Raw genomic sequence first — 123,387 nt, 5'->3', positions numbered from 1 at the left:
TAAAGTATTTTTAAAATAATTAGTTTCAACCATTGTTAATCTTTTAAATCACCTTTTTTGTTCAGATATCACATTTAACTACCCTATTGTCTAGTGAAATTAGCTTAAATACTGCCAAACCTCTTATTAAGGGCATACGATACAGTTACAGGGGAGGTAATGACGTTGCTAACTTAATTTGATATTTTCGCGACGTCAAACTATGACTTATATCAGGAAAAGATTCAGTGCTCGGCTGATTTTTATCATTCAAACTTATTTAGCTTGAAAATGAGTTCATGGACCCCTCTATTTTAAAATGCTATTTGGTTTGATTACGCGAGAAGATTATGTGTGCCAATTTTTATGAAAACGTAAATAGTGCAATTTTTTTAAACTTGATAAATATACAACAAAAAATGATGTTTTTTTCTACATTCATGAACATTTAATAAATATGAGTTATTTCTGAATAAAAAATGTATAATTTTTTAGAATACTTATAAAAAACAGAATTTACAAATTATTTAACAAAAAACAATTTGTGTTTATCTTTTAAAACAAAAAAGTTGTGTCTTTCTTTCAATAGGGAAAATACGGCCACAAATCCAAATTTTGAGCAAATATACAAAATTTCGACCTCATTTTACTCAAAAAGTAGCACAAAAGTCATGTACATGAACGTATATTTTTTATTATACATATTTGATTTAATCAGGAAAAAAATAGTCGATATGGAATTTTTTATCAAAATGTAAATACGGGATCAAAACTGTATCGTATGCCCTTAATTACAACAGAAATAAATGTATTATGTATCATTGCAGAAAACGTATCTGCACATGATATCAAACTTGAAAACTGTACTATAATTGTGCTGATTTAGTTGACAGATAGATGAACATAGAATACAGTGGTAACACATCAGCTCCCCTAGTAGATATAATGATCAGAAGGTTAAGTCAAAAATATATTATCAGTGTGCAAGAAAATTGGTACCTTTAAATTTATTACTACCACTGGGTCGATGCCTCTGCTGGTGGACTATTAGTCCCCGAGGGTATCACCACCCCAGTAGCCGGTACTGGCATGAAAATATGGATTTTTTGTGTTATTAAAATTTACTGTTACAAAATGATAGAAATTATTATAAATTAAGGAATTTATCTCCCTCATGCAAAGCTTTGATTCCTTTCAAGGATTTGGCTATACTTTTTGGACCTTTTGGATTATAGCTCTTCATCTTTTATATAAGCTTTGGATTTCAAATATTTTGGCCACGAGCATCACTGAAGAGACATGTATTGTCGAAATGCGCATCTGGTGCAAGAAAATTGGTACCGTTAATTTTATTCTATATTCAAATGTCCAAAATATAAACTTTTTTACAGAAATCACCAAGTTCACAAATATAGAACTGATAATATTTTTGATTTCAAGTTCAAAAGTAAGTTCAAAAGTAAGAATTTTCGTAAGATGCAGATCTAATGATAAATATTCAAATCAGATGTATTTCTTATGCCACCTAATTATTTTCAAAAGAGATTAAAGCAGTTAACATACTTCTTTGTATAACAGTTAAAATGAAATGTTTATGGTGGCCAGAAATTACCACCTTTGCTGATAGTTGATGTAAGTGTGTTACAAATTTTCACTGAAGATAAAAAATGAAATGAATTTAAATGACCCGGCCAAGCCATGATTAAACAAATCGCTCGATCTAAAACTCAGTAATTACAATGAATAAAAGGATGAGAATAAATACATGCATGATAAATTCCTGATTATTCAATGAAATGCAGAAGACCTAATCAGAGACCTTCAGAACTCATTTCGTGCTGCGAGTGATTTCATAATTTATAGTGACCGACCTTTGTAAATATTTGTGTCTTCTAGACTATTGATGTTATTTGTGTATGATTTGTATCTACAGTACTTGTGTCTTTAATTATTACAAAGGAACAAAAATGGAAATTGAATACACAATCATAAATTGTCATATCTAAAAATAAAATGCTTGCCAAGCACAGCCTGATACAACCGCAGAGTTCAAACCCTGAACAGTTGGGGCAAATTTGAACACAAAATTCAAGCTTGATAATGTCTGAATTTGGATTGAGATAAAAATTTTGAGATAGTATAGGTTTTTGACACAAAATAAAAGTGGTCAAAGATTGGAAACTAAAAATTTTGCAATTTTGCCATTTATAAAGGGCAATAACTCTAGAACTGTTAAAATGACACCACCAAAATTCAAACTTGATCTGTGTTTTGTAGTAATAAGCATTTCATAACATTTGGATGAGGCACCTTAAGTTAGAAAACGGAAACTAAAAGTTTTGTTATTTTTCCATTTATAAAGGGGCATAACTCTAGAAAGATTAGAGTGAAGCTACAAAAATTTAAAATGATCTGTACTTTGTGGTAATAAGTTTCATAACATTTGGTTGAGGCAAACTTAAGTTAGAGAAAAGGACACTAAAAGTTTTGCAATTTTTCCTTTTATAAAGGGGCATAGTTCTAGAACAGTTAAAGTGACGCCACCAAGATTCAAACTTGATCTGTGTTTTGTGATAATAAAGTATAATCATGATAATAAAAACTTATATAAATGTACGGGAACATCTAAGCCTGATTGTTTTTTCTTTTTATGATTTGATGTTTATTGCAGATATTTCAAAGTATCTGATAAATGTTTACTAATCAAATATCCGAACAGTTTAAAGTTTGAAAACTGTATAGTTACTTGAGTATTGTTATAAGCAGTATGTTGACCTTTTGGTATGAAAAAAGAAGATATGGTATGATTGCCAATGATACAAATCTCCACAAGAGACAAAATGACACAGATTTAACAACTATGAGTCACTGTTGAGCCTTAACAATGTGCAAAGCCCATTCAGCATAACAGGCTTTGATATGCAAACGTAGTGAAAACAAGTGGTCTTATTTATGTACAACATAATGAATGAAAAACAAATATGTTATACAGCAACAAACGACAACTAATGAATTACAGGCTCCAGACTTGGGACAGGCACATATATAATGTGGCAGGGTTGAACTAGTTTGATAGGGCTAAATTTCCGTTTAAATTTACTTATAGTGTAAAAAACATATTTACAAGATATAATAACTAACCTGCTTTACATTGTCCACCAGGATTACCAAAGTTATCATCATAGAATCCAGTATTACAGGTACACTTTAGACTTGAGTTGACAGTTTTACAAACAGCATTAGATACACATTCTGTAGCATCATTATCTATGGTACATGTTACACCTGACTCTAATTCTGTTATAGGAAAAGACAAACAATTATATTCTTTGTTTAATTATTACTATACATTGTACATATTAGTTTGGGTTTTCAAACAGTAAAGTAAGTCTGTAAATATTTAATAAAATTTTTATTCAGTTGAAATTTTGATCTTGTTCAGCTTCTTTCCAACAAAGTAATGCTTTAAGTACTACAAAAGTGGATGTATTGTGACCTATTGTTGCTCAAATTCACTTCATTAAGACTCTTTTGGACAATTTTCTCATTGGAAATACTTAAATTAGAAAGAAAATCTCCTTATTTCACATTGATGACTTGATAGTATTAGTACTTAAGATTCTTGAAAATTTCCATCAGCATCACATTCTACATATACAAAGTATGATATGTAACGTTCCATTTCCAGAAAGATTAAGGGCATATGTTATCATTCTGAAAAGGCAAAGGATGCCATTCAGCATGGGCTTTATTATTATAAGTTAGAAGATAAAGAGCCAAGTTGGATTGCATTATAGTAAATTTCACTTCTATTTCAATATTTTCATGTATTATGGAACATTAATATTCATAAAAAATTACCAACAAGTAATACATGTAATACGGAAAGTAAATATATAAACTTGCCTCATTATTTCCAATGAACCCCCTATGAAGCACTGTAGAAATAAACTGTTAACACAGAAATATGTCGCCTTTTTATATTTTGATAATGCAAATGTTGACATTAAAATAGCAAAACTTTAACATGTAAGTTATGCAAATATTCAAAGTCAATGAACCATGACTGGAGGTTCATGGCTAAACAATCTCCATGAAGATGAGATGTGCCAATGCTAGTATAAGTTCATAATGAGGGGAGGGGCTATATAACATCCATGGAAACTAAATACCAAATATTATTGACTTTACATTATAGTGGTTTATCTTAAACTGATATAACCACTAACTAATATAGATATGTAAACTAATAAGCTGAATATTAAAGTCAATAGAACATGACTGAGGGGGTGGGCCAAATATTTTCCATTGAAATGAGATGTTGCTTATCCTTATTCCACTGCGTACCAATACATATTGGCCTACCAATATTATGGTTCCCCTTGAACTGAACTAATCATAAAGTAATACATGTAAACTAAGCAAAATTTTCAAAGTCAATAGACCTTGACTGAGGGGGCAGCGTCAAATAATCTCCAAGGAAATGAGATATGCCAATGCTTATACAACTGCATACCAATAAACTTTGGCCTACCCCTAATGGTTCCCAATAAACTATATAGTTACAAACTAACACAATTGTTGACGCTGCAGACACCAGAAACAGCAGACCTGTGTCTTGCTTTTTGACTATGTCAAGGCAAGACAAGAAATGATATAGTTTATGCACCCAGATTAATAAAGGACATAAATATTCAACCAAAAACACAAGCACAGGAAAGTATCTACACCATAAAGTCATAAAGATACATACTGTTACTACAAGTTCCAGCATTGTTGTAGTATCCACTGTTACATGTACATTTGTAGTTACCAGTAACTTGAATACATGTTGACATGGCATCTCTACACTGATCTGATGGTCCAGTACTGCTACATGGTGCATCAACAATTATCTCTGAAATTTATATTATAAAATAAAAGGAGAATGTTTCCCCATGGACACAGATGATGCCCCCACTTGCAAACAACATTATAAAGGGACATACATGTAACCTAAGAACAATAAAAGTGACTCTATCCATATTGCACTTGATCTGGTGATAATTAACATGCATAGGTTTCATAATGTTTGGCTGAGGCAAACTTAAGTTTATGTGGTTATAAGCATTGTGTACATCTTTCATAACATTTTTTTAGGCAATTTGTTAGAAAACGGAAACTAAACATTTTGCATTTTTTTCTATTTATAAAGGATCATAACTCAATAATGGTAACAGTGACCCTACTAAAATTCAAACTTAATCTGTATTTTAGTAATAAGCATTGTATATATGTTTAATAATTTCTGGTTCAGAAAAACTTAAGTTGGAGAATGGAAACTAAAAATTTGCAATGTTTCAATTTACAAAGGGGCATAACTCAAAAACAATTTTACTGACGCTACCAAAATGCATGCTTCATCTGTGTTTAATGGTTATAAGCATTGTGTATAAGATTTATAAAATTTGGTTAAGGCCGTGAGTTTTAAGTTCGAGAACAAAAAAAAACAATTTTTTGGACTCACATATAGACAAGGGTAAAACTAAATGCCATCTGCTACATTGGGGTCATAAAAACAATACAAATAAAATCTGAATTATTTCATAAGGAGTCATCTGACAATTTATAAAAGAAAATGATAGACAAAATTAAAACATACATATTACATTTTTCTTTTCTTAGCCATGTTGGCAATGTTGACTGGTAGGCAGGATTACATTTTTTATTAAAAGTAAATACTAGTACCGGTAGTACCCCAATGATGATTGTGGCCAAGTTAGATGAAAATAGCCAAATAGTTTCAAAGAAGATCTGTATAAAGATAAAATTCAACAGACACAAAGTGATATGGATATCAAAGTGCTTGTAAGCATTGAAGGGTAAAGATTTTGGGGCATTTACCCCCAAACTGACCCAATCCTAGCCTTCTTTTTGTAATATGGAACCTTGTGTTACAATTTCAGAGAGATCTTGCATACACTTACACACAAGTTATTGTCTGGAAACTACAATAAACAGCTGCGCCATGAGGGTCAATTTTCAAAGAATGAAGTTCAATTACTTCTCAATGTCATATTTGCAATTTAGGAACATCAAAAGGGACCTTGTATCAATAGAGATAAACAATTCAAAGTTTCATGAGGATTGCTGAGAGCATTTTTTAGTTATTATCTGAAAACTTGAAAACTGGAAAATCACCAGTTTATTTATGAACAAAACCCTATAAAATCTTGAATTTATAAAAATCTGAAGGGAGCTCATGTCAATAAAAGAGGGACGAAAGATACCAAAGGGACAGTCAAACTCATAAATCTAAAACAAACTGACAACGCCATGGCTAAAAATGAAAAAGACAAACAGAAAAACAATAGTACACACGACACAACATAGAAAACTAAAGAATAAACAACACGAACCCCACCAAAAACTAGGGGTGATCTCAAGAACAAACTGGATAATAAATATACACAATTCACCAAAGTTTCTTGCAAGTTGGTGAAAGTGTTCTTGTTATTGTCCATTTTTGAGTTAATCTCACACATGTTGATGAGGACTGACAGACTGAAGGAGAGACGGGCAAAGGTATACCATAATACATCCCATAAACGTGCCTATGAAGATGCTTGTTGTGACCCCTTTTTGGCCCCTAATACCTAAACTGTTGGTCCCATAACCAGGGTTCTCACTAGGAATTTTTCATGGTGAGTCCTGGGACTCATTACTTTTAGAAATGGTGAGTCCCAATAGATTTTGATGAGTCTAGGATTTATCAATAAAAAGTATGATCTCTTAATAGTTATTGTTCATTTCAAAAAATATACATGTAACAGACTTCTTTCTGGATCTATCAATTCTTGGTGTGGGCCATATTGAAAAAATGTTGGTTTGCCAAAGCTAGAGTTCCATAAAAAAGATTGGGGTGATTTTATTGATTTTTTTGAAAAATAAAAATCGACAGTAAAAGAATTTTTCTGGTGATTTTTAGTAACTAAAATTAAAATGACAAAAAAAAATTCATTCCAAATTAACCCCTTCCCCTTTTCAACCTTCACCCAATTAAATTGGTGTTGATTAAATTATATATACCAAGTTCAACCATTTTCCTGGCTCTACTGTATCAGCTGTTTATTTTTAAATGTCTATAAATATCCAGCGAGGGTTGTCTGTCATTTAGTAGTTTCCCAAAGTATTTTTCCCGCCAAAAGTGATCATGTGTATGATTATGTGACATGTTTGTCAACAAAAGAAAACATGTGGTCAAGAAATTCATCTAATTTCTGGATTATACTGCTTTAAATAATTTAGTGTGGATTTATATGCATTCCATTTAAGGTACAGTCAAGCATTTGTATTTAATAAAAAAAGTTTGCAAACAATTTTGACTTTTCAATTTGACGAATGGGTCAACAGCCGGTCATGATCGTTCATTGGCTTGTTCAACCATGCAGACTATGTAAATTATAAATCTATCAGCTGTCAAAAATATAGATATGCATCACATAGATTTTTTAAACTTTAACTTCCGGTTAAGTCTTGTCAAAACAACGGCTCATAACAAGATCTTGTAGGCAAAACTATATTTTTGGGACTCAGGGGATACAATCAGGATGCGTCCCAAGGACTCACAGGTTTCAAAAATGACGCGTCCAGCTTGATTTCATGTGCCCAGGACACGTATACACATCTTTACTCTTAACTGGAGTGTTAGAAAACATCAGTGTAAACACTCAACAGTTATAAAATTTTCAGAGTGTTGGAGGGCATCAAGTTATTCAAAAGAAAAAATATTCAGAATGTTAGATGACACCATCGTTTTCAATAGAAACAGTCTATTCGGTGTTTATAATAATCAACTTATTCAACAGTATCAGAATATGCAGATGGTTTAAAGAATCAACTTAATCAACTGTGACAGAATATTCAGAGTGTTATAAGACAATGACATATTCAATAGTAACAGAATATTCAGCATGTTCAGAGTGTTAGAAAACATCTGTGTAAACACTCAATAGTTATAAAATATTCAAAGTGTTAGATGAAACCAATCGTTTTCAATAGTAACAGTATATTAAGTGTTTAAAGACATCAACTTATTCAACTGTAACAGAATATTTAGAGTTTAAAAAGACATCAATGTATTCATTATAAACAGAATATTCAGTGTTCAAAGACACCAAATTATTAAATAGAAAAAAAATATTCAGATTCCTTAACTAAATCAACTAATACAATAGTAACAGAATATTCAGATGGTTTTAAGACATCAACTTATTTATTAGTAACAGAATATTCAGAGTGTCAAAATGTCAATTTATTCATTCGTAACAGAATATTCAGTGTTAAAAGACATCAAGTAATTTATTTGTAACAGAATATTCAGTGTTAAAAGACATCAACTTATTTATTAGTAACAGAATATTCAGAGTTAAAAGTTTTCCACTTTAAAAAAAAAAACAGAATATTCAGAGTGTTAAGACATCAATTAATTCATTAGTAACAGAATATTCAGAGTGTTGAGCCGTCAACTTATTCATTAGTAACAGAATATTCAGTGTTAAAAGACATCAACTTGTTCAATAGTAACAAAATATTCAGTGTTAAAGGACATCAACTTATTCAATAGTAACAGACTATTCAGTGTTAAAAGACATCAACTTATTCAATAGTAATAGAATATTCACTGTTAAAAGACATAAACTTATTCAATAGTAACAGAATATTCAGTGTTAAAAGACATCAACTTATTCAATAATAACAAAATATTCAGTGTTAAAAGACATCCACTTATTCAATAGTAATAGAATATTCAGTGTTAAAAGACAACAAATTATTCAATAGTAATAGAATATTCAGTGTTAAAAGACATCAACTTATTCAATAGTTACAGAATATTCAGTGTTAAAAGACATCCACTTATTCAATAGTAATAGAATATTAAGTGTTAAAAGACATCAACTTATTCAATAGTAACAGAATATTCAGTGTTAAAAGACATCAACTTATTCAATAATAACAGAGTATTCAGTGTTAAAAGACATCCACTTATTCAATAGTAATAGAATATTCAGTGTTAAAAGACAACAACTTATTTAATAGTAATAGAATATTCAGTGTTAAAACACATCAACTTATTCAATAAGACAATGACATATTAAGATTTATTCCTATGAAGAATAAATCCGGTTATCGGAGGAAAGTGGACTTACGTTTTGGGAGTTGTCCCGCTTTGAACACGTGGTGGAACTTGTTATGTATTATGAGTCACGTTAATTATTTTAACCTTGATAACTGTGAGGTCATCATTCTTTCTTTCTCACGTACGATACAGCAGAGGGAAGACGCAAAAAATTGGGTTCCGTATGAATTAACTAATGTTTGTTTCAAAAGTTAATAATATTTCTTTGATTTGGTATATGAAATGGATGTCTTTCAAAAAATCTTATTTTACTGAAAAGGTTCGGAAAGTTTGAAAGATAGGAAAAGCACATGGTTTTGATCCAGTATAAAATAGTGTTAAAGATTTTATATCTTTTGTTGTTTCTTCTGTAAAGAGTTTCTAAATATTTCATTGTAAATTTTTAATTGTTGGTTTAATTCAGTGGAAATCATGAATTATATTTCCAAAAATAGAAATTTTAACAGACCCGTAATTTCAGATAAAAACTGCGCACATGGTTTTTTAAAAAAAGACACGTGTCGCATGGACGTCTGCGATTTTAAAACTATCGTTATATGAAATGTTTCATCTGCTACACAGCAAGCAATTTAAAGAGAAACCAATAATGAATAAATGTATGAAGTTTATAAAATATACAGATCTAACATTGTTGGGTTGATGTTTAGACGAGTTGTATAGATATTATAACTTTTCAACGGTCGTTTCACTAATATTATTGTAGTAATTTTTCAGTTTTAAAAACCAAACATCTTATGGAAATCGGGAAAGCATATCGTATGTCACAAAGGCCCTTTAAAAGTCCTTATAAATGCAGCCAAAGGCAAAGGGTACAGCAGAGGGGCGTTCCGACACCGTTGGAAAACAGATCTAGCAATGCCGTTGGACAGCATACTTCCACGCAAGTTTTAGCTACATGTATGATGACTCCAGAACTTAGGAATGAAGTTGTTCAGATTGTCAATGGCAATGCCCTTATTCACTCTCCAGCTACTGTTAGTGTTACATCTCCTGACTCAGTCAATGAAAGGCAACAATCGAATACAGGTATAACACAAAGTTCTAATATTTGCCAATAACTAGTGCAAATGATAATCTATGTTTAAATGTTTCACAAAACTCGGAACAAAATAATTAATGGTGAATATGTAGATTTAGGTATATATTGCTTTAATACAAATTCAGGCACAGAACAGTAGATACAAATGGACAGCTGATTATCCAAACTAAACTAAGTAAAAAGATTACTGATATTAACACATGGATAGATGCTTTCCTTATTTACATAAGTATTTATGTTGGTGTACATTTAGAAGATGCACCTTACTTAACCGAATACATACATGTTAAAATATTTTGTGTATCCGTGTTTCCAGTGCAAAATTTACAAAATCTCTCATTAGAGGGTATTGTTGGTCTTGCATACCTACCAGTTTCTATTGATAATGAGTGTGCACTTATTCTTAATTTAGTGATAAATAAAAAGTTAACCACAGTTTCCATCTTTTATCTTAGATAGTTCAAATTTAATTTAATTTTGTAGAAATCTTCTAGTTTCTGTTTGAAATTACTATTACAATGCTTGTTAAAGGGTATTCCAATATTTATTTCATTAATTCAGATAATTTATTAGACCACAAATTTTCTCTGTACTAAGTTGATATTTTGATAGGATTGATTGATTGTTGGTTGCTTAATGTTCAGTGGCAAATATTTCAGGCATATCTATCAGGACGAATATTTACACAGTGTCTGTAAATTGTGTCATTTTAGGATAATTTAGTTTGTATCAAGCGGATACATTGTTATGACACAGTGTCTGTAAATTATGTCTTTTTAGAATAACTTAGTTTGTATCAAGGAGATATTCTGGTAGGACACAGTGTCTGTAAATTGTGTCTTTTTAGGATAATCTAGTTTGTATCAATTAGATCCATTGATAGGACAAAGTGTCTGTAAATTGTGTCCTTTAAGGATAATATAGTTGTATCAAGTAGATACATTGATAAGACACAGTGTCTATTAATTGTGTCTTTTAAGGATAATATAGTTTGTATCAAGTAGATATGTTGATAGCACAGTGTCTGTTAATTGTGTCTTTTAAGGATAATATAGTTTGTTTCAAGTAGATATGTTGATAGGACAGTGTCTGTAAATTGTGTCTTTTAAGGATAATATAGTTTGTATCAAGTAGATATGTTGATGGGACACTAGTGTCTGTAAATTGTGTCTTTTAAGGATAATATAGTTTGTATCAAGTAGATAGATATGTTGATAGGACACAGTGTCTGAAAATTGTGTCTTTTAAGGATAATACAGTTTGTATCAAGTAGATATGTTGATAGGACAGTGTCTGTAAATTGTGTCTTTTAAGGATAATATAGTTTGTATCAAGTAGATATGTTGATAGGACACAGTGTCTGTAAATTGTGTCTTTTTAGGATAATTTAGTTTGTATCAAGTAGATACATTGATAGGACAATGTCTGTAAATGGTGTCTTTTAAGGATAATATAGTTTGTATCAAGTAGATATGTTGATAGGACAGTGTCTGTAAATTGTGTTTTTTAAGGATAATTTAGTTTGTATCAAGTAGATATGTTGATAGGATACAGTGTCTGTAAATTGTGTCTTTTAAGGATAATATAGTTTGTATCAAGTAGATATGTTGATAGGACACAGTGTCTGTAAATTGTGTCTTTTAAGGATAATATAGTTTGTATCAAGTAGATATGTTGATAGGACACAGTGTCTGTAAATTGTGTCTTTTAAGGATATTTTAGTTTGTATCAAGTAGATACATTGATATGACACAGTGTCTGTAAATTGTGTCTTTTAAGGATAACTTAGTTTGTATCAAGTAGATATGTTGATAGGATACAGTGTGTGTAAATTGTGTCTTTTAAGGATAATTTAGTTTGTATCAAGTAGATACATTGATATGACAAAGTGTCTGTAAATTGTGTCTTTTAAGGATATTTTAGTTTGTATCAAGTAGATACATTGATATGAAACAGTGTCTGTAAATTGTGTCTTTTAAGGATAATATAGTTTGTTTCAAGTAGATATGTTGATAGGACAGTGTCTGTAAATTGTGTCTTTTAAGGATAATATAGTTTGTATCAAGTAGATATGTTGATAGGACACTAGTGTCTGTAAATTGTGTCTTTTAAGGATAATATAGTTTGTATCAAGTAGATATGTTGATAGGACACAGTGTCTGAAAATTGTGTCTTTTAAGGATAATACAGTTTGTATCAAGCAGATATGTTGATAGGACAGTGTCTGTAAATTGTGTCTTTTAAGGATAATATAGTTTGTTTCAAGTAGATATGTTGATAGGACAGTGTCTGTAAATTGTGTCTTTTAAGGATAATATAGTTTGTATCAAGTAGATATGTTGATAGGACACTAGTGTCTGTAAATTGTGTCTTTTAAGGATAATATAGTTTGTATCAAGTAGATATGTTGATAGGACACAGTGTCTGAAAATTGTGTCTTTTAAGGATAATACAGTTTGTATCAAGTAGATATGTTGATAGGACAGTGTCTGTAAATTGTGTCTTTTAAGGATAATATAGTTTGTATCAAGTAGATATGTTGATAGGACACAGTGTCTGTAAATTGTGTCTTTTTAGGATAATTTAGTTTGTATCAAGTAGATACATTGATAGGACAATGTCTGTAAATGGTGTCTTTTAAGGATAATATAGTTTGTATCAAGTAGATATGTGATAGGACAGTGTCTGTAAATTGTGTTTTTTAAGGATAATTTAGTTTGTATCAAGTAGATATGTTGATAGGATACAGTGTCTGTAAATTGTGTCTTTTAAGGATAATATAGTTTGTATCAAGTAGATATGTTGATAGGACACAGTGTCTGTAAATTGTGTCTTTTAAGGATAATATAGTTTGTATCAAGTAGATATGTTGATAGGACACAGTGTCTGTAAATTGTGTCTTTTAAGGATATTTTAGTTTGTATCAAGTAGATACATTGATATGACACAGTGTCTGTAAATTGTGTCTTTTAAGGATAACTTAGTTTGTATCAAGTAGATATGTTGATAGGATACAGTGTGTGTAAATTGTGTCTTTTAAGGATAATTTAGTTTGTATCAAGTAGATACATTGATATGACAAAGTGTCTGTAAATTGTGTCTTTTAAGGATATTTTAGTTTGTATCAAGTAGATACATTGATATGAAACAGTGTCTGTAAATTGTGTCTTTTAAGGATAATTTAGTTTGTATCAAGTAGATACATTGATAGGACACAGTGTCTGTAAATTGTGTCGTTTAAGGATAATTGAGTTTGTATCAAGTAGATATATTGATATGACACAGTGTCTGTAAATTGTGTCTGATAAGGATAATATAGTTTGTATCAAGTAGATACATTGATAGGACAAAGTGTCTGTAAATTGTGTCTTTTAAGGATAATTTAGTTTGTATCTAGTAGATACATTGATATGACACAGTGTCTGTAATTTGTGTCGTTTAAGGATAATTAAGTTTGTATTAAGTACAAATGTAGATACATTGATATGACACAGTGTCTGTAAATTATGTCTTTTAAGGATAATTTAGTTTGTATCAAGTAGATACATTGTTAGGAAACAGTGTCTGTAAATTGTGTCTTATGAGGATAATTAAGTTTGTATCAAGTAGATACATTGATAGGACAAAGTGTCTGTAAATTGTGTCTTTTAAGAATAATTTAGTTTTTATCAAGTAGATATATTGATAAGACACAGTGTTTGTAAATTGTATCGTTTAAGGATAATTTAGTTTGTATCAAGTAGATACATTGATATGACACAGTGTCTGTAAATTATGTCTTTTAAGGATAATTTAGTTTGTATCAAGTAGATACATTGAAAAGATACAATGTCTGTAAATTGTGTATTTTAAGGATAATTTAGTTTGTATCAAGTAGATACATTGATAGGACACAGTGTCTGTAAATTGTGTATTTTAAGGATAATTTAGTTTGTATCAAGTAGATACATTGATAGGACAGTGTCTGTAAATTGTGTATTTTAAGGATAATTTAGTTTGTATCAAGTAGATACATTGATAGGACACGGTGTCTGTATAAAATTGTGTATTCTAAGGATAATTTAGTTTGTATCAAGTAGATACATTGATAGGACACAGTGTCTGTAAATTGTTCCTTTTTAGTATTTTTGATTTGTATCAAGTATATACATCAGAAACATAGTGTACATGTCTAGTGGCTTTCGAAGCGTTCCGTAAATTGTATAATTATGATATCATTTGGCCACCACTTTTAGAATCACTTAAGGCATTTTTATTGCATGCAACTATATTTATTGCTTATATGTCACTTGAAACAAATTAAATGGGTTTATAGGACAGCTAACTGCTATCCGCAAAGAAAGATCACGTTGAAAAATTTTGCTATTATTGTTATCCCATTCTCAAAAACGGATCAATGTTGTCATGGTACATGTATAGATATAACAGAAACTAAACTAAAATATTGTCTAATTTATTTGTTAAAAATATGAAATGCAAAGACCAAAGGTTAAAGTCTCCATATTCTCTGACTTTGGTGACAAGTACCAGTGTTCATGTGTTCTAAGTTTTAATGCATATTAAACGAGAACTTTATTTTATATAGATCAGACCATTTCATGAAATTATGTTATGCCAAATATGCAAGAAAATTCGTATACAATTTAACGTTATTATATTGCGAACGTCAAATTACGGTTACGGGGACATTTCATTGGACATCTTAGATCTTTTCGGATTTTCTACCTGCAACTCAAACAAAAGTCCATATCATATCATTTTAAAGGAAATTAAATGTATTTTCCATTCATATCAGTTAACAAGTGTTAAAAAATTGAGATATAGTAGAATTTCGTTTGATAAAAAGCCTCTGAATTATTCTTTGTGTTATTTTGTCCATAGGGACATTTTATTGGACACGGGGAAAATGACGATGTTTTTAAAATAAGACTGCAGTTACATAATGATGACTTCATATAGCTTCTTCGGGACATGTACAATTTTTCTGATATTATTAAAATCCATTTTCGTCCGTTATATCTTATGAAAGTGAAGACAGAAAAAAAATTTAGGGGTTGAGCAGCTAATTGGGACATTTTTTCTCTTATTTTATTTAAACTCTTTTGACGATCTTCCTTCTCTTAAAGTTTAAAACATCTGTTACTGCATTTAAAGTTAAATGTATACAAAACAATTGTAAAGTTTTTAACCATTCTACCCACTAATGAATCCGCACTGGGATTTTAAAGACTCACATAAAACAAAATTGTAACTACGGGACACCCTTGAAATGACGTTATAGGCATCGAAATGAGCAAAGTTTTTCATTAAAAAATAGACAAAGCACAAAATCATCTATGTAATTGATTTCTGTGGTTTATTTCCTTTCGAATGATATGCATAACATGGATATTTATTGTATAGGATAAGAGCTTGAATTTGAATAACCCGCCTTCTAACCCATATTTCCAAAGTGACACCAATATCGTGCGCCACGTCTTAGTTGTCTCTGTCCATTATTGTAATTGAAGTTATCAATGAACACTTTAACCTAGAATGACCAAGCGAGGATTTTGACGATTCAAAACTTTTTCAATTAATTCCTTCTTTTTTTGTTTTTTTGTTATTATTGATCAAACCAAGGAGGTTATATGATCTCCTCAATCAAAAAGAAATCCACGAATTACGTATCTAATTTTTTGCTGTTGTAATCAGCAATCCACGAATTTACGTATACCACGAAACGTCTTTTTTTCTCTATCCACGAAAATTGATACGCACGAAAATAAATGAATCCACAGTAGTAACATTTGTCTGACAAGTCAGATTGATTGATAGTTGTTCAATTGTGTAAAATTTACTGGCAAACCTTTCTTAGTGTGGCCGTTTACAAATTTTTAAATTATAGTATACATTAACGTCATTGACAAAGACAGTCGGTATAATAGTATATGATTTAATCTGCACGGCTTGGGTGACCATAGTTTAACACAACCGATATAGGAGGTCAGATTAAAGGGTCACCCCGAGCCGTGCAGATTAAATCCTATGTACCGATTTGTTTGCCCAGTAACTGTTTTAACACATGGCGTCATCAATTCACGTGAACATTTTTGAAATATGCAAACGATAATGCACGACTGCTAGGAAAGTGTCTTGTAAGGGAAAAAGGAGAAAATACACTTTTGTGTAAATAAAGGTTGGTAAGTATTTAATTATAAACTTTTTTTTCATATTTAGACTTATTCGTAAATTGTTTCATTATAAGGAGAATTGCTATTTAATGATACCAGTAGATTATTTTTTATTATCATTTCTGTTCAATGTATTTAACAATAAACAATTTTATATAAATTAGAGACGATTTAGAAAGTGATACAACGTGTAGACGCCTATCTTTTGTTGAAAACTATACTATATTTTGCCCTTTAGTAGTCATTAGTTTGTTTTTGTCGTTTGCTTGTTGTCTTATTGAAGTATAATCTACTTCTCCTTCAGTTTTAGTTCCGTTTGGTGTACCTTTTAAATCTGTGTAAAAAAAACCCTGAAAGGGGGAATAATTTGCTTAGAGGAAGATAAACCGAGGAGAGATGTACCTTGATTTTAAACTTTAAGTAAACAAGAGGAAAATCATTTTTCGATCTTTGACCTCCTCCCCGTCCACCCCACCCCCTTTCCAATTTTGTTTTCCACTGTACTTATTTTTTGAAGACATGTCGTATCTAAACAATTAATCTGCAGTTTATCCGTCTGCACTCGCTGTTTTGGTACAAACTTTAATATGATCAGGGGCGGATCCAGGAATTTATTAGGTGGTGGTCACCTTTTGAAATCTTAAAATAAAATCAATTTTTTTATTGGTATCATGAAAATAGTTACAACTATAGAAGACAAAAGCTACACATTATTTATAAAATTGATTCCAATTTCATTTTTCTTGGATGCCTGCGTGCAAACATGTCAACTATAACATCAAGTTCTAACTCTAAATTGTAATGCACGTGCATCAGTGCAAGTCCATTTAGTCGGTCCTGCCCCATTGTTGCACATAAAAATGTTTTCAGTAACCCGAGCTCGCTATTCGAACTTGATCCTCATTATATTCGATTCCAAAAAGTAACTATATTAAAATGTATACATATCTAAAAAGTCGTAATACATTCCATTGAACACAAAACTAATCCATATTAGTTTTTTTTTTATTATTTTGATATTTAAGGAATGACTGTAATTTAAATTATGTCTATTGAGCCATAACATTAATTACGGCTGTGCACATTGCATAATTCGCCATAACATTAATTACGGCTGTGCACATTGCATAATTCGCGTAATTATACCCAATGTGCACCGCCGTAATTAATGTTATGGGTCAATAGACATAATTTAAATTACAGTCATTACTTATAAATAAATTAAACTTTTTAAACACAAAAAATTTATTCAAACGTAAACGTTTACTAAATTCAACACAATGACGTCACATAACGTCGCGGAGTAATTTATGTCAGGACAGTAATTGCCGCCATGATGGCTGCTTCAATTTTGTCCGGAGAATTGTAAATCACACAATTATTAAATGCCGCGTTGGAAATAAATCCTGATGACATGAAGTTGTTTGATGAGAGAGACATTGGAATGTACGATTGTTAACTTGTGCATTCTCTGATGATGTTTGTAAGGGAGAAGGAACGGAAGTAACATTTGAAGTGACACTGGCATTTTCAGCTGTTGACACGGTTAGTACTGGTGCTGGAGTAGATTTTTGTGCAGACACGTCATAGCCTGAAGAAATGGACGATAGAGTTTCACTCAAGCTTTCCTTTTGAAGTACAGAACATCCACGGTTGTAACTTCTGACAGAGCTCTCGTTTTTGTGCCCGCTCATGTACATTATATGCCTGGGCTCAAACCCGGCATCATTCATAGCTTGAATGGCAGTTGCGCGGAAACAATGGGCTGTGTATAGTCTAGAGCAGCCAGCATTCCTAGATATATCACCCATAAATCTTGAAAACTGGTACTGCTTAACCGACTTCATTAAAAACCAAATATTTTGTTCATCTGGTGAGATATTTGCATCTTTATCACAGTGATTAAAGAGTGATTCTGCTTTAGGATCTGTTTTTAAACCTGGTGCTTTTTGATATTCATTAATCCTGTGTTTCTTTGTCTAATACGTTCTCCTATTTATTTGTATTGTAGTCCTGTAATATTATGTTGTAATTTCAATGTTATATGTAACATTGCCATTAAAGTGCGAGGTTTGGCATACCACAAAACCAGGTTCAACCCACCATGTTTTCCTTTAAAAATGTCCTGTACCAAGTCAGGAATATGGCCATTGTTATATTTTAGTTCGTTTATATGTGTGTTACAATTTAACGTTGTGTCGTTTGTTTTCTCTTATTTTTTAGTGTAAATTGACATTGTGATAAGACGTTTCACGGTACTTGTCTATCCCAAATTCATGTATTTGGTTTTGATGTTATATTTGTTATTCTCGTGGGATTTTGTCTGATGCTTGGTCCGTTTCTGTGTGTGTTACATTGTAGTGTTGTGTCGTTGTTCTCCTCTTATATTAATGCGTTTCCCTCAGTTTTAGTTTGTTACCCCGATTTAGTTTTTTTGTCCATGGACTTATGAGTTTGAACAGCGGTATACTACTGTTGCCTTTATTTATCAATCAATAGCTGCAGATCATTCACAGGACATTTGTCAGATTTTGTTTCGTACATCCATTTGTCGGCAGAAGCTTCTGAATTGCGAAGTCCACCTTGCCAATTTTTTTGACGTGTTTCATGTGATAGTGTAACATACTTCCTGTCATTTTCATTTTTTTGGAATGTGAACGATGCAAGATTCAATTGCTGGTGGAATTCTATACCCCGTGAGACAAAATGCATAGCTAAGTTGTACCAAACCCTATAGCGAAGAAGGACTGGGTTTCCAGCGAGATTGGGGTTTGCTCATTGTAGCAGGCCGTACGATGACCCCTACTAGTTGTCTGTGTCATTCTGTCTTTTTATATTTTATATTAATCTAACGAAAGGCTATAATTTCTTCATCAGACACTCTTTTGAACCTTTTTTGTGGTTTTGGATCTGGCCTTTGTACTTCTGTTGACACTATTTCTGTACTAGCTAATACTTCTACGGAAGGCATTGGTGCAGGCACTTCTTCCAGCTCAATTTCAGTAACAAATAAGGCTTGCAAACATAAAAATGGATCGCCGAGATCAAAATCTGACATCTCTGTATCTCCCATGGTTATATTATGGCAGACGAAAAATGATTCACGTGAAAATCGCCGAATTATGATTCACGCGAAAATTGCCGAATTATGATTTACGCAAAAATTGCCGTAATTTGTTGTAATTTATTCTTAAACATGTCAGTAAAATTATGTACATACTAGGAAGAACTAACATATTTTTTTTTACATTCACAGCAGTAAAACTTGTTTGTTTACTTTTGTTTTAAATACCGATGTCCCTTTATAAAGTTAAACGTTTTAAAACCTGTTCATTGTTGTTGTAAAAAAAAGTAGTTCCGGTAATGTGGGTGTGTCTCCATAAAAGTTACATCTATGGGCTGATAAAAAAAAATCAACCAATCAAAATGCTCCAATTTTGTCAAATTTATTTATTCTAAAATACATTTCCTTTTTAGTAGAAATTACAAAAAAATAATCATTAACTGGTTTGAATGTGATACACTGATTTAAGATTTACATTGTACACACAATATTATAAAATATTTTGTCCCACCCTTTGATTCGAAAATATATCATTAGCATAAAAATCGTCGAACATTGTTTTCAGTCTCGCTACACTCGGTGATATTATTTTAATTTACACCTCTTTTAAAATCCAGGGTCTAAAAGTAAGATTACTTTTGGTCTGTGCAGTATATCTGAGGTAGTTAATGCACACCTTTGATGTGCATTATCTAGATTACAGCACTGTAAGAACAAAGAGGATTTACCCATATAAAGGGTTAAATAGAAACTAAGGTTTCAAATTCCTCACGCAAAGTTGTCCTTAGAAGGATTTGGTTATTATATTTTAGGTCATTTTTCATCATGAAACTCTTCAACTATTTCGGTTTTATACATCCTTGGCTTCCAAATATTCGACAATAGGTGTTCCATATTGGGTAAATCGAATAATGCACTTCAGCTCCCTCAGGCACAGTTGGCCTTAGAAGGATTTGTTATTATTAGTCATTTGTGATTATATAGCTCTCTTAATGTTTCGGTTTTATACATGCTTGCCTTTCAAATATTCGGCTTTGAGCGTTCCTGGTAAAGATACGTTCAGAAAAAAGCGTCTGACGCATTGAATTTATAACGTATTGTTTTCCTTAAATATTTTTTATGCGAGGCTTATACACAATAGTAATAAGACCTTTTAGTCAATTTGACACATTTTTTGGCGAACTTACAATTTTACTGAATTTTACTGTCATTTCAAAGATGGATAACCAATAACTTGCAATTACATTCAATGTTTGCGCCGATTGGGTCCCAAATTGTATCGCCTTTATATTATTTTACTTTACAAAATTTTGTTCAAGTGACACATACTTCGTTTGAAAATGTTGCGTTTCACAAAAGCTTTTCCTAAATCAATTTTTCAACTTTCACAGAAAATTATATGCATATTAGCCATGTGGGCATAACAATGCCATTTGCACATCAACTTTACATAATGTAAATCCCCGTCCTTCAGTTTTGAAGTTTGTGGGGTCATAACAAGTTGTATTCCCATAGTATTTCCAGAGTTACAGAATTTAGAAAATTGACCAAACAAAAGCAAACATTGTTTCTGTCGACTATTCTTTGTTACCTTAACATTTATTTCCTAGGATATCAATTTAGAATACTTTACCAAAATTCTATTTTTTCCAAAAAATTAGTTAAAAGCATGGATCACTGGTTTATTTTTTAAACTACAGTAACTGGTCGTGCAAAATTGCCCAAACTGTATAAATTATTCATGAAAATATAACATAAATCGGCAACCAATGCAATCTATATAAGCAAACAATTCATTTGATAAAAATAAAACTTTTTTCCATCTCGAATAAAACCTCATTTCATATCAAATAAAGAGCATTGCTATTGATCAGTTTATACAAAAAATAATAAAGTTTTTATCGGGGGGAAATCAAAATAATCAAGTTGTTTATAGTAGCTTATATAGCTAACATGTTTTTTTCCTCAATTAGTACTATAATAATAACGTCTGAATTCTTACTTTGACGACAGGTTAGTACTTCAACATGATCATAGTAATTATCCCTACAACGGCATGTATTCGTATCACCACAAACTGCATTACCGTACAAATCACAACTGCTACTATTACTTGCTGTACAAGGTAAATTTTCTACTGCTGCTTCACATGGAATGTACAGCAAACATGACAGTAAAAACTTTAAAAAAAAACAAAATAATACAGTAAAAAGGTGTTAAATATTAATTTATTATGTGCCAAAAAGCGAAAAAAAAAAGTCACTGACGTATAACATGTTATTTTCATTAATATGTTGTTTTTCCTCTGGTAATAGTACTTACCATACATAGAAACACATAGCAATACGTACAGTAAAACTCAGTTTAAAAGAAACCTGAGTCGGAAAAGGTAACAAAAGAAACTAAACAAAATGACAATGGTACACAAATGATCAAAGGACTACTACACAGCTACTTTTGCATAGGTACTAATTCTGTACTAAAAATATGCAGTACTGGAAATTTACTTTTAATATTTAGTACTATTTCTTTACTTTAAAATTATGGTAATATTGAGGTACTTGTATTTTACAGTACTTGATTTGCACTAAATATTTTTGTACAGAAATAATAAAATATTCCATGTTTGAAAAACTTTGAGAGATTTGAAATAGAAAAATCTTACAAAATGCTGAAAATGTAACGGTAGTAACCAAAAATCGTAGTACCTAAATTCCAAGTACAAATACAGTACTGTAAAATACAGGTACCTAAATATTACCATAATTTGGTAGTAACACAATAGTATACTGAATATTAAAAGTAAATTTCAAGGACTACAAATTTTTAGTACAGAAATAGAACCTATGCAAAAGTAGCTGTGTAGTACTTGCATGCCAACGCCAAACCTCAATTAAACCGGCGTCAAACATTGGCGTAAAGACCGGCGTGCACCAAACGTACAGAGAAAATTGACAAAGTCGGTGTACGTTTGTTGCACGCCAATGGAACACTAAGCAATCGTTAAACGCGCTTTGTATAAGTTTGAAGTACGCCGTCATAAAGTCGAACGATTTTGAAGCGAATACAACGTGCCCTTAACGTGTCTCAAACTCATCTGTTGCGTTTTCAACGCCCTTGTAGTGTGTATATTATGTGCGTTTAGCGTACAGGTATACGCTTGACACACGCTTGAGCTGAATGAAATTGCTATGCTCCATGAAAATTTCCTTGAGTAAAAGCGTTCACCAAGCGTATACCTTTGCATTTCGACTACTTCAAACTTATGCAACGCGTGTTTAACGCTTGCTTAAGCGGTCCTCTGGCGTGCAGCTAACGTATACAGACTTGTAGATAGTTGTCTCATTGACATTATTCCACATCTTCTTTTTTATATTTGATATCTTATCGCCGACCCTGTTAAGTTTGCTAAACTTTTGAATTGCATGCATGATCAATTTTAAGGTAATCAGCCGTAATAAAAGCGGCACAATTGATTCCTTGTTTCATTGCTTGAAGTATTATTTCTTACATCTGCATGGTGCAATTGTTTCTAACTAAAGTTTTGAAAACGTTTTGAGGCGTTTGTTGTTATTTTCTAACTGCTACAGAAGTAGAAACATCGTATAATAATTCTTTTCTTACCCTATTTGAACTTTCAATAATTCATGCTCATGTTGTTGAAAAACATACTTTTTATAAACGTAGAAAAAAAATTCGTTTAAACAGGTTGAAGTTAGAAACAAATTAATGTTTGCATGTATTGTATTAACAAACGAAAAACGACAAAACATTTGCATAGTCAAGTGGTTTTTTTTTAATATATTTATTTGATTTTTTCATATTCAATATCTATTTAATTACATTTTTTAATAACCAATTTTATTTTTTTTTTATCAAAGTTGCAATATTTAATCACAAAAAATAACTGTTATGTATAAAAAAAATAAATAGCTTGCTTTTTACATCATGTACATCTTCCCTAAACTTAAAATCTAAAATAAAATGCTACTAATACTTTTTTTAAAGATTTTATTTTTAATTATTCTCGTTCAGAATATAAATCGCATTGTTTACATGAAATCTTATCTCATATCTAAACACAGCTGGTTTCAACGTTTGACTCTAATTAAAATGCTACGCATGTAGGTTAACATAAGCAGCTTGTAATCGTGTGCAAGGAAATATTTTTCATAATAAATTTCACATGTTTCAGATCATACGTAAAATATCTCTATAGCAACTTAAGATGCTAATGCTTATTTAACAGATTAGTAAGCTATTGCGCATGTATTTGAAAGGTGGTCATAGAAGCTAGTGCGCATGTATTTGAAAGGTGGTAATAGAAAGAACAGAAGTGTTCCGAATAACATCCGGTGTTCCGAAAGACTACATATATCGTCCAATATATACTGCGTAAACCCTCAGGGGTTTACGCAATTAACAATAAGAAATGAAAAATCAACTCTTTTATCATAAATTTTGGTATTAAGCTTTTCCCGTTAAAGATATAGATATCATTATCATTATCTAGGAAAGATAGTGTTCATTGTTAGTATTTGCCTTTTTTAAAGTTAGTTCGGTATGATAAATCATTTGTTTGTTTCCGAGTTTAGTGTGGCGTTTATCTCGGTGAATTGCTATGTATAATACATCATTGATTAAGTACTAGCTGAAGCTGGTCCAGTTTTTCTCGTTTCCATTCTCTATTCTATATAGTTCGTGTCATTCATCTTTATAGTAAAAAAATAAATGAAATAAGAAAAAACAAGCTTGACAAAGAAAGATCATCGACAAAGGCGTCAAAACACAAGCTTTACTAAGACTTTAGGTTTTGTAGAAATAGATAATAAGTTAATAATTTGAGATACGTGAAATTTTATTTGTGTTAAAGAAGTAAATATTTGTGTCGGAATCAAACTGTCCATGTGTAGATACATCTCTTTCTAGTAAAGACAAAACAAACAAATGAGACAAAAAAAAAACAGATTCTTTCATAGAAATGCCATGCCAACCAGCGCAATAACGCGTTTTCTAATTTGCGTCTTCAAAAACGAAAAAATCTAATGTCACGATAAATGAGAAATCAGTTTAAACTGTGAAATATAAATAAATATCTTACAGTGTTACTTCCAATTCAGCATATTCAATTACGGCTAAAATTGATTTCTGGAAATGGGGAATATGTCAAAGAGACAATAACCCGACCAAAGCGCAGAACACAGCCCAAGGCCACCAATGGAAACTTCAACATAGCGCATAATCCTGCATCCGTGGGGGGGGGGTGCTTCAGCTGGTCCCTAACCAAAAATGTGTACCAGTTCAGTGACAATGGACATCATACAAGATTAATAAAGGCTACATGTTCCTAACTTGGGACACGCGCAAATATGCGGCGGGGTTAAACATGTTTTGTGAGACCTAAACCCGTACCCTGCACCTCTAGCCAATGGATATAAAAACAAGAGGCTCTCAAGAGCCTGAATCGCTCACCTTAATTCTTTTGGTTAAATCTCTCATCAATGATTATTTTGGCTTTTCAATTTATTTAAGTGTTTTTTGGATCGTCCTATTTTCTTCAAAAGCCAAAAAAAATAATCATTTTCTCCTATGTTCTATTTTCGCCATAGGAGCTATGTTTCTTGACATACAAGGAAATAAAATATAAAATTTATATTAGATACTCTGAAACTCATTTAGCCTAAGTTTGGCTGAAATTGATACAGCAGTTTCAAAGGAGAAGATTTTTTTAAGTAAGTCAACATGATGAACAAATTGTGAAAAAAGTCTTTAAAGGGCAATAACTCCTTAAGGGGTCAATTGACAATTTTGGTCAAATTGACTTAATTGAAGATCTTACTTTGCTGAACATTATTGCTGTTTACAGTTTATTTCTATCTATAATTATATTCAAGATAATAAACAAAAACAGCAAAATTTCCTTAAAATTATCAATTCAGGGGCAGCAACCCAACAACAGGTTGTCTGATTCATCTGAAAATTTCAGGGCAGATAGAAATTGACCTGATAAACAATATTACCCAACGTCAGATTTGCTCTAAATGCTTTGGTTTTTGAGTTATAAGCCAAAAACTGCATTTGACACCTATGTTCTATTTTTAGCAATGGCGACCATGTTTGTTGATAGATCATAACTTCGGATACAATTTACAAACTAAATACCCTAAGGAACATTCAGTTAAAGTTTGGAAGTATTTGGCCCAGTAGTTTCAGAGGAGAAGATTTTTGTAAAAGATTAATAAGATTTACGAAAAATGGTTAAAAATTGACTATAAAGGGCAATAACTCCTAAAGGGGTCAACTGACCATTTCTGTCATGTTGACTTATTTGTAAATCTTACTTTGCTGAACATTATTCCTGTTTACAGTTTATCTCTATCTTTAATAATATTCAAGATAATAACCAAAAACAGCAAAATTTCCTTAAAATTACCAATTCAGGGGCAGCAACCCAACAACGGGTTGTCTGATTCATCTGAAAATTTCAGGGCAGATAGATCTTGACCTGAAAACAATATTACCCCTTGTCAGATTTGCTCTAAATGCTTTGGTTTTTGAGTTATAAGCCAAAAACTGCATTTGACCCCTATGTTTTATTTTTAGCAATGGCGACCATGTTTGTTGATAGATCAAAACTTCGGATACAATTTATAAATTAGATACCCTAAGGAACATTCAGTTAAAGTTTGAAAGTATTTAGCCCAGTAGTTTCAGAGGAGAAGATTCTTGAAATAGTTTACGACGACGACAGACGACGACAGACGACGACGGACGCCAAGTGATGGCATAAGCTCACTTGTCCCTTCGGGACAGGTGAGCTAAAAACACACTCATAGTAAAACTCAGTTCAAAAGAAGTCCGAGTCCGAACAGGTAACAAAAGAAACTTAATTAACAAAATGACAATGAGTGGCTATTGATTTTTTATCTTTAAAGGTGGTATGGGAGTTTAAAGTTAAAATGATAGGAATTGTTCATACTTTGTCAAAACGTAGTATATATTGATATATGTAAAACAAAAAAGAATAAAAACGATATGTCACCGCGAAATTTTTCAAGCTACAGGTTTTGACTAAATGACACATTTTGCATTGACTATACAGGAAAACACCATTATGTGATTAGAAAAATAAACAAAATGATAGAATCGTAATATAAATTGGGAAAAGATAGATTTCAGACTATGCTTTAGAACATGTAGAATATTAAAATGAAAGAAATGGTCATTGTACGTTTTTTTTGTCCGTCTATAAAAAACAAAATAGGAAAAATCTTTGTAAATTCCTTCTGAAAATGCACTGTTTTAGAGTTACCTTCCCTTAATATACCAATTTATAAACATTACGAAATACATAATCTACACTTGTAAAAAAAAGTATTCATAAGTTAAATTCTTATTAATTAGTTCTATGAATGAAAATTCACATTAAATATCTGCATTCCTGAATTAAAACTTGATAGACAATCTAGTCCGCCGATTCAATTTTGTCTAAAAGTGAAAAATAAAAATTTTGATTTCGTGTTGTTTTTATTTCGCCGACCTTATCTTTCTTATCGAAGACCTCTTAAGACAGTTAAAAGATTCAAATATTGGTTTATATCAAGGCGCTAATTATGCAGGATGTCCAATGTACGGCCTTCAACACGGAGCCTTGGCTCACACTGAACAAGCTATAAAGGGCCCCAAAATTACTAGTGTAAAACCATTCAAACGGGAAAACCAACGGTTTAATCTTTATAAAAAAAACGAGAAACGAGAGACACGTATAAATTACATAAACAAACAACACTTACTGTACATCAGATTCCTGACTTATAAAAAAGAAGATGTGGTATGATATCCACAAAAGACCAAAATGACACAGACATTAACAACTATAGGTCACCGTACGGCCTTCAACAATTAGCAAAACCCATACCGCATAGTCAGCTATAAAAGGCCCCGATAAGACAATGTAAAACAATTCAAACAAGAAAACTAACGGCCTTATTTATGTAAAATTGAACGAAAAACAAATATGTAACACATAAACAAACGACAACCACTGAATATACAGGCTCCTGATTTGGTACAGGCACATACTTAAATAATGTGGCGGGGTTAAACAGCGGGATCCCAACCCTCCCCCTAATCTTGGACAGTGGTATAACAGTAAAACATAAGAACGAACTATAAAAATCAGTTGAAAAAGGCTTAACTCATAAGATGGACAAAAATATACAGGTGCAAACATCTGCAGCGGGATTACACGTTTTAATGGATCCAAACCTTCTCCCTTTTTCTGAAACAATAGCATAACATCACAATATACATGTAGAAAACACACACGATAAAATATCAATTGGCAGGCTTAACTCAATCAAAAAACCTAAATAAATAAATGTAAAGTTCTGTTTTTCCATGTTGAGGAAAAAGGTTGCTTTGTCCTGGAAGTTAAGTTTAACTTAAAGCAAGCGTTCTTTTAGTGTTGATAGATAGTTGTTGATGTTTCTTTATATTTCAAAGACGTTGGTCGCTGACTATTTTTGAAATATTGACTATTTATACTTAAAAAAGACAGTAAAATTGCAATTCTTACATTTGGTCCACCTTTATATATAGATATCTTTAAAAGATAACAAGAACCATGCACATTCAGAAAAAGGGAAATTGACAGATATTTGTATGGTCGTATCTTTAACTTGAGCAAATGAGGTACATGCGTAAAGAAAACAAAATCCGGTGATTATTCAAAGGTCAGCTATCAAATAAGGTCAGTTTTCTCTTCTCCAAAGGTTGGCAATTATATACAGTTTTGACTATACAAAATAAAATGAAGGATTGCACAAAAAAAAATCAACAAAAACAACAAACAGGTGAACACTAATACTTCTACAGGGTAGACATTCCTGCTCCATGTATGGAATCTTATGTTGGTTGGGAAGAAGAAAAAAAAAGTGTCATAAAATTTGTTTACATGATCATCATGATACACATTTGTTTTTTTTTTTTATCCTATAGATTCATTGGTTGGCAGTGAATTGAAGGACAGAATTGTTACACGATTTGTTTATGTATACACAAGATGTGGATGTTGAGGTGAGTATGTTCTACAAATAGTTGCTTACAGTTCTAAATAGATTGTTCTTTAATTTTGTCTGGTGTTATTTGCTACCTGTACAATTCTGCTATTTAAGAATTATTGATTTATATTTGGTCATCTCAACCAGATTGATTTTCACGAAAAGTGAGAAATGCAATTGAGTTGAGATAACCAATTATAATCTGTGTATTGGTTTTTTACAAATGACGATGTTGTTAATTAATTACATTAACAATGGACATGTGTACATTTAGTTTCTAGCGATAATGTTTCATATCAGTCTTCTATGCTGAGAAAGGGAATTATCAGTCAGTAAGATCAAAGTAAAATTTCGTAATATAGCGATGATTATGGTTATTTGTGAATTGTGGAGAATTGTTGAAGACAGCACATTTTGTATGAAATGCTCTTGAAATCAAGCTTTTACAACCCTATTAAATCGAAGTATTCAACTGTTATAGCTTCATTTTAAAGCTGAAAACATGAAATTTTTTAGTTGAATCAAAATTTTTGTTTGTTTTCTTTTGAATTATTGTGGAGTTGTCACAGGATTCAAATTCCTTCAAGAATGTTCCATGGTATTGGGAAATAAAAACTAATGTTATGTGGTTATTTCTCTTTACAGGATGCTCAAGGACAAACAGCTTTACATGTGGCCTGTCAGAACGATCACAAATCTGTAAGTAACTGTACACATTGTGTATCATGATAATTCTATATTTCATTAGAAGTGTTTTGAATGGTTCACATATTTTGTCTAGCAGCTTATAAATAAAGGCAACAGTAGTATACTGCTGTTCAAAACTCGTAAATCTATGGACAAAAAACAAAATCGGGGTAAGAAACCAAAATTGAGGGAAACTTATTAAATATAAGAGGAGAACACCGACACAACATTAAAATGTAACACACACAGAAACGGACTAAGCATTAGACAAAATCCGATGAGAATAACAAATTATATTTGTTAAACAATACCTCTGCAGTCTTGAGGTAGCCAGCTGCATATCAAATGCAATAGTTTGTGGGTTTGAACCATGTCCGGTTCAAACTGAAGATTTTAAAATTGGTATTTACTGCTCCTCTGCTAAGTGCTGGCTTTTAACATGTTCAAGGTGTAAGAGCTGGTCTGCTCAGAATTAGAATAATGTGTTCTGGAATGGTGACATGTCTTCCTACAGACTGCTTTATTATTATCTTGCAGGATAAAAATTTGGCTTAGCATGTCGGTCTAGTACAAAGCAGGTTTTATATTTATAATGACATGCTGTTCCCTAAAAATGAATTTAATTTACCACTGCTTGGACATAAAAAAATCCATCTATCCATCCATTTAGGACTATATTGCATTTACTGTGTCCGTCTGTCAGCGTTGGTTTATTATGAATTCATTTGTTGTATCTTCCCACAAATGTTACTGTTATACTTGTCAGCAGCTTTAGCATTATATATAGGTTATAATGTGTGTTCTCATTTACTACTGAAAGGAATGACTAGTGAAGAGTTGTTATCTCTTTCTGGATCTTCTTCCTATTTTCCATACACTAAATTCTTAAACATTTTGAAAGAACTAAAAACGTTTTTAGTCACATGTTTCGCCTGTGGTAATAATTAGAATGACTTCAAACTTGATCTGCATCTTGATCGTGACAGGTTGTAATGTGTAGAATCTTTTTAAATCTGTCGCATACTTACTTCCTGTTTGCAAATAGTTTAAACATTTCAGTATGTCATTGTGGAATGAAGTTTTTTACATGTAATCACATATTTCTCAGGAACTACTGACTTTGTATTTTGTCATCAGCTTTGCATAAATGGGTGTAACATGTGGGCGCTCTATGGATCTGTCAAAAACTTACTTCCTGTTTTTGGACATTTTAAATGACAGATAAGCTTATCACGACAATCCATGCACTCTTGTAGTTGTTTTCTTTGGGCCGTTGGATAAATTTTTTACCAAACATAAATTAGTTTTTTTATGGCCCCGCAACGAAGTTGTCGGTGCCATATAGTCATATAGTTTTACCCTTGTCTGTCATTCTGAAATTGCCATATAGTTTTACCCTTGTCTGTCATTCTGAAATTCCATCATTCCGTCATTCCGCAACAAATCATTATACAGAGTTTTTTTCTAAATGCCTTCAGATATTTGGCTGATTTAGGTATGTGAGTTAACCATGATGAGTTACAGATCAAGTTAAGTTTCATAACGCTTCACTAATTTTTGCCGAAATTACAGGCTTTGGACTTTGAGAAATTGTTGAAAATCACAGTTATACGGACTTTTTTTCTAAACGCCTTCAGATATTGGACTGATTTTTGGTATGTGGGTTAACCATGATGAGTTACAGTTCAAGTTTAAGTTTCGTTCTGCTCCACTAATTTTTGTCAAAATTATGGGCTTTGGACTTAGAGAAATTGCTGAAAATCACAGTTGGGACAATACCCCAAATGCGCCTTGAAATAAGGAACACAAAAGTCAAGTGTAAACAAAAAATCTCTGTGTAGTGATATTTGACACATTTCTATGATAAACAAATGACTGAGCTGAACCATTAGTGTTAATTTAGAAAATAAGGGAACACAGAATACATGTGTAAAAACCATGGAGCTATGAAATGTGTTCAAAGTATTAAAATTTCAAAGAACTTTTTGTGTTAAAATTGGGATTTTTTACCATGAGGAGCGACATCGCAAAAGGATACTCGGGGTTTGCTAAATTACGGAAAAATGAATCACACTTCGTACCCCGAAAATTTAACCACATATGTAAAAATGTCTCAGCTTCGAAACAAGCCATCATACATATACAAGTTTACGATATGGGCTGAGCAACAGAAGAAAACGTTACCATTACGGCCTATGGAGAAACAATTGCGCATATTGCCCCAGTTATACGGACTTTTTTTCTAAAAGCCTTCAGATATTGGACTGATTTTTGGTATGTGGGTTAACCATGATGAGTTACAGATCAAGTTTAAGTTTCTTTCTGCTCCACTAATTTTTGCCGAAATTACGGGCTTTGGACTAAGAGAAATTGTTGAAAATCACAGTTATACGGACTTTTTTTCTAAATGCTTTCAGATATTGGACTGATTTTTGGTATGAGAGACTACCAACAAGTTTATGTCCACATGTGTTTATATTGAAATTGCAGATTTTTCAACTTTTTTGGACGGGGCCATTCATGTCGCTTTGACACATCTAGTTTTAACTTCTTTGTCATAGATGATTAAGTTTCTTTCCACTCCACTAATTTTCGCAGAAATTACAGGCTTTGGACTTTGCTAAATTATAAAAGATCACAGTTACACAGATTTTTTCTCTATTCATACTATTCCCCTCCACGACAATCCATGCATTCTTGTTGTTGTTTTCTGTGGGCCGTTGGATAAATTTTTTACCAAACATAAATGTGTTTTTTTATTGCCCCGCAACGAAGTTGTCGGTGCCATATAGTCATATAGTTCTACCCTTGTCTGTCATACTGAAATTGCCATATAGTTTTACCCTTGTCTGTCATTCTGAAATTCCATCATTCTGTCATTCCGCAACAAATCATTATACAAAGTTTTTTTCTAAATGCCTTCAGATATTGGGCTGATTTTAGGTATATGAGTTAACCATGATGAGTTACAGATCAAGTTTAAGTTTCATAACGCTCCACTAATTTTTGCCGAAATTACAGGCTTTGGACTTTGAGAAATTGTTGAAAATCACAGTTATACAGACTTTTTTTCTAAACGCCTTCAGATATTGGACTGATTTTTGGTATGTGGGTTAACCATGATGAGTTACAGATCAAGTTTAAGATTCGTTCTGCTCCACTAATTTTTGCCAAAATTACGGGCTTTAGACTTAGAGAAATTGCTGAAAATCACAGTTATACGGACTTTTTTTCTAAAAGCCTTCAGATATTGGACTGATTTTTGGTATGGGGTTAACCATGATGAGTTACAGATCAAGTTTAAGTTTCTTTCTGCTCCACTAATTTTTGCCAAAATTATGGGCTTTGGACTTAGAGAAATTGTTGAAAATCACAGTTATACGGACTTTTTTTCTAAATGCTTTCAGATATTGGGCTGATTTTTGGTATGAGAGACTACCAACAAGTTTATGTCCACATGTGTTTATATTGAAATTGCAGATTTTTCAACTTTTTTGGACGGGGCCATTCATGTCGCTTTGACACATCTAGTTTTAACTTCTTTGTCATTGATGATTAAGTTTCTTTCCACTCCACTAATTTTCGCTGAAATTACGGGTGTTGTGAATATAGGCCAAGAGACTTTAGCACTTGATCTTATGTAATTGTTTCCCGTACTTTCGCGCACACTATTGTTAATGTAACGTAACGTTGTTGTTACGTATCTTATCTTACGATCATAAAGCATCTGAACTAGCAAGATGTTATTTTCTTCCACAACAAAAGTGAATAACCCTCAAGATATTGGTGCCGTGACGAAAAACCACAACTAGAGATGTGTTCGAAACTCAATATAGTACGAGCCGCACATAGACGAGCAGTAATAAAACTACTGGAAAAAGCAGACCCGACAGAAGAACTGCAACAAGATGTTTTCAACCTCAGATCCATGATGGAGCTTATCAAAACCAAGAAAAAGACATTGTCCGACCTCAATGAGAAGATTTTAGAATCTATTGAAGAAGAAGAAGACCTCCACGAAGAAATTGAAGAAGTTGATAGATACGAGTTAGAGATTCAAATTGTAATAACGAAAATTGAAAAGTTCATAAAAGAAGTAAGTGTTAGTCAGTCTAAAAATCAATCAGCTCTTAACCCTAATGCATCAGATTTTATATGCAATAACCCCAGCGTGCAAGAACATTATAACCAGATAATTTTCAACTCAGAGCAAACAAGCCTAAGCCAGTCAAGCATGCCCACCTCCACAGTGTCAAGTCATTATAACAAATTGCCTAAACTCAACTTGCCAACTTTCGGCGGAAATCTATTGGAATGGTCAGCCTTTTGGGATTCCTATAATAATTCCGTACATGAAAATCCTTCATTGAGTGACGTGCAACGATTTAATTATTTAAAATCGCAACTTTATGGAGAAGCTAGCCAGTGTATTTCGGGAATGCAAATAACTAATACAAACTATAATCAAGCAATACAAATTCTACACGAGAGATTTGGCCAACAACACAAAATAGTAAACGCATACATGCAAAATTTGCTAAATTTGCCTGCACCAACGCCCGGAATTAGGGGACTGAAATCGTTCAGTGACACAATAGAAAGTAATATACGTGAACTAGAAGGAATGGGTCGATACCAGGAATCGTACGGAAGCCTATTAATACCACTAATACTCAACAAACTTCCATGTTTTGTCAGACAAAACATTACTCGAGACCACGCTAATGATGATTGGGATATTTCAAGTTAACGCAAAGCAATAAAGAAAGAAATTTGTATCCAAGAGGCCGCCAACGCCAATCCTATTGAAACCGATATTATCCCCACCGCATCGTTCGTGACAGAAACTACAAATAAAACATGGAAGTCAACAGGGTTTAAAGATAGTAACAACAATAGTTCTGTTAAGACTAAAAGGCCGTGTTTGTTTTCTCAAAACCCCCATCACCCAAATGAATGTACAAAGATCACCGATATAAACGCCCGCACCCAAATTGTAAAGGAAAAACGAGTTTGCTTTAACTGTTTCGGTAATCACAAGGTTTCGGAATGCAAGTCAAAATACAGTTGCCGACATTGCAGTAAGAAACATCACAGTAGCATCTGCCGTAATAATTTACTAAATGAAAACTCCACTTCAAATGAAAATAAAGCCGTAACAAAACCTGTCAACGAAGAGCTACAAAGTACCACAGAAACAAAGAGCGCCGCTATGCATTCTGCAGTTACAGCACATACCAAAATTCTATTGAAAACCGCCTTAGCGCCCGTATGGTACCATGATGAAAGTGTTATGACTAACATTCTACTCGATGAAGGCACCCAGAATTCATTTATTTCTCAAGAACTAGTAGAGAAACTCCATATCAAACCAACTGGTATAGTAAGCATGCAAATTTCTGCATTTGGCGGGAAAGAAGGTGATGTACGCAACCTGGAGAAAGCAACATTATCCATTGAGACCGAAAGAAAAGAAAGAATTCCAATGGAAGTAATTATTGTTCCAAAAATTGCCGCACCGATACATATGAAGAAACGGGTAAACATTAACAGCTTGCCCTATTTACGAGGATTACAACTTGCCCACCCAGTCACGCAGGATGAAAAGTTTTCCATTTCACTTCTCGTTGGAGCAGACTACTACTGGTCTTTAGTACAAGAAATCATTCGAGGTGACGGACCAACAGCTGTTAAATCTAAAATAGGCTATTTGCTACCAGGACCACTGAACACAGATATCAACACTCAACAATGGAACTCTACGATGATGAATGTCTTAGTTGCGCACAAACCCGAGGAGTACGATTTACAGAAATTTTGGGAAATTGAGTTGAGCGGATTTGAGGCGGATTCTGATGAAAACACAAAAAATGTACAACACCTAATGCTTGAGTACCAAAACTCTAGCATAACATTTAAGGAAAATAAATATGTCGCAAAACTACCATGGAAACAAGATCATCCCGAGTTACCCACTAATGAATATATAGCAAGAAGGAGGACCCAGAATGTTATAGATAGGTTGGCTAAAGATCCAGATATGTTAAATCTATACGACAAGATTATCAAAGAACAGGAGATGAAAGACTTCATAGAAAAGGTACCCATTACAGAAATAGATCGCGAGCATGGAAGAATCCACTACATACCACACCATCCCGTTAAGAAAGATTCAAACACGACCCCTATTAGGATTGTATATGACTGCAGTTGCCATGGAAATCCAGATTTACCCAGCCTTAATGACTGCCTATCTTCAGCACCACCCATTTTAAATAAATTGACAAGCATTCTTACAAGATTCAGATTAGGAAAATATGGCATCACAACGGACATAGAAAAAGCATTTTTACAAGTAAGACTTGACAATGATGACCGAGACGCCACACGTTTCTTTTGGTTGTCCGATTCAACTGACCCAACAAGTGAGTTGATTATGTACAGATTCAAGGTTGTTCTTTTTGGAGCAACGTGTTCACCCTTTATTTTAAACGCAACATTACTGAAACATTTATCCATGAATCAGAGCAAAGTAGCAACACTTCTACAAGAAGATATATATGTTGACAATGTACTTTCCAGCATGGACTCGGAAGAAGCCGCAATTAAATACTTCCATGAATCCAGAGAGTTGCTAAAACAGGGAGGCTTCAATTTACGTTCATGGATGTCGAACAGCGACAAACTCAAAGATTTAGCCTTATCGGAAAAAGTACTGGATGCAGACAAAGTGACAAAAATATTGGGAATGCGCTGGGATGCAAACTCAGATACACTCAGCTTTGCCGAAACAAAACAATTAAAGATGGACACACAGTTGACAAAACGTGAACTTTTGAGACAGTCTTCCGCTATATATGACCCGTTAGGACTACTCGGACCGATAACAATTAGAGCAAAAACACTTATTCAAGATCTTTGGAAAAAAGGATATGCATGGGACGAGACACTACCAAAAGAAATTGAAAACGAATGGACCAATGTGAAGAATGACATCTTACAGAAAACTACGAAACTTAAAATACAGAGATACTATTTTGAAAACCATGACGAGGAAACCAGCGACACTACTCTACACATTTTTGTTGATGCAAGTCAAAAAGCATACGGAGCTTCAGTTTACTTGAGTAAAGGCACAGAGTCGACACTTGTTATCGCGAAGAACCGTGTTGCACCGTTAAAATTGATAACTCTACCAAAATTTGAATTAATGGCTGCAGTGGTCGGAGCACGACTCTCAAAAGATGTAATCGAAAACCTAGGAGTTAAAAGAGCAGTATTTTGGAGCGACAGCCAAATAGTACTGAACTGGCTCACCTCATCGAAATCGTTAAACAAGTTTGTCAAAAATCGTGTTAGTGAAATTAAAGAATTAACTGAAACTCTTGAATGGAAATATGTACCCACAGAAATGAACCCTGCTGACCTACAAACACGTGGATTGACTGCATCGCAATTTGAAGATTCAACATTATGGATGAATGGACCCAAGTGGATAACAGACGAGCTTAAATGGCCTACGTGGACAGGACATGTGGAAATAAGCACTCAGCTATCTAATATCACCGGACGAAAGACATACAGAAGTGACGATAAAATACCAAGTGATCCGCCGCGAATATCACAAATCATAGACATGAACAGGTATTCTGATCTAAATAAACTTTAAAGTTTTTATTATTTATCATTTAAAATAATTTTATTTCTTATGCATTTTGAGGCCCCCAGAATGTCGTGAATATAGGCCAAGAGACTTTAGCACTTGATCTTATGTAATTGTTTCCCGTACTTTCGCGCACACTATTGTTAATGTAACGTAACGTTATTGTTACGTATCTTATCTTACGATCATAAAGCATCTGAACTAGCAAGACGTTATTTTCTTCCACAACAAAAGTGAATAACCCTCAAGATAACGGGCTTTGGACTTTGCTAAATTATTAAAAATCACAGTTACACAGATTTTTTCTCTATTCATACTATTCCTCTCCTGATTTTGAGCTGAATTTTGATATGTGAGACTACCATCATGTTTGTGTCCACATGTGTTTATATTGAAATTGCAGATTTTTCTACTATTTGGGACGAGCCATTCGTGTTGCTTTGACACATCTAGTTTTAACTTCTTTTTCATTGATGATTAGATCCCAAAAAGTAAATTTGATATTCATGAAACTAGTTCAATCAATATTTTATTTAAATAAGAAATGACTGTAATTTTTTTTCAGTTTATGAAGAAATAGTATAAAAAATGTGGTGTACACTGAATAACATGTGTATCAGGTTATAAATTTTAAGTGTGCTCCCATTTTTATGCCCCACCTACGATAGTAGAGGGGCATTATGTTTTCTGGTCTGTCTGTCCTTTCGTCTGTCCGTTCAGGTTAAAGTTTTTGGTCAAGGTAGTTTTTGATGAAGTTTAAGTCCAATCAACTTGAAACTTACTACACATGTGCCCTATGATATGATATTTCTAATTTTAATGCCAAATTAGAGTTTTGACCCCATTTTACGGTCCACTAAGCATACAAAATGATAGTGCGAGTGGGGCATCTGTGTACTATGGACACATTCTTGTTGATGTTATTTTGAATAGACAAAAATGATATTAAACTCATTCCTTATAATTTAATTCTAAATTCCGTTTTAAACCAGTGTAAATCATGAAAAACTGTTGATGACGTCACGGTCACATGACAAAATAATGTCTATGAGATAATTAACAAAACCGTGTCAGGCCTCTAACTGAGGGCAATAGCGTTCTAATACTACAATTCAATAAGAAAAAAACTTACGGTTATTATACAGGAAGTATGTTTGTTACTTTGTTTAATTGTAATGCCTATAATATTTGTTAACAGACAGTTGTATGTTTACTGGACCATGGAGCAGAAATCAACAGACCAAATCATTATGGATGGATGCCTTTACATTTTGCCTGCAGGTAAAACTGTTTGTATTGCCCATGCAGACTCTTTTGCGTTTGCACCAACTGACAATTCATTTTCCCCAAAAGAAAATTTTTCATAACAATGTAAATTTTGGATCATACTTAGATTTTTGTCATGTTTGAGAACAAATAAAGATTGATTAACTCCCTTTGTCATCTATTTGAGAATAAAATAAAATAAAAAATGTATTGTATATTTATTATAATTCATTTAACACATTTTTATGCCCCACCTACGATAGTAGAGGGGCATTATGTTTTCTGGTCTGTGCCTCCGTCCGTCCATTCGTCGGTCCGTGTGTCTGTTCGCTTCAGGTTAAAGTTTTTGGTCAAGGTAGTTTTTGAAGAAGTTTAAGTCCAATCAACTTGAAACTTAGTACACATGTTCCCCATGATATGATCTTTCTAATTTAATGCCAAATTATAGTTTTGACCCCAATTTTATGGTCCACTGAACAGTTTTCCCTTTAAGTTGGAAATTGGTTCCCATGAATATCATGAATATGAATGAATCCACAGTAATTTCTACAATTCTATATTTTTACAGTCATGGACAGCATGATACAGCTACAATATTATTACAAAGAGGAGCAGTATTTCTACCAGATAAAAGTAATAAAACACCACTGGATTTTTGCATTGAGGTATGTATTATGAGGGATGAACAGATGTCTACCAGACTATAAAAACAAGAAAACACTTCCTCATCCAAGCATTTTTCTCCCAATTGATTGTCGAGTCTCACGCAGATACTATAAATATTTGGTAATTTGTAGTTGGTATATGCAATAGTTGTAAGGTGAACATTTCTGACTGACAAGTTTTATCTGAATTTGACCTCAATTACACAGGTACATTTCTTACCAGAATTTTATAAAACTTGTACCATAGGTTTGGTTTATATCAGCAATATCTTGCACAAGTTTCATAATGGTGGACTATCAAAAGAGTTATGCCCCTTGGATATATAAATTGGAACACAGGGGATATTGGAATTCTGTTTTTATACCACCGCAAAAATTTGGTCGTATATTGGTATCACGTTGGCGTCATTGTCTGTGTTGTCGTCGTCTTCATTGTCATAGTCCGAAGACTTTTGGTTTTCGCACTATAACTTTAGTTTAAGTAAATAGAAATCTATGAAATTTAAACACAAGGTTTATGACCACAAAAGGAAGGTTGGGATTGATTTTGGAAGTTTTGGTCCCAACAGTTGAGGAATTAGGGGCCAACAAGGGCCCAAATAAGCATTTTCTTGGTTTGCGCACTATAACTTTAGTTTAAGTATTAAAATAGAAATCTATGAAATTTTGACACAAGGTTTATGACCACAAAAGGAAGGTTGGGATTGATTTTGGGAGTTTTATTTCAAACAGTTTAGGAATTAGGGGCCAAAAAGTGGCTCAAATAAGCATTTATTCTTGGTTTTCGCACTCTAATTTTAGTTTAAGTTAATAGAAATCTATGAAATTTAAACACCAGGTTTATGACCACAAAAGGAAGGTTGGGATTTATCTTGGAAGTTTTGGTCCCAACCGTTGAGGAATTAGGGGCCAAAAAGGGCCCAAATAAGCATTTTCTTGGTTTGCGCACTATAACTTTAGTTTAAGTAAATAGAAATCTATGAAATTTTGACACAAGGTTTATGACCACAAAAGGAAGGTTGGGATTGATTTTGGGAGTTTTGGTTCCAACTGTTTAGGAATAAGGGGCCAAAAAAGGGCCCAAATAAGCATAATTCTTGGTTTTGGCACAATTACTTTAGTATAAGTAAATAGAAATCAATGAAATTTAAACACAAGGTTTATGAACACAAAAGGAAGATTAGGATTGATTTTGGGAGTTGAGATCCCAACAGTTTAGGAATTAGGGGCCAAAAAGGGGCTCAAATAAGCATTTTTCTTGGTTTTCGCACCATAACTTTAGTTTTAGTAATTAGAAATCTATGAAATTTAAACACCAGGTTTATGACCACAAAAGGAAGGTTGGGATTGATTTTGGAAGTTTTGGTCGCAACAGTTTAGGAATGAGGGGCCAACAAAGGGCCCTAATAAGCATAATTCTTGGTTTTGGCACAATAACTTTAGTATAAGTAATTAGAAATCTATGAAATTTAAACACAAGGTTTATGACCATATAAGGAAGGTTGGGATTGATTTTGGGAGTTTTGGTCCCAACAGTTTAGGAATAAGGGGCCCAAAGGTTCCAATATTAAACTTTGTTTGATTTCATCATAAATTGAATAATTGGGGTTCTTTGATATGCCGAATCTAACTTTTAATTGAATCTAAGATTCTTAATTTTTGGTCCCATTTTCAAATTGGTCTACATTAAGGTCCAAAGGGTCCAAAATTAAACTTAGTTTGATTTTAACAAAAACTGAATCCTTGTTGTTCTTTGATATGCTGAATCTAAAAATATACTTTGATTTTTGATTATTGGCCCAATTTTCAAGTTGGTCCAAATCGGGGTCCAATATTAAACTTTGTTTGATTTCATCAAAAATTGAATAATTTGGGTTCTTTGATATGCCAAATCTTACTGTGTATGTAGATTCTTTATTTTTGGTCCCGTTTTCAAATTGGTCTACATTAAAGGGTCCAAAATTAAACTAAGTTTGATTTTAACGAAAATTGAATTCTTGGGCTTCTTTGATATGCTGAATCTTAACATGTACTTAGATTTTTGATTATGGGCCCAGTTTTCAAGTTGGTCCAAATCAGGATCCAAAGTTATTATATTAAGTATTGTGCAACAGCAAGAAATTTTCAATTGCACAGTATTGTGCAATAACAAGAAATTTTTAATTGCACAGTATTGCCCAATAGCAAGAAATCTTCAATTACACAGTATTGTGCAATAGCAAGTATTTTCAATTGCACAGTATTGCGCAATAGCAAGATATATCTAATTGCACAATATTGCGCAATAGCAAGAAATTTTCAATTGAAGTTATCTTTCTTTGTCCAGAATAGTAGTTGAATCAACTTAAGTCATTGTTTTATAGTGATCTGGGGGCGGAGGCAGCAGTGTTAGCTATTTTCTTAAAAGCTTTATATTTAAGAAGGTGAAAGACCTGGATGCTTCATACTTTGTATATGGATGCCTCATGTTATGAACTTTCCGTCAGTCACATGTTTAATGACCTTGACCTCATTTCCATGGTTCAGTGACTACTTGAAAAAAAAGTTAAGATTTTTTGTAATGTTAAATTCTCTCTTATTACATGTAATATGATAACTATATTTGGTATGTGCATACCTTGCAAGGTCCTCATGCCCATCAGACAGTTTTCACTTGACCTCAACCTCATTTCATGGATCAGTGAACAAGGTTAAGTTTTGGTGGTCAAGTTCATATCTCAGATACTTTAAGAAATAGTTTGTTGTCGCTTTGACACATTCCCCATTTCCTTTCTCAATTTTACTAGTATATTCAGTGTATGGAAGGACTGTAAGGTGTACATGTCCAACTGACAGGTGTCATCTGACCTTGACCTCATTTTCATGGTTCAGTGGTTATAGTTAAGTTTTTGTGTTTTGGTCTGTTTTTCTTATACTGTATGCAATAGGTCTACTATATTTGGTGTACGGAATGATTGAAAGTTATACAGGTCTAGCTGGCAGGTGTCATCTCACCTTGACCTCATTTTCATGGTTCAGTAGTAAAAGTTAAGCTTTTGAGTTTTGGTCTTTTTTTCTAATACTAATTGCAATAGGTCAACTATATTTGGTGTATGGAAATATTTTATGATCTATTTGTCATTCGCGGAGGTTTTATTTGACTTCAACCTCATTTTTACAGTTCATTCCTCGTTGTTAAGTTTTTGTGTTTTGGTCTGTTTTTCTTATACTATAAGCGATAGGTCACCTATATTTGTTGTATGAAAGAATTGTTAGCTGTACATGCCTGCCTGGCATGATTCATCTGACTTTGACATCATTTTCATGGTTCATTGGTCAATGTTTGGTTTTCTTGGTTAATTAAGTTTATGTGACAGTTGTAATAAAGTTTTATATTTAGGACTATCAACATAATATCAATGATAAGTAAAGAAGGTGAAACATTTCAGTGTGTGCACTCTTTTATTAATTGTCATTAAACATATACAATATTTTTTGCGATACATATTTAAACAAACAATAAACATTAATGAATAAAAGTGTGATATACAACTTTCTAGATCTTGTGAACTACATTTGATAATTTCAACATGTATATAATTGTTTCTCTTTAAACAGAACCCATTTCGTTTAACCATTGAATTTAAAAATCATATTTTTGGGAAAAATTTAAGAATATTTTAAAACAGATTTGGTATTTTTTTTCAATTTCTCAATGATAAAATCATTTAAAATGGGGATTATTAATTACACATATACTAGTAGTGTCCCAGTTTCTGTCTCATATGGTCAGCTAAGTAGAACTGTTGTCTTGATAAGCTGGTATCACCGATCATCTGATAAGCTATGCCAAGACATATAAAGGCATATATTCTAGTGCCAATTCTATGACATTCTGAACTTGTTTGTTCTAGTTGATGTAAAGCATATGTACATGATGTAAGATCATGTAAGTGAAAGTAACACAGGAAATGAAGGAAATGTGCAAATTGTTTTGGTGGAAATTCACAAGAAAATTGAACAGGAAATTTTGCTACTTCCATTTGTAGTTCTGGTGGAATAAATGGTGACTCGATAGTAAATGTAATGCCCTGAAGAACCAGCATTTTAAGTACTGTGTAAAGTTTCCAATGCTTTGTTAGTTTCATCACATATTCCTGATTCTGATTCCAATACATTTTTGCTTTACGAAACGGGTTATATACTACTGAACTATCTATTTTTTCATCTGTGCACTTCCACAAAGAATAATCTGTTAGAAGTAAAGCTGTTTTATAGTTTTTCTTAACATAAAAATATGATGCTAATTTCATCCATCCAGATACTGCATCTGATTGTACACCTATCAACAGATGACTGATGTCATATTTGTACTTATAGTATTGGACTTTGTTGTTTAATTTGTAAGGTTTTTGTTGTGTCTCTGGAAAATTCTTTAATGCATTTGCAAAAAAAAAGGTAAATAAACCTACAGATAAATCAGTTCTGGAATAATGTAGCATATGACAAAGTAGAACTTTATGTTCATTTCTTGGATCAGGTCTTTTAAGTACTTCTATGTATTCCATGATATGTTCATTTATTGATGAATGATTAGTTAATCTGGGATAATCAGACAAAGTCTCTGATAATGCTAACCAATGAAATCCTTGCTGTTGCTGGTATAAAGTATCCAGGATGCTGATCAATTTATGTTTGCTCAAAGAATTGAATCGTAAATAGAATAAATTATTGTCGGGAACAAAATAATGTAATAAAGTTGAATATTGTATACAATAAATAAGTCTTTGTAAACATGCCTTGAAACATGAGATGATGTTGTCAGGCCTCCAGGTGTAGGTATGTGATTCCTCTATAATCCAAAACATCAGTGTTTTTAAGAAATATGAGCACAGTAAACCTTTCAAATCTTCCTGCTTTTCTACTATTTCTTTGAGTACAATCTTCAACAAAGCATAGCATAATAATTGGGTATGGTTGAACGAAAATATGAGGAATTTTTCTGCAATTGAAAATGATATTCGCCACTCTTCCTCCTCATTCACTGACCCTTTATACCCAATTGGAACAAAGAAAACACCGCAGGAGGTTATTTTGGAAATAATATCTGGCGAAGGCCAGGTCCCACGCGATCTAGTTATCCAAGGTTGTGCCGTAGATATCCATTGATTACATTGAAGAACGAATGCAATGTCAAAAACATCATTATGGTCAGATAAACATGGCCCATGTATTTTTACATTTGGTCCAAGAAATAGCATCTTAAATAATTTATTGGAAAGAAAATATTTACCAAAACTATCAATATGCACTATTTTTTGTATTGATTTACTGTATATATTTGGATCATTGAAGATAAGACGTAGCTTTGTGAAACATGGAGATACATCCTCTGTATCCATAACAACAGGATAAGACATATTTGAAGGAACAATATCTCTAGCTGATTCATAAACTTTTATAATAGGAAAAATATACATTAAATCCATGTCACTGCCTTTTGTTTTAAGTCCTTCACCTTTGCTTCCACTAGAGATTTGTTTTAATCTTGAGTCACTTCCTATGTCACCAATTGTGTAAGTTAGCCGCCTTACTCTCACCACCTGTTCAGATCCAATCTTCTGACACAAGGATTTGTAAAGATGTAATGATTCACTTTTATCTGTTGCCATTGTCACACTCTATGGAATGTACATAGATGTAGGTTTCTATAAGAAAAAAAATATACATTAGAATAGAGCAGTGATACACTTTTGAATGGTATGCGTATGAGACATAAAATACATGTTCCTGTCTTAAATGACAGTAAAATTTGAACACAACAGCCTTTTTTATACAATACATTTCAATCAAATATATGTGAAATTAACACTGTTTCATAATTTGTTGTTAGATATTCAATACCCAACTTGCCTTTTGCAAGAGTTTTGATATTTGAATATTTTAAGTTGAAAATAATACAAACATGGATATTTCTTAGGATTTTATTATCATGTACATAAAATAGAAAATATAATATATGTACATTAATTCTCATTGTTGTCAAATATTACACTGACAAAAAATGATCACAATTGTTTCTTAACTGTTTAAAAAAAATAATGAAATGTTTTCTTTTTGAGCTAGATAAAAGGGAAACAATGAAGTAAATAATTGAACAATATGAATTTTGACAGATATAACATCTTTTTACTTTGGGATAGTTTTTAAGAATAGGGATCAATTATATGCAAAAGTATCAATGTATACTGTTAAAGAGTTCCAACTTCCAGCATACATTGGATGTGATTTCATTTTCTCAGTGTAGATATATTTTATGTCTCATACGCATACCATCCAAATGTCACTACTTGTGGGTGGATTTACGTCATGGAGGCTCCCAATTGGAAAATTTGAAAAAGCAATTTTGTCCACATTTTAAAACAAAACCAGCCATTTTACCATGGCAATAGGATTATAAATACATGAAGAAGCAAATAGACAATATTGAAATAGATCTGATGGTCCCTTTAAAGGTTTTGTAGGACTATGAGAGCCACCTTGACCATAAAACCATATGGGCATTTAAAAATGTTGGCAGCTATAGTATTGTATATGCATAAGATTTATTAGCACAATTTTTTAACCTTTCTTAAAATAATTTAATTTTCGATGAAATGCGTCTTCAGATTGGCTGACGTTATTTTGTTATCACCCCATAGACATAATTTAGTCATGTGACCGTGACGTCATCAACGTTTTTTCATGGCTTTCTACAGTTTAGAATTAAACTATAAGAAATAACTGTAATATTTTTTCTGTCTATTCGAAATAACATAAAAAATGTGGTGCACACTGTTAAATAACCCGCTACGCGCGTTATTCAGTGTGCACCAAATTTTTTATGTTATTTGTTCATAGACAGAAAATATATTACAGTCATTCCTTAAATAAAAAACTGATTATCCATTAACTCTGAAATATGAAAATCTTCATTACATTCATTACATTCATAGTTTTCATCTGGTGGAAAGTTTATATTGTATTTACACAGTGAGACAAAAAAAAAAGAAACAACACTTAATAAATTTTATGTGTCTGAAGCCCTTATACTGGATTATATTTCATCAGGAATGCTCAATGCCGATTATTTGAAAGCCAAGGCTGTATAAGTTCCAACACAGTTGATCTGCTTTATGACTAAGAAGAACATAAAATTCTAGCCAAATCGATCCATCTAAGGACAACTTTACCTCATGAAGTTGAAACCTTATATAGTTTCAGCTTAATAATTTGTAATCTTATCAACGGAAAATTTTAAAAAAGGTTTCGTTATGAGTCATGTTAGCAGGAAATAATCATTATTGTTTTATTTTGAATTTTGGAAAATATGGTATCCCTTTCAGTTTCATGTTAGTATATTTTTCAAGAACATCTTCCTGTTGTGTCTATTATATCCATATAATTTCATAAGCATTTATTTCCTTGTTACAGAAATTTTGTCAATTGTTACATATTTCATACAGATTTAACAAATTTACTGAAACAATGAAATTACTTTTATATATGTTCCTGTAAGCATGTTTTTTTAAGGTCAAACATACCTGTCAACTGACCCGTATTCTACGGGTGTGACCCGAGATTTTCACAATTCTGAGGGATCACCCAGAACACCCGCCGGGTCATTGAAATAACCCGAAATTCTGAAAATGACCCGATTTCACCCTTATTTCTTAGCCTTGAGATTGATTTCATAAGTAATATTCCTTTGAAATACCGGCAAATTCGTAATTCTTCCATGAACAGGAAGTTCATCTAGCTATGTAAACTGTCAAATTAAGTGACCCATTAAGTGCATGGCTTCACTTGACAGCTTTGGTGTCAAACACACTGTTAATTAACACCAATTACCTTAGCTTTAGGTCGTAAATAAATTGCACCATAATTTGGTTTACAAACTGAACTAGAGTTACTTCCCCTTATTTGTCACCATTCAAAATTATTCCTTATATTTACGTTTTATGGGTGAAAAAGATTAAATCATAAAAATATAAAATTCAAATACATATTGAAAAATAACTTTTCATTATTTTTTTATACCTTTATACAATTTTTTAAAAAAAGTTGAAAATTATTTTTTTACATTTATACTTCCTTTAACTGTATTACTATATTTTATCATAGTCTAATTTCCTTGTCAAATGAAAAATATTGTGGTTAAAGGCTACATAGTCAAAAGTCTCAAACATTTAAGAATTACATTAAATTCTAGTGTTTGATGATTGTAGTATTGTTTCTCAAAAAGTAAAGCACATAAGACTGAGTTACACAATTTATAAAAATCTTTAAAAGTTAAATGAAATAATATTTTATTAGATTTAAAATGACTTAACAAAGTGAACATGCATTGATGTTTTGGTATCTTTGATATACATTATAAGAAAATGTACCATAAATACTGAAATTCAGCTCGAAAAAGTTCGTACGCATTATGACCTGAGATTTGATTCTTCAATGCAGGTCATGACCTGCATTTTCATCGTCACAGGTTGACAGGTATGGGTCAAAACAATCTCAGACTCAAATATCTTTCATTAAGTTTAATATTCACACAACTTAATTGAATCGACTAAAGTAGACACTTAAGTGTTTAAAAAGTGTACAAAATCTTGTGATGAACCTGAAATTTGAGGTCAAAATGGGCCCTTACTTTAACATACTCTTATGTATATATATATATACAAACCCTTTCTATTTTATATATTTCAGGGAGGCTACTGTGAAACCTGTGACAATTTACTGACACATTTTCCTAAATTATTTGAACAATTGATTCAGATGGTCAGGAAAGAACATCTCAAAGAATCTATGGTAAATGAAATTATAAAATCTGTACATATAAAAAATAAGAAGATGTGGTATGATTGCCAATGAGATACCTCTCCAAAAGAGACCAAATGATACAGAAATTGTCTCTTGTATTTGTGACACTTTTACCTATTATGTTTGTTTTGTTCACACATCATTGTCAATTTAATGGAATTTGATGCAATTGTCATACAAGATGACAAGTGAGAGGTTTAGCTAGCTTTAAAACCAGGTTTAATCCACTATTTTGTACAGAAGAAAATGCCTGTACCAAGTCAGAAATATGATATACATTCTTTTGATATGTTTGAGCTTTTGATTTTGCCATTTGATTAAGGACTTTCCGTTTTGAATTTGCCTCTGAGTTCAGTATTTTTGTGATTTAAATTTTTGCTATGCACACATCACAGCAAGGCCATGCAAATCCATACACAGTAAAAATATCACATTCGGCAATAATACACAATCTGTATCATAATACAGATCAGACACCCAGAAATTAAGATAAAAACTTTCTTTTTTATATTTTAAGTATTTGAAGGTGCTGAAATTTCTGTGCAAAAAGAATAATGAAATGGCAGATAGAATACTGGTAGCTTTAGCTGAGGAACTGTCAAACATAGGACATAATCTTCTGAGGTTAGTTGACTTACTTTTACATTGTATAAAAAGTCAAGGGTAATACAAAGGGGCATTAAAATACTGTTTGTGTAACAAACACCATGGCCAAAATAGATTGATTGATTGTTGATTGCTTAACGTCCAGTGGCAAATATTTCATGCATATTCAGGACGAGAACAAGTTCACAATAAATACAATATGTAGGTCTTGGCATAATATAGGCCATTTGGGATGATGGTCGGGGAAATTTGGACTGCCACTAGAAAATGAGGGTTTGCCTTGCAACAGGCCACCTACGGGCCCTCAAAGAGTTGTTGCAAGGGTTCTCAACGTGCAAAGAGCGTGGCACTCTCTTTACACGAGACATCAGATGTAACGTCCCCATTCTGACCGGACGTGACTGTGAACTTAATACAGCCAAAATAGAAGAGATAAACATACAAATTACAGTAAACAAAAGCTTAATGACATGATCTGTACCAAAAACTGAGGATGAACTCAGGTACCAACTATCATAAAATTCAACTATTTGCTTTGATATTCCTATTACTTGTATGCATATTACAATTTTGAAGCCATCTGATCAACAACATATGGTTACAGCAATAAAAAAAGCATTGTATGTATTATAATACAAAATTTCCTTGGAAGTTAAGATTTTCAAGCATTTTTTTACTTTGACCCTTTGAAAATATGAAAGGGTATTTATTAATGTAGATTTAGGATAATTTTTAACCAAAACTTTTATCAGATAAATTAGTGGCATTAAAGTGGTATGGGAGTCTAAAATAAAAATGAAAGAAATTGTTCATACTTTGCCAAAACGTAGTATCTATTGATTTATGTTGAAAAATATAATAAATATGATAGGTCATCGTGCATTTTCTCAAGCTACAGGACGTGACAAAATGACACATTTTGTATGGTTTATACAGGAAAAAACACCATTTTGTGATTAGAAACTAAACAAAATGATAGAATTGTTAAATACTTAGGCAAAAGATAGCTTTCAGACAATGCTTTGAGAATATCAAAAGAAAAGATAGGGTCACTGACGTTTTGTGCGGCTAAAATACAAAATAGGAATATTCCATGTAGAATCCTTCAGAAAATGCACTATATTAGAGTTACCTGCCCTTAAAATGCCAATTTTTTTTTTTATAAACAACCAAAAATAATCAATATTTGCAAAAAAATTAATATTTATAAGTTATATTCTTGTAAATTGGTTCTTTTAATTGAAAATTCACATTTAATATCTGCATTCCTGCATCAAATTTTGCTAACTTGATAGAAAATCTGGACCTTTGTTTCCCGTTTTTTTACAATCCAAGATGGAGGAAGACACCCATACCACCTTAAATATATTTTGTTTGTAAAGTATCCCTATTTCCTTGAAAATACATAAAACTGGACAATTTGACATTGCGTTAATTGCTATAATTTTGTGAATTAACATACCTATCAATCTCACAGTCCTATCAATCTCAGCCTCTTCTTACTTTACATTAACTAATCTATACACTGTGTGAGCACGACCAACTACAGTTAACAATTGATAGGTTTCGCTGAAAGGAAATGAGATCTTATAAATTTCAATGAAATTTAATGTCATACAATGATGTATATTTACAAATATAACTTTTGTCTGAAAAGTTAAGTGAAATATTTTAAAAATAACTCAAGGGAAGGAAAACTCTTAAACTGTGACATCCTCCAGGATGGAAAGAAAGTCCTGGTTAGAAAGAAAGTAATATAAAAAATTATAATATTTTGTAAAATAGTTCGTATGTCAGATAGCTGTAACTTTGTCAATAGTGAACAGTTTTAGTAATTTTGGTAACAAATGAAAGCTTAAGGACTTTTAATCACTGTAGAACCCTTGTTGAAAGTTTCTTTTGAATAATAAAAAAGATATATGACATTATAACAGGGAGCACATTTGCTCTGCTGTTCAGTTCAGAAGTTTTTTGTACAACCGAAAATCCAGGAACCAGTGCACTCTAAGTATGTTGAATTATCCAATACAAGTCAGGATAAGGTATAGTTCTATAAATGACATGACTGACTGCCACTGTTTTTGAACTTGAGACAAAGTAGCCATTTATTCTTCAAATTGCAGATTTAACATAGAAAGCAATTGGGCTATGAATAAGTGGCTTTTTATGCCCCCGAATAAAGTGTTACCTTTGTTAATCCTATCTGTCACATTTGTCCATCCTTATGTCCCCAAAATTGGTTTCCGTTGTCTAATTTTAGTTTGCATCAAACTTGCAAATATTATAAAACTTATACACAATGTTTTTAACCACTAAACACAGATCAAGTTCGATATAGGGTGACATCACTAATATACCATCCAGGAGTTATTCCTCTTTATAAACATAAATATTGCTGAATTCTTCATTTTAGTTCTCTGACTTTAGTTTGCCTCAACCAAATGTTATTAAACTAAATACACAATGCATATGACCCCAAAATACAGATCAAGTTTGAAATTGGGTGGCATCACTATTACCATTCATGAATTATGACCCTTTATACATTGAAAAAATGCTAAATCTGTTTTTTTCTTTTCATGAACTTTAGTTTGCTTCAACCAAATGTTATGAAATTTATACACAATGCTTGTTATCACCAAACGGTCTAAACTATGGGAATACTGTATTTGTACGTGGAAGTTGAGTGAAGCATATTTACAACTTTGGGCATCTGTGGCCTATTGACACATTCTCTATTTATTTAAGGGATGTGCCAGTAGGTGTACATACATTTAATATCCTACATTAATATCCTTAATTTCTACAATGTTTTCTCTGCTTACAGTTTATCTAGTAATGTTGAAGTCCATGTTTCTGTACTGTTGACCTGTGTCAGAGTTCTATGTAGACTTTACACATCAGTGTACCAGTCTATGACATCTTCCATACAGTCAGCTGTAGCCAATGGGGTCACACCTGTCTCACCAAAAACTATAAGGATATTCAAGGTTATTTGATTATTTATATCACATGAACTATTGGTGACAGTGAATAATATAGACAAAATGATATACTAGCTGTTAATTGAGAAACTTTTGCACTGATTTGTTTATTGTGAAAATTGTGATTTTTTCTATACAAAGAGTGACATTTTGAATTTTGATAGCTTTTCTTGTCTGGCTCCCGATAATACCAAAAATTATAAAAAAAATAATCTCACATTTTTGTTAGTTGTTTAACAACTGTGAAACATAGAAAAAAGGGGGAAAAAAGGCATCCAAAAATTTATGAATGTACAGTGTATGTTAATAAAAGTGTCATGAAGAAAAAAAAACAGTGAAAGTCCATCAAGTTAATAGTCCTTGGCCTTTAAATTTTTAGCTTTGAGCTTTCCTGATGAAGGTAAATCCAGAAAATCACTACATCAACATGACCCTACAATGAATTCCCAATGTATTCTCAGTTCAGCTTTTTTTTTGTCATCATTGCTATGTCATAAATAAAATTCTGGTATTCATTCATTTGTATAACATGTATAATGTTGTGTGTTTTAAATCAAAAATGTTAATTTTCTAATAAAATGTTTCAGCCAGCAGAAAGTCTATGGCAGCTTCTTGAAGACTGGCTGAATTTACTACAAGTAGAATTTGATCAGAAAAGTCCCAGACAATCGCTGGCAAATCTTTCAGAAAAAGATAATGAATCTCAGCAAGCTGAAAATCCAAAGACAATGAATACCACTAACTCCTCAAATGCATCTCCACAACAACAAAAGGCAGTTAATCAGTACTCAGATGTGAACTGTAGTAAAGATAAACTTCAAGTATCTGAGGGAATTTTAAAACATATGAGTTTAGAGGACCAGGATGTCATTGGTGCTACATTACCAAGGATCTGTGGTGTTGTTCAGGCATTTTATATCACATGTTCTTGTCATACCCAATCAGAGTAAGACTTTTTATATCACATGTTTTGTCATGCCCAGTCAGAGTAAGACATTTTATATCACATTTTCTTGTTATACTCAATTAGAGTAAGACATTTGATATCACATGTTCTTGTCATACCCAATATGAGTAAGACATTTTATCACATGTTCTTGTACTTTCATACCCAATCCGAATAAGACACTTTATATCGCATGATCTTGTCATACCCAAGCAGAATAAGATACTTCATATCACATGTTCTTGTGATATCCAATCAGGGTAAGACATTTTATATCACATGTTCCTGTCATACCCAATCAATGTAAGGTGTTCTTATCATATCCAATTAGAGTAAACATTTTTATATCACATGGTCTTATATTACCAAATCAGTACAAGAAATTAACATATAAAATATTAAATAGAAATATCAACATTTGTTAAAGTATCCATTTACTCACTAATCTCATTTAGACATTACACTGACAGCTGGAGTGTGCATATAATTCTATTTTATGCTTCAGTTTTATAACATTTGGTCCAGAAAGAAATGTGGAGGTTTTTATCCACAAGTAAAACTGTATTAACCTTCCCATTTATAATGCTTTCAAGGCCAGATCAGGCTTTTTTGACCATGGATATTAGTTTGGACATCTATTACTTTGGAACTACGAAGTTGAATATAAGGGGTTGGTGTTGTCTATTGTGTGTGTATGTTTTTTTTTATATCTAAATCTATATAATAACTGTTTAAGACCAAAAATATATGAAAATAATGGGATGTCGTATAATTACTATCCAACAAAAAACACAAACAAGATACAAACAATAGAGTGAAAATTTTAAAAAGTAGCCTTGAGAATAAGTTAAACTTTTGTATGCCAAACATGTCTTTCCTATACAGAAGGCTATTCAGTGATGCTTGAATCTAAATGAGTGAAACAATGTATACTGTAATTTCTGCATTGTTTGCATGAAGAAAATGTATGTTTTTGTTGAAGACATTTTGTTTTAAAGCAGAAATTTTCTTGAAAGTTTTTTTTTAAAATGCATGACATTTTTTAGTCTGTTTACTTCAAAATGCTTTTGAGTTATTTAAAAATGATTAGTTTTTACTTTAATTTTAGGATTACATCTCCAAGATTTATAGAGTTTGTTTGTAAACATAATAAGGTGCTCAAAGCTTTAGTTCAGAGGTAAACATACATATAGTTTGTTTTACATTATTAAGATACCTATAACATGATGAGAATACTTCTTGCATATCTTAAGATGGTTGAACACACGCTATTCATTTAAGCAGTACAATTTAGGAATTTTTACTATAACTGACTGAAAGATCAGATTATTTGATCATTATTCATTAAAAGATATGTTTTTGCATCAGATACCCTAGTTTGAAACTGTAAATTTATTATCATTAATGAAATAATGTTGGCATTTGTTTTATAATTAAAGAAATATAGTAAAATGCCAGATACATGTGAAGCAAGGTCATATGTTAGTTAGAGTAGAACCTCATTGTGTTGAAATACTTGCAAAACTTATTCCTCCTTAACACACCTGGCTGAGGATATATGATAAAATTGAGAATGGAAATGGGGAATGTGTCAAAGAGACAACAACCCGCCCAAATAAAAAACAACAGCAGAGGGTCACCAACAGGTCTTCAATGTAGCGAGAAATTCCCGCACCCGGAGGCGTCCTTCAGCTGGCCCCTAAACAAATATATACTAGTCCAGTGATAATGATACATTCTTGAAATGAAACAACATAATGTAATTGGGACCTTGTAGGATTAGAATGTAAAATAAGTCAAATAGTTTTGTTGGGTCCCTAAGATTTCACCATATTGATGTACTATTGAATGTCCATAATTAATGTCTCAGTTGATATATTTTCAGAAATACCACTGTGATATTTGATCATTTCCATTTCTTATTGGAATGTCCAGAATTGATGTCCCAGTTTATACATATCATTAAATTGCAGGTATGAATTAGTATATATATATATATGAGACTATGAGTACTGTAATTTAAGAAATAGTGACATGCAGGTATTTTTGTGATTTTGTCATTTTAGACTAAAATGTTAATTTTTGCGATATGGAGAAAAATCTAGTTTTAATTCATATATAAAAAATTCTAAATGCGAGTTTAAATTATTGCGATGATCACCCTGTTGCATTTTTTGCAATAATAAAAAACATCTCAATAATTTTTGAATTTACAGTATTACAGATAACTAATGACATAGAGGTGACTCCAGGTACCATAACTTCATGTTTATTATGTGTATCATATATAACAAACAAAAAGTATAGGTAATGCAAAAAAAAAGTGTCTAATTAAGTTGTACCCAAAATATGCTTGTATAACTAATTGTGCAGAGTACCAAATTAATTTTTAAGTGAAAATTGTCACATACAAAGCTGCAGCTTTTAACTATTAGTGGTGTATAATACCAGTGTCTTAATCTGATACAAACAGTATGGTCTAACAATGCTAGTTATAGATAAGTACTCTATAGACATGTTGCCGCATTAATGTTGTATGGTAGTAAAAAGGAACTAGCTGCCATCTTGAATTGCATGATTTATATTTAGAAAATAGAAAATAAAAAAGAAGATGTAATATGATTGCCAATAAGGCAACTCTTCACAAGAGACCAAATGACACAGAAATAATCATTAACAGGTCACCTTACGGCCTTCAACAATGTGCAAAGAACATACCCCATAGTCAGGTTTTAAAGTCCCTGAAATCACAAATGCAAAACAATTCAAAAAAGAAAACTAATGTCCTAATTAATATATACATTTTTTTACCAAAAAAAAAAAAAATATATCACACAGCAACGAACAACAAACTTTATTGTAGCAAAGACGACAATAATTTTTTTTATAGACTTCCAAATTATCTCACCTTTAGCTTGTATTTGATTCAAAAAGAAGAATTAGTTCATTATAATTACGTTTTAGGATACAAGTTATATCAATTTGATTGTTCATTTCCTATGAGCTGTTGTACTGTTATAATGTGAAGCATGTACTGTAATGATGAAGTAGATTTGAAAATGAGATATAATTTCGGAATGCCTCCCAATTGTTTCTTCTGCCAATCAACGTTATGTTTTATTATGCAACATAAATAAAATAAATACTCGTCAATTTGGAAATTAGTATGGCGTTCATTATCACTGGACTAGTATACATTTGTTTAGGGGCCAGCTGAAGGACTTCTCCGGGTGCGGGAATTTCTCGCTACATTGAAGACCTGTTGGTGACCCTCTGCTGTTGTTTTTTATTTGGTCGGGTTGTTGTCTCTTTGACACATTCCCCATTTCCATTCTCAATTTTAAGTTCAAATTTCAATTTTAGAAAAAAAACTTTGTGATAAAATGTTTTTAATTCAATTATTTTAATAATTTTCCTCAGCCTTTCGTGAAAAGAAGAGAATGGTTTTACCAGAATATATCCGATGATGAAAATCCAAGTGAAGTATTACATATCCCAGCTACTGACGAGGACATTCTCATTATAAATAGAGGTAAGGATATATCCCAGCCACTGACGAGGACATTCTCATTATAAATAGAGGTAAGGATATATCCAATGATGAGAATCCAAGTGAAGCTTTACATATCCCAGCAACTGACCAGGACATTCTCATTATAAATAGAGGTAGTGTTTTGCTAAATTATATAAAAAAAAGGAAATAATCTTATCTTTTGTTATTTTTACTCCCCCCTCCATATTTTCTTAATTAATTTAAATACAGCTTAATAATAAAGCAAAGACTAAGATTAATTTGATGAGTAAAATTATTTTTATTCAATTGATTGATCAAGATGACTACAATAGCATTGCATATTTAAGTTATATTATGTTGCTAATATGATAAGTTTAAGTACACATATTTGTTTATTCAAATACACAAACCACAACTAGTTATTAGAAAAGAAATATTTAGTTAAATTTTATGTTTATTTGTAAATAAAAAATATCATTGTGTAACGAAAGGGTGTTCCTTACCAGATTTTTTTTTTTTTATTATTTTATGACTAGAAAGTAACGTCTTCCATATGTCTCTTATACAACATATATTGAATGTTGGAATTGTGTACAAAACATAATGATTTCATGTTTACAAAACTGATTACCGTACCTATTTTTTTATGAACAGAAAGAATATTTGACAGTAGCTGTGATAGGGTGCTTAAAGAAAATCCTGATAAATTGAAGAAAGGACTGGCGTTAAAGTTTGATGGTGAAGAGGGAATGGTACTTATGTTATTTGGATTATTTGTTATCCATCTTTTGTACTTCTCTTTAAAATATTTTGTAGATATAAAATTTGTTTTTAAATATTTTACGTCAGATAAGTAATATTGATTATTGTAACTTTAATTATATATTCTTGTTGTTAAATACTAAATCTTTAATTGTCATAAATATATCAATATTTTCCAAAAAATAGGTCTTATGCTTGTTTATTCTTTTACATTAAGAAAATGAATAAATAACAACAAAATTTCTTACTCTGGTTTTGTCTAAATGTCAAAGGAATACCTATGATACATATCATTTCCATTACCAGAAATACTCTTTTACTATTCTCTGAATTCTTATGTCATTTAAATGTTTTATAGGCTATCTGGATCCCGCCATCTGACACCAATTAAAACCAAATACTAGATCAGAAAGTTAACAATTGGAAACAAGCATATTGCTTAGGATAAGAATTCATAACTTGCTCTCCAGTATTACCAATGCTATTTCAACTGATCGGGCGGAGCTTTTGTTTTAATTTGCATAAGGACAGTCTATTTGAGGATGTGTGTGACAAGGATGATTACCGTTATAATTATTTCTGATTTCTAATCACCTATCAGTGTCATCAAAGGAATTTACAAAACAATGACTGGCACTTCATTGATGAGTTTATCCTAAAACACCTATCTATAGATGGACTGTTTTATTGTGAGCGAATCCGTTAAACTCCGCCCAGTCAAGTGAAATAAATAGAGTAATACCATTTCTTGATAAAGAAATTTAAATGCAATGGCCATGACATAAAAAACCAAATGGGATATCTTAATCATTAAACATTATTTTTACTTGATTAATTGTAGGGGCAGGGAGTAGTGAGAGAATGGTTTGATGTTTTATCTAAAGAAATCCTAAATCCAGATTATGCATTGTTTACCCAGTCAGCAGATGGTATGTAAAATATTTTAAGGCTTAAAGATAAATGGTTTAAGATAACCGTTTATATGTTTTAAATGTCCAAAGCACTCTTCTGATCTACCATCAACAAGAACACTCAAAAGGAAAAACTTGAAAGCTATGAATGTTTAAAAATTTATACTTCAATTGCTACATGACCAAAATAGACCTTAACAAATATTTATGAGAAAAAATGTGCTGTCATAGAGACAATAAACTTTGGATGGTTTCAGAAATATTAAATGTCAGATCTATAAATTTAATGTTGCAAAAGAAGCACAAGAATTTCAAAGATGGAACCATTTTTTACACCAAAAACTACTGCTACCAAATTTAGATCTTGGTATAGAAATACATTTCCAAGGTTTTGTTGAGAGAGAAAAAATGAAACTAGTGCATACCTGAAAAGGAACACATATACAGGAGGGACTGGGAAAAAAGTTCTTAATACTCTATAATTATATTAATGGATGGTTCTTATAATGTATGAATTAATACATGACAACATATATTATAAAAGAGGGACGAAAGATACCAAAGGGACAGTCAAACTCATAAATCTAAAATAAACTGACAACGCCATGGATAAAAATAAAAAAGACAAACAGAAAAACAATAGTACACACAAAACTAAAGAATAAACAACACGAACCCCACCAAAAACTAGGGGTGATCTCAGGTGCTCCGGAAGGGTAAGCAGATTCTGCTCCACATGTGGCACCCGTCGTGTTGCTTATGTGATTACAAATCCGGTAAATAGTCTAATTCGGTAGGTCATATTCATGAAAGGGAAGGGGATTGTAGTTACGACGTAAGGAACATATCCGATATCATTTGTGAAACGGTTATTCCATAACGGTCAACCAACTCGTGATGGCGTCCGTAAAATTTACGAAGGGATAATTTCAACTTCACCATTTGAATTCTTGGTTTAATAGCTTCCTTGTGAGTAGCAAACCTCTATCAAGAAAATCATGATAGGAAATGCAAGCACGGGAATATCGTTTCAATTGGGAGATATATACCCTGTATGCAGGTGCTGCTGGAATGTTACTACTTAGAAATGGAAAGTTCACAATTGGAAAGCTGAAATCATCTCTTTTGTCGTAAAGTTTTGTTTTCAACCGACCCTCATTTTCAATTTCTAGATGTAAGTCAAGATATGAAGCCGACTTAACTGTATCTGTAGTATCCTTTATCTTAGTTCGATTGGATAGATGCGTTCCACATAGTCACCAAATTTTGAATTGTTTAGTGAAAGAACATCATCTATATAGCGGAAAGTAGAGTTAAAGGATATTGCTAACTTCTTATCTTTTTTCCTAAGAAGTTCCTGCATGAAGTCAGCCTCATAAAAATAAAGAAACAACTCTGCGAGTAGAGGGGCACAGTTCCCATTGGAATGCCGACAGTCTGTTGAAAAACACGTCCTCCGAACGTAACAAATATGTTGTCAATCAAGAAATCAAGCATCTTGATGATATCAGTTTCAGAGAATTTTTTGTTATGTATGTTGATATATATTTAAGATGTACTTTTTAGCACAAAATTACATTCTCATCCTATTATTGCGTGAACATCTTTTTAAGGAGTTCTTTTTTACCCTTTTATGAAAATATCTTTTTTTAGGGAGTACATTCCAGCCAAACAGTAACTCAGCTATTAATCCAGACCACCTTAACTACTTTAGATTTGCAGGACAAATATTAGGACTTTGTCTCTATCACAAGCAGTTAATCAATGTTTACTTTACCAGATCATTCTATAAACATATCCTTGGTAAGTTTGATTAACTGTAAGTTAAACCTCATGAAAGATACCAGGCTTGTAGTTTAGAATGTAAGAGAATGCTTTAAAGTCTCATCCGTGATAATTGAATAAAAATTCAAATAGTAAGTTGTAAGACTTTACAAACAAAAATTTCTGAAAAGTTGTTATTATCATAATATAGGTTTATTGGTTAATGTCATTTGGGTAGTTTAAAAAAATGTTTGCTTTTGAAAAATGAGAGGCAAAAGATACGACAGTGATATTTTCATTCGTAAGTCAAAAACAAACTGACAATATTAATGTGATAGCTAACAACCAAAAAATCAATGAAAAAACAAACTACATAAAACGCAACCTAGAAAACTAAAGAGTTAAAAAAAGAGGGTGATCTCATGTGCTCCAGAAGAGAAAGAAGATTTTGTTCCATATGTGATCCCCATCGTGTTACTCCTATAAAAGAAGTAGACACCTCAAGTGTTCAGGCTTTGCACAAAGAAAGCATCACAAGTTAACATACTATCTTTTAGCATTTTCTAATTGAATAAAACAACAGATTGAAACACTAGGATATCTGACTATTTTAGATAGTATATTATTATTCCCATAATAAACAGGAATAAAAACATATGTACAATTTGACCTTTAATTTGTAGGTATTCCAGTGAACTATACAGATGTGGCATCTATTGATCCTGACTACGCTAAAAATCTACAAGTATGTGTTTTATTCAAACATTTTCCCTTTAATCAATCAAGAATATGAAACAATTAATAGAAGAAAGATTTGATATCTCTTGAAAATCCTGCTATCATATACAGTAACTGATTACCTGGTTTCATGCCATTAATATAGCATTCAAGAAACCAGTGACAGTATGGACATTTTACTTTTTCTCTTGCAAAGCTAAACAAAGATAACAAATGCATTGATAAGTTCTTATTTAAACATTTGTTTGTTTTACCCAAAAATATCGATAGATAAAATATGATTTTTGTAGGGTAAATTTTGAATAACTATCTGTGACATTCTATAGATATTTATACAAATAGCTAGTCAGAGAATTTAAATAGAGAAAAAAATTCAAAGAATGACTGTAATGTTTTTTTTATGTCTATGAAGATCTAAATAACATCAAAAATGTGTAGCAGGTTATTTAAAGTGTGCAACACATTTTTTATGTTATTTCCAATAGGCAGAAAAAATATTACAGGCATTTCTTATAATTTAATTCTTAATTCCATTTTAAACACGAGTAAATCAAGAAAAAACGTTGATGATGTCAGGGTCACATGAAAAAATTAAGTCTATGAGCTGATAAGCAAAATGTTGTCAGTGTATTAGAAGACGTGTTACATCCAAAATTAAATTAATCAACCAGTGACTGAAAAAAAAAACCCATTAAATTCACGAATGCAAGTAGTATATGAGTTAATTATCAGTGTTGTTCTGTCACAAGTTGAATATTTTGAATATTTTTCGATATTTGAATTCTTTGCTTTTTTTCTGAAATTAAAGTAGAAAATGCAAGGAACTATATCTTTTTCAAAGCCTTCACAATTTATTTTGATCTGACGTCTTGACAATGCCTTTTGTTATATGACTTCAGAGGAGTGAAATAACTACGTTTATTTTACATGTGAAATTATCGTGTCTTTTTTTCACTGGGAAATTATTGAAATTCATTGCAACCTATGTAATAATTTCTCATAACGGTTGTTGACTTTATATAACAGTGGATACTTGACCACGACATTGACAACTTAGGATTGGACCTGACATTTTCTGTTGAGACTGATGTGTTTGGTGTGATGCAGGAAGTAGAACTAAAACCTGGAGGCAGAAAGATAACAGTGACAGAAGAAAATAAGGTAACATCACCTTGAAGAAACTTATTGGGTATATTCCAGATAGAAAACTAAATGTAGAGGGTAATTACAGATTAAAAATGAAACTTTTATAGTCATTCATATTTTACTATGCCTTTATGTAATAATGAAGGTATACATGTATATGTGAACAGACTGTTGTACAAGATAAAGCATTAAAGAAGGTCAGATCACTTTAATTAGGGATAATACAGATTGATATACATAAAAAAGTTAGCAGTATTTAATATGACTGATTAAATTGATTGAGAGAAAAGTATCTTTGAAAGGTTTATAAGTGCATTTATATCAAAACATAAATAGGATAGAAGCTTGTTTACGTTCATAAGATAGTATCCTAAAATAAATTTTGTAATAAATAAATTCCATTTTTTCTGTATTTTACTTATAAATGGACTTAGTTTTTCTGCCTGGAAACATAACATTCACTCTGTGGTAAAAAAGTTTATAATTTTAATAACTTTCTTACACTATCCTGGATTTGTACCAAACTTGGACAGAAGCTTGCTTATGATCATAAGATAGTATCCAGAAGTTAACTTTGTAAAAAAAAATCCAATTTTTCTGTATTTTATTTATAAATGGACTTAGTTTTTCTGCCAGGAAACATTACATTCACTTTGTGGTTAAAGTTTTTAAAATTTTAATAACTTTCTTAAACTATCCTGGATTTGTACCAAACATGTACAGAAACATGTTTCTAATCATAAGATAGTATCCAGAAGTAAATTTTTAGCTCACCTGGCCCAAAGGGCCAAGTGAGCTTTTCTCATCACTTGGCGTCCGTCGTCCGTCATCGTCGTCCGTCGTCGTTATCTTTTAGAAAAATACTCTCCTCTGAAACTACCGGGCCAAATTAAACTAAACTTAGCCACAATCATCATTTGGGTATCTTGTTTAAAAAATGTGTGGCGTGACCCAGCCAACCAACCAAGATGGCCGCCAGGGCTACAAATAGAACATAGGGGTTAAATGCAGTTTTTGGCTAATAACTCAAAAACCAAAGCATTTAGAGCAAATCTGACATGGGGTAAAATTGTTTATCTATCTGCCTTGAAATTTTCAGATGAATCTGACAGCCCGTTGTTTATTGCTGCCCCTGAATTGGTAATTTTAGGGAATTTTTGCTGTTTTGGTTTATTATCTTTAATATTATTATAGATAGAGATAAACTGTAAAGAGCAATAATGTTCAGCAAGGTAAGATTTACAAATAAGTCAACATGACCAAAATGGTCATTTGACCTCTTTAGGAGTTATTGACCTTTATAGTCAATTTTTAACAATTTTTCGTAAATCTTGGTAATCTTTTACAAAAATCTTCTCCTCTGAAACTACTGGACCAAATTAATCCAAACTTGGCCACAATCATCTTTGGAGTATCTAGTTTTAAAAATGTGTTGGGTGACCCGGCCAACCAACCAAGATAGCCGCCATGGCTAAAAATAGAACATTTTAGGCTTATAACTCAAAAACCTAAGCATTTAGAGCAAATCTTACTGCTTTCAAATTGTTTATGAGGTAAAGATCTATCTGCCCTGGAATTTTCAGATGGATCAGACAACCTGTTGTTAGGTTGCTGCCCCTGAATTGGTTATTTTAAAGAAATTTTGCCGTTTTTTGTTATTATGTTGAATATTATTATAGATAGAGATAAACTGTAAACAGCAATAATGTACAGCAAAGTAAGACCAGTCACCTAAGAATAAGTCAACATGACCAAAATGGTCAATTGACCCCCTAAGCCTAAGGAGTTATTGTCCTTTATAGTCAATTTATAACAATTTTCATGAAATTAGTATTTTTAAACTAACATTTTCCACTGAAACTACTGGGCCAAGTTGATTATAGATAGAAATAATTGTAAGCAGCAAGAATGTTCAGTAAAGTAAGATGTACAAACACATCACCATCACCAAAACACAATTTTGTCATGAATCTATCTGCATCCCTTGTTTAATATTCACATAGACCAAGGTGAGCGACACGGGCTCTTAAGAGACTCTAGTTTATAAAAAAAAATCCATTTTTCCTGTATTTTACTTTTAAATGGACTTAGTTTTCTTCCAGTTTATCATTACATACAGTCTGCAGTTCAAGTTTTAAAAACATTTTTAAGATTCTTAAACACTCCTGGATTTTTACCAAACTTGGCCAGAAGCTTCTGACAATCAAAAGATAGTATCGAGAGGGAAAAAATTGTTCAGTAGAAGAAAAGAGGGACGAAAGATACCAAAGGGACAGTCAAACTCATAAATCTAAAACAAACTGACAACGCCATGGCTAAAAATGAAAAAGACAAACAGAAAAACAATAGTACACACGACACAACATAGAAAACTAAAGAATAAACAACACGAACCCCACCAAAAACTAGTAGAATATGCAAGTGTTGAACAGGTTCTCAATTTAAAATTCTTTAATACAGAATAATTATATATTTTATTGCAGACAGAGTATGCTCAGCTAGTAACAGAATTAAGAATGACTAGAGCCATACAGCCACAGATAAACAGCTTTCTATCTGGTTTCCATCAGTACATTCCACAATCACTGATTCAAATGTTTGATGAGTATGAATTGGTTAGTATCATTTATTACAGAAAAAGTCCAAGGACACTTTCAACACTGAGTTCCAATTGCCGTGAAATTCTATTTGAAAAAAAAATATAGTTGAGAGTTACACTTTTGCAACACCGAGGTCATGCTTTGATTTTGTATCAATTATTACTTGCAAATCAGATGTAGAGAAAAAAAAAGTTATTTACTTACAGCCATTTTAAGGAGGAAAATATTAAATACACTGAATTATTTCCTTTATATTACCTTTCAAAGGGAGATAATTAGTGCAAACTATGAATTAACTTTATACATTTCAGTAAATAAATCTTGTGACAAAGATACTCTTATATTTTGTATGTCACCAAAGAGATGTATATGTACTTAACAATTTTTGATATTGGTTAACAAAAATAATATAAATGAGTTAGGTTTCAAATGCAAAGAATTTAAAAAAAAATAATGATTTACTGTATTTATGTACTATTTTAGGAGTTAATGTTGTCAGGTATTCCAGAGATAGATATAAGTGACTGGGAGAAACATACAGAATACAATGGCTATGATAGACAGTGATGATTTACTGTATTTATGTTCTATTTTAGGAGTTAATGTTGTCAGGTATTCCAGAGATAGATATAAGTGACTGGGAGAATCATACAGAATACAATGGCTATGATAGACAATGATGATTTACTGTATTTATGTACTATTTTAGGAGTTAATGTTGTCAGGTATTCCAGAGATAGATATAAGTGACTGGGAGAAACATACAGAATACAATGGCTATGATAGACAATGATGATTTACTGTATTTATGTTCTATTTTAGGAGTTAATGTTGTCAGGTATACCAGAGATAGATATAAGTGACTGGGAGAATCATACAGAATACAATGGCTATGATAGACAGTGATGATTTACTGTATTTATGTTCTATTTTAGGAGTTAATGTTGTCAGGTATCCCAGAGATAGATATCAGTGACTGGGAGAAACATACAGAATACAATGGCTATGATGATTTACTGTATTTATGTTCTATTTTAGGAGTTAATGTTGTCAGGTATTCCAGAGATAGATATCAGTGACTGGGAGAAACATACAGAATATAATGGCTATGATAGACAATGATGATTTACTGTATTTATGTACTATTTTAAGAGTTAATGTTGTCAGGTATACCAGAGATAGATATCAGTGACTGGGAGAAACATACAGAATACAATGGCTATGATAGACAGTGATGATTTACTGTATTTATGTTCTATTTTAGGAATTAATGTTGTCGGGTATACCAGAGATAGATATCAGTGACTGGGAGAATCATACAGAATACAATGGCTATGATAGACAATGATGATTTACTGTATTTATGTTCTATTTTAGGAGTTAATGTTGTCAGGTATACCAGAGATAGATATCAGTGACTGGGAGAATCATACAGAATACAATGGCTATGATAGACAGTGATGATTTACTGTATTTATGTTCTATTTTAGGAATTAATGTTGTCGGGTATCCCAGAGATAGATATAAGTGACTGGGAGAATCATACAGAATACAATGGCTATGATAGACAATGATGATTTACTGTATTTATGTTCTATTTTAGGAGTTAATGTTGTCAGGTATTCCAGAGATAGATATAAGTGACTGGGAGAAACATACAGAATACAATGGCTATGATAGACAATGATGATTTACTGTATTTATGTTCTATTTTAGGAGTTAATGTTGTCGGGTATTCCAGAGATAGATATCAGGGACTGGGAGAAACATACAGAATACAATGGCTATGATAGACAGTGATGATTGACTGTATTTATGTTCTATTTTAGGAGTTAATGTTGTCAGGGATTCCAGAGATAGATATCAGTGACTGGGAGAAACATACAGAATACAATGGTTATGATAGACAATGATGATTTACTGTATTTATGTTCTATTTTAGGAGTTAATGTTGTCAGGTATACCAGAGATAGACATCAGTGACTGGGAGAATCATACAGAATACAATGGCTATGATAGACAATGATGATTTACTGTATTTATGTTCTATTTTAGGAGTTAATGTTGTCAGGTATTCCAGAGATAGATATCAGTGACTGGGAGAAACATACAGAATACAATGGCTATGATAGACAATGATGATTTACTGTATTTATGTTCTATTTTAGGAGTTAATGTTGTCAGGTATACCAGAGATAGATATCAGTGACTGGGAGAAACATACAGAATACAATGGCTATGATAGACAATGATGATTTACTGTATTTATGTTCTATTTTAGGAGTTAATGTTGTCAGGTATTCCAGAGATAGACATCAGTGACTGGGAGAATCATACAGAATACAATGGCTATGATAGACAGTGATGATTTACTGTTTTTATGTTCTATTTTAGGAGTTAATGTTGTCAGGTATTCCAGAGATAGACATCAGTGACTGGGAGAATCATACAGAATACAATGGCTATGATAGACAGTGATGATTTACTGTTTTTATGTTCTATTTTAGGAGTTAATGTTGTCAGGTATTCCAGAGATAGACATCAGTGACTGGGAGAAACATACAGAATACAATGGCTATGATAGACAATGATGATTTACTGTTTTTATGTTCTATTTTAGGAGTTAATGTTGTCAGGTATTCCAGAGATAGACATCAGTGACTGGGAGAATCATACAGAATACAGTGGCTATGATAGACAGTGATGATTTACTGTATTTATGTTCTATTTTAGGAGTTAATGTTGTCAGGTATTCCAGAGATAGACATCAGTGACTGGGAGAAACATACAGAATACAATGGCTATGATAGACAATGATGATTTACTGTATTTATGTTCTATTTTAGGAGTTAATGTTGTCAGGTATTCCAGAGATAGATATAAGTGACTGGGAGAAACATACAGAATACAATGGCTATGATAGACAATGATGATTTACTGTATTTATGTTCTATTTTAGGAGTTAATGTTGTCAGGTATACCAGAGATAGATATAAGTGACTGGGAGAATCATACAGAATACAATGGCTATGATAGACAGTGATGATTGACTGTATTTATGTTCTATTTTAGGAGTTAATGTTGTCAGGTATCCCAGAAATAGATATTGGTGACTGGGAGAATCATACAGAATATAATGGCTATGATAGACAATGATGATTTACTGTATTTATGTTCTATTTTAGGAGTTAATGTTGTCAGGTATTCCAGAGATAGATATAAGTGACTGGGAGAAACATACAGAATACAATGGCTATGATAGACAATGATGATTTACTGTATTTATGTTCTATTTTAGGAGTTAATGTTGTCAGGTATACCAGAGATAGATATAAGTGACTGGGAGAATCATACAGAATACAATGGCTATGATAGACAGTGATGATTGACTGTATTTATGTTCTATTTTAGGAGTTAATGTTGTCAGGTATACCAGAGATAGATATCAGTGACTGGGAGAAACATACAGAATACAATGGCTATGATAGACAGTGATGATTTACTGTATTTATGTTCTATTTTAGGAGTTAATGTTGTCAGGTATTCCAGAGATAGATATAAGTGACTGGGAGAATCATACAGAATACAATGGCTATGATAGACAGTGATGATTTACTGTATTTATGTTCTATTTTAGGAGTTAATGTTGTCAGGTATCCCAGAGATAGACATCAGTGACTGGGAGAATCATACAGAATACAATGGCTATGATAGACAATGATGATTTACTGTATTTATGTTCTATTTTAGGAGTTAATGTTGTCAGGTATTCCAGAGATAGATATAAGTGACTGGGAGAATCATACAGAATACAATGGCTATGATAGACAATGATGATTTACTGTATTTATGTTCTATTTTAGGAGTTAATGTTGTCAGGTATTCCAGAGATAGATATAAGTGACTGGGAGAAACATACAGAATACAATGGCTATGATAGACAATGATGATTTACTGTATTTATGTTCTATTTTAGGAGTTAATGTTGTCAGGTATACCAGAGATAGATATAAGTGACTGGGAGAGTCATACAGAATACAATGGCTATGATAGACAGTGATGATTTACTGTATTTATGTTCTATTTTAGGAATTAATGTTGTCGGGTATACCAGAGATAGATATCAGTGACTGGGAGAGTCATACAGAATACAATGGCTATGATAGACAATGATGATTTACTGTATTTATGTTCTATTTTAGGAGTTAATGTTGTCAGGTATACCAGAGATAGACATCAGTGACTAGGAGAATCATACAGAATACAATGGCTATGATGATTGACTGTATTTATGTTCTATTTTAGGAGTTAATGTTGTCAGGTATACCAGAGATAGATATCAGTGACTGGGAGAATCATACAGAATACAATGGCTATGATAGACAATGATGATTTACTGTATTTATGTACTATTTTAGGAGTTAATGTTGTCAGGTATACCAGAGATAGATATCAGTGACTGGGAGAGTCATACAGAATACAATGGCTATGATAGACAATGATGATTTACTGTATTTATGTTCTATTTTAGGAGTTAATGTTGTCAGGTATACCAGAGATAGACATCAGTGACTAGGAGAATCATACAGAATACAATGGCTATGATGATTGACTGTATTTATGTTCTATTTTAGGAGTTAATGTTGTCAGGTATACCAGAGATAGATATCAGTGACTGGGAGAATCATACAGAATACAATGGCTATGATAGACAATGATGATTTACTGTATTTATGTTCTATTTTAGGAGTTAATGTTGTCAGGTATACCAGAGATAGACATCAGTGACTAGGAGAATCATACAGAATACAATGGCTATGATAGACAATGATGATTTACTGTATTTATGTTCTATTTTAGGAGGTAATGTTGTCAGGTATCCCAGAGATAGATATCAGTGACTGGGAGAATCATACAGAATACAATGGCTATGATAGACAATGATGATTTACTGTATTTATGTTCTATTTTAGGAGTTAATGTTGTCAGGTATACCAGAGATAGATATAAGTGACTGGGAGAATCATACAGAATACAATGGCTATGATAGACAGTGATGATTTACTGTATTTATGTTCTATTTTAGGAATTAATGTTGTCGGGTATCCCAGAGATAGATATCAGTGACTGGGAGAAACATACAGAATACAATGGCTATGATAGACAGTGATGATTTACTGTATTTATGTTCTATTTTAGGAGTTAATGTTGTCAGGTATCCCAGAGATAGATATCAGTGACTGGGAGAAACATACAGAATATAATGGCTATGATAGACAATGATGATTTACTGTATTTATGTACTATTTTAGGAGTTAATGTTGTCGGGTATTCCAGAGATAGATATCAGTGACTGGGAGAATCATACAGAATACAATGGCTATGATAGACAGTGATGATTTACTGTATTTATGTTCTATTTTAGGAGTTAATGTTGTCAGGTATTCCAGAGATAGATATAAGTGACTGGGAGAAACATACAGAATACAATGGCTATGATAGACAGTGATGATTTACTGTATTTATGTTCTATTTTAGGAGTTAATGTTGTCAGGTATTCCAGAGATAGATATCAGTGACTGGGAGAATCATACAGAATACAATGGCTATGATAGACAGTGATGATTTACTGTATTTATGTTCTATTTTAGGAGTTAATGTTGTCAGGTATTCCAGAGATAGATATCAGTGACTGGGAGAATCATACAGAATACAATGGCTATGATAGACAGTGATGATTTACTGTATTTATGTTCTATTTTAGGAGTTAATGTTGTCGGGTATTCCAGAGATAGATATCAGTGACTGGGAGAAACATACAAAATACAATGGTTATGATAGACAATGATGATTTACTGTATTTATGTTCTATTTTAGGAGTTAATGTTGTCAGGTATACCAGAGATAGATATCAGTGACTGGGAGAATCATACAGAATACAATGGCTATGATAGACAATGATGATTTACTGTATTTATGTTCTATTTTAGGAGTTAATGTTGTCAGGTATACCAGAGATAGACATCAGTGACTAGGAGAATCATACAGAATACAATGGCTATGATAGACAATGATGATTTACTGTATTTATGTTCTATTTTAGGAGGTAATGTTGTCAGGTATCCCAGAGATAGATATCAGTGACTGGGAGAATCATACAGAATACAATGGCTATGATAGACAGTGATGATTTACTGTATTTATGTTCTATTTTAGGAATTAATGTTGTCGGGTATCCCAGAGATAGATATCAGTGACTGGGAGAAACATACAGAATACAATGGCTATGATAGACAGTGATGATTAACTGTATTTATGTTCTATTTTAGGAGTTAATGTTGTCAGGTATACCAGAGATAGATATCAGTGACTGGGAGAAACATACAGAATACAATGGCTATGATAGACAATGATGATTTACTGTATTTATGTTCTATTTTAGGAGTTAATGTTGTCAGGTATTCCAGAGATAGATATCAGTGACTGGGAGAAACATACAGAATACAATGGCTATGATAGACAGTGATGATTTACTGTATTTATGTTCTATTTTAGGAGTTAATGTTGTCAGGTATTCCAGAGATAGATATCAGTGACTGGGAGAATCATACAGAATACAATGGCTATGATAGACAATGATGATTTACTGTATTTATGTTCTATTTTAGGAGTTAATGTTGTCAGGTATACCAGAGATAGACATAAGTGACTGGGAGAAACATACAGAATACAATGGCTATGATAGACAATGATGATTTACTGTATTTATGTTCTATTTTAGGAATTAATGTTGTCGGGTATCCCAGAGATAGATATCAGTGACTGGGAGAAACATACAGAATACAATGGCTATGATAGACAGTGATGATTAACTGTATTTATGTTCTATTTTAGGAGTTAATGTTGTCAGGTATCCCAGAGATAGATATAAGTGACTGGGAGAAACATACAGAATACAATGGCTATGATAGACAATGATGATTTACTGTATTTATGTTCTATTTTAGGAGTTAATGTTGTCAGGTATTCCAGAGATAGATATCAGTGACTGGGAGAATCATACAGAATATAATGGCTATGATAGACAGTGATGATTGACTGTATTTATGTTCTATTTTAGGAATTAATGTTGTCGGGTATCCCAGAGATAGATATCAGTGACTGGGAGAATCATACAGAATACAATGGCTATGATAGACAGTCATCTGTTATACAGGTTAGTGTGAAATAATTAAACAGGTGCTCTTTGGAAAGTTAGCTTAAAAATTTGAGTATTGTGCCCATATCAAAATAAAAAATATGGTAGTAAGATTAAATGTTTAAAATGTTGATTAAATATTAAACAACTTAGCACTATTCATTCAAATACAGTTTTCAACACCACTTATTATATATGGTTCTAAAGTTTGCCAAGGAAATTCAGTCGATAAACATTTTATACTTACAACCTTGCCAATGTCTTTTTATGGTTATGTGGTCAAATAAATGGAACAATGTCCTTATACTGATATTAAAAAAGACAATATCAAGGTTAACAAACAAGACATTGTTGTGATGTTACTGATTTTAAATGATATTGTTTTGTATACACCTTTTAAATATAAATAAAAAAACCTGTATAAATACTAATTGTTTGGTAAATATTTCATACTTTTAGTGGTTTTGGGAAATTGTTGAAGATTTCAGTCAAGAGAACAGAGTTTTGCTGCTTCAGTTCACCACTGGCAGGTAATGTAGACATAAAACTGCTTACATCTCATTAGAACTTTGGTGGATAATTGTACATCTTACTGACAATCATATCACATCTCCTTATTTTTATAAAGAAATGATAAAATTATGGGTTTTTTTTTAATACACAATCCTGAACAAAATAATTATTTGGTCACAGTTCAATATTTTTTTGATATTAAAATTAGTGAATTAAACATTCTATAACACATAAGTGATTATCATGATTATGGATCCCAATAGTATCTACATGATTAATAGTTATTGAAAAATGAAATGAATATCAATATATTAACCCAAAACTCATACAGAAATTTTGAATTTCACTTATAAATCTACAATATTTCCTATATCCAGTTTAGGTTTCAGTCTAGGTTCCTTTTTAAGACAGTCGATGAAGAGGACAAGGGAATCTCAACGAAATGATTGTTAAAACAAATGTAGATACATATGTATGTGTTATGTAATTTTGTATTTTGTTTATCACAAGCAATTCTTTGCATGCTTTAAGACAATAAGGATTATTATTGATTTTTATTTTCAAATACAGTTCTCGAGTACCGTTTGGAGGTTTTGCTAAGTTTGTTGGTGGAGGTGGTCCACAGCATTTTACCATAGCTATAGTTCCTTATAAAGAACACACTTTACCTACAGCTAGTACTTGGTAAGAATATTCACTCCTCTTTTGTGTAGACTTCTTATTTATTTGTACAGGCCTAGGGTATCTTTAGTCAAGATTAATAATCTGTTTACTTATGGAGAAGGAATATTAAGGATATTTTAGATTTATTGGAAAAAAAAATTGTGGTACCATTATAACATGTGATAATCTGCGTAGAAAAATCAGCTTAGAGTAAATGAACATGTTGACTGACTGAATGTTTTTTTTATGTGAAGTGATAGCCACCAACCATAAACACAATCTACATATATAAGAACATGCGTTTTGTTGGCATTGCATTCATGCATTATAGCATCACATCCAACTAAAATAGCACAATAACTTGATGTAAAAGAATTAAGTAATGTTGCATGGTATCTTTCCGATAAATTCCTTTCACATACATTTATCTGATCATTTTAACTTTTATGATATAAGAACTACATTGCATAAGAATATTTTTTTTATTGGTTTTATAGTATCAACATGCTGAAGATGCCAGAATATAAATCAAAGACAGAGTTACATAATAGACTGATGGTAGCTTTACAGTGTGGTAACCAGGGTTATGCTTTTGCATGAACAGGAAGTGCAATGAATTCTGGGATTGGCAATGATGACCAGAACTTTGACTGTTTAAGAGTTAGAACATGTAGGATGAATTATAGAATATGATGATCAATCAAAGAGAATATAGAAACTCAATGAAATAATCTATCCATTTATCAAAGAGTGGTAAATGTTTTTTTCAGTAACCTTTCCATATCTCTTCTCTACTGTAGAATATATGTTAAAACAGACAGTGTAGGCTTTAACTGGAAACAAACAGGATCATCGGATTTTCTATGGCAAATCTATTGTAACTTCATATATTTTTTTAAATATGAGAACAGAAACTCTATTCAAAATTTAAAGTTAATATCTCTTTCCTCTGAAAGGCATGTAACTTCAATTTAAAATATATTTGAGAGATATAAAATCTTACCCTCATTGGTACAAGCCATGCATTTTACTGTATCATACTTAATCTACAATAAGAATTTTCAAATTTTTTAAAACTTTTAGTAGCCATACATTTTGACCAAATGTTGTTTAACCATTTTACACATTTTTGCACAGAGTTCATTTAAAACTATTCAAGATGAGACCCATTGTGACACCAAACAAAAAAGCATGCCTCACATTGACTAGAGAACTCTGATGTTTCTGAATAGCCTATAGTTATTGAAAGTTTTGTTTTGAAAACCTCTGGAATTTTGAATTCTGAAACTATTTGAAATTTGACTTTTTTTCATATTATACAGAAAGGTTTTAATTGCTTGAGTTAGAAGGTCTGATGAACAAACATTTTACCATATTTTCTGTTTGAAATTGAGAAACAATTTTATTTTACAGAAAATATTGAGCCATCAACCTTTTCAACAAGATATATTGAAAACAAAAACCTGCCACAATACAGGTTCAATAGAATACATTTTCTTTACAACATGAACATTTTGATTTTCTGCCAAATTACGATTCTGACCCTACTGACAATAGAAATGTGTTAGTGGGAAATAAGTACATTCTCAGGATAATTTGTTTGTTTTAGGTGGTTTACCAAAAATAATTTGATGCATTAAATTGCTGACGCAACCTAGTACACATGTTCATAGTATGGTCAACTGGAAATATTATATGACAAATTACAATTTTGATACTGATTTCACAGTACACTGAACTTAAATATAGAATAGTGCTAGCCATGTATGGTGGTCCATAGAAATAGGATATTACTTTGTCCTATTTTCATGTTACAGAAGTTAACCATATATTTTTTATCTTTTATTAACAAATGAATGTATATATTTAACAATTACTATAATATAGTATAACAAAGGAAAATGATGAATATTGACATGTTGAAAGAAGATGTTATTTTTATTTTTAGAAATCCACAGAATAACATTTATCCAAATATAATTATTTACCAAAAAGATAATAAAATATTATTTAATTATTAGTAGACCATTTGTTATTGAACTAGCATGTTATTGTTATGTTTTAATTTTTGAACTAATATTTATTCAAACTGTACATTTTGATATTTATTTGATTTTCCATTTTATTAGTATTTTTTTATGCAATAAATTGCTGTGATATTTTTGTAACCATAAATAAAATGTTTTCCAATCTTTATTTTCCTGTAATGCTATTTGACTTCTATCCTTGTCTTTTTTAGCCATGGTGTTGTCAGTATATTTTCAACTTGTGAGTTTGAATGTCCTTTAGTATCTTTTCTCTGTTGATGATGTCCAAAGATTTTGATAAAAGTTGTTAATTTAAACATATTTTATTGTCCAAAAAAACATTGACAATAGGATTGGACACAAGTTTTGCAACTTAGAACGTCTTCTCCATTACATACAAATAATACATATCCGAACAAATATGAAATACATAATAATAACATCATAAACAATATTAATATGGAGACATGAAATTAACAAGAATTTATACGACATGGTTCATCGATTCCTAAAAGTCGAGTTGACCGTAATTTTTTATGAAAGACCTACCTAATAGGTTGTTTTAATCTTTGAATAAATATTCACTCAAAAGGTAAGTTTTTATTGTATTTTGAACAATTAAATTAAAGTGTTGTTGTCAACTGATGGATAATAAAATCAAATTGATGATCCATGTCTTAGGAAAAAATGAACAATTTCATTCGAAGTCGACAAAAAGTAATAACATTGTTATTGGTATATATTTAACCATAATGTTTATAAACTATGAAAAGCGATTGGTCTCTTTAATATAATTCTGCACTTTTATAAAAATTAGCGTGTTTATGTTCATATTAAACAAAGCATTGCCGTACATTAAATTTTCAAAGTCGGTAGGTATATTTTCTTTTCTAAGTTCAAAAAATAATTTATTCCTTTGCACTGTATAATTTTTACACGAGAGGAAATAATGTTGAGCATTTTCATATAAATAACCACATTGACACATTACGTTAGTTTTAATATTTGCGTGATACACATGATACAGATCCATGTTCAGATTGTAGTTGTTCGTTTCTGCAACTGTAGGTGGTATTAAATCTAATAAGTATTCTGGGGCGTCCTCTTTCATAATTTTGTAAAATAAAGTTAATTTCTTCACTTCCGGTCTAATCTTTAATTTTTCCCATCCCGTCTCTAAATAAAGTGATCGAGTGCTAGCATAGCTTGTTAGACCAGTGACAATACGTGCTGCTTCCAGTTGTAATTTTTCTAATCTTTCAGAATTCAACTGACCACAATTATCCCAAACTTCAGAAGAATACTCTGGAACAGGCCTTATAAAAAGATAAATAAAGAGCTGCTGAACCAACGCCTCTTATGTTTTGTGCTGGTAGAGTTCCCTTAAGTGGATACCAGATGGTATGCAGGGTTGTCAGATAAAAAAATCAAATACCGCTACATTGACAACAACACTTAAGTAAACTGCATCTTTTATTGTCGACATGTTTCGCCGATTAGATCGGCTTCATCAGGACAAAGTATACAAAATTAGAACCCCTGAAGTACAAAAAAATGGTATCATGTATGTGACGTCATAATTGTCCATTGTTGACGTTGCTATGGGATACTCTATATCATTATGTAATGTTGAACAGAAAATGAATCAAACATAGTACAATGCAAATGAAGTTACTAAATTTAGAGTTAATCTATAATTTTTCAAATTGTCTTTAACTTTAAAATGGTTGTAAACTATTATAATGGTAAGTGTATAAATAAAATGTGTTTTTAAATAGAAATTAAATTTGTGTAACATGAATGTAAGTACAATGTCAGTGTACAGTTTTATAAAGTTTCTTCCTAATTTGGACAACACTTATAGGGCACACCCCTACCACTTCGACTGGGTTCCCTTTGGCCGGAGGTACTACTTCCAATCGCGTCGGGAATGCCGTAAAGTAGTTTACTGTCGCAAAATTTCTTGACAATGTCGGTTGAACTGGAAATGGTGGTGGGAAGGATTTATGTTCTTTGTATCTTACTTCTTTTAACTTTAATTTCCTGCAGGCCTTATAAAAGTTAAATATATTCTTTCTAAATATTCCCGTTTTAGTCGGAATTTCAAACGTCTAAGAACATTTAATTATTTTGATACCTTTTCTATTAAAGAATCAACATGCTTGGTCCACTTACAGTCACTGCTAAAAACTATGCCTAAATGTTTATGACTAGTAACCGTATCTACCTGAACTCCGCCAAAATGAAAAATCAAGTTGTTTGAATAAGTAGTCAATATTTAAGATTTAGTGAAGGTTGAAATGTTGCAGAATGTGATACATAGGGATTATATTGGTAAACTGGTTAACGGCAGTGGTAGCAGTGGATGTAATGTTAACTATTTGTAATTATTTTTTTTTTAGGTACGTATCCTAGATACTGTTCGCAATAAAGTGTTTTTCCCACTGGCAGGTTTCGTCTGATCTTGAACTAGTTTTCTTGGTTTATTTGGTTAATATTATTTCTTTTTATTTGTTCTATTTGTCAGATACTATAAGCAATATGGTCACTAATTTGTAATCTGATTAAAAGAAAAACATTGATTATTGCTTTGGGGATGTATTGTGGGCTGGTGCCTGCCAAAATTATCAAAAACATGAAAGGGCTTTGACTAAACCTTTACAAATTCTTTTTGCACGGAATGATTGTAAGGTGTATATGTCTGTTTGGCACCAGACACAAGTTGGTTCCTTTTTCCTTTTTCCTTTTTCGATATTCAAATTTTGAAAAATATTATAAGTCCAAACTAATAATTTGTTTTCCTTCAAAAAAAATTTTCCTCAGAATTTTTTTTTCCTCAAATTTTTTTTTTCCTCAAATTTTTTTTTCCTCAAAATTTTTTTTTCCTCTAATTTTTTTTCCCCAAATTTTTTTTTCTCAAATTTTTTTTCCTCAAAATTTTTTTTCCTCAAATTCTTTTTTCCTCAAAAAGTTTTTCAAATTTTTTTTTTCGTTTCCTTATTCGGTTTCTTTTTCCTTATTCGGTTTTCATTTCCTTATACAGTTTCTATTTCCTTATTCGATTTTCATTTCCTTATTCGGTTTCTTTTTCCTTTTTCAATGTTTATTTCCTTTTTCAGTTTCTATTTCCTTATTCGGTTTCTATTTCCTAATTGGATTTTCATTTCCTTATTCGAATTCCATTTCCTTATTCGATTTCCATTTCCTTATTCGGTTTCTATTTCCTTATTGGGTTTCTATTTCCTTATTGGATTTTCGTTTCCTTATTCGATTTCCATTTCCTTATTCGATTTCCATTTCCTAATTCGGTTTCTTTTTCCTTTTTCAGTCTTCATTTCCTTTTTCGGTTTCGATTTCCTTATTCGGTTTCTATTTCCTTATTCAGTTTCCATTTCCTTATTGGATTTTCATTTCCTTATTGGATTTTCATTTCCTTATTCGGTTTCTTTTCCTTATTCGGTTTCTATTTCCTTATTCAGTTTCCATTTCCTTATTGGATTTTCATTTCCTTATTGGATTTTCATTTCCTTATTCGGTTTCCATTTCCTTTTTCGATATTCAAATTTTGAAAAATATTACAAGTCCAAACTGATTTTTTTTTTCCTTCAAAATTTTTTTCCTCAAATTTTTTTTTCCTCAAAATTTTTTTTTCCTCAAAATTTTTTTTCCTCAAAATTTTTTTTTTCCTCAAATTTTTTTTTTCTCAAAATGTTTTTCAAATTTTTTTTTTCGTTTCCTTATTCGGTTTCTCTTTCCTTATTCGATTTTCATTTCCTTATACATTTTCTATTTCCTTATTCGATTTCCATTTCCTTATTTGATTTTCATTTCCTTATTCGGTTTCTTTTTCCTTTTTCAATGTTTATTTCCTTTTTCAGTTTCTATTTCCTTATTCGGTTTCTATTTCCTAATTGGATTTTCATTTCCTTATTCGGTTTCCATTTCCTTTTTCGATATTCAAATTTTGAAAAATATTACTAGTCCAAACTGAATTTTTTTTTTCCTTCAAAATTTTTTTCCTCAAATTTTTTTTTCCTCAAAATTTTTTTTTCCTCAAAAGGAAAAAAAAATTTCAGTTTGGACTTGTAATATTTTTCAAAATTTGAATATCGAAACCGAATAAGGAAATGAAAATCCAATAAGGAAATGAAAATCCAATAAGGAAATGGAAACTGAATAAGGAAAAAGAAACCGAATAAGGAAATGAAAATCCAATAAGGAAATGAAAATCCAATAAGGAAATGGAAACTGAATAAGGAAATAGAAACGAAATAAGGAAATAGAAACCGAAAAAGGAAATGAATATTGAAAAAGGAAAAAGAAACCGAATAAGAAATGGAAATCGAATAAGGAAATGGAAATCGAATCAGGAAACGAAAATCCAATAAGGAAATAGAAACCCAATAAGGAAATAGAAACCCAATAAGGAAATAGAAACCCAATAAGGAAATAGAAACCGAAAAAGGAAATGAACATTGAAAAAGGAAAAAGAAACCGAATAAGGAAATGGAAATTAAATAAGGAAATGGAAATCGAATAAGGAAATGAAAATCCAATAAGGAAATAGAAACCGAATAAGGAAATAGAAACCCAAAAAGGAAATGAACATTGAAAAAGGAAAAAGGAAAAAGAAACCAAATAAGGAAATGAAAATCGAATAAGGAAATGGAAATCGAATAAGGAAATAGAAACTGTATAAGGAAATGAAAATCGAATAAGGAAAAAGAAACCGAATAAGGAAGCGAAAAAAAAATTTGAAAAACTTTTTGAGGAAAAAAAATTTGAGGAAAAAAAATTTTGAGGAAAAAAAATTTTTGAGGAAAAAAAAATTTGAGGAAAAAAATTTTGAAGGAAAAAAAAATTTCAGTTTGGACTTGTAATATTTTTCAAAATTTGAATATCGAAAAAGGAAATGGAAACCGAATAAGGAAATAAAGATCCAATAAGGAAATGAAAATCCAATAAGGAAATGGAAACTGAATAAGGAAATAGAAACCGAATAAGGAAAAAGTAGCCGAATAAGGAAATGAAAATCCAATAAGGAAATGAAAATCCAATAAGGAAATGAAAATCCAATAAGAAAATGGAAACTGAATAAGGAAATAGAAACCAAATAAGGAAATAGAAACCGAAAAAGGAAATGAATATTGAAAAAGGAAAAAGAAACCGAATAAGAAATGGAAATCGAATAAGGAAATGGAAATCGAATCAGGAAACGAAAATCCAATAAGGAAATAGAAACCCAATAAGGAAATAGAAACCCAATAAGGAAATAGAAACCGAAAAAGGAAATGAACATTGAAAAAGGAAAAAGAAAACGAATAAGGAAATGGAAATTGAATAAGGAAATGGAAATCGAATAAGGAAAAGAACATCCAATCAGGAAATAGAAACCGAAAAAGGAAATGAACATTGAAAAAGGAAAAAGAAACCGAATAAGGAAATGAAAATCGAATAAGGAAATGGAAATCGAATAAGGAAATAGAAACTGTATAAGGAAATGAAAATCGAATAAGGAAAAAGAAACCGAATAAGGAAACGAAAAAAAAATTTGAAAAAACTTTTTGAGGAAAAAAAAAATTTGATGAAAAAAATATTTGAGGAAAAAATATTTTTAGGAAAAAAAATTTGAGAAAAAAAAATTTTGAGGAAAAAAATATTTTGAAGAAAAAAATATTTTGAGGAAAAAAAAATTTGAGGAAAAAAAAATTTTGAGGAAAAAAAATTTTGAGGAAAAAAAAATTTGAGGAAAAAAAATTTTGAGGAAAAAAAAATTCTGAGGAAAAAAAATTTTGAAGGAAAATTTTTTTTTAGTTTGGACTTGTAATATTTTTTAAAATTTGAATATCGAAAAAGGAAAAAGGAAAAAGGAACCAACTTGTGTCTGGTCTGTTTGGCAGGTTTCATCTGACATTGAACCAAGCTGGGCTTCATGGGCAACATTCCAGGAATATGACAGTTGTTATCAATTCGTTTGATATGTTAGAGCTTTTGATTTTGCCATTTGATAAGGGACTTTCTGTTTAGAATTTTTCTCAGAGTTCAGTACTTTTTGGATTCTACTTTATGGCTGATTAGAAGTAGCAACTTTATACACAATCAAAACAAATGATTATAATAAAAATAATGAAATAGTAGTTCAACTGTACATGTAATTTGTTTCTTTTATGCCAACTAAAATCAACAAGTAGATTTGCACTCACATTGGTGGAAGAATTCCAAATGCTTATCTTTATTTTCTCTACTAATTTTTCTGATATCATTATAGGATTAAACGCCAAAGGACTTTTATGATATGTTTGTGAGTGACTTTGTTCAGTTTATACACCAATAAATTCCATTAAAAAGGCGTTTAATCCTTATAATTCTTTCAAATCAGAGATAGGGAATATATTTTTCCACACTCGTTACCTCTATCACACGTAAATTGTATATTTATGTCACTGAATAGGCCTGGCGCAAAAATATGTACTAAAATAAAATTTGCAATGTGAAAAAAAGTAAACTGCAAAAACTCTTATTATCATTCAAACAAATGATTTTGTGTATTATTTTATTGAACGATTAACTTGCAGTGAAAATACATTTTGGTTACGTTGTTGTTATTATCGCCGCCATCTTGTTTACGTTGGTTACAAAAAAAAGTTCGGTCAATGTCATCTATTGAAAAATAACCAACGTCAAGATCAACTATCGGAAGTCCTCTCAACCAATCATATGAACGACGTATTCCCTAATATGCAAATCATATAAGGTCTTCAAGCTGTTTGGAAACATTTAAGTAGAAACTAGATATAGGAAGATGTGGTATGAGTGCCAATAAGACAACTCTCCACTCAAATAACAATTCATAAAGTAAACCATTATAGGTCAATGTACAGCCTTCAACACGAAGCCTTGGCTCACACAGAACAACAAGCTGAAATCTATATCATTTTAAATACACACGAAACATCATTTTACTTGAGATATAATATTTTATTTTTGATTTGTATGACTTTTTTGATTTTTTACAACCTATTAAGAATGGGAAGGTGAACAGGGGTACGTTTTTTGTACCAGATATCATTTGACAGCACCTGTCAAACCTGTTTTCTATGCATCTTACACTTGGGACATACAGTATTTTTATTTGCACAGTCCACTGAATATAGAATGATAATGTCGATGGGGCATCAGTATACAAGCAAAACATTTTTGTTTTCTAATTGATAAACACACATGGTCGAGTCTCACCCAGATACTATAAACCTTAGGTAATTTGTATTTGGTAATAGTTGTAAGGTGAACATTTCTGACTGACAAGTTTAATCTGACCTTGACCTCAATTACACAGGTACATTTCTTACCAGAATTTTATAAAACTTGTACTATAGGTTTATTTCAGCAATATCTTGCACAAGTTTCATAATGGTTGACTATCAACTTTTTTTTTAAAGAGTTATGCCCCTTGGATATATAAATTACAACACAGGGGACATTGGAATTCTGTTTTATTTTATATTTTATGTGAGTTATGGGAACCAAAACTAGCAGACAGAGTTCGATTTTGGACTGTGTCGCTTACTGATAGAGAGTTATGCCCCTTTTAGACTTTTAAAAATTGCAAAACTTGAGCAGGGACATTTGTGTCCTCAAGCACATTTTTCTTTTATTTTGTATTGTAAAACTGACACCTTGTGAAAACAACTCAACTGAATCTGTTTTACAAAAAGCTTTGTTGTCTGTAGGATTGTTTGCCATCATGGTATGTAAATGACCATGAGCTTATTTTCTTTTGTTTTAGAACAATAACACCATGTGAACAAAACTCCTCTAAGACCATTTAACAGAAAACTCTCATATTTGGTAGGAGTGTTTACAGCCATGTGTTTTTGGTCATATTGTACTGCCATTGTCTATTTTTATGGATGTTGTTGGACTTTGACTTTTTTGGAGTACTGTAACAATAACACCTTGTAAAGGCAACTCCTCTGTTATATGACAGAAAACTCTCATACTTGGTACTACCGTATAGGCGGTTATTTTCGCCAAAAATAAATTCCGCCAATTTAAAAATTCATATGCAAAAGTATCGATAAAAGGTTTGAATCCACCAAATAATAACCGCCAAAATATTTCGTATGCCTTATTCAATCAAAATTGCCAAATTTTACACCAGCAAAATAACCCAGCTATACGGTATTATTTGACATCATGTGTATAGTTGACCATATTACACTGTCATTTTGATTTAAACATTTTACGAGAGTCAAGGGACTTTGCCAATTATTTTACTTGTGAACGCACTTCCTCTGAGACTATTTGATATAAAGTTCTTGTACTCAGTAGAATTATTTGCTATCAAGTGTACTGGTATCTGAAATACTGTACCTTCATTTTGAACTGACTATTTCTACAGGAGTTAGGGACTTTGAATATTTTTGGAGTATTGTAATTGTGAAAACAAATCCTGAGAGACCATTTGACAGTAAGCTCTTATACATGGAAGGATTGTTAAATACTGTTCTGTGTAGTTTATCATCACATGATACTGTCACTTTGATGTGATCATTTTCATGGGAGTTTTGGAACTTGAACCATATTTTGTCTATAATGTAACATACTCAGTCCATAAATAGAGAATAATACATGGCAAAATCCGTATCATATGCCGTATTATCCCGAGATACCAATATCAGCCAGAGGGCCTTAATGCCTGAGGGATGATATTGATCGAGCTTTAAAAGAACTGCTCAATTACTCATCCGAAGCACCTGAGTTACCTTACAATTTGCGTGCTGTTGTTTTAAAAAATGTTTTTTTATTGTATTTTTTGTGTGTTTTGTATGGTATTTCATTAAGTTCTTTTTTTATAGTTGCATTCCGTGTGTCTGAAATATGAAACCTCGACGTTTGTGACGTCACGTTCAAAACAATGACGTCACCCAATAAATTGCGTCACGCCCGAATGACCGTTCATTAAGGACCCATTTTGAAAAAAATATTTTTGTTGAAGCTTGCATAAATTAAAAAGGAGTTAATTTAAAAATTGATTTTTTTTTGTAGGGGTGTGATAAAGGGTATGATAAAGTTGCGCGATATGGGTTAAACAGCAGGCTATTTATCAAATATTCAAAACTACTGTATTTACTACTAAATTTATGATAATTACACATAATTTACTTTCTCATTGATACAGCATGGGAGACATTCATGGAGAGCAATCTCATTATAATTCCTGTTATCCCTTTTATTGCTAGAGAGACACTAAGATAATGACAAGAAATAAACAAATTTATTAATGAATATAAGTGTAATATACAATTTTCTAGGTCTTGTGAAAACTACATTAGATAATTTCTGCATGTACAATGTATATAGTTGTTGTTTTATTTAAAAGGAGCCCATGTCATTTAAGGAGGCTCAAGGGTACAAAAATTTCAGAATATTTTTTTTTTTTTCATTACAAATTTTATTTATTTCTTTATTAGTTGTTACTTTATCAAATGGTACAAAAATCATTCAAAAAGATTTTGGCAGCAGTTGAATTTTTAAATGAAAAAGCTCCAAATTATCTCCCTTTGGTGCAAAAATGACACTTTTTGGCATTAAAATTGAAATATCTTTTTTAACTCATCGGTGACCTATAGTTTTTATTATCTTTTTCTTTAATTTTTTTTTAAGCTGTACTCAAACTTAATTATTGAAAAATTTGAGCGATTTCTGTAATTTAGTTCTTTTTTTATTTCGATATTACATTTATTCCCCCTATTAGTTCAACAGAAAAAAAGTACCTTTACAAAAATGTATGCTTCTTTCAAAGAAAAATATAACGAAATCCTATACTTAAAGAAAAAACGGTTTATTCCCGTGAGCCCCCTTAACCAATAAAAAATCAAATTTGTTGGAAAAATATAAGAAAATGCTATAAACACTTTCTAAAATGTTAACATTTTTATTTCTCAAACAACTTGTTTCTGTGATTTAAAAAAATGTGTTGGATTTAGTAATTTTTTTAAGCAGGATTATTAATTACACATGAAATAGTAAACATTTCTGTCTAATTTGGTCAGCTAAGTAGAACTGTTGTCTTGCTAAGCTGGTCTCACCTATCATCTGATAAGCTATGCCAAGAAATGTCATGGCAGATATTCTAGCACCATTTGTATGGCATTCTAAACTTGTTTGTTCTAGTTGATGTAAAGCATATGTACAAGATGTAAGATCATGTAAATGAAAGTAACACAGGAAATGAAGGAAATGTGCAAATTGTATTGGTGGAAATCCAACAGGACAGTTTGCTACGTCCATTGGTAGTTCTGGTGGAATGATTGGTGACTCAAAAGTAAATGTAATGCACTGAACAACCAGCATTTTAAGTACTGTGTAAAGTTTCCAATGCTTTGTTCTTTTCATCACATTTTCCTGATTCTGATTCAAATATAGTTTTGCTTCATGAAACGGGTTATATACTAATGAACTATCTATTTTTTCGTCTGTGCACTTCCACAAAGAATAATCTGTTAGAAGTAAAGCTGTTTTATAGTTTTTCTGAACATAAAAATATGATGCTAATTTCATCCATCCAGATACTGCATCTGATTGTACACCTATCAACAGATGGCTAAGGTCATATTTGTACTTATAGTATTGGAGTTTGTTGTTTAATTTGCAAGGTTTTGGTTGTCTCTCTGGAAAATTTGTTGATGCAGTTGCAAAAATTGAAGTAAATAAACCTACAGATAAATGAGTTCTGGAATAATGTAGCATATTACATAGTAGAACTTTATATTCATAACTATCAAAATTTATTTTTTGCATGTCTATGAATTCCATGATATGTTCATTTATTGATGAATGATTAGTTAGTCTGGGATAATCGGACAAAGTTTCTGATAATGCTAACCAATGAAATCCTTGCTGTTGCTGGTATAAAGTATCCAGGATGCTGATCAATTTATGTTTGCTCAAAGAATTGAACCGTAAATAGAATAAATTATTGTCTGGAATAAAATAATGTAATAAAGTTGAATATTGTATACAATAAATAAGTCTTTGTAAACATGCCTTGAAACAGGAGATGATGTTGTCAGGCCTCCAGGTGTAGGTATGTGATTCCTCTATAATCCAAAACATCAGTGTTTTTAAGAAATATGAGCACAGTAAACCTTTCAAATCTTCCTGCTTTTCTACTATTTCTTTGAGTACAATCTTCAACAAAGCATAGCATAATAGTTGGGTATGGTTGAACGAAAATATGAGAAATTTTTCTGCAATTGAAAATGATATTCGCCACTCTTCCTCCTCATTCACTGACCCTTTATACCCAACTGGAACAAATAAAACACCGCAGGATGTTATTTTGGAAATGATATCCGGTAAAGGCCATGTTATACGTGATCTAGTTATCCAAGGTTGTGCCGGAGATATCCATTGATTACATTGAAGAACTAATGCAATGTCAAAATTATCAGCATGGTCAGATAAACATGGCCCATGTATTTTTAAATGTGCTTGAAGAAATAGCATTTTTTTAAAAAGCATTTTAAAAAGTTTACTGGAAAGAAAATATTTACCAAAACTATCAATCTGCACTATGTTTTGTATTAATTTACAGTACCGGTATATATTTGGATCATTGAAGATAAGACGTAGCTTTGTGAAACATGGAGATACATCCTCTGTATTCATAACAAGAGGATTAGACATATTGATTGGAGTAACAATATCTCTAGCCGATTCATAAACTTTTATAGTAGGAAAAATATACATTAAATCCAAGTCACTGCCTTTTGTTTTAAGTCCTTCACCTTTGCTTCCACTGGAGATTTTTTTTGAGTCATTTCCTATGTCACCAATTGTGTAAGTTAGCCGCCTTACTCTCACCACCTGTTCAGATCCAATCTTCTGACACAAGAATTTGTAAAGATGTAATGATTCACTTTTATCTGTTGCCATTGTCACACTCTATGGAATGTACATAGATGTAGGTTTCTATAAGAAAAAAAATATACATTAGAATAGAGCAGTGATACACTTTTGAATAATAATACATGTTCCTGTCTTAAATGACAGTAAAAATTGAACACAACAGGCTTTTTTCGTTATACATGGTACATTTCCACCAGATGGTTGTGAAGTTCTCATTGTTGTCAAATGTATTACACTGACAAAAAATTAACAAAGTTTACTATTTATAAAAATAATGAAATGTTTTCTTTTTGAGCTAGATATAAAAAGGGGAAACAATGAAGTATTATAAACAATTGAACAACATGAATATTGACAGATTTGTCATCTTTTTACTTTGGTATCCATAAAAGTAGAATAAAGATCAATTATCATGATTATTTGCCAAGGCATCAATGTATACTGTAAAAGGGTTTCCAGCCACAGGCACTTGTCTCAGAAAAAACTGTCCTATATACCTTGATATAACAATTAAGGTATATAGGATTTTTTTTCTGAGACAAGTGCCTGTGTTTCCAGCATACATTGGAAGTGAATTTCATTTGCTCAGTGTACATATATTTTTTATGTCATAATGATAAGATTGATTAGCACAATTTTTTAAGAGAGGGACGAAAGATACCAGAAGGACAGTCAAACTCATAAATCGAAAATAAACTGACATTGCCATGGCTAAAAACGAAAAAGACAAACAGACAAACAATAAAACACAATGACACAACATAGAAAACTAAAGAATTAACCTTTCTTAATACAAAACTGAATATACAATAACTCTGAGATATGAAAATCTTCATTACATTCATAGTTTTCATCTAGTGGAAAGTTTATTTTCTATTTACACAGAGAGACAAAAAAAAAAATGAAACAACACTTATTAATTTTTATGCATCCAAAGCACTTTTACTGGATTCTATTTCATCAGGAATGGCTCAATGCTGATTATTTGAAAGCCAAGGATGTGTAAGTTCCAAAACAGTTGATCTGCTTAAATATGACCAAGAAGAACCTAAATTACTAGATAAATCCATCTATGGTCAACTTTACCTCATTAATCTAATCTTATTAATGGAAAATTAAAAAAAAAGGTTTCGTTATGAGCCATGTTAGAAGGAAATAGTCATAAACTTTTTTATATTTAATTTTTGGAAAATATGGTATCCCTTTCAGTTTCATGATAGTATATTTTTCAAGAACATCTTCCTGTTGTGTCTATTTTATCCATATAATTTCATTAGCATTTATTTCCTTGTTGCAGAAATTTTGCCAATTGTTTCAAATTTCATACAGATTTGACAAAATTACTGAAACAATAAAATTATTTTTATATGTTCCCTTAAACATGCTTTTTGAGGTCAAAACAATCTCAGACTCAAGTGTTTTTCATTAAGAGAAACCTATCATAGGGTTTTGCTTACTGGTATGATATTTTTCAACCCAACAGAATGTTTGTAGTGGAAGTTAAATTTTATTTCCTTTTTGTGTCCCACCGCAACCCCTGCTAATTTCATGTTTCAAAATAGAAGAGAAGATAATAATACATAACATATATAAAGGTTGAGGGTGAACGCAGATGGGGCCACTTTCATTTTTGACAAAAAAACTTTCTGAAAAGTGACATATTATGGCATAATTGATAGATATTTATTATTTAAGCTTGAATATGAGCCTCTGAAATGACTAAATGAGTTCAAATATTTCACACAACCTAATTGAATCTACTGCAGTAAACACTTAAGTGTTTAAAAAGTGTACAAAATCTGTCTTCAGATGAACCTAAAATTTGAGGCCAAAATTGTTCATTACCGGATCTTCTTATATATATATTTATAAACCCTTTCTATTTTATCTATTACAGGGAGGATACTGTGAAACCTGTGACAATTTGATGACACATTTTCCAAAATTATTTGAACAATTGATTCAGATGGTCAGGAAAGAAGATCTCAAAGAATCTATGGTAAATAAAATGATAAAATCTGTACATATAAAAAATAAGAAGATGTGGTATGATTGCCAATGAAACAACTCTCCAAAAGAGACCAAATATTTGGGACACTTTTACCTATTGTGTTTGTTTTGTTCACACATTGTTGTCAATGTTATGGAATTTGATGCAATTGTCATACAAGATGACAAGTGAGAGGCTTAGCTAGCTTTAAGACAAGGTTTAATCCATTATTTTGTACACAAGAAAATGCCTGACCAAGTAAGGAATATGACAGTTGGTATTCATTCGTTTGATGTGTTTGAGCTTTTGATTTTGTCATTTGATTAAGGACTTTCCGTTTTGAATTTACCTCTGAGTTCAGTATTTTTGTGATTTGATTTTTTGCAATGCACACATTACAGCGAGGCCATGCAAATCCATACACAGGAAAAATATCACAATCGGCAATAATACACAATCTATAATAATTATATGTCAGATACCTAGAAATTTAGATAAAAACTTTCTTTTTTATATTTTAAGTATTTGAAGGTGCTGAAATTTCTCTGCAAAAAAATAATGAAATGGCAGATACAATATTGGTAGCTTTAGCTGAGGAACTGTCAAACATTGGACATAATCTTCTGAGGTTAGTTGACTTAATTTTACATTGTATAAAAACATAAAGGTTATAAAAAGGTGTAAATAAAAAAAAAAAAACATTAATGTAAGAAAAACAGACAACACCATGGTCAATATAAAAAATAAAAAATATACAAATAACAGTCAACAAAAATGCTATCTGAATGCTTAATTACATGATCTGTACCAAAACTGAGGATGAATTAAGGTGCAAACTATCATAAAATTCAACTGTTTGCTTTGATATTCCTATTTCTGTTATGCATATTACAATTTTGAAGACATCAGCAACATTGTGGAGCAGACTCTGCTCAGAGGCGGATTTAGGGGGAGGCCCAGGGGGCCCAGGCCCCCCTTTTTGGGAAAAAATTTGGTTGCTTATATAGGGAATCACTGAAGCATGACTGGAGGGGCCCCCCTCTTAGGTCAGTCAGTGGGCTTCGTCTTAGGTCAGTCAGTGGGCCCCCACTTATGAAAAATCCTGGATCGGCCACTGCTGCTTACCTTTCTGAAGCACTTGAGATCAATCCATTTTTGTTTTGGTTTGGGGGGGGGGCATATTGCTCACTCTTTAGTTTCTAGGTTGTGTTTTGTATACTATTGTCAATCGTATGGTTTACAGTAATAGGCATTGCAATGTGATGGAGTGTTTTTGAAATAAAGCATATTGTATTGTATTGAATATTGCATGTACTATAAACAAAATTTCCTTGTAAGCTATGATTTTCAAGCATTTTTTTTACCCCTTTGAAAATATGAAAGGGTATTTATTGATGTAGATTCAGGATAATTTATAACCAAAATTTTGATCAGATAAATTAGTGTCATTAAATATAATTTGTTTGAAAAGTATTCCTATTTCCTTGAAAATACATATAACTGTGACCTTCTACTGTTGTCTGTTCTATGGTGGGGTTGTTGTGTCTTTGACACATTCCCCATTTCCATTCTCAATGTTATCAATTTGACATTGCTAAGCTGTTATTTTGTGAATTAACATACCTATCAGTCTGTCTTCTTACTTTACATTAATCAATCAATACACTTTGTGAGCACAACTAATTACAGTAATCATTTGATAGGTTTAGCTGAAAGGAAATGAGATCTTATAAATTTCATTATGAAATTTAATGTCGTACAATGATGTACATTAACAAATATAATTTTTGTCTGAAAAGTAAAGTGAGATATTTTCTAAATTATTCAAGGGAATTAGAGAATAAACTCTTTAAAATCTGTGACATTCTGTTAGAATGAAGTGTACAGTACCAATTTGTTCTAAAATATTTCCTGTTTTAATATCAAATCATAAATAAACTCATCATAGATACCAGGATTAAAGTTTTATTCGCCAGAGACATGTTTTATCTACAAAAGACTAATAAAAAAAGTTAAAAATAAAGTATGAGGTTGAAGATTATTGAGAATCCCCCCATAAAAGATGGACATGTTTATTAAGAGCCAATCTGCCAGAAAACCATGCAAAACTGTCCGAATGTCACTTTTGCAAAATGAGTTAATATCTGGCACTCTTTTAAAAGCATAAATTTATAAGTAAATAAGAGTGTATTTGTAGTTAAAAAAAGTAGACGTAACCAATTTAACACAATGAAGCAAGAATACACAATGTTAACAATGTCATACAATCTCGAACTTAAATGAATTATAAAAAAAATCTAAAAAAATGTTTTTCAAAGATAAATACCTGAACTGTCTTTCACCAGAGATGTCTTAATTTGCATGCGTTACTTATGCTTATATTTATACTTTAAGTATTAAAAGGTAATTATTCTTGGAAAATTCAACCATTTGCAATTAACTTTGTTTATGAAAGGAATTTGTTCTAAAATAGCTTACAGTTCTATCATTAGTATTCAAAAAGTAATAAAGTTGGGAAATTTCATCATTAGTCATTAGTTACTTTGTTTTGGAAAGACATGTAAATTCCAAATTCTTATACTATAAGCATTCAAAAGGAAATAATTCTAGGACAGTTTATAAGCATTAGTCAGTTTATACTTTGTTTTGGAAAGACATGTAAATTATAAGTTTATTCTAAAATATTTCCTGTTTTACATTAAAAAAAAAAAAGATGCACAATAATAGATAAATTGATTTATGATTAAAAAAAACCTAAAAATGTAAGACTAAGGGTTGTCTGAAAAATGACTATTACCATAACACACTTGGCCATGTTTAAAATGTATTTCAATCTTTACTTCATTTCTTTTAGTTTGAAAAAAAAGCTGGTTCTTAAATATTTCCTACTTTCATATATAAAAAACTAAAAATGGACATATGACTTACTGCTAGTAAATGTAGATAAATGTAAGGCTTTAGTAAACAGCCTAGCAGTATTGTACATGAACAAATATACTTTTTTTCTCAAATATTGTTTGCAATAAAAAAAAAAAAAAGGCATTACATGTCTGTAATCATAGATGAATATATGTGTATTCTGTTTACAAAACTAAGGATTTTCTCATTCCAGGAATAGATTACCTTAGCCGTACTTGGTACAACATTTTGGAATTTTTGGGTCCTCAATGCTCTTCATCTTTGTACTTGTTTGGCTTTTAAACTTTTTTGATCTGAGTGTCACTGATGAGTCTTATGTAGACGAAACGCGCGTCTGGCGTATTAAATTATAACCCTGGTACCTTTGATAACTATTTACATCACTGGGTTGATGCCACTGCTGGTAAACGTTTCGTCCCCGATAGTATAACCAGCCCAGTAGTCAGCACTTCGATGTTGACATGAATATCAAATATATGGTCAATTTTATAAACTTTCTGTTCACAAAATTTGAATTTTTTCGAAAAACTAATGATTTTCTCATCCCAGGAATAGATTGTTTGCAACAAAAAAGAATTAAATGTCTGTTATCATAGATGAATATATGTGTATTCTGTTTACAAAAATTTGAATTTTTCGAAAAACTAAGGATTTTCTCATCCCAGGAATAGATTACCTTAGTTGGCCGTATTTGGCACAACTTTTTTGAATTTTGGGTCCTCAATGCTCGTCATCTTTGTACTTGTTTGGCTTTGAAACTTTTTTGATTTGAGCGTCACTGATGAGTCTTATGTAGAAGAAACATGCGTCTGGCGTATCAAATTATTAACCTGGTACCTTTGATAACTATTTACCGATTCTTACAGTTGATAATTTTTCAAAGGTAATTATTCTAGGAAAATTAAGCATTAGGTTATTGGCAGTAACTGTCTTTAAAAAAAATAAATAAAGAAAACAGCTTCTAATAAAATAAATTTTCTGTTTTCATATCATGCCAAAAAAAATGTTTAATCAATAATACTAACAAGTTTTAAAATTCAACAGTTATTAAATTACCAGACTATTTACGATATAACATTTATTTTTATACGACCGCAAAAATTTTAATTTTTTGGTCGTATATTGCTATCACGTTGGCGTCGTCGTCGTCGTCGTCCGAATACTTTTAGTTTTCACACTCTAACTTTAGTAAAAGTGTATAGAAATCAATGAAATTTTAACACAAGGTTTATGACCACAAAAGGAAGGTTGGGATTGATTTTGGGAGTTTTGGTCCCAACATTTTAGGAATTAGGGGCCAAAAAGGGCCCAAATAAGCATTTTCTTGGTTTTCGCACTATAACTTTAGTTTAAGTGAATAGAAATCTATGAAATTTTGACACAAGGTTTATGACCACAAAAGGAAGGTTTGGATTGACTTTTGGAGTTGAGGTCACAACAGTTTATGAATTAGGGGCCAAAAAGGGGCCCAAATAAGCATTATTTTATTTAAACACAAGGTTTATGACCATAAAAGGAAGGTTGGGTTTGATTTTGGGAGTTTTGGTCCTAACAGTTTAGGAATAAGGGGCCCAAAGGGTCCAAAATTGAACTTTGTGTGATTTCATCAAAAATTGAATAATTGGGGTTCTTTGATATGCCGAATCTAACTATGTATGTAGATTCTTAATTTTTGGTCCCGTTTTCAAATTGGTCTACATTAAGGTCCAAAGGGTCCAAAATTCAACTTAGTTTGATTTTAACAAAAATTGAATCCTTGGGGTTCTTTGATATGCTGAATTTAAAAATGTACTTAGATTTTTAATTATTGGTTTAGTTTTCAAGTTGGTCCAAATGGGGGTCCAAAATTAAACTTTGTTTGATTTCATCAAAAATTGAATAAATGGGTTCTCTGATATGCCAAATCTAACTGTGTATGTAGATTCTTAATTTTTGGTCCAGTTTTCAAATTGGTCTACATTAAGGTCCAAAGGGTCCAAAATTAAACTAAGTTTGATTTAAAAAAAAAATTAAATTCTTGGGCTTATTTGATATGCTTTATCTAAATATGTACTTTGATTTTTGATTATGGGCCCAGTTTTCAAGTTGGTCCAAATCAGGATTCCATATCAAGTATTGTGCAATAGCAAGAAATTTTCAATTGCACAGTATTGTACAATAGCAAGAAATATCTAATTGCACAATATTGTGCAATAGTAATTAATTTTCAATTGGAGTTATCTTTCTTTGTATAGAATAGTAGCTGATAATATATGTTGGAAATTTGCCAGACATGACTATGATGTCATTTTCTATTTTTATTTGCCAATAACTTAATGTAAATAACTTCATTGGAAATTTGCCAATATAAAATGTTGCTGATGAAGCTTTTTTTCCTTATCTTATCTAAAATGTTTTTAGATAATGTATGTTGGACATTTGCCAGACATGACTATGATTTCATTTTCTATTTTTATTTGCCAATAACTTTATGTAAATAACTTCATTGGAAATTTTCCAATATAAAATGTTGCTGATGAAGTTTTTTTTATTGTTTTATAAAATAAACAATGTATATTCACTTTTACTACCAACCAATCTTTACCATTCAGTGATAACAAGCACTTTATTTTACATTTTAATATTTTATGATGTATTTAAAAGAGTAGTTATTGTTGCAAACTCCATTAGAAATTTGAATTGATATCAGTTTTGGAAAAAGGGAAACGGGGATGTAAAAAAAAAGGGGGGGGGGGTTAAATTTTTCTCATTTCAGATTTCATAAATAAAAAGAAAATTTCTTCAAACATTTTTTTGAGAGGATTAATATTCAACAGCATAGTGAATTGCTCTAAGGCAAAAAAAAACTTTTAAGTTCATTAGACCACATTCGTTCTGTGTCAGAAACCTATGCTGTGTCATGATCAACTATTTAATTTTAGATTTAAAAAGTTTGAAGAAGAAATCTTTAATTGATTTGTAAAATCTTGACATTTGTTTTGTGTAAAAAAAAAACATGTAATGTAAAAAATTTGATCACAATCCAAATTCAGAGCTGTATCACGCTTGAAAGTTTTGTCCATACTTGCCCCAACTGTTCAGGGTTCGACCTCTGCGGTCGTATAAAGCTGCGCCCTGCGGAGCACCTGGTTTTATTTTAAATTTCTTTAATTGATATGCCAATAAATGGGCTTTAGGACCAATAAACTTTTTTTTAAAGGCATCATTGTAAGGTATACCTGTTGGTCAGACACCTGACCTCATTTGTGATTTATTGGTCAACATATTTTAGCATTTCTTCAAGTCCTAAATTTGGTAAAATTATTAAATAAGCCAATTCCTCAATCATCTGTTTAATAAATATAGCGACCCTACTATAAAAAATCAAATATATATTTATTTCTTGCATTTTTTTATTTGCTTAATAATGCTTTACCACATGGATTGGCAAAAAGAGAGATTTATCATGGCTAGTACTAATTATTTGTTTTTGAACTTGAGACAAAGTAGCCATTTATGCTTCAAATTGCAGGTTTAACATAGAAAGCAATTTGGCTATGAATAAGTGGCTTTTTATGCCCACACATTAAGTGTTACCTTTGTTCATCCTATCTGTCACATTTGTCCATCCTCCTTATGTCCCCCAAATTGGTTTCTGTTCTCTTATTTTAGTTTGCATCAAACATGCAAATGTTATAAAACTGATACACAATGTTTTTAACCACTAAACATAGATGACATCACTTATACCATCCATGAGTTATTCCTCTTTATAAACATAATTCTTCATTTCAGTTCTCTGACTTTAGTTTGCCTCAACTAAATGTTATGAAACTAACTGCACAATGCATATGACCCCAAAATACAGATCAGGTTTGAAATTGGATGGCATCACTTTTACCTCTATGAGTTATGACCCTTTATGAATTTAAAAAAATGCTGAATCTGCTCAACCAAATGTTATGAAATTTATACACAATGCTTGTAATAACCAAACGGTCCAAACTGTGGCCTATAGACACATTCCCTATTTATTTCCTTAAAGGGAAACTTCGCAAAAAAATCAAAAATTGATATTATGTCCATTCTGTATAAAAAGGCTCAAATTTATAGATATTAAAGTTTTATTCCGCTAGATAAGAGATCAACATCGATTTTAAAATTTGAGTATCAATTTTCTACGCTCCGCCATCTTGTCATCTTCTACGATTATAATCACGATATGTCTATAAAACACAAAGGACCAAAACTACAGTAACCGATGTAGTCGTAATTGCGTGTCGATATCTTGTCAATCGTACGATTGTTTTATCTGACTAACTATAAACTTGATACGGAAAATGTTCTTATTTTTTTTTAAATGACCATTATTATATATCTGTTATTTTTAAACTGTTAATATTGGAATTAGTTAAAGAGTCACAGTTCAAATAATAAATAAGTGTTCCGTGAAAATTGTTTTCAAAAATCTAATTCGTTCATAATTCTTTAAAGTAATAAACTTTATTCAAATAAATTCGGATCTTTCCTCATCTGATCACCAGCATGGCTAAAGGTATTACTCCCAAAGGTATTGTGAGGGGTGTGAGGACTCAGGTGACACGTCCGGGTATTCAAGCGATTTCCTGTCGGGCTTGCAAGTTCATGCATCGTTTCACTTCTGTAGGTATTGATCAGTGTACACGGCAGACTTATAACTTTCCATTTTGAACTATCAGGTGTATAATACACATCCCTGTCTTGTGTGTCCGAAAGTGATATGATGCCAATAATTTAACTCGTACGCTTGTTTATAAATAACATTTCTGGTGTAAAGAATATTATTTATGAAAATATAAAAAATACCACAAAAAAAAAAAAGATTTGAAGAAATAAAAATCTATATACATATTTTTTCCGAGGGTTAATTTGGGAAAATGTAATTTGTCAATTATAGTAAAGGACAGACTGGTACATACCAAAAATATTGATTTAAAAAATGTACGCACTTGTCGATGTTGGCTTATACGCCTGGATAGAAAGTTACGGAACTATAGTGCAATTTAAAATATATACATGTATCAGACTATATTGTATACCAAAAGAAGAAGAAGAAGAAGAAGAGAACCAGTTTGATTTAAATACAGGTCGATATATATCTTGCTTTGGTTCATCGAAGTTATGAACATAGTAAAATCCCAGTTTTATGTATCAATTAGATTGTTCTCGAATAAAGGAAGAAATTCGTCATCATCACAATTGTTCCGACATTCATGTAAAATATATGCAACTGGACGCACACTAATAATCCCAAAGGGGTGTGAGTATTTTCTAGGAAAACTATTGAGTATTAAAGTTTCAAATCAATTTCGGGATTTATTTTCTTTCTTGCCGTGATATGATAGCAATTTAAAGAATAAACTGCTTGTTCGCTTTAGCGGTATCAGAGACATGTATTCTGGCGGTATTCTTGCCAGTTGAACAGCCTTATAAGTTACATTCAAAAATAGGGAAAGATGACATAAAATTCGCTGTCTTTTGTTTTTGAACATCGTTGGTCAAATAGATAGAGTATTATACGTTGTGAGACGAGGACTATTTCAACAAATACTATAAATACAAGTGGAAGTTTTCGTTTTTTGCAATTTGAGAGTAAATGATGTATCAAACGTTCAAGAATACGCATGTAAAATGTGTCACTGGATATTAAAAAAAAAATCAATCTCAAAACCTACTTCCGTATGGAACTTCCCCTTTCAGTGACCTGCAAATTTAACAGATGATACACTCTATAAGATTTGCATGTCCAACAACGACCCACTACTCTACATGTGTTACTGACAGCCTAAGATAGTAATTCTTCTGTTAGGTCAATTCTCTTTCGAACAATACCAGAAAACATGGAAAATAAGTTCTTTAAATTTTGACTCTGGAATTAACACCATTTTTTCGTGCGACAAACTTTATTTGTGGCGATGAGCAGACATGGACGGAAAACAATAAACAGATAGGTTTAATATTTGTTCATTCATTTAACATGTATAATATGAATACGATTGTTCTGAAAAAAACCTTATATAGTTAGTTTCAAGAACAACCGGGTTCAGACAAACTGTTATGAAATCGATGCTGTTACTTATGCATTCACCCAATTCAATATTACGATCAAAGAGAGTAAATTAGTGGCAACATAGACATTCCGTTAATAACGGCATAAGTATGCAGTTAGTACACGAACACCAATCTGTGTTTTAAAAACTAGCGATGGTTGCTAAGGATATCTTGATTTCGGGAACTTTCTGCAGCTTCCATTTTATGGAGCTCTTCTTCGGTATACCCTGGCTCTAGTGCGTACCCAATATGACCATACTCGTCAAAATCTGACTCTTTTGACTGACTGGAACCACTGTTATAGTACTATCATTCTCCGAACAAGATATTTTTATTTATGATTTTATGATAAATTTTTGGACCATATATAAACTGTTCTATAAAAACAAGCACGCAAAAATCATAAGATAGAAATATAAGTAATATGTGAGTAAAGTTAATTGAATCATTTAAGTTAATATCCTTTGGGCTCGAATGTAGTTAACTAATAAATGTGTTTTATAGGATAGCTCAAATCCTCATCCAAATAATATAATCTAGTATATGTAATAAAACCCTTCCTACTACACCGAGTTTTAATGCCAAGCGGTAGACATATTTTAGGTACCAATTAAGTAATTGAAAGAGTAATAGATAACAATAATTAATCATGAATGTGCAAAGATTTAAAAACAAAAGTATTTTTCTTTGTTCGTACATATTATACTCCGCTTCGGTAGATTTATCTACTTATCTTCAGATAGTTTCAGATATACATTAATACATGGCTTTCAAAAGTCTAAATGTAAGTGTTCTCGTACATTTTTTGCCTAATAAAGAAAATCAAAATGCTTTGGTAAAGCTATTTCTACTTCCCCCTTTTTAATGAGACATACATCAAGGACAAGAGGTGTATATCATTTCATTCTGACACATGAATTAAGTTTCCCGTCTTAACCGAAAATTGTTTAAATTTTATTACTTAGTAAATTAATTTATTTGAATTGAAATAAATGATACAGCAAATATAATTAAATAATTCCACGGCGATCTATTTTTATTTGTAACAAACTTGAAACGAATTAGTATTATAGATGTGTATATTGAATGCTCCCTTGTTTTATAATCCACTGATCCGAATAGACAGTCACACCTGGCAAGGTGTGCCCTAGAGGCGTGGTTAAATACCGAAGTGCAAATAACAATTTACCTTTCAACAAGCCATCTAAGAGTATTCAATTTGCCACAGAACCGTGAATACACACATCGTATAAATCTAGTCAAAGCAGAGATAGTAAAAGGTCAATAAGAGTACACCAACATATTGTCTTTACAGATTATTGTACTTTAATTTGTTCACCTCATATATCAGTCCGAAAATGCATTAATTAATAAATTTATAACTTTTTTGGTTGTCTACTAAAATAATTCGAATATATACGTTTAACATAGAAAATTTATCTCATGAATGTGTACAATTGCACGTCTGTGCGTCTTATCTTCTTATTATCGGATGTTTATTAGATAAACCATAAGTCATCGGCGCGCTTACGATTACGTTTAAATATCATTAAAAACCAAGACTTTTACTGATTGTATTTTAGATCCCGGCATGCAAAAACCAGGAGAAAACGTCACGACCTACAGGAAGTAGTTAAAAAAATTTCATTAATTGTTGAATTTCTCCTTTATTACTGGACATATAGCGATAAAACTTTGTGAATATATATATTTTGTCATAATGAACATATTTAAACCATAAGTAAAAAATCGCGAATTTTCCCTTTAAGGGATATGCCAGTAGGTGTACATACATTTAATTCCCTGCTTTGATCTTTTGATTTATCATTTTATAGAAAATTAATTCTGATTTCAGTTTATCCAGTAATGTTGAAATCTATGTTTTTCTCTGCTTACAGTTTATCCAGTAATGTTGAAGTCCATGTTTCTGTACTGTTGACCTATGTCAGAGTTCTATGTAAACTTTACACATCAGTGTACCAGTCTATGACATCATCCATACAGTCTGCTGTATTAATTTCTACAACATTTATTCTAATTACAGTTTATCCAGTAATGTTGAAGTCCATGTTTCTGTACTGTTGACCTGTGTCAGAGTTCTATGTAAACTTTACACATCAGTGTACCAGTCTATGACATCATCCATACAGTCAGCAGTAGCCAATGGTGTCACTCCTGTCTCACCAAAAACTATAAGGATATTCAAGGTTATTAAATTATTTATATCACTGAAATTATATCTAAAATTGTATAATAGAGACAAACAAATGTAATTTACTCTAAATTTAAAAAATTTTGCCCCGATTTGTTTATTTTGAAAATAGTGATTTTTTTCAAAATCAAAGAGTGACATTCTGAATTTTGATATCTTTTTGAATGGCTCATACCAAACATTATAAAAACTAATCTCACATTTTTGTTTTGTTGTTTAACAACTGTAGTATGTGGAAAAAAGGAACAAAAAAGCATGCAAAAATTTATGAATATACAGTGTATGTTAATGATAGAAATGAAGGGTCGTGAAGAATAAAACAGTGAAAGTCCATCAAGTTGACAGTCCTTGGGTTTTAAATTTTCAGCTTTGAGCGTTCCAGATGAAGGTAAATCCAGAAAAGCACTACAGACATGAAATTTAGTTTTGTTTTCATTCTTTACTGCAGAAGACATTTTGTGTGTCTGAAGCTTTTTCTTGATTAATTTTCAAACAGAATTATCAAATTTGAAAGCCAGGAGTGGCCATAAATATTAGGTGATCTATTTCATCAACATGAACCAACAATAAATTGCCAATTTATTCTTAGTTCAACTTTTTTTGGTCATCATTGCTACGTCACAAATAAAATTTTGGAATTAATTCAAATGTATATAAATGTTGTGTATTTATAAGTCATAAGAAACGAGTGACCGGTGAAAAATAATGTTCTTCCAATTCTTGAACCAATGCATACAAACATCATAAACTTAGTATTCTGTGCACAAATTTATCATTTTTTACGTGTAAATTTCGTATAATCGTAATTTTTTTTTCAATCGGTCAGTGTTGTTGTGAAAATATGGCAGGTAGTTAAAGTTCGTGTTTTGAAGCCGAAGTTTAACGATTGTCACCTGTTTGTCAACAATCGACAAAAAATCAACAAAAAAGCATGGAAATTGAGCAGGTGTTCAACATGTAAATTCAGAAAATAGTTTATTTTAATGACATCCATGCGTATTGTGATCACCGGATTTTTACGAGATGGGTCAAACTGAGGTCACTTTGCATACGGAAAATATGTCGGGGGAATTGCTTCCTTCTAGGAAGCAATTAAAATAAAGTAAACTTCTTCTAAATATGAATAAATAAAAGAATTTTCTTCAGAAAAAAGTATATGTACATAAGTTTTATAATGACAACTATCTATTGAGTTATAAAAAAACATATACATTATTTTTTTGATTTGAGGTTTCCTATGACTTTAACATGTTTAAATAAAAAATGTCAATTTTGATTTTTTTTCAATAATAAAATATTTCAGCCAGCAGAAAGTCTATGGCAGCTTCTTGAAGACTGGTTGAATTTATTACAAGTAGAATTTGACCAGAAAAGTCCAAAACAATCTACAGAAAATCTTGTTGAAAATGAAAATGGATCTCATTCAGCTGAAAAGCCAAAGACAATGAATACCACTTCTTCATCAAATGCATCTCCACAACAGCAAAAGGCAGCTAATCAGTACTCAGATGTGAACTGTAGTAAGGTTAAACTTCAAGTATCTGAGGGAATTTTAAAACATATGAGTTTAGAGGATCAGGATGTCATTGGTGCTACATTACCAAGGATCTGCGGAGTTGTTCAGGCATTTTATATCACATGTTCTTGTCATACCCAATCAGAGTAAGACATTTTATATCACATGTTCTTGTCATACCCAGTTAGAGTAAGACATTTTGTATTACATGTTCTTACTCAATCAAAGTCAAGAATATTATATCACATGTTCTTATCATATCCAATCAGAGTAAAAAAAAATATTTCAATTCATGACATTTACATATAAAATATTAAGTAAAAATATCAATATTTGTTAAAGTATCCATTTGACTTACTAAATCTTATTTAGACTGAAGACAGATGGTCTCCAGATAATAACTTTAGTATAAATTAATAGAAATCAATAAAATTTTAACACAATGTTTATAACCACATAAGGAAGGTTGGGATCGATTTTAAGGGGTTATGGTCCTATCGGTTTAGGAATTAGGGGTCAAAAGGGCCTAAAACATACATTTATCTAGTTTCAGGAGAATAAGTTGTGTATAAGTGTTTCAATTACTCTGAAATTGTACCACAATGTTCATATTTTTAAGTAGAAGGTTTGATTTATTTAAAGGGTTATAGGGCAAACAGTCTAGGAATTAAGGGCCAAAAAGGGGCCAAAAACAAGCTTTTTTGAAGCTTTGTGACAATAACTTATGATTGACTGTATGGATCTCTCTGGCATTGCACCACAAGGTTCCATATAATGAAGGGAAGGCTTGGTGTCAGTTTGGGGTTAATATTTAATTATTATTCCAAAACGGTCATATATTCCGGTCATTGGTATAATGTCCGGTAAAAGTCCGACTGGGCAAAGCATGAAAGTACGGTCATATACTTTTTAGTTTTCAAGGCTTTTTCAGTCATTTTAGCATAATTCACGATCTTTTTGATCCAACCTTTTGCCTTTAACATCAACACATTTCTGGTTAGAAAAGTGACATGATGATTAATTACTATCAACACAACCCCTTCCATACTTTTTAATTTTAATCAAGGCTAATGAGTAGTTGGACAGTTGAAATCTACCTGTTCAGGTGACAGGTGAACTATTTTCAGTACCGGACATCGTATAAATTGATCAGTCTATTCACAATTATTTTCTTACATTTCAGCGGTTTGTATCTATAAATTGATTTAGTCCAAAAGATTAAAATTATAAGAAATTAGTTTATCAACATGATTTGATGAAAAATTAAAAAAGGTTTTAAATGAAAAATCGTCAGAACTACGTTGTATGAACTCTGAACTAGAACACATGTGCGCATGTGCACAGGTGGGAAACTTAATTATGCATCCTACATTTCTTCAAAAATGCTAAAATTATCATTGATACCTGTATATTACGTTCATTTCAAGTATTTTGTTGAAATAATAATGTGGACAGAGTTTTTTCACTCAGTCGTGCTTTGTACCTTGCACGACTGAGTGAAGAAGCTCTGTCCACGTTATTATTACAGATTTTCCGTATCCGTTTATGGTCCATGTTTTACCATTGTCAAATCAACATCTGGTTAGAAAAAACGAAAGTAAAGTTTTTGACAATGTCATTTTGCACAAATAAAGAGTCTAAGGCAGATATGAGCACGCTGAAGTGCACACTTTGAATGATGCACAGACAATTTAACAGTTTTCATCCGAACATCAAATTCATATCAAAGTAAAGTTTAAAATCGTTATTCTAATGTAATGTCAATCATTGGAATGGCCATCTGATTACCATAATTGCCTTTTATGACTAATTCTAAGGGATTAAAATGGGGATCAGATATAAAATGTCCGGCTGGCTCAAATATTTTTTGGAAGCCCTATTAACTTAATAACCCTTAACATTTAGGAATAAGGGGCCAAAAAAGGGCAAAAAAGAAGCATTTTTCTAGTTTACAGACAATGACCTGTGTTTAAGTGTATGGATCTCTCTGAAATTATACTAAAAGGTTTCTTACTACAAAGGAAAGGCTGGAATTGAGTTTTGGGTTTCTTGCTCCAAGGGGAGGGGGTCTTCAAATTTATTTTAATGGTTTTTATTAGCTTATCATGCTTTTACAATGCTATACCCATGGTTAAATTGATTGTTTAGCTTTAAATTATGGAAAAAATTGCTCTTTCAAAATTTTCATTTTGGAGCCTCCATGGGGGAAATCCTTGCAAATAGTGACAGTTGGCAGATATGCATGCATGACATTTTGTAGTTTGTTTACTTCAAAATGCTATGAGTCATTTAATAATATTTAGTTTTTACTTTAATTTTAGGATTACATCACCAAGATTCATAGAGTTTGTTTGTAAACATAATAAGGTGCTCAAAGCTTTAGTTCAGAGGTAAACATATAGTTTATTTTACATTAATATACTTTTAACATAATGAGAATACTTCTTGCATGCATAAACATCTCATAAACATGTTTAACCCCGCCGCATTTTTGCGCCTGTCCCAAGTCATGATTAGGAGCCTCTGGCCTTTGTTAGTCTTGTATTATTTTTAATTTTAGTTTCTTGTGTACAATTTGGAGTTTAGTATGGGGCTCATTATCACTGAACTAGTATATATTTGTTAAGGGGCCAGATAAAGGATGCCTCCAGGTGCGGAAATTTCTCCCTACATTGAAGACCTGTTGGTGACCTTCTGCTGTTGTCTTTTTCATGGTCGGGGTTGTTGTGTCTTTGGCACATTCCCCATTTCCATTCTCAATTTTATGTACCTAAAGATGGTTGATCACATGCTATTGATTCAAGTAGTAAAATTAAGGAAAGATCAGGATATTTGTTCATTATTCATTTAAAGATAATCATCAGATGCCCTCGTTTGATACTGGATTTTTTTTATAATTAATGAAATATAGTAAAATGCCAGATACATGTGTAGCAAGGTCATAGTCAGATAGAGTAGAACCTCACTGTGATGAAATACTTTCAAAACATTTTCCTCCTTTACACTCATGGCTGACGATACAAGATACATTCTTGAAATGAAACAACATAAAATGTAATTGGGACCTTGTACGAATAGAACCTCAAAAAAGTCAAATAGTTTTGTTGGGTCCCTAAGACTTCACCATATTAATGTACTGTTGAATGTTCATAATTAATGTCTCAGTTGATATATTTTCAGAAATACCACTGTGATATTTGATCATTTCCACTTCCTATTGGAATGTCCAGAATTGATGTCCCAGTTTATACATATCATTAAATTACAGGTATGAATTAGTATATATTTATATGAGTACTGTAATTTCAGAAATAAAGGCATGCAGGTATTATTGCGATTTTGTCATTTTAAGCTAAAATGCAATGTTAATTTTTGCGATATGGAGAAAAATCTAGTTTAATTCATATATAAAAAATTCAAAATGCAAGTTAAAATTATTGCGATGATCACCCTGTCGCATTTCGCAATAATAAAAATATCGCAATATTTTATTAATTTACAGTATTAGAGATAACTAGTGAAATAGAGATGACTCCAGATACCATATCTCTATATTTATTATGTGTTATATGACAAACAAAAAGTATAAGTAATGCAGAAAACACATAATTGACAGCTCCTAATGATTCATAGTCCTTCTTAAACATTCTGCACATGCTGCAGGGACAGAATGATATATTAATAGTGGCACCATTATAATTGCGCTCAAGGAATTTTGTATATTTACCAGGAAAAATATATTTGACAATTTTATTTAAAAAAAGATGTGACCAAAGGGGTGTGTACACCATTTACCCCCCTCTTCATCCCTCACTGACATTTGTATAATTTTGTATTTCAAATACAAAAAGAAAAGAAGGAATATGTAGTTATTCAATTTGTTTTATACATGGAAAAAACTTTATACATTTTATCCTTTGTATTTTATTTCAAAATATAAAAAAGAAGATGTGGTATGATTGCCAATAAGACAACTCTCCACAAGGGACCAAATGACACAGAAATTAACAACAACAAGTCACTCTATGGCCTTCAACAATGAACAAAGCCCATAGTCAGATTTAAAAGTCACAAATGTAAAACAATTCAGAAAAGAAAACTAATGTGCTAATTAATGTATAAAAAGAAATATGAATAAAAAACAAATATATCACACAGCAACAAACAACAAATTTTATTTTAGCAGACAACAATTTCGTTTTTGTAAACTTCCAAATTATTTCACCTTTAGACTGTATTTGATGCAAAAAAGAAGAATTCATTTATTATATTTACATTTAGGATACAAGTTATATCAATTTTATTGTTGATTTTCTTATGAGTTGTTGAAGTGTTATATTGGGAAGAATATGCTGTAATGAAGAAGTTCATTGGAAAATGAGATATAATTTCGGAATGCCTCGGAAATGTTTCTTCTGCCAATCAACATGACAGATTATTGTGCAACATAAATAAAATAAATACTAGCCAAGTTCAAATTGCAATTTTAGAAAAAAAACTTAACATTAATTTGTGATCAAATGTTTTTAATATAATTATTTTAATAATTTTCCTCAGCCTTTTGTGAAAAGAAGAGAATGGTTTTACCAGAATATATCTGATGATGAAAATCCAAGTGAAGTATTACATATCCCAGCTACTGACGAGGACATTCTCATTATAAATAGAGGTAAGAACATATCCCAGCTACTGACCAGGACATTCTCATTATAAATAGAGGTAGTGTTTTGCTAAATGATTTATAAAAAGAAAGGGGAAATAATCTAATTTTTTTTAATTTTTACTCCCCCCCCCCTATGTCTTAATTAACTGAAAGTACAGCTAAATAATAAAGCAAAGACTGATTAATAAGTAGTGTTGGATAATCGGTTGAAATTACCAACCGATTATCTATTACAATCGTTTGACAGCAACCAACCGACTATCGGTTATAATCGCATCAGAATACTTTGCCCTTTTTTTAAATGAAATCATGCATTTTAGTCTCATTGGTCATGTCTAATGTGTATATTCCATTTCATTGCAGAGTTTTATATGTTAATATTTGATCTTCTGTTTCCTTTTCATATTTTATTTAGCAATTATAAAAATGAATTAATTAGAATCCAGATTCAGATTGAACATATTTTATCTCATAATTACAACATTAATTACCAAGAGTGACACTAACTTTTCTAAATTTCAATGGTGTAACTCACATTATAATTTCAATAACTTAGCAGTATAAACATTTGAATGTTTCACAGTAAGAAAAGATATATATAAAGTATTTTACTTTAAGAAATTTAAGATTAACAGAAAAAAATAAAACAATGCATTTGCATTGAAATATATACAGTAAACAAAGAGGATCCAGCCAATGTCTGTTAATTCGTGTAGAATGCTTTTTTTTCACTTTATGATCATCATTTTTCTGTCAATTGTGTCAAGCGAGCGTCTGAACTTATAATTGCAAAAATGCGGAATTATTACATAGTTGAACCGTATCAAATCTGTGATTCTAATGTATTTCAATGGCGGACAAATTTCAGAAAATTTACAAACATAAACGATGTTTGACAAGCAATTTGGGAAGGAATATGACGCTTTTGACGCTACTAATGGATAAAACATTAATAAAAGGCAATTTGCGACACGCTCTAATGAAGTAAAGAAATTATTTTGTCTAGAATCTGAAGGATTTCATGTACGCTCTCAAGTAACAAGTATCCGGTATTGAGAGAGTATTTCATACAAAGTTATTTATTTTAAAGATCAATCTGTATATATATAGTCAATACTTTTGTCACGTTTTAAAGGGGAAAAAATGGTTTTGTCTTTAATTATAGGATGTTTGACATTGTTATTGTCATCCACTGATATTTTTTGTTGCAATTTGTTTGACTGAGCAAATAAAATTCAAACCGCAAACGGACCGGAAGTTGATACGCAAAAAGTCCGGAAACTATAGCGACAATCGATTGAACAAAATTCCAATCGATTATCGACATCGTGAGGCCCAACCAACTGATTTCCGACTTATTCCGATCATCGGAACAACACTATTAATAAGACAAGCAAATTTTATTTTATTCAATTGATTGATCAAGATGACAGCAGTAGCATTGCATATTAAAGTAATTTTGTTATTATTATAAATTTTAGTACTCAAATTTTAATAATTTATTCAAATACACAAACCATAACTAGTTATTAGAAAAAAAATATTTAGGATTATTTTATGTTTATTTGTATTAAAAAAGATAATTGTGTAACGGTGGGATGTTCCTTACCGTTTGTTTTTTTTAATTATTTCATGACTAGAGAGTAACGTCTTTCATATGTCTCTTATACAACATATATTGAATGTTGGAATTGTGTACAAAACATAATGATTTCATGTTTACAAAACTGATTACCGTACCTATTAATTTTATGAACAGAAAGAATTTTTGACAGTAGCTGTGATAGGGTGCTTAAAGAAAATCCTGATAAATTGAAGAAAGGACTGGCGTTAAAGTTTGATGGTGAAGAGGGAATGGTATTTATATTATTTGGATTATTTGTAATCCATCTTTTGTACTTCTCTTTAAAATATTTTGTAGATATAAAATTTGTTTTTAAATAGTTTACGTCAGATAAGTAATATTGATTATTGTAACTTTAATTATATATTCTTGTTGTTAAATTCTAAATCTTTAAATGTCATAAATATATCAATATTTTCAAAAAAATAGGTCTGATGTGAGTTTATTCTTTTACATTAAAAAAATGAATAAATAACAACAAAATTTCTTACTCTGGTTTTTGTCTAAAGGTCAAAGGAATACCAAGGATACATATCATTTCCATTACCAGAAATACTCTTTTACTATTCTCTGAATTCGTATGTCATTTAAATGTTTTATAGGCTAATTGGATCCCGCCATCTGACACCAATTAAAAACCAAACACTAGATCAGAAAGTTAACAATTGGAAACAAGCATATTGGTTAGGATAAGAATTCATAACTTGCTCTCCAGTATTACCAATGTTATTTCAACTGATCGGGCGGAGCTTTTGTTTTAATTTGCATAAGGACAGTCTATTTGAAGATGTGTGTGACAAGGATGATTACCGTTATAATTATTTCTGATTTCTAATCACCTATCAGTGTCATCAAAGGAATTTACAAAACAATGACTGGCACTTTATTGATGAGTTTATCCTAAAACACCTATCTATAGATGGACTGTTTTATTGTGAGCGAATCCGTTAAACTCCGCCCAGTCAAGTGAAATAAATAGAGTAATACCATTTCTTGATAAAAAAATTTAAATGCAATGGCCATGAAATAAAAAACCAAATGGGATATCTTAATCATTAAACATTATTTTTACTTGATTAATTGTAGGGGCAGGGAGTAGTGAGAGAATGGTTTGATGTTTTATCTAAAGAAATCCTAAATCCAGATTATGCATTGTTTACCCAGTCAGCAGATGGTATGTAAAATATTTTAAGGCTTAAAGATAAATGGTTTAATTTTTTTTTAAGATAACCGTTTATGTTTTAAATGTCAAAATTACAGCACTCTTCTGATCTACCATCAACAAGAACACTCAAAAGGAAAAACTTGAAAGCTATGAATGTTCAAATACTTCAATTGCTACATGACCAAATAGACCTTAACAAATAGTTATGAGGAAAAATAAGGAGATGTGCTGTCATAGAGACAATAAACTTTGGATGATTTCAGAAATATTTAAAAATGTCAGATCTTTAAATTTAATGTTGCAAAAGAAGCACAAGAATTTCAAAGATGGAACCATTTTTTACACCAAAAACTACTGTCACCAAATTTAGATCTTGGTATAGAAATACATTTCCAAGGTCTTGTTGAGAGAGAAAAAATGAAACAAGTGCATACCTGAAAAAGAACACATATACAGGAGGGACTGGGAAAAAAGTTCTTAATACTCTATAATTATATTAATGGATGGTTCTTATAATGTATGCATTAATACATGACAACATATATTATGTATGTTGATATATATTTGAGATGTACTTTTTAGCACAAAATTACATTCTCATCCTATTATTGCGTGAATATCTTTTTAAGGAGTTCTTTTTTACCCTTTTATGAAAATATCTTGTTATAGGGAGTACATTCCAGCCAAACAGTAACTCAGCTATTAATCCAGACCACCTTAACTACTTTAGATTTGCAGGACAAATCTTAGGACTGTGTCTCTATCACAAGCAGTTAATCAATGTTTACTTTACCAGATCATTTTATAAACATATCCTCGGTAAGCTTGATTTACTATAAGTTAAAACTCATCAAAGGATTCAGACTTATAATTTTGAATGTGAGAAAATGCTTTAAAGTAAAAATTCAAAAAGGAAGTTTGTAAGACTGACAAACAAAAAATTCTGAAAAGTTTTTCAAAATATAGTTCAATTGGTTAATTTCATTACGGTAGTTTGAAAGACATAAAATTGAGAATGGAAATGGGGAATGTGCCAAAGAGACAACAACCCGACCATAGAAAAAAAAACAACAGCAGAAGGTCACCAACAGGTCTTCAATTTAGCGAGAAATTCCCGCACCCGGGTTTGCTTTTGAAAAAAGAGAGGCAAAAGATATGACAGTGATATTTTCACTGGTAAGTCAAAAACAAACTGACAATATTAATGTGATAGCTAACAACCAAAAAACAATGAAAAAACAAACTACATAAAACGCAACCTAGAAAACTAAAGATTGAGTTAAAAAAAGAAGGTGATCTCAGGTGCTCCAGAAGAGAAAAATGATTTTGTTCCATATGTGATACCCATCGTGTTACTCCTATAAAAGAAGTAGACACCTCAAGTGTTCAGGCTTTGCGCAAAGAAAGCATCACAAGTTAACATACTATCTTTTAGCACATTCTAATTAAATAAAACAACAAATTGAAACACTAGGATATCTGACTATTTTAGATAGTATATTATTATTCCCATAATAAACAGGAGTAAAAACAAATGTACAATTTGACCTTTAATTTGTAGGTATTCCAGTGAATTATACAGATGTGGCATCTATTGATCCTGACTACGCTAAAAATTTACAAGTATGTGTTTTATTCAAAATATTTCCCTTTAATCAATCAAGAATATGAAACAATTAACAGAAGAAAGATTTGATATCTCTTGAAAAACTTGCTATCATATACAGTAACTGATTACCTGGTTTCATGCCATTAATATAGCATTCAAGAAACCAGTGACAGTATGGACATTTTACTTTTTCTCTTGCAAAGCTAAACAAAGTTAACAAATGCATTGATGAATTCTGTTTTTAACATTTGTTTGTTTTACCCAAAAATGTCGATAAATAAAATATGATTTTTGTAAGGTAAATTTTGAATAGCTATCTGAGACATTCTATAGATATTCATACAAAAATTTATAGCTAATAGAAGAATTCAAAAAGAAAAAAATATTCAACGAGTGTCCAGAGAACCCATTAAATTCACGAATGCAAGTAGTGTACGGTATGAGGTAATTGTCAGTGTTGTTCTGTCACAAATTGAATATTTTTCGATATTTGAATCTATGATACGTTATTCTTTTGACTACATTGGCAAATTGCTTCTTTTCTGAAATTAGAGTAGAAAATCTAAGGAACTATATCTTTGTCTAAGCCTTCACAATTTATTTTTGTGGAGTGAAATAACCACGTTTATTTTACATGTGAAATTATCATGTATTTTTTTCACTGGGAAATCAAAGGGAAATCAAAGTAATTGATTGTAACCATTGTATTAATTTCTCATAACGGTTGTTGACTTTACATTACAGTGAATACTTGACCATGACATTGACAATTTAGGATTGGACCTAACATTCTCTGTTGAGACTGATGTGTTTGGTGTGATGCAGGAAGTAGAACTAAAACCTGGAGGAAGTAAGATAACTGTGACAGAGGAAAATAAGGTATGGTTGAGCTTGTAAGAGCTATGGAATTATATAAATGCATGGAGTGATTCACTGCATAGGTTACCTAATTCTAGATATAATTTTATTTGCAATGCTTGTGACTGCATCTTTGGTAAACAATTATTTTAAACACCTGATTTGCATGAAACTAATGATGAAGATATCACCTGGTAATTTACACTTGTATATCAATCTTCTAGTCTTTCAAAGACATTTATCATATTTGAAAATAAATGCTTACAGACAAAAGCACAAAGAAGTAGGTAGAGAGTTTTATGCAGAACATGATTGATGCAATTTCTATTTTCTGAGTACAATTTGTAACAGAAATTCAAATGATAAATAGGTTCTCAATTTAACATCATCAATACAGAATTATTATATTGTATTGCAGACAGAGTACGCTCAGCTAGTAACAGAATTAAGAATGACAAGAGCTATACAGCCACAGATAAATAGCTTTCTATCTGGTTTCCATCAGTACATTCCCCAATCACTTATACAAATGTTTGATGAATATGAACTGGTTAGTATCATTTATTACAGAAAAATTTAGAGACATACAAATTTTCAATTTTGAGGAAATATTTTATCTATTATGACTTTCAATTTGATTTAGAGAAGGAAAAAAACTAAGGGGGTACAAAACACTACAGGGAGATAACTCTGTAAAATCAGCTAAACGATTTAAACGCATTCTATATTAAGCTTGTCAATGATCAAAACTAGTGTTTTACAAACTGCTATATATCCAATGAAATTTTTCTGACAAAGTGTGTGGTTCAATTTTTTTTAAAATTTTTATATTTTTGTCAAATAGTCAAAGTAAATATTTTTCAAAATTTCATGAACGAGCCAAGTTAATTTTAGTCAAGGTATTTGGTAAATGTACCACCTTAAGGAGTTCAATATTAGTTACATTGAATTTTTTACCTTATATTTCTTTTTAAAGGAAGATAATTAGTCCAAACTATTAATAAATTTTACACATTTCAGGAAATAAATTCCCGTGACAGAGATACTCTTATATTTTGTATGTCACTGAAGAGATGTTCTTTATAATTTTTAATATTACTTAACAAAATTATATAAATGAGTTTTGTTTCTATGGCAACGGAATTCTAATTAAAACAAAACATGAGTTACTGTATTAATGTACTATTTTAGGAGTTAATGTTGTCAGGTATTCCAGAGATAGATATAAGTGACTGGGAGAATCATACAGAATATAATGGTTATGATAGACAGTCATCTGTTATCCAGGTTGGTGTGAAATAACTAAATAGGTGATCTTTGGAAAGTTAGCTTAAAAAATTTGAGTATTGCGCCCATATCAAAATAAAAAATATGGTAGTAAGATTAAATGTTTAAAATGTTGAATAAAATATTAAACAACTTAGCACCATTCATTCAAATACAGTTTTCAACACCACTTATTATATATTGTTCTAAAGTTTGCCAAGGAAATTCAGTTGATAAACATTTTATACTTACAACCTGGCCAATGTCTTTTTATACCAAGCAAAAATTTTAATTTTTCGTCGTATATTGTTATCACGTTGGCGCCGTCGTCCTGCGTCGTCTTGCGTCTTGCGTCGTTGTCGTCGTCCGAATACTTTTAGTTTTCGCACTCCAACTTTAGTAAAAGTGAATAGAAATCTATGAAATTTTAACACAAGGTTTATAACCACAAAAGGAAGGTTGGGATTGATTTTGGGAGTTTTGGTCGTATAAAGCTGCGCCCTGCGGAGCATCTGGTTATGGTTATGTGGTCAAATAAATGGAACAATGTCCTGATATTAAAAAAGACAATATCAAGGTTAACAAACAAGACATTGTTGTGATGTTAATGATATTGTTTTGTATACACCTTTTAGATATAAATAAAAAAAATTGTATAAATACTAATTTTTTGATAAATATTTCATACTTTTAGTGGTTTTGGGAAATTGTTGAAGATTTCAGTCAAGAGAACAGAGTTTTGCTACTTCAGTTCACCACTGGCAGGTAATGTAGACATAGAACTGCTTACACTTCATTAGAACTTTGGTGGATAATTGTACATCTTACTGGCAATCATACCGCATCTCCTTATTTTTATAAAGAAATGATAAAATTATTGGTTTTTTTTTAATACACAATCCTGAACAAAATAATTATTTGGTCACAGTTCAATATTTTTTTGATATTAAAATTAGTGAATTAAACATTCTATAACACATAAGTGATTATCATGATTTAATCAGATTATGGATACCAATAGTATCTACATGATTAATAGTTATTGACAAATGAAATGAATATCAATATATTAACCCAAAACTCATACAGAAATTTTGAATTTCACTTATAAATCTACAATATTTCCTATTTCCAGTTTAGGTTTTAGTCTAGGTTCCTTTTTAAGACAGTCGATGAAGAGGACAAGGGAATCTCAACGAAATGATTGTTAAAACAAATGTAGATACATATGTATGTGTTATGTAATTTGTATTTTGTTTATCACAAGCAATTCTTTGCATGCTTTAAGACAATAAGGATTATTATTGATTTTTATTTTCAAATACAGTTCTCGAGTACCGTTTGGAGGTTTTGCTAAGTTTGTTGGTGGAGGTGGTCCACAGCATTTTACCATAGCTATAGTTCCTTATAAAGAACACACTTTACCTACAGCTAGTACTTGGTAAGAATATTCACTCCTCTTTTGTGTAGACTTCTTCTTATTTATTTGTACAGGCCTAGGGTATCTTAAGTCAAGATTAATAATCTGTTTACTTATGGAGAAGGAATATTAAGGATATTTTAGATTTATTGAAAAAAAAAATTGTGGTACCATTATAACATGTGATAATCTGCGTAGAAAAATCAGCTTAGAGTAAATGAACATGTTGACTGACTGAATGTTTTTTTTATGTGAAGTGATAGCCACCAACCATAAACACAATCTACATATATAAGAACATGCGTTTTGTTGGCATTGCATTCATGCATTATAGCATCACATCCAACTAAAATAGCACAATAACTTGATGTAAAAGAATTTAGTAATGTTGCATGGTATCCTTCCGATAAATTCCTTTCACATACATTTATCTGATCATTTTAACTTTTATGATATAAGAACTACATTGCATAAGAATATTTTTTTATTGTTTTTATAGTATCAACATGCTGAAGATGCCAGAATATAAATCAAAGACAGAGTTACATAATAGACTGATGGTGGCTTTACAGTGTGGTAACCAAGGTTATGCTTTTGCATGAACAGGAAGTGCAATGAATTCTGGGATTGGCAATGATGACCAGAACTTTGATTGTTTAAGAGTTAGAACATGTAGAATGAATTATAGAATATGATGATCAATCAAAGAGAATATAGAAACTCAATGAAATAATCTATCCATTTATCAAAGAGTGGTAAATGTTTTTTTTCAGTAACCTTTCCATATCTCTTCTTTACTGTAGAATATATGTTAAAACAGACAGTGTAGGCTTTAACCAGAAACAAACAGGATCATCGGATTTTCTATGGCAAATGTATTGTAACTTCATATATTTTTTTAAATATGAGAACAGAAACTCTATTCAAAATTTTAAGTTAATATCTCTTTCCTCTGAAAGGCATGTAACTTCAATTTAAAATATACTTGAGAGATATAAAATCCTACCCTCATTAGTACAAGCCATGCATTTCACTGTATCATACTTAATCTACAATAAGAATTTTCAAATTTTTTAAAACTTAACAAAATAATTGTTAGTTTGTGATTAGTAGCCATACATTTTGACCAAATGTTGTTTAACCATTTTAAACATTTTTGCACAGAGTTCATTTAAAACTATTCAAGATGAGACCCATTGTGACACCAAACAAAAAAGCATGCCTCACATTGACCAGAGAACTCTGATGTTTCTGAATAGCCTATAGTTATTGAAAGTTTTGTTTTGAAAACCTCTGGAATTTTGAATTCTGAAACTACTTGGAATTTGACTTTTTTTCATATTATACAGAAAGGTTTTAATTGCTTGAGTTAGAAGGTCTGATGAACAAAAGTTTTACCATATTTTCTGTTTGAAATTGAGAAACAATTTTATGCTACAGAAAATATTGAGCCATCAACCCATTCAACAAGATATATTGAAAACTAAACCCTGTGACAATACAGGTTCAATAGAATACATTTTCTTTACAACATGAACATTTTGATTTTCTGCCAAATTACGATTCTGACCCTACTGACAATAGAAATATGTAAGTGGGAAATAAGTACATTCTCAGGATAATTTGTTTGTTTTAGGTGGTTTACCAAGAATCATTTGAAACATTAAATTGCTGACACAACCTAGAACACATGTTCATAGTATGGTCAACTGGAAATATTATATGACAAATTACAATTTTGATACTGATTTTACAGTACACTGAACTTAAACATAGAATAGTGCTAGCCATGTATGATGGCCTATATATGTTATTGTTTTATCCTATTTTTATGTTACAGAAGTTAACAAAATGTTCATCTTTTATTAACAAATGAATGTATATATTTAACAATTACTATAATATAGTATAGCAAAGGAAAATGATGAATATTGACATGTTGAAACAAGATGTTATTTCTATTTTTAGAAATCTACAGAATAACATTTATCCAAATATATTTATTTACCAAAAAGATAATAACATATTATTTAATTATTAGTAGTCCATTTGTTATTGAACTAATATTTTATTGTTATGTTTTAATTTTTGAATTAATATTTTGATATTTATTTGATTTTCCATGTTATTATTATTTTTTATGCAATAAGTTGCTGTGATATTTTTTTAATCATAAATGAAATGTTTCCCAATCTGGTTTTTTTCTGTAATGCTGTTTGTCTTCTATCCTTGTCTTTTTTAGCCATGGTGTTGTCAGTATATTTTCAACTTGTGAGTTTGAATGTCCTTTAGTATCTTTTCTCTGTTGATGATGTCCAAAGATTTTGATAAAAGTTGTTAGTTTAAACATATTTTATTGTCCAAAAAAACATTGACAATAGGATTGGACACAAGTTTTGCAACTTAGAATGTCTTCTCCATTACATACAAATAACACATATCCGAACAAATATGAAATACATAATAATAACATCATAAACAATATTAATATGGAGACATGAAATTAACAAGAATTTATACGACATGGTTCATCGATTCCTAAAAGTCGAGTTGACCGTAAATTTTTATGAAAGACCTACCTAATAGGTTGTTTTAATCTTTGAATAAATATTCACTCAAAAGGTAAGTTTTTATTGTATTTTGAACAATTAAATTAAAGTGTTGTTGTCAACTGATGGATAATAAAATCAAATTGATGATCCATGTCTTAGGAAATATGAACAATTTCATTCGAAGTCGACAAAAAGTAATAACATTGTTATTGGTATATATTTAACCATAATGTTTATAAACTATGAAAAGCGATTGGTCTCTTTAATATAATTCGGCACTTTTATAAAAATTAGCGTGTTTATGTTCATATTAAACAAAGCATTGCCGTACATTAAATTTTCAAAGTCGGTAGGTATATTTTCTTTTCTAAGTTCAAAAAATAATTTATTCCTTTGCACTGTATAATTTTTACACGAGAGGAAATAATGTTGAGCATTTTCATATAAATAACCACATTGACACATTGCGTTAGTTTTAATATTTGCGTGATACAGATCCATGTTCAGGGCAATGCATTTGTTTCTTAATCTTGCGTGTAAAACATTTAAATATCTATCGCAAATATTCATGATATTGAAATATGTAGGGGGTGATTTGTTTTTAAAATATTTCTGTTTAATTTTTAATTTAAACATATTTAAAGAAAGTTCATTTCTAATACTTAAATCGAGCGAATTCCACAGTTTGATACTAGATGGAATAAATGATTCCTGATAAAGAGACACTCTGCTAGAGGTTTGGTATATATTTTGACTGCTTCGTAGATTGTAGTTGTTAGTTTCTACAACTGTAGGTGGTATTAAATCTAATAAGTATTCTGGGGCGTCCTCTTTCATAATTTTGTAAAATAAAGTTAATTTCTTCACTTCCCGTCTAATCTTTAATTTTTCCCATCCCGTCTCTAAATAAAGTGATTGAGTGCTAGCATAGCTTGTTAGACCAGAGACAATACGTGCTGCTTCCAGTTTTTCTAATCTTTCAGAATTCAACTGACCACAATTATCCCAAACTTCAGAAGAATATTCTGGAACAGGCCTTATAAAAAGATAAATAAAGAGCTGCTGAACCAACGCCTCTTATGTTTTGTGCTGGTAGAGTTCCCTGAAGTGGATACCAGATGGTATGCAGGGTTGTCAGATAAAAAAATCAAATACCGCTACATTGACAACAACACTTAAGTAAACTGCATCTTTTATTGTCGACATGTTTCGCCGATTAGATCGGCTTCATCAGGACAAAGTATACAAAATTAGAACCCCTGAAGTACAAAAAATGGTATCATGTATGTGACGTCATAATTGTCCATTGTTGACGTTGCTATGGGATACTCTATATCATTATGTAATGTTGAACAGAAAATGAATCAAACATAGTACAGTGCAAATGAAGTTACTAAAATATAAATTTAGAGTTAATCTATAATTTTTCAAATTGTCTTTAACTTTAAAATGGTTGTAAACTATTATAATGGTAAGTGTATAAATAAAATGTGTTTTTAAATAGAAATTAAATTTGTGTAACATGAATGTAAGTACAATGTCAGTGTACAGTTTTATAAAGTTTCTTCCTAATTTGGACAACACTTATAGGGCACACCCCTACCACTTCGACTGGGTTCCCTTTGGCCGGAGGTACTATTTCCAATCGCGTCGGGAATGCGGTAAAGTAGTTTACTGTCGCAAAATTTCTTGGCAATGTTGGTTGAACTGGAAATGGTGGTGGGAAGGATTTATGTTCTTTGTATCTTACTTCTTTTAACTTTAATTTCCTGCAGGCCTTATAAAAGTTAAATATATTCTTTCTAAATATTCCCGTTTTAGTCGGAATTTCAAACGTCTAAGAACATTTAATCATTTTGATACCTTTTCTATTAAAAAATCAACATGCTTGGTCCACTTACAGTCACTGCTAAAAAATATGCCTAAATGTTTATGACTAGTAACCGTATCTACATGAACTCCGCCAAAATGAAAAATCAAGTTGTTTGAATAGGCAGTCAATATTTAAGATTTAGTGAAGGTTGAAATGTTGCAGAATGTGATACATAGGGATTATATTGGTAAACTGGTTAACGGCAGTGGTAGCAGTGGATATAATGTTAACTTTTTGTAATTTTTTTTTTTTAGGTACATATCCTAGATACTGTTCGCTATAGATAAAAAAGTGTTTTTCCCACTTGCAGGTTTCGTCTGATCTTGAACTAGTTTTGTTGGTTTATTTGGTTAATATTATTTCTTTTTATTTGTTCTATTTGTCAGATACTATAAGCAATATGGTCACTAATTTGTAATCTGATTAAAAGAAAAACATTGATTATTGATTTGGGGATGTATTGTGGGCTGGCGCCTGCCAAAAATATCAAAAACATGAAAGGGCTTTGACTAAACCTTTACAAATTCTTTTTGCATGGAATGATTGTAAGGTGTACATGTCTGTTTGGCAGGTTTCATCTGACATTGAACCAAGCTGGGCTTCATGGGCAACATTACAGGAATATGACAGTTGTTATTAATTCGTTTGATATGTTAGAGCTTTTGATTTTGCCATTTGATAAGGGACTTTCTGTTTAGTATTTTTCTCAGAGTTCAGTACTTTTTGGATTCTACTTTATGGCTGATTAGAAGTAGCAACTTTATACACAATCAAAACAAATGATTATAATAAAAATAATGAAATAGTAGTTCAACTGTAATTTGTTTCTTTTATGCCAACTAAAATCAACAAGTAGATTTGCACTCACATTGGTGGAAGAATTCCAAATGCTTATCTTTATTTTCTCTACTAATTTTTCTGATATCATTATAGGATTAAACGCCTAAGGACTTTATGATATGTTTGTGAGTGACTTTGTTCAGTTTATACACCAATAAATTCCTTTAAAAAGGCGTTTAATCCTTTTAATTCTTTCAAATCAGAGATGGGGAATATATTTTTCCACACTCGTTACCTCTATCACACGTAAATTGTATATTTATGTCACTGAATAGGCCTGGCGCAAAAATATGTACTAAAATAAAATTTGCAATGTGAAAAAAAGTAAACTGCAAAAACTCTTATTATCATTCAAACGAATGTTTTTGTGTATTATTTTATTGAACGATTAACTTGAAGTGAAAATACATTTTGGTTACGTTGTTGTTATTATCGCCGCCATCTTGTTTACAAAAAGAAGTTCGGTCAACGTCATCTATTGAAAAATAACCAACGTCAAGATCAACTATCGGAAGTCCTCTCAACCATTCATATGAACGTATTCCCTAATATGTAAATCATATAAGAATTATTGGTCTTCAAGCTGTGTGGAAACATTTAAGTAGAAACTAGATATAGGAAGATGTGGTATGAGTGCCAATAAGACAACTCTCCACCCAAATAACAATTGATAAAAGTAAACCATTTTAGATCAATGTACAGCCTTCAACACGAAGCCTTGGCTCACACAGAACAACAAGCTGAAATCTGTATCATTTTAAATACACACCAAAACATCATTTTACTTGAGATATAATATTTTATTTTGGATTTGTATGACTTTTTTGATTTTTTTACAACCTATTAAGAATGGGAAGGTGAATAGGGGTACGTTTTTTGTACCAGAATATCATTTGAGAGCACCTCTCAACCCTGTTTTCTATGCATCTTACACTTGGGACATACAGTATTTTTATTTTCACAGTCCACTGAATATAGAATGATAATGTCGATGGGGCATCAGTTTACAAGCGAAACATTCTTGTTTTCCAATTGATAAACACATATGGTCGAGTCTCACGCAGATACTATAAACCTTAGGTAATTTGTATTTGGTAATAGTTGTAAGGTGAACATTTCTGACTGACAAGTTTAATCTGACCTTGACCTCAATAACACAGGTAAAATTCTTACCAGAATTTTATAAAACTTGTACTATAGGTTTATTTCAGCAATATCTTGCACAAGTAAGTTTCATAATGGTTGACTATCAACTTTTTTTTTAAAGAGTTATGCCCCTTGGATATATAAAGTGCAACACAGGGGACATTGGAATTCTGTTTTTTTTTTAATTTTATGTGAGTTATGGGAACCAAAACTAGCAGACAGAGTTCGATTTTGGACTGTGTCGCTTACTGATAGAGAGTTATGCCCCTTTTAGACTTTTAAAAATTGCAAAACTTGAGCAGGGACATTTGTGTCCTCAAGCACATTTTTCTTTTATTTTGTATTGTAAAACTGACACCTTGTGAAAACAACTCAACTGAATCTGTTTTACAAAAAGCTTTGTTATCTGTAGGATTGTTTGCCATCATGGTATGTAAATGACCATGAGCTTATTTTCTTTTGTTTTAGGACAATAACACCATGTGAACAAAACTCCTCTAAGACCATTTAACAGAAAACTCTTATATTTGGTAGGAGCGTTTACAGCCATGTGTTTTTGGTCATATTGTACTGCCATTGTCTATTTTTATGGATGTTGTTGGACTTTGACTTTTTTGGAGTACTGTAACAATAACACCTTGTAAAGGCAGCTCCTCTGTTATATGACAGAAAACTCTCATACTTGGTACCACCGTATAGGTGGTTATTTTCGCCAAAATAAATTCCGTCAATTTAAAAGTTCACTTGCAAAAGTATCGATAAAAGTTTTGAATCCACCAAATAATAACCGCCAAAATATTTCGTATGCCTTATTCAATTAAAATTGCCAAATTTTACACCAGCAAAATAACCCAGCTATACGGTATTATTTGACATCATGTGTATAGTTGACCATATTACACTGTCATTTTGATTTAAATATTTTACGAGAGTCACGGGACTTTGACAATTATTTTACTTGTGAACGCACTTCCTCTGAGACTATATGATAGAAAGCTCTTGTACTCAGTAGGATTATTTGCTATCATGTGTACCGGTAGTTGAAATATTGAATCTTCATTTTGAACTGACTACTTCTACGAGAGTTAGGGACTTTGAATATTTTTTGGAGTATTGGAATTGTGAACACAACTCCTGAGATACCATTTGACATTCAGCTCCCATACTTAAGAATTGTTAAATGCTGTTCTGTGTGATTTATCATTACATGATACTGTCACTTTGATGTGATCATTTTCATGGGAGTTTTGGGACTTGAAACATATTTTTTCTGTAATGTAGCATACTCAGTCCATTACGACACATAATTTACTTTCTCATTGATACAGCATGGGAGACATTAATGGAGAGCAATCTCATTATAATTTATGTTATCTCTTTTATGATATGTATTGCTACACTAAGATAATGACAAGTAAAAAAAAAAATTAATGAATATAAGTGTAATATACAATTTTTGGGGGAAAGACGGCTTCAAGCCGTCAATCCCCTATGGGGTTGACCAGAGTGACATTCCCTAACATCATTCATTTTGTTTTTATAGTGTGGAAGCCCCCAACAAACAAATAGCCCCCAAAAAACAAAATTAATGAATATAAGTGTAATATACAATTTTTTGGGGAAAGACGGCTTCAAGCCGCCAATCCCCTACGGGGTTGACCAGAGTGACATTCCCTAACATCATTCATCTTGTTTTTATAGTGTGGAAACCCCCCAACAAATTACTGAGATTGATGAGAAGGAAACAAAAAAATTAATAGATTGACTTTAAACACTTTTCTACACATTTCCCTTCTGTTTCTAGCGAAAGTATCGTATTTTGAGCTCTCTTTTACACTATTTAAGTTTCTTTTACGATGCGTAAAAATCGGTATGACGAGATATTCTAAATATATCCAACCTACATTATAATTTATAATGACGTCATTGTTGGGATGCCACACTATGCAGAAGCAGGTATATCCTTCACTGGTTATTTAAATCATTCTCAGAGTTTGTGCACTAATTATAAATTGTTATTTGTTAAATTTAAACATAATTATGTTTGCTGTAGATGATTCAAACATCAACATGCAACACTTTAATTTGTAGGTCAACAATTTTCAAAGTAAACAAAGTTCGTGGAGATACATGAGATTGGGGAGAGAAACGATTTTTTTTCATTTTTTCTGTAAAATTCTGTTTTGTGAATCTTCTTCCAAATCAGGAGCACCACAATTGATGAGTAATTATCTACTAAAATAAAACTTGAAAATGTGACATTTAGTATATGATTAGTAGTCTTCCATTAAAACTAAATTGTGTGTACCAAAAAATAAATCATCATGATCATTGTAATGGTAAATAAAACAAAAAATAAAAAAAAGTTGCATTTTATAGTTTAAACCTATTTATTCATGAAATTTACAAATATTTCAAAATTTAGGATCTGGAAACAAGCTTCACACAGTTAACATCAATCGTATTATTTTTTATTAGTACATGTATCCCTGTGATGAGAGTTGTAACTGGGAACTATATCAATGGAAATTTGAAATTAAATGGATTTTTCAGTCCTGACGTTCTTAGATCTTACAATCTTAGAATCTTAGAGTACTGTCACAAAAAATGGAAAATGGCCTAGCCTGCAGTTCAGAGGTACACAATTAAGATTTCAGAAAACATTGTAGTTGTTGTTAAATGACAGAAACCAGTTGAATTTTACATAATTAAATATCAACTTTAATCGAATGTTAAGATTTAGAAGATGCAGATCTCTTGGTCCAAATTGAATCCTAAACTAAGGAAACAAAATTAGATAAAACAACAACAATTGACTTCAATATTGTCAACCTTTCTACATGTTCGAGCTGGTTTTTTTTTCATTCTTTATATGAAGACTATCAAAAGATACCTCCCCCCCCCAAAAAAAAGAAAGAGAGACAAGGGCCGTCTTTCCCCTCAGAGCTATTCAGCTCTTTGATTAGATCTTGTGAAAACTAAGTACATTTGATAATTTCTGCATGTATATAATTTTTTTTTTAAAACAGAACCCATGTCAATTAACCAATAAATTTTAAAATCAAATTTTGTGGAAAAATATAAGAAAATGCTATAAACACAATCTACTTGTTTCTGTGATTTAAAAAAATGTGTTGGATTTGGGAATTTTTTAGCTAACCTGGCCCAAAGGGCAAAGTGAGCTTTTCTCTTCACTTTGCGTCCATCGTCGTCGTCATTGTCGTCCGGCGTGTCTGTTAACTTTAAAAAAAAATCTTCTCCTCTGAAAACTACTGGGTCAAATTTAACCAAACTTGGCCACAATCATCATTGGGGTATCTTGTTTCAAAAATGTGTCTGTTGACCCAGCCAGTCAACCAAGATGGCCGCCATGGCTAAAAATAGAACATAAAAAGGGGTAAAGTGTAGATTTTGGCTTATAACTCTGAAACCAAAGCGGTTAGAGCAAATCTGACATGAAAATTTTCAGATGAATCGGGCAACCGGATGTTGGGTTGCCACCCCTGACTTGGTAATTTTAAGGAAATTTTGCAGTTTTTGGTTATTATCTTGAATATTATTATAGATAGAGATAAACTGTAAACAGCAATAATGTTCAGCAAAAACCTTCTCCTCTACAAATGTAACCAAACTTGTCAACAATCATCATAAGAGTATCTAGTTCAAAAAATGTGTCCAATGCCATTGCCCGTGAACCATGATGGCTGACATGGCTAAAAATAGTACATAGGGTAAAATGCAGTTTTAAGTTTCTCTGAAACTG

At 31.4% G+C, this 123,387-nt stretch overlaps 5 protein-coding genes across 5 annotated transcripts; 3 read left to right on the top strand and 2 right to left on the bottom strand.

Annotated features, from left to right (window-relative positions):
* Positions 1–17,739: 17,739 nt before the first annotated feature.
* On the bottom strand, positions 17,740–19,442 carry LOC143048853 (uncharacterized). Its single transcript, XM_076222722.1, has 3 exons — positions 19,223–19,442; positions 18,912–19,116; positions 17,740–18,334 (listed from the first exon to the last, which is right to left on the bottom strand). The coding sequence occupies exons 1-3, from the start codon at positions 19,440–19,442 to the stop codon at positions 17,740–17,742; spliced, it is 1,020 nt and encodes a 339-aa protein (XP_076078837.1).
* An 8,999-nt stretch (positions 19,443–28,441) lies between these two features.
* Positions 28,442–115,283, top strand: LOC143049764 (E3 ubiquitin-protein ligase HACE1-like). The gene is made up of 21 exons (XM_076223483.1): positions 28,442–28,511; positions 29,141–29,194; positions 38,044–38,126; positions 38,680–38,776; positions 47,504–47,605; positions 48,135–48,241; positions 51,051–51,213; positions 51,795–52,153; positions 53,262–53,330; positions 54,039–54,126; positions 55,574–55,685; positions 56,322–56,419; positions 57,271–57,358; positions 58,994–59,143; positions 59,788–59,849; positions 60,869–61,003; positions 110,946–111,077; positions 111,719–111,814; positions 112,488–112,558; positions 113,121–113,234; positions 113,713–115,283. The coding sequence occupies exons 1-21, from the start codon at positions 28,485–28,487 to the stop codon at positions 113,813–113,815; spliced, it is 2,310 nt and encodes a 769-aa protein (XP_076079598.1). The 5' UTR covers positions 28,442–28,484; the 3' UTR covers positions 113,816–115,283.
* On the bottom strand, positions 42,205–49,784 carry LOC143049765 (uncharacterized). Its single transcript, XM_076223484.1, has 2 exons — positions 49,686–49,784; positions 42,205–44,463 (listed from the first exon to the last, which is right to left on the bottom strand). Exon 2 carries the CDS (start codon positions 44,425–44,427, stop codon positions 42,514–42,516), a length of 1,914 nt encoding a protein of 637 aa, XP_076079599.1. The 5' UTR covers positions 44,428–44,463; positions 49,686–49,784; the 3' UTR covers positions 42,205–42,513.
* On the top strand, positions 62,694–73,980 carry LOC143048771 (E3 ubiquitin-protein ligase HACE1-like). Its single transcript, XM_076222644.1, has 6 exons — positions 62,694–62,705; positions 63,472–63,603; positions 70,709–70,804; positions 71,246–71,316; positions 71,870–71,983; positions 72,460–73,980. Exons 1-6 carry the CDS (start codon positions 62,694–62,696, stop codon positions 72,560–72,562), a joined length of 528 nt encoding a protein of 175 aa, XP_076078759.1. The 3' UTR covers positions 72,563–73,980.
* LOC143048770 (E3 ubiquitin-protein ligase HACE1-like) lies at positions 88,422–110,566 on the top strand. The gene is made up of 10 exons (XM_076222643.1): positions 88,422–88,520; positions 98,779–98,890; positions 100,396–100,754; positions 102,930–102,998; positions 103,789–103,876; positions 105,166–105,277; positions 107,031–107,128; positions 107,982–108,069; positions 108,730–108,879; positions 110,445–110,566. Exons 1-10 carry the CDS (start codon positions 88,456–88,458, stop codon positions 110,564–110,566), a joined length of 1,263 nt encoding a protein of 420 aa, XP_076078758.1. The 5' UTR covers positions 88,422–88,455.
* Positions 115,284–123,387: the final 8,104 nt, after the last annotated feature.

Source organism: Mytilus galloprovincialis, chromosome 10 (genome assembly GCF_965363235.1).
Source record: "Mytilus galloprovincialis chromosome 10, xbMytGall1.hap1.1, whole genome shotgun sequence".
Classification (NCBI taxonomy): domain Eukaryota; kingdom Metazoa; phylum Mollusca; class Bivalvia; order Mytilida; family Mytilidae; genus Mytilus; species Mytilus galloprovincialis.
Note: the sequence above shows the minus strand (reverse complement) of the source record. Positions and strands in the feature narration are given on the sequence as shown.

What these genes read in the sequence shown, in the direction of transcription:
- LOC143048853 (XM_076222722.1), bottom strand. Translation starts at nt 19,442, where the DNA reads ATGGGAGATACAGAGATGTCAGATTTTGATCTCGGCGATCCATTTTTA. An exon ending in TGAAGAAATTATAGCCTTTC is followed by an intron (nt 19,117 to 19,222) that starts GTTAGATTAATA and finishes CTGGAAACCCAG; the next exon opens with TCCTTCTTCGCTATAGGGTT. An exon ending in GCTTCTGCCGACAAATGGAT is followed by an intron (nt 18,335 to 18,911) that starts GTACGAAACAAA and finishes AAAGAAACACAG; the next exon opens with GATTAATGAATATCAAAAAG.
- LOC143049764 (XM_076223483.1), top strand. Translation starts at nt 28,485, where the DNA reads ATGTATACACAAGATGTGGATGTTGAG. An exon ending in CACAAGATGTGGATGTTGAG is followed by an intron (nt 28,512 to 29,140) that starts GTGAGTATGTTC and finishes TTCTCTTTACAG; the next exon opens with GATGCTCAAGGACAAACAGC. An exon ending in CACTGGATTTTTGCATTGAG is followed by an intron (nt 38,777 to 47,503) that starts GTATGTATTATG and finishes TATATATTTCAG; the next exon opens with GGAGGCTACTGTGAAACCTG.
- LOC143049765 (XM_076223484.1), bottom strand. Translation starts at nt 44,427, where the DNA reads ATGGCAACAGATAAAAGTGAATCATTACATCTTTACAAATCCTTGTGT.
- LOC143048771 (XM_076222644.1), top strand. An exon ending in GACAGTCATCTGTTATACAG is followed by an intron (nt 70,805 to 71,245) that starts GTTAGTGTGAAA and finishes TCATACTTTTAG; the next exon opens with TGGTTTTGGGAAATTGTTGA. An exon ending in TTACCTACAGCTAGTACTTG is followed by an intron (nt 71,984 to 72,459) that starts GTAAGAATATTC and finishes TTGGTTTTATAG; the next exon opens with TATCAACATGCTGAAGATGC.
- LOC143048770 (XM_076222643.1), top strand. Translation starts at nt 88,456, where the DNA reads ATGGCAGATACAATATTGGTAGCTTTAGCTGAGGAACTGTCAAACATT. An exon ending in TCTTGTCATACCCAATCAGA is followed by an intron (nt 100,755 to 102,929) that starts GTAAGACATTTT and finishes CTTTAATTTTAG; the next exon opens with GATTACATCACCAAGATTCA. An exon ending in TTGATGGTGAAGAGGGAATG is followed by an intron (nt 107,129 to 107,981) that starts GTATTTATATTA and finishes GATTAATTGTAG; the next exon opens with GGGCAGGGAGTAGTGAGAGA.